The following is a 135,863-nucleotide window of genomic DNA, read 5'->3' as shown; positions in this document are numbered from 1 at the left end:
AGAACGTATTCCAATAAGACACCGTGGCAAATAAGTTTGAGTGTTATTTCAATAAATGAAGCTTATGTTATGGCTGAATTTCTGATCTTCATCGCCGTTACGTTTTCAAACTGTCATTTTCTGATTGGAATTTAATTTCGATGACAACCAGCTGGTAAACAAACTCCGGTGACACGCGCTTCGTATAAAGACCATGAATAATAACGATGTCGATCAAGATCATGAGATAAGATGAATATATCTTGTATCTAACGTGTTTACTGGATATATATAAATTATCGCCAATTATTATATAGACACGAGGGTTTTACTGAAAAATAACCGCTGGTAAAATTCATACTGGCGTATTTTCCATAACCTCACTATTGAAAATATTCAGTAATTTCTTACCTTTTCGCTGTTGTTTGTCCAAACAGCTCTAAAATAAAATTCATTTATTAATATATAGATGTTGATGAAATAATGTGATTTTTCTTGTTCCTGAAATTTGATTTCTAATCGGGCGCAGTCAGTGCAGATACTATTTTTCTCTTTCCCATGTAAGGACATAGATGTCGTCATAGTTACGGACATGCATATGTTTTTCTTTCACCATCATAAGATTGAATTGATTTTTTTAGCACAGAAAATAGCGTTTTCCTGAGAAAAAAACTTACTGAATTTTTCGTTTTGTGGAATTGTTAACTGTTGTCATATCAATTGACACGTTTCAATCACAGTCCCGTCTTTAATTAAGGTGACAGCTTTTTTCGGTGCTTTTAAAATAAATAAATAAATAAATAAATAAATAAATAAATAAACTGGGATTTCTAAGATTTTGATGTTTCATCAATATCCGTGTACTAAACAGAATATTACATGACCGCGCGGGGATACGAATTTTATCTTTTCGTAGCTTCGTAGCTATGGCATCTCTCACTCGTTCGCTGAGCTAACTCGTGATAAAATTCGTATCCCCCGCGCGGTCATGTAACATCCTCTATATCTCTGCGCCGCCGTTTAATATCCTTTATATATCATATCGCGACGCTAGCTCCCAAACACAAACATTAATTTATTTTGGGGAAACGTTTGTTTGTCAAATTTCATGGCTTATGGTTTTACGGTTTATCAAATTTTATGGTTAACAACCGCTTTGGACAAACAAATTTCTGAAATTTAAGTTATCACCTTACAACCATTTAGTACATTGATATGTTTGCAGAAAAGATTGTTTTCATGAAGCATCGAACGGAAGGTAACAAACGCGCCGTTTCCAAGGCAACAGTGCAACCTTGTAATAATTACAAAATACATAACCGAACAGTTTAAGCCAAAATTAATTTCAAGATTATAAAACAGACTAGACCTGAAGGTTTGTCTCACCGTATTTCAAATCTCAGCCATGTTCTCCCTTCTGCATCTTATTCAATAAACGAGGTTTAATTAAAGACATTAAGCCTTCAAGTGGTTATTGATTTCGTTCCCAGACCTCCCGCTTTTTCGGTCAGCAGTGACCGAACCCACGATAAAATGTAGAAGAAATGAAGCAATGCTTCTCATATCATTGCAGTCAGCTCATAAATTAGATCCGTACAATGATTTATGTGCACGTGTCGACAGTAAACCAATTTAAATTTGTAAATTCCAGGAAGACTGCATGTTTCATTGTGTTTGGTGACTATAGATATTTCATGAAATTTGACGGAAATTGCAGCTTTGCCGTCGTTTCTGATAAAGCCAACATAGTTTGTCGGTTGCTTTTCTTTTTAAATAAATAACTACGTATTTGACACCGCAATATAAACTGCATTTGCTCTCTTTAATCACGTTCTCTAAGAAAATTAGAGCAATGGAGCAAACAAATTTCTTCGAAAAAATTTAACAAGTAAAACAAATTATTAAACGCGATAAAAGAAAACAAGGACCGCAAAAAAAAAAACAACAACAACAAAAAAAACAACAAAAAAAAAAACAACAAAAAAAAAAACAACAAAAAAAAAACAACAAAAAAACCAAAAAACAACGAAAACAACAGGTATACTTTAAGTCTCCAGAAATGTCCATAGCAGACCGGCAGTCGCTCAATGTTAGTGCGATCAGAGAGAAGCCTTTAAGTTGAAATGCCTTAGGCATTAAAATGGTAGGAAAAAAAAACAAAAAAACAATCACGTTTTTAAACCAAGAGAACAACAACAGTCATTGTACAAAGTGGATTTGCGTTAGCTGCGAGATAGCGCCTCGAGACAGCTGTTTTGAACGCATATCTGCGTAAATTAAAAGAAGTGTCAGTATACATAATCACGATCTGCTCAAATACAAAAAAAGAATTGATTATGTCTCTGGTAAAGTGTAAAAACTTAACAACAGCCAGTATGTTAATCTCCCGTGATATTATCCGAACCTGATTGAGTTTCACCTTCTCTAATGCACTCATAATTTACATCCATGTCTTCAGTGGATCTGCTGGCGATTCATTTGTTTTCCAGTGGAAGCTTCACGCCGAAAAAGTTTTAAAAATTCTTGGCCGCTCAAGAATCGCCTCAATTGATATTACAGTGAATCTCACTTTATTTTGAGATTGGTATCCAGTCGTTTCACTCAGGTAACAATAAACCATTTCATGTTTTCCGAAAGGTATCTTCTCAAGGTCAATTTCCCTCTCGCCGTGGTCTTCATCATATTTGGTTTATACACCGTCGTTGGAAACACGTTAGTTTTCACCGTGTATTTTCTTGGTCCGTTCAAAACTCTGCGTCGTACATTGTCCTTCTGTTACGTGGTGAATCTCACGTTCGCTGATATTCTTGTTGGAATTGTCGTGGAACCTCTAAATGCGTCAGTTTACTGGACCAAAAGCGAACCTGCGCTGTTTGCGTTCTACCTATTTGCGGTGTTGTCGTGTGCTCCATTTTGAACATATCCGCTATGATGTTGGATCGTTACATTGCTGTCAGACAGGCGTTTCGCTACCGTGTATTGGTGACGGTGGAGCGCATCCGTGCATCCGTCGTCTTCTTGTGGCTGTACGCGTTCCATTTTTCGCTGTTAGCGTTCCTGGGCTGGCGCGACGCGTCGTTTCAGATCTACTTGTACGGTTTTGGAGTTTTTCTACCATCTGTCATCATGCTTGCGTCGTATCATGGCTTGATTCAAGTATTAAAGAAAAAGAGCGCGAAGTTAAAGCGATTCTCGTCCCGTATTTCTAAAGCATCTACACAAGCGAAAAAGATGGTACAAAGAGAGCGTCGAATTTCTACTACAGTCTTCATGATGCTAACGGTGTTTTTCGTTGCCTGGTTTCCATTCGTCGTAGTAGATTTTGTTCTTGTATTTTGCGCGCACTGCCGATCTCAAGGTCTCCTTTTAGCAAGAGACATCACGTTATCGCTTGCGTTTTTCTTCTCCGGTATTAACCCCGTGCTTTATACCTGGAGAGTTCGCCGATTCAAGCAAGGACTTTTGAAGTTACTGAAGCTTAGAGTGAGCGAAAATTTCAGAATATCGCCAAAACTTTCCAGGGTTAGACCGTCTGTTACAAAACTCTCACAAGCTGCGATGGTAGAATTAGAACCTTTACCGATTCACAACTTAGAAAACGATACTTGTTCGGTTATATTTGGGACTGGGTCAACGAAGCAGAAACATTCGTAAAGACGAAGAGTATTGCTATTGCTGACATGAAAACCGCACTACTTGCCAAGAATCTTGTTTTTATAAGACAGTTTCTTTGAATACACCACAAAATTCATTGATACACTACAGTTGAACCCATTTATTTCGAACTTTTAAGAGAAACTATAGTTCGAGATGTTGGGACTCGTGATAGCCGATAGTTAAAGAATGAAAAAGTATATTCAAGGGAAAACGAGCTGGATTCGAGAGATGTGGAGAAGAGTTTGGGATAATCGACTTCTAAGACCCCATCTACACTACGCCGGAGGAATTTTGAAAACGCAATAATCACCGATCATTTTGGATTTGTGTTTTGAGGAAATCTCGGTCAGGAAATCACATGATTATTGTGACGTCGGCGTTTTAGAAAAGCTCCGTTTTCAAAATGTTTTTGCCTTTCACACGAAAACGAAAAGTGGTAGCTCTCAGATTCCTCTGTTTTCGTGACGGATTAGTGTGGACAGTAGGCTTAACTGTAGAGATAAAGATCCGTTTTCAAATTTCTGCGGCGTAGCGTGGACGATGCCTAGATGGCCAGGTTCTACTGTACTAATTCCAAGAGCATTAATAGTGTGCATGGCCATTGAAAAGGCCTATTTCCTAGCTGTATATCAAAGAAATAACGATCCTTTCTCCTGTTGTCGAGTACAAGTGAGAGAAAGCTGGGCTGGAAGAACAGAAGAAAAAAATCTTTAGAATCTACCTAGTGGAAAAATAAATTGACAATCTGCTAGACTAATGGGTCGTCTTTAAAAAGTTCTCAAACTCATTAATAATTCATCAAGTTAAACAAAGGAAGTCATGACCGTGACGGTGTTCGGATATCTGATCTTAATTAGCATAGATTTCTACGTTTGTAATTGTCCATTTCCTCCTTAGTTTTAGTTTCGATTGAGAAGATATATCAAACACTTAAGACAGTGTTTGACCACATTTCCAAACACCTCGAAGCTCGTCAAAAATACTCCGCTACGCGTCGTATTTTCAACTCTCTTCTCGGTGTTTGGAAATGTGGTCAAACACGGTGTTTCGTGTTTGACATACTACTTGAACAATCATAGAAAATTGAATTGTTCAGAACTTACCTTCAGTTATCAAAATTTAGTAAATACAATTTGAATTAAATAAATAGTGTTTTTCACGTGTTCTGATTGGCTGAGTTGGAGGTGTTTAGCAAAGTGCTATTGAGCTCCACTACGGTGATTAACGATCAATGCGCAACGCGGGTAGACTAATTTTTGTTCAATGACTTTAAAATTATACCACGTTTTCTGTCAATCGTACTTCCCTGTGATTCCATGTTGTTTGAATAAATCGAGCCTTGAATTAAATAAAAACAATATTTATTAGTCGGACCTCTTGTGGAAGTTAAATAATGTTTTTAGCTATCGGCAGGTTTTTAAGCTTAGATAAGTCTCGTTTTCGCGCTTACCTGCATATTTTGCCACCACATTATTGCATCTCATATCGACCAAACGCGAGTGAAATAATTGCTTTATTAAAAACGCCCCCAAAATATAGAAAACTAAAATAAAGTAAAAAAAATAGTGAAACGCTACAAAACAATAATCGTTGGATGTTGTCCAACGACCACGTATGCTTTCCATATTTGCAGAGCATGGTATAATGGCTCATATACCATGATGGGTAGTAGGTCGGTCCAATTGTGCTCGTAAGATGCTGAAAAGGTTCTTACTGGAATGCTAAAAAGTTGCTAAAATATTGCCAAAAATCCATTCTGACAAAAAAAAAAACCAAACAAACAAACAAAAAAAACAAAAAAAAAATCCAAAAGTTGGCAGCTAAATTTCTTGAAATTTTTATATATATGTTAATTAAAAGTTTTATTGTTCGTTCTTCACAATAATTGCTAACATTGGTCAAGAAAAATAGTTTGGAACTTAGCTTAAAAGAATTACTCGCAAATATGTGCGAAATTTAAGGATACTCAGGGAACGATATCAGGGAATTTCAAAGGTTGATAAACATTTAAGAAATTCGCATAAATTGAAGTTTTCTGTGAAATCGTTGGCTTTTTCGTGCTTGATATGTGCTCTAAACCTATATTTTGCTCAGAAGTTGCTCTGAAAAGCAAAACTTGCTCGAGGTGGCTAGAAACGCAAAAGTTGCTGCAAACGCAACAGTTGCCCAAACGTTGCCGAGTAGAATCGGAACAGGCCTAATGGTTAGTCCAATGAAAACTCTTGAATTGTATTATCCAATGATCTAGTTTTTAATAATAATGCATACCCTGATCAAAAGGGTTTGATAATTGTACTATTTAACAAGCACCTAACCAGTTAAGCTTCATATATATACTTATTTCGAGTGTCCTGTTACATATTTTCTGTGAAAAACATCACATATACATATAAACATATTTATAAACATTTTATTGATTTGTGGTATAAATAAACTACTGTTGTTTTTGCTGTTTTGCTCAATAAATAGTCAGAAATTTTAATATGTTATATTTGCGATCAGGAGCTTTACTTGACTTACATTTAAAACGTATATCCAGACGAGTAAATTAAGAGTAATTACATATAAGGCTCAAAAGGCATTTAAATGAGCCAAATTTTCTCGGGAAATCTAAACGTTTCGGGCTTAGCCCTTCTTCAGTAGGTGGAAATTAAGAGCAGTTTGATGTTTTGTTTTTTTGCAAGAAAAACTGCCGCCGCCAGTGTGTTCTTCGAAACTGAATAAAGCTCTTGGTTTGTTTGAACAATTCTTTATTGCTCCGACATTTTATTAATCAACTCATATAGTATGCTTTTTAATATGCCGGAGAGCTTCTTTTTTATATATGGACGCCATTTAGTAAACATTTTTAATTTCATTTGTTTTCCTTTGTGTATCGTTGTTTTGAATTAAAAAGACGGATGGCGGTGTGAGGGCAATTTTAATTATTAATACCTTGGCTTTGGACCATTCAGAATTTCTAATAGATATTATGGGTCTTCTGTAATTTTTTTGTTCCAATAATTGTGTGTCTGAGACATGGGACAAATTTCACTTCTTTGCACCTAAAATGTACAGAGTTACAATCCATGCTTTTTCTTTTTTTTTTTAAGTATGTGATAATTTCAACAGTTGTTAAAAAATAAAAAAAACTATTCATTTTTTTAAACATTTTTATTATTATCACAATATCACTTACATCACTTTCATCACTTTCACTTTTACAAAACTTAAGGCTACAAAAATTACATTACAGGAATTAAGATTACAACTAACACTTAATACATAATATATCCAGGCTTGCTTTGACGCAAATCGTATATTAGATTATAACCATTTACAGTAAGGAGGGGAGAGGCTTCCATAGTGAGAGAAATTTTGCCTTTTGGCCTTTAGAATATAAAATCGATCTTTGCACAATTAACTTGTCTTGTTATACCTGGCACGAAATTGGGGTTTAAATTCGATCCTTTGTAGGAAGATGTGTCTCCTGCCAAGAAGGATGTAATAATTAAAGATATGCATTTCAGGATCTTCGGGATTATAGCCATACATTATAATCAAGTAATCAATTAGTAAACACTCACCACTGTGAATGTTTCAGGATTTAATAGCTTGTTTGGCTTTGATGGAAGAAAAAAATTAAGTGCTACAGAAAAAGAAGATGAAGAACGCGGTATATATAGTAACGAAAATTCCACCGTAAATTTGTGTAATGCGATAATTCTGAAGAAATTTTTTATGGTATTCTTTAATACAAAACACGAAACTTCGATCAATGCCTTCTTTTAGATTTTTAATTGTTGACGAGCTTTATTTAAAAAATTCATTAAAAACTTGTGAACGAAATACGCGCAAATATTCATTTGTTTGAAGGTTTGCTATCGATTTGTGATAAGATACGAGATTTGCAAAGAACAGAGAGGAATTGAGAACATCTAAGCGAAGCCTGATACACACACAGAAGAAAAAGTGGGAGAATTCAAAAGTACTACTGCTCGGGTCAGAGGCACAAACTCTTCAATCTTCAATTTTAAATTGCTTCTGTCGATTGCTTGGCTTTATTGGCTCCATAATGTTGGAAGAACAGTTACATATCTTGTACTCTTTCGCATTGCTCAGTTAAATAGCAACAAAGCTGAACAAGAAATAATGAAATTATTTAAGCTCTGACAAAATCCCGGCATTCAAGATAAAAAGAAACTCCAACTTCCTTTACTTCTACTCTGAGACTTAATTCAAACAAATCGCCCTTCAGCCTAGTTCCCAGGCCTTTTTTCATTACTCGGGTGCAGGCATGCACGTCAACAACTGGGAACAGATTGCATCTCATTTCAACATGATCTCGCGACCTTGTTCCCAGGTTCTTCTCCTTCACGTCCACTGGAGCAAGGGAGAGGACTCTGGCGACGAGGCTGCAAATTTTGCGCCAAATGGAGTGTGTGGGAAGGAAGGAAAATGCCTTTCAGGTCTTCCCACAGAGCCACCTGTTCCTACTCGGCAGAGGGGGCTGGGCACACGGAAAAGAGCCCGCTGTGCCTTTTGTTTGTTAGCTGTGGGTACAAACGCGCATGAGAAGAAGAAATGGTTACCTACTCTATTGACAAAAGAAGTATTGGTGATCGTTTTCGGCTTATTTGAACATATCGCCAAAATAGATCCATGCCTTCTTGATTCGCCCAGTTCCGTCTGAGAGAAAGTCCACAAGATAGAGGTTTACCGGCAGTCATTACGTAATACGTCATTATTTTGTTACGTAATCGGCAATTTTCATATGAAAACTCTGTGTAGCTTTAACGACGGCTTGGCTCAATCCCGTTTAACTTGCGCTACGATACTATGGGGAATGTAAAAGCGAAATGAATTTTAAGAGGCCTTTTAACTAGAGTGGTTTTGATCAAAACACAAGGATATAAAAACGCCGAGCCTTGAGGGGGTGGGGACTTTTGAATTATCAACATGTACTTGAATCCTTCGGTAAAAACATATTTATTAGAAAACGAGTATTTTTCTCCTTCCGCAATAAAGACGTATTTAAAGAGGTTTGTTTTGATTTTCTTTTTCTGATTACACCGCACAACTGACCAAACAGGTCCGCCTACATCTTTCTTCACTCGAGGAATCCATTCTGAGAACGATTTGCTCGCTTTGTTTTGCAGACCAAAAATATTGGACGTTTTGTAGTTGGAGAGGGTATATATAACCATCATTCCACGAGTATGAGTCCAACGCACCATAAAACCCATGTAGTAACTTGCTGCTACATGGTTGATTCTGTAACACCCTTAAGAAACGATATAATATAAACCCTCCAAACTGATCCTTGCGGCAAGGAGAAGAGATTAAGATAGAACCTGATGAGATAAAGAAACCATTTCTTGTCTCATTTCTGGGTAAATATCTTTTTCTTGAGGTTAAGATCAGTTTTCCGTTTTATTTTTTTGATTATCAAAAGATATTTACTGATCTAGGTCTGCAACTGATCCGGCTCTGCAGATTTGTTTCTCGCCGTGGTTTTTCCTTTTATTACATGTTTTTTGTCATTAATTACTCAGTCGGGAGTGATCAGCTTCTTATCTCTCCTTACAACGTCAGTGGATTTTCAAACAGAAACAGAAAATCAAAAAGGAAGTCATCTTGATGTACTACCAGATTCTCAGAATCAGCTTTGAAAGGAATGTATGGCAGTTAATAAGGAGAGTTGAAGTGTTCATTAACGGTCAGAAACTGATATTGTCGAAAAAGAACAGAGAAGCAAGCGAATTGTGCAAACAATTGAAGCTTTGCACTCTGTTGTTACACGCATGTTCGATACCGAACGTGTGATGTATCTTCTTGTGTGATCAAAGAGCTTTATGCAGCGTCATGTAATTTCTCTGTCCGAGTTTTTTCAAATCCAAATCCAAAATGACCGGTATTTGTTGCGTTTTTAAATTCCTCTGGCGTCGTGTGGACGGAAAACATTTGATGCGTTTTCAGAGTGAAAACGCCGTTTTCAAATTCCTACAGCGTGGTGTGGGCTGGTGATACTTTTCGAGAATGCTAGTGAAACGCTTAGTGTTAACTGACAACTCAGCCTTGGCGCCCACTGAGGGTCACTGAGGAAGCCATATTTGTTATGGATGACGTCATCCATCTGTTTACCCAGTAGTAATGTTGCTCGGACTCTGCACAAAGTCAAAGTACGAAAGTGGAGTTGAAATAACTCAGGACACCTTGTAAGAAATTTTACATGGCATATGGCGTAGTGATATTTAGCAGATGAACTTTCCAAACTCGCCGAAGAACAAGAAGAATTAATTATGTTGACTGAAAGAAACTTAGCTAGGGGAGTTCTTTCCTCTTCTGTCACCGTATTTTCCGCTGTTAAGCTGGTCACGTTTTCAAGTATTGTCTTGTCTTCTGTACATAATCTAAAGCGTGGGAAAACTGAATCTTATCAGCGGGAAATAAAAATCAGTGTTTGAATCGCCATAGAGCGATAATCATTTATTTCATGGTTAGCAACGACATGAGAGTTATCGACACCTTGAATATCAGCCGTTTGACAAGTCGCAACACTTCGATTCTGGCATCGTTTGCGAAAGCAAACGTAAAACTAATTAAAGTGTCAGACCTGAAATTGTGAAAAGTAGCTTACAAAACGCGAGTCTTTAAATTATGACCGGCACATTGTATTGGCTTTTTGTAATGGGATTTTATTACTTTTTTGTCATGCATGGAAATGCCCTCTTGAGTTCTGTATTGTATGTTTATGTTAAAAAAAAAAAAAAATTGTGAATTACTCTGTGAAACATCCCAGGTGTACTAAAATTAACCACCGCTTTAACAACAGCACGTCAATTTCTTTCTCGCAAGTTTAGTTTTATTACTAGAAATTTAGCGCAGGAAGTTCATTACAGAGGGAATTTCATCCTCAGGCTTGAAAATATATTCAGAGTGAAATAATTTGGCTGACAATCAGAGAGCTAGACATTTACTCCAAATTCTTAATTTCTCTTCTCAAACATGTTGATCTTCATTAGCATGATCAATTTTCTTCTCCTGAAAAGGGCTCGTATTAAATATAATTGGCTTCATATTCCATTTTTTTTTAGCTAGCCATTCTTTGGGACCTGTCTCGGTAAAATAAGAAATCGCGCCGAAAACATCGATGTTCAACTGAATTCTAAAAAGAAAAATATTCTCGTAAATATTATTGAGAAATAACTTACTTGTTTATCGGTGAATATTTGATTTTGATTTTCTTAGCCTTGCGTAGAGTCCATATCCTTCCAAAAATCAAAGAAAAATATCCGCTTTGGAACTGAACTTCTAATTGTTGACCGAGAGTTGACGATTATGTGTTACGGAATAAATATCCTTAATGTCTTTTACTGCATGAATCCCCAATAACTGAAGAGATTTTCACCTGAAACAAACCCAACCGTTCAGTTGTTTGTTCAGAGTTTTGTCATAAAGTTCAATTCTTGTAAAATCTGACACGAAAACAACAAACAAATACAATTTAGTGTTTTATTTTAATGCCGTTCAGAGACCTACATTGTCGAAAGAACTGGAAGCAGTTAATGTACATTGAATTCAGAATAAACTAATGGTTTCTTTTTGTATTTCACTGCGGCTTTCTTTGTCAGCAAGACCATACATACCGTTGTTTCCTACATAACTTTGTGAGTCGATAACAGCTGTGTTACTGTCTTTTGCTAAAGGAGCGACTTGGACAAGTCTTGACGGAGATTTTAAACCTCGTTGGAATAAAAGCATTAACCCATTCCTGAAATTCGGGACTCGCCAAGCATATAAACCAGGATTAATTCCCGACGAGAAAAACCCCACTGTCAACGTTATGTCTCGCGCCAAAAGAAGCTTTTCAGATCGACAATTCTGGCAAAATACGAGGACAAAATCGACGACTACAAACGGACCCCAAGCAACGAGGAAAACCATCAACATAATAAAAACTGTCATAGAAACTCTACGTTCGCGAGACACCATCTTTTTGACATGTGTTGCTTCTTTTCTATCGGTGGATATTTTCAAGTTGGAGATTTTGTCTTTTAACGTCCGCAGCAATCCGTAGTAGGATAAGAGCATCAGTGTAGCTGGGAGTAATACGCCCAAACCATAGAGGTACACTTGAAAACTGGCGCTTCGCCATCCCACGAGAGGCAGTACAGAGAAGTGAATAGAGAACAGCCAAATAATTAACAGCGCCACGCGAACGCGGATCGGCGAAACCAGGGAACGGTATTTAAACGGTCGTACCACGGCGAGAAAACGATCGATCATCAAAGCCGAGATGTTCACAATGGAGCAAACGCAAGATAGAACGGCAAAAATATAATAACTGAAGAGGACGTCTCGGTTCTTCGTCCAGTAACTAGCTGCGTTTATAGGCTCTACTGTGATTCCAACTAAAATATCCGCAATGGCCAAGTTGATGACAAAATACGAGTTAGATACTCGGCGCAATTTTTTTCCCGGATCCAAAATGTACACCACGCACACTAAGACATTGCCAACGACCGTGTAAATTCCAAAAATGACAAACACGATCGCCAAGGCGGCATTGGGCGTCAGGAGATATCCATCATAAAATATATAAAGTTTCATGTTGCCAGAGTTTGAATCCGATGTATGGTTGATGCTGGCTAACCTCCGCAGTTTTCCTGCGTCGCTACACAACCCCGGGTGAAAATACGTCTTATTTGATATTTTCCTGTATATAGGTCTATAAGCGTCTCACAGCATGGGGACTATATCGTACTTTTGTGCGCGGCACGATAGCATCTTAAAGGGAAGTCAAGTCTCTTAGCAAATGTGATCATCTTGGCGATGTGCAGGTCATTTATATAAGCTTCTCATTCTGTGAAAAACAATTAAGTCGTATTTTAGCGAGTCATTATTTGTGCGTATTTAGACAGGTGTTATCCACGAGCTGAGTTTCAAGTCACTTTCCGCCTCTCTACCGAGAGAGGTGAAAATATAAACATCCGAATCCATGAATCTAAATCCGAAATCGTCGAACTGATAGCAGTGACGCGTTCATCGTTTGGTTCGAAATGTTTGATCTACGCGATAACAGCGATTTTACATTACGATTAAACGATTTCAGTTTTTCTCCTGAAAAAAAAAAGGGCTACTTCTTTAGAATAAAACTCATCATGTTTACATCTGAATATATTAAAAATATCGCTAGCTCTTTCGTTTGTTATTTTGAATGACGCATCTACGGAAATGAGCTTGGAACACCGCACCGTTTCGAGGTAGTGCGCGGTCAAAATCTTTTATGAGGCTGCGACGGAGATGTTGAATTTGTATTTACTTTGCGTCTGGGGAGGAACAAGAGAGCCTCATATCGATTATTTAAATGACATTCTTTTGAAAGATGATTTCTGTGTTTGGATTATCACTGGGGAAACAAACAAACACACATAGCAACGAAAACTTAAACTACTTTCCCCGATCATGCGGCATAAATGCTTGTAATATGCTAATAACAACATGATCAGTTTTTTTAGAAGTCGCTCTCAATTTTACCAGCCCGATGAACTATAAGGCTTTTGTTAAATTGTGAAACTCTTAGAATTTTGGCGCGACTTTTACAAAGGTTAGTTGCTTTGTTCACAGGTCGAGTTTTGTGGAAACACTAGTAATTAAATAATGAGAGAAAATGGATTTAAAAGCGCGAAACGGTGTGAGGCGGATATTAGTGTTTTCATTGGGAGAAAAAAAGCAAAATGTAATTATAATAGACTAGTCACTGAAGAACACTGCACCTGTTTTCATAATAGAGTATATTTATTTTTCTGAGCAAATTGAGAAAACAGCGAGAAACAGGCGAATTCGTGCAGTTAGTAAGCATGGAAAAGGATTAAAATTCTTATTTGCACAGTCGAATTTAACGGGCGAAAATTCGTGATTACACTGCACTGACAGTATTAAAACTAATTTATAGCTCTGTCTTTATTATTTGCTGTAAAAACAGAGAAAATGACGCCCAAAGGTTTGCTAATGAGATCTTTCAAACACTGTTTTAAAATTAATCAACATGAAACAGTATAGTTTATCATTTTGTACATACAGAATTAAAAATTACAGAATTAAAAAAGGAGTTGTTGTTAAGCTATAATCAGTGTTCAAGTTTGTTTATGAAGGAATAAAAAAAGGCTGCATTTCTTTTTTTGAAAACTGTTCAGCTCAACGGGGATCTTGCGTCCTTCAGTGGCGGTTTAATATAACTTTATTCCCAAAACTTCGAAATATGGAAAAATGCTTGTATTCCCACCGGGCAATTAGAACTCACCAAGTGCCTTTTCATTTCAGTGATTTCGGAATGGTTCCGGCCCTTTATTATTTTTTTCTATTAATAATTTTTTAGCTGTATCTAATCTATTTTATTTCTTAGTCGTTCTATCACAGAAGAAAGACTTTTAGTCAACTACTTGCTTTTGACAAAACAAGATCTTTATGAAAACCTGCTTCTAGGATTATATTTCAGCAATTTAAAATCACTCTACCTCTGGGTAATGATTATACTGACGGGAAAAAATAGCAAACAATGAAACAAAAACGCTTTGATCACGCATTCACATAAGGCGAGAAAAGTCTTGTCAAAACAAACGAAAAAACTTTACTAGTTTTAGCATGATATAGATTTGACGTTTTAAAAGCTTAAAACCAAGACTGCTCTACTCTTTTAAAAGAAAATACATCTTATTGAAATTCACATACAGACCGCTGTTTGAATAAGTTGCTCTTGCACGTTTTTTACGGCATTAAAATTGCTGGAAAAAAAACACTTTCACTTTATTTGCACCAGCTAATCCATTGTGAAAAACACACTGCCTATTCGTTCTTTTTCATCTACATATACCTTTGTGCTCGGTTCATGTTCAGGAGGTCAGACACCTTGCCGGTCAATGGCCTGGCTTTGAAAAACTTGAAGCTAAAGCGCAAGAAATATTGGCCAAGCTCAGCATTTACACTGCGAGCATTTTGTAACAGTCAAGCTTAAATTAGATAATGTCCAAAGATCATTTTCAATTTCTTTAAGCTCTCTTGTACAGGTTTTAATAACTGCCAAAATTCTTCATAAACGGCAGGCGGCCTTTTATCTTAACTTTAGATAATTCCAAAGCAAAGATCGAAATACAAAACAGAAAGTGCAATTGTAAATAAGCGGAAATTGCAAGCGGCTAAAACTGAGCGGGAAGCTTTGGCAGGGTGTCTTTTATTACAACAATGATATTAAATTGATGTTAGATTAAAACAATAATAATTTGTGAGCTGCAATCTCAAAAAAAGAACATCTCTCAGCTCTCGTTTGATGATCGAAAATGTCAGCGCCCTCTTCTAATCGATTGGAACGTCACTAACGAAAAGAAACAGGTATAGTTATTTTTCGGGAAACACCCGAAAAGTTTCGGATTTCTATCAAACAAGCAGGACATTTTGCGAGAGCTCGCGAGCACACCGGCCTAGCGCCTTCGGCCAAACTACTCGGAACTGGTGCTTATTTTTAATTCGCGCGCTTTAGAATGGAGAGTATTCAAGTTGACTGACTCTCGCGGGAAATCACTCAAGCCACACAGGCTAGGCTTCTTGTGTTTCTTTCGCTATGAAGCTCAAAAACTTGTATAGAATTTTTCGTTGGTGATCACCAATTGTTTATCATTTTGTAGTTATTAGCCTTGTGATTTTAGGGTCCGCCATGTCTACACAGTGAGTCATATGACTTCAAGTTGTTTATCTTAGTTTATCAAGAGTACATAAGCTCCGAACAAAACCCGATCAATAGTCATGTTCGAGTTTGTCTACTGGCCTTAGTCTTTATCTCCAACAAAGTTCCTGTTTAGGTTTGTTGCATTTGTTCTCTAAACTTTAGTTTCTGTTGGTTGTTTCATGATCAAGAACTTTGTAGTTCGATTCTGAAAGTCAAGTGATAATTAGTGTTTGGGTTAGTATTCCGGCTTAAAAGATGCTCAATCCTCCGAGGTCAGTTCGTGCCGTGTGGCCCACACATGGCTACCGATAGGCTATTTAAGTGCATGAGTAATTGTTAGTCAAATAGTAGTTCTTGAGGAGTAGCACCTTTAGTAGTAGAAGCAGCTGTACAAGTAAGACGGAGACGTCCAAAGAATAAAAGCCCCAGAGACCAGAGTCTCAGGACCTCCTCGCTTTGTCGATAAAGAGAGAGATCCAATACTTTTGTTGTTTAGAGCGCGCGACAGTCAAACCGCGCATCAATTATCGCTGACTTCAAGCTACCCATATACCGAAAAGCCCGAAGAAATGACAAAAGCCGACATTTTCACTTTTGCACACTTTGATGAAACCAAGAGATTATCAAGGTAAGCTTACCTTGATAATCTCTTGATGAAACTCAAAGACCGTAAGATGGGATAACTCCTGTAAAACTGGTGTATTTCTACAGCCCGCTCTCTCGCACTGAGCTCGCTTTCACATGGTAAGCTTATATTTAAGTCCAAAAACAAGTCTTGATAATTTTCATATTAAACTTGCTAATGCCAAGTTCGCCAAGACTCCTAGACATATACAGAGGAAGAAAATAACGGTCATTCAAGCATTCTGAGCAGACGTTTTCATCGATGATTATGAACGCCACTTCATGCATTCTGGGCAGAATAGAAGTTTTCAATGCTGATTATAAACGCATGCGTTATACCCCTTGAGCAGAAGTTTTCAATGTTAATTATGAACGCATTCGTCATGCATTCTGAGTAGAAGTTTTCGTGGCTGATTTTAAACGCATACGTCGTGCATTCTGAGCAGAACAGAAGTTTTCAATGTTGATTATAAACGCATGCGGGCAATCAAAGAGTCTGCAGTCGAACGGGCACGAAGACTTCAAAAAACGAAGTCATGGTGCTCAGTACTCCAATAATCCTGATCTATAATTAGTGAGACAATCTCAGATAGTGCAGTGTACAATGTATAGCTCTGACACAATACTCACAACACAGGTCCTCACCCCTGCCGTTCACTTCCGGTTTTCAGTGACTATGGTAGTCAGTTCGAGCTTTTGCCCTTACAGGTCTTCCGTCTCGGACTAAGTAGATCGGGAAAGCCTGGAGAAAAGACTTCTGTGGCTAAAAGTGGGGGCCGCGGTTACCTCATGGTTAGTGAGCTCGTCTCCGGATCGAGCACTCCGGGTTCGAGCTCTGGCCGGGGACATTGCGTTGTGTCTTGCGCAAGACACTTTACTCTCACAGTGCCTCTCTCCACCCAGGTGTATAAATGGGTGCCGGGGGTGACCCTGCGGTAGGCTAGCATTCCATTCAGGGGGGAGTAGAAATATTCCTCGTCGCTTAATGCTACAGAAACCGGAATAAGCTCCGGCCTGATGGGCCATTTGGCTCGTATGCGGACACATTTACCTCAGAGTAAAAGAAATAGAAAATCGGGAGTGATTTTCAAGAACTAAAACAAGTGCTTGCCTCTCAAACGTTTTTATTTGATTCAACAAACTTTGACATAACTTCTGACAAACCAACACAAAAAAATTAATGAGTCCCCTACAACAAATTTGTTACAAATAAATCAGCAAATCTCTTCTGCACTGAGGTGATATTTGTGATTAGTCGTGCTATGAAAGACTTCGATAGCATTGGCTTGCTTCTAAGAGCATAGGTCAAAAATAGCGCTCATTGCCCCGACTACAGAAGTACTTATTCAATTGAATTTATCGCGAATCAGTAATTTGAGCTTTTGTTATGGTATCCAAATAGCTTAAAAATAAAAATAAATCAGCGAGCTTATCAAATTTTTGAAACGTAATAACTACAGTTAAAAGTTTGACATCTACGTGAAAATTTCAAACATACATAAGAACTTGACCACGATATTAATAAAAGTATTTTTTAGACGATCTCTACTAAGCGAATCAATGCTTAAGGAATAAAACAAAATAGAGCGGAAGACTCTTATGGATCTAATTCTTATCTCCCCTTCGCTTATTGAACCAATTTTTCATCACACTTTTGAGCTTGCTTTTCATGGCTTTTCCTCGCTTCATCCAGTGCTTCATCTTCTGGTTTCTTCGTTCTGACATAAGGCGGGAGAGTATATTAATCCGGGAGGACTCCTCCTCCGATACGGGAGCCTCTTCTTCATCCCCCTCCTCCTCTTCCTCATCATCGTCATCCTCCTCTTCGACTGCTCCTGCCACTGGCACTTCGTCCTCACCTTCCTCTTCTTCCGATTCTTCACCAGTCTGCGCCTCATCATTTACCACTTCTTGATTCCATTCCTCGTCGGGGTACTCCGTGGGCAGTACCTCTGTGGTAGGCGTTGATAGCATCTCAGTTGGCTCGAGCTGGTCCGTGGTAACGTCGGGTGTGCTCGGTAGTTCTTCGGGCTCGGTGGTAATCGAGATCGTCGGGGCAAATTCGTCAGTGAAAGGTCCATCAGTAATTAGCTCATCAGTGAAAGTCGCCTCTGACGCTTCTTCGCTTTCTTCCGCTGACAGTTCCTCTTCTGTGCCGGGTCCTAATTCTTCTGCTTTCTCTTTCAGTTCGCGCAGTTTCACTTGGAAGGCTTCTTTCATTTCTCTGTAGGGAGAGAGAGAGAGAGAGAGAAAGAAAAAAAGGGGGGATCAGTATGTATAGTGCTGTCTTTTCTTTCGTCAATCTATCAAAGCCACTCAACTTGGAAAATGGATAGTCTGCACACTGTGGAAATTGTGAAGCCACTGCAGTGAGCTTTTAAACCGTGTCATATATTATCATTTATATAACGAGCAAGAGAAATGGAAAGTACCTCTTCTGATTATATATTCAACAAAATATCTTTGGCCAATGAAGAATGCATAAATAAGTTGTAGCGTGCAGTGAGGAAATCGTTTCAAATCCACTTCGAATTAAAGGTCAGGCTCCCTCGTCCGACTGACCCACTTTCTTGAGAGGGACCAACCTCGTCCCAGAGAGACAGAGAGAGAGAGAGAGAGAGTGAGTCCATTCTACTTACATGATAAGGGACTTCACCCCCGCGCGAATATCCTTAATTTTCTTCCAAGGTTTTTCGGGAGCAGTAGCGTCCAGTCTTTCCTCGAGGCTGTCAATCTCCCGTTTGAACTGCTCAAGGTTTTCCGCTGTCATGCTCTTAAACGACTGCCATTTCTAAAAGTTTAAAAAGACCAAATAAATAACCTGGTCATTCAATAGCCTGCTAGAAGGCTCATGTACACGCACGAACACCAGGCTCCTCCCCGCCAGATCGCTTCCCTCGCGCGCGTGATTAAAAGGTGAGCCTGCTCCCAGGCAGGCTGGCAATTCAGGTGGTACGAGACATTCACGCTTGTCATTGTTAAAGGAGCTCTGCAATAGTATCCTGAGTTATAACTAGTTTACTAAAGTAGAAATGGTTAAGGACGGAGAAGATTAACACGGATTAAAAAAGTCAACCTTGAAAAATTTAGGCTAAAATTTTTAAGATACGTAAATCGTGACGTAGCTTCGTTAAAAAAACATAACGCTACACTGACCTCTTCAGCTTGTTGGCGCCAGGTACCTTTGTTTTCCTTCCACATTTTGACCAGTTCGTCTTTGTTCTCACCAGCTTTGTTTTTAAGTTCCTTATACATTTCTTTCATCTGCTTCTTTCGCTCCTTCCACTCTTCCTTCTGATTGTTGACCTTTTCTTCGATCTTTTCTTCGATCTCTTTCCACATTTTTTTCACCTTTTCGGTTGGTTGTAGCTTCTCTTCCACGGTTTCTTGAATTTCTTCGACATTTTTGCTCGCCTTCGCTATTATCTCCCTTCCAGCTTCTTTGATTTTCTCAAGAGCTTCGTTGCCGGTTTCGAAGGACGGGAACGAGAATCCACATGCTTTTGAGAAAAGGATGAAAAAATAGAGAAATAAAAAGAGAAGAATTAAAATGCGACTGTTAGTCTCACCATTTTCAATCCGGCACTTCCGATATAGATTATTAATCCTAAGAATTCAAGAATCTTGCCAATCAAATGATGTTCACGTATGTATTTTCTGGCCTACTTTTTTCCTTGTGCCAAGGCCCCCTCGGCTATAAGGGGGACAGACTGCCCTGGGAACAAGGACGAGGATAACCGCGGGGGATAAAGAAAACTTCAAGTGAAATTTTGGCTTCAATACGAGATGTTTCGTTTCCAAAATTACAAAAACTATAATCGACGTACGTTGTGTGTGGGCTCGTTTTCGAGCAATTTTGCACAGTTTTATTAAATTTTTAACTTGTGTCGAATGGGCCTACCAGAAGGACTAACTTGAGCAGGACAAATACAGTTTTGAACAAAAGAGAGCTCAAACAATAGCTCTGATATCACGAGTAAACAGTCATGTTTTTGGTGCTGTATCATGTAGTTCACTTATAGAAGGAAAAACCTTTCTGAAGAAATATTTTTGAAAGAAAGTTCTTGAATTTTGTTGAAATCCGCAGGAGGCGAGGGATTACTAATTTGGACTTTGGTCTCATCTTAACTGCTTCTTGATGAGTTGACAATCTCGTGATTCGCAGATTGTTGTTTGTGTCACCTTTTACAGCTTGAGTTGAGTAAAATAATTGGATTCTACAAATCGACTTGAAGCCTGTGAGAGCATCCGGATTTTTCCGGCTCTTGTTTCTCAAGTTTATGGGGCAGACAGACTGTTAGTCTCACCATTTTCGATTAGGCACAAGGCTCTTGTTTCTCTAGTTTATGGGGCAGGCAGACTGCTTGAGCAGTCTCTGTTTTGAAGCATTTGAAATCGAGAGGAAGAGTTGAAGTCGATACACGGCAGAGTGGAGGTGTGATAAACGTGCCGAGGGGCAAGAAAAAAGCAACGAAAAATATTTTGGCCTCGCGCTACGCATTGCGCTTCGCGTTTTGCTCACGAAAACAACAAGCTATCATAAGCTCAGCACACGCGCTAAATCTCAGCCAAAAGGCCAAGGAGACCTCAAGAGCAGCTACTTTCACGAATAGTCATTTCAAAACATCGTTCAAGGTCCGAAATTCTAAGAATAAATGAAGACAAAACACGATGTCATCGAGTCATCGAGGAAATCGATCCTGCAGGGTATGAGCCCCCCCACACAGATGCTCTTTGGACTCGTCAGATGTTGTCTGCGTAATAAAAATAAGATCATCGAAGAAATTCGATTCTCGCAAAAACATAATCCGAGATGCTCAGAAGTAAGACTTCCTGGGGTGAGATATTCGATAGATGTTTTATACAACAACCTCAAAGAAAAGGTACAGTCGATTTCTCCAACCCTCGATTTTTCAAATCTCCCCGCGATAACTCGAACAAAAGTCGCTTCTCTATTCAGTCGAACATTGTAATTCTGGAGCAGCCCGATTTTTCAAACCATGCATTTTTGATCAATTTTCGTTTCAGTGGAGGTTCCAAAAATCCGCTGTGTTAATTTTCTCGGCGCGTGAAACGAGAGCTGAAAATACCGGATGCTCTCGCAGGCTAGTTGTAAAGCATATGCACTCAAAACGTCTCAGATTCTTTGGAGTTTAATAAATTAACTGTGCAAAATTCTACGTCACAAACTTGATCCTAATAATATACTTGTATATGTTAGAAATTGTCCCTCGCTTCTAGAAGTTGGAGAAGAACGGACGTCATTTATTTGAACATTAAGAAAATAAACATGGCAGGAACTTCAACCGTGATCTATGAAACAAATTTCCTAAGAAAATTCGAGGAGGGAAGGGAAGTCTCCTAGCCAACCATAACAAGACGGGAAGTTGATAATTGCCGTGATAAGCATTCTTCTCCGAACATGTTTTTCCCTAAGATCATACTGACTTTGTTCAGACCCAGTAAAACAACACTAGACTTGGAATAAGCCCGGAGTTAATGTCATGAGATCTTCAGGAAATCCTTGAGAAAAGTAAACATGCACTTTGGGATTGAGTGAGCTTGAGCTCATGGTTTCGAGAGATTAGGAAAAATTCCTTCAAATGTATCCATTTACGAATTGCGTTGTGATTTCCCGTTTGGCTACGCAACGTTTGGTGATCATAAAGGATTCTGTAACATTGCGCCGGAAATAGCGGTAACCGAAAAAAAAAAAAGGAAAAACAGAATTTAACGAAATCTGCAATCAAAAGGCAGGTACAATGAGAAAATCCCACTGATCGCCGTAACAGCCATGACGCTCTTCGTGTTTGGTCTTTTTAGAAGACAAGAATTTCCGGACACCATTTTTTTTTTTTCTCAGGCTAAAATTCGGACAAAATCAGAGATCAAGTACTGTGTTTTATAGCTTGAGTGCAGATTGTCTTACTCCACTTTCTAGTTTTCTTTTATTTACATGGACAAGCGTGAAGGAAGGATGAAACTTTTCACTGTTCTAGTTCACGCAGCGCGGATTTCGCGTGGTTAGCCGCGCGTTCTTTCTCGCGACTTTATTACGACAAAACGTTTTTCGAGACGTGCGCTAAAGAAAACTCTCAAAACTCAAGCAGTTATACAAAGTATCGAAACAGCCAACCTGAATCTTCAATTTCGGTGGTAAAAAGAAAGGAACATTTGGTTTTAACGTCCAGAAAACGTTAACAAAGAGGTCAACGCCAGAAAGATACTGACAAATATTAAAATGTATCGATGTCAAGAGGTTGTTGCGTTGTTTCTAATTCTTCGAGTAGAGAGGAATCAAAACGTAAACACATACCTTGTTGAATAACTACGCAAACCAGGATCGCTACAGCAACCTTCATCTTGGTATTCCGCTCGATGTGTCCCCAAGTTTTTAGCGAGTGGTTGTGTAATGTGCAAGTGAGGCGTCTCGCAGGACAATCAGGCCTTTATAACCGGGTTTAAAATTTGAGAAGGCATTGACAGAAGTGGCCACGTTGGAATGCTGAAACGGATATTACGTCATCAACAATTGAAGTCAGGTTACAAGGTCATTTGAACGATCATTCGCGAGAAATAAATTGTTTTTTTTTTTTTTTCGGGCATAGGCCAGAACTATATATCCTAGCATCTCATCCTCAATTCCTCTCAAAGAACCTTTTAGAAATCTTTTTGCTCCGATTGTCTGTACAGTAGGTCGCTGTGGATGCCACTGATCGCTGACCTGGGTAAGGCGGGAAATCGGGCAAATATTGGTGGGAAGTATTTTTCTCAAATGGCAGCTCGTGTTCTCTGCACGCGAAATGACGTGCTTTGATCTCAACAATGGTAGCAGTCGAACTCATCAATCAACGGAACTTGACTACAGGCTCCCCAGGGGGAGGGGCACTCCCTTAATGGGCAATATGGGTATGTGCGGCCCTAAAGGGTTTGATTTTTTTTAATTACAGATTTTGGTCTTTTAAAAAATAGGGTAAGGGTTTTGGGAAGAGGGCCGCACACCCCTACCCAATTTTTCTACGAGTAGCCCCCCGGGCGTAAAGGTGTCAAGCTTTAGCCTGCGTCACGAGCGAAGAGTTCCGAGTTTCTCGCCTGCTGGCTGGTCGCGCGAAAATTGGGGCGAGAGCACAAAATTTTCAGAGAGGGGGTGGTAGGGAAGAGCTCTGTACGCTTTCTACCCAGTATGTGAGTACAATTTCGCTAATGATGACGTAATCCACTTTTGTGGGTTTCTTTACGAGGTGCGAAGCCGCGGCATCAAGAAGTGTATGTTTGATTTACACATTCATTCACGCACCCTCCCCGACGAAGGGGACGGAAAGATTGCGCGGTACCTCTACTGCTGGGAGATCTTGAACCTCGTTCCAGGGCCCGTGCTCTTTCTCTACATAGTCTCTAGTATCAGTGCATGATTCTCGCTTCTCGTCTTCAATTCCAGTGGCTCCAGGTTCATAACCAGAGTGCCCACTAATGTTTATACTCTTTTTGTACAACTGGCAGATTTGTACTCATGCCCACAATCAATCCGTGATCACAAAGGCTCATATTAAAAAAAACAAAAAAAAAAAAAACAACAACAACAAAAACAAAACCTGGCAATTTTTCCAATTCTCTAGGGCGGTCGTCTTTTCTTTATCAACTGGCAAAGTATTTCACTCGCCCGTCGACACAACCTATTGAATTTTGTTCAAACTTCGATCTCAGGCGAGGCAGATTAGAGTTAATCACTTCCTGCTTCAAGCTTTTCTCAGAAGAGATGTTTTTTTCTTGCATGTTCTTAGCCAGAGTCACCTATACTCCCAAGAAAACGTGAAAAGGTGCTGGAGGGGTACTTTGGTAGGCTGGGTGGTTATGACCTCCGGTTTTCAAAGTTTGGACCCCGTTTTAGAACGAACCAGCCTTCAAAATGATACCTTAACCTTTAAATAACACATTTGAAAGCCTATATACCTCTTAACGACCTAAAAGTTTGAAGCTTTCGAGCGCACAAAATATTATACTCCATTCTATAAAATGTCTAGAATATGGATACCCCGGTCGTAGTTGTTCAAAGGATGGATAGCACTATCAAACGCATAAATCCGTTCAATATCCAGTGGATGGCTGATGGAGTTTGTTTTGTTAACACATATCCAGTGGATAGCGACTTATCGGGTGGCGTTATCCACCTTTTGAACAATCTACCTTCGGGACTGTCAAATCCCCACCCCTTTGTGCGTACTATTCCCGGTTATTGAGGTAGTTTGGGGGTTCCCGTCTCCCTTGAGATAAAAAGAATACCAAAGAAAGAAAGCTCGCGAGGATGGCGCTGACACTTGTCCAGGCCCCAGTCTTATCTGCGTGCTAGCTTGTAAGCATCCTCGCAGACCCAGGGGACAGTCAGTGGGTGAAAGTCAAAACATCGGGGAACCGTACTTGGGCAAAGAAGGGAGAGAACAACATTATTCTTCACCGAAGGGAGAGAACAACATTTTTCTTCGCCGATTTTTTCACCGTTGTTTTTAGACTTTCTCTCACTGATGACTGCCCCTGGATCTCTGATCTGAGGATGGCTTGTTAAGCCCGGTTCTCACTTGCGACGCAAGCGTAAGCGAAGCATAATAAAAGAAACCTATGCGCTAACTAATGGGGACGACCGGGCATAAGTTACTGTAGGCTCGATTACCAGCCGCTGGTCAAGAAAGGAGCCCGCGCTCCTCCCCCGAAGCCAAGCTCTTCTCGTGGATTGGAGGAACGTGGACCAGACACGAGAGAGCGGCGAAAATCGTGACTAGGCACAAGCATAAGCTGAAGCCTCAAATCCTAGCCTGTGAACAGGCTCTCTGGTCGATCGAGGATGGGGCGAAAAGAAGGAGGGAAGAAAGAGACCAACCCCCACACCATTCCCCCTTCGGCAACTTTACTTCTTGGCCCAGACCCCTCCAGCCGAAGCCTGCTCACAGGCTAATCAAATCCTTACGTTCTTTTTCTGCTTATGTTTGCTAATTTGACTTTCAGACGGCAAATTCATTTTTAGGAATGCAAAAGGACACTAACGCCACAGTTTATACGCCTACTTTTTTTTCACATTTTAATTAGGTGACGTGTAGGCACGTAATGCGTACTAAGAAATGATATTGATTGAACTTGTGAAATTCCTTGGCGACCACCACTAATGTCTGTGGATCATAAATCAAATGTTAAGAATATATTTTTTTTACAAAGTGAAAGTTTTACAGGAAAATGTAGAATTCCAAGCGCAACTTAGTATGTGACACGCCGCACTTAAATAATAATATTAATAACAAAGATTTGTGTGGTGCAAATTCAACATAAGCTTTTAAATGTGCCTCACAAAATGATAGAAAAGAAAATAAGAAAACAACAAATAAATACATATATAGATAAAATAAATTACAAATCTAATATTCGTTAATTAACTAATCAATTAAAGGCCAGTTCAAAGATATGTTTTCAGTAAGTGAGTCAATCTGTTAAAGCCGTTGAGGAAGCGTGTTCCACAGTTTTGGTGCTGCAACAATAAAAGCCCAAAAGTAGCAAGTCTTGACAGCAGAAGACCTTAAAAGGATAGGAGTTCATCATTTGATTGCAGACTATAACTGGTGCTAGGTTTAAGAGAAATTAGGTCACATATATACTTTGGAGCTAATCCACCAATGGTCTTAAAAAAAAAAAAAAAAGTAATCACTTGAGAATCATGTATTGATCAAATAGAGACATCAACATTCCTAGTCATTTGATAAGTTGATACACCCTGGGGGGGGGGGGGGGTCCAAATTCAACATCATTCGGTTGATGTTAGGGGACAATACTGTTGGGATGTGTGGAAGGGGATTTGAACAAGTTGCCACCAGATCTGGTGAAGCGTTGCAACACTTTTCTTTGTACAGAGTGTGGATCAAAAGCAATGCCTTCAAAATGTTGCTACAGTGTTTGAAGGTTAACATGAAGTCTCACTTGTGAAGAGTTAGTCCCTTTCATGGTTTAATAATAAATAAAAAAAAATCATTGTTCTTAGCACAGTCATGGCTACAAGCAGTTGTTTGCCATTTGAGGGTAACGTTTTTCCTTTTCCACTACTTATTTTTGTGGGGGGTAGGGGCATTTGATTGCGTAGCATGACCCTAAGGCGGGGCCTTTGAACATCACTTTTAGCCCAGGGGATGGGAATATTTCACCAGCTGAAAATCAAAATATCTAATGCCCTTTTTGAGTTTATGGAAATATAAATTTGAATAAACATGTCTGTATGTAGGGGTTACCCAGGGAGGGAATGTTGAAGTTTGGAATTGACTGACACATCACCATGTTTAATTTTATAGAGGAAGGGAATACAGTCTGACAGAGAAGGCTCTTGAAAAAGAAGGGGTACAAGGGAAATGATCAAGAAAGCACGGTCCTTCATTAAGGCTGGGGGGTTTCCTTGTATAATGCCCGGATCATGCCTATAAAAGGCATCTGCAGTTGAGTGTTGATTGATACTTGATTGCCACTCCATTGACATCTTGGTCGACACTCGATGGACTAATTTTCGATCGATTCATATGAGTCGGTCGACACACAGTCAACTATCGACCGACTGTCGATTGAGTGTCAATGGAGTATTGATCAGGATCTCGATCAAATACTGATTGAGATGCTGATTGAGGGTATCGATCGAGAGTATCGACCGCGGATGCCTTTAGCACTTATGATCCTAATGTCTATACTAGTAGGCCAGGGGGTACCTTTTCAGGCTTCAGGTATATAAAAGGGCAAGGATTTTACAAGTTTTGGTGTATGAAAGAATAGGGAAATCTGTCATTTAGTCATTTTACAGGGCATTTAATTAAAATATTTTGAACAGAAGCACCTTATGGCTGTATCATTTCATTTATTAGGCACTACATGAAAATGACTGGGAGATTTCCTTTTTTGGCAACTTATTTATAATATGGGCCAGTTATGAAAGTATGTGAAAGAGGTACCTTAAAGCTGTACGAAAGGAATACCTTCTGTCAAAATGGTATACAAAAGGGTAAGGGGTTGGAACTTGGGGTGAAGGCTCCCCATGTGAAACTTTGTCCCCCTCCCTGGGAATTAAAGAAGATGAAGAATAAGAGAGAATCACATCATTAAGTTTTGTGGTAGTATCCAAGAGTAGGCCATGAGAGGCCAATGTTTAATCTTCAATAAGTTCAATCATCAGTTACAAATACTTTCACACAATTCTATTACACTATTAAGAAACTCAGTGGTGATGACAATGCTAAACCTTGTTATCAAATTACAATTATTTGCATGTTTTCTCGGAAGTCAATACCTCCGTCTAATGGCGAACCAAAAATAAATATCTATCTTACTTTCTCAGCAAACACACCTATATCTCTCTTGGTCAAACAAAATAATAATTTAAATGTATATCCAATAATTGCCCCACATACATGTACTAGCCAAAATTCAAAAGGTTTTAAAAGAATTGTTTGCTCATTTAATAAACAAGATCAAAACTAAAGTTAGAGGAGTCTTAAACAAACTCTTAGCAAAACTTAGGGTAAATTATTTAGCAGTGCAAAAAAGAAATTTTCTGAATTTCTTTGAATAATCTGTTTCTTTAAGGTCTCCAAACTAGAAACAATGTGCTATAACCCTTTCACCTCCAGGAGTGCTGAATCCCAGGGGAAAAAACCAAAATAAAATATTAATAAAAATAATAATAATAACGAAAAAAACCAAAACCAAAAACAGAAAATCAAACAACTTCATTTTAATAGTAAAATATTAAAAAAAAACCATAAACAAAGTGTTAAACATGTGGAGATAAAAGTACTGCCCGACAAGTTTCATTTAAAAAGGTCACTCAGTTTTTCGCATGCAAAGAAATTTGGAAAAAATAACACAAAAATAAACAGTACCATGTGAAAGTACTGATCAATAGCTTACAATTTAATGGTCACACACTTAAGTTTGTCAACTGACTTAACAGCACCTAGAGTGTCATTATACTGCTCAAAAGATGCCACTGAACAGTCACAAGAGATTTAATTTGTCCACAACCACAAGTATTTGAGCCATCTTAATAAACCTGAGACCTGCCTCTGGGGGTGAAAGGGCTTTGTTAATTAACAGTAACCTTGATTTTAACATGCTGTAAGTTACCGTGCAGAAAGTTCAAAAACAATATAAAGGACTAATAATCTTTTGTAATGTTAATACAGTAGAATCCTAAAAGCTTGAATCCGCAGGGGGAGTGAAACAGTTTGAGCTATTGAGAATTTGAGTCATCCAGTGTGTGATAACTATCGTAGTACTATTAGCACTCCATGTACCAAACTAAATACCCCTCATCTGAACACTACAGTACACTAAATATGGCATCACAATCTTTCCTAATATTTTGGTTCATCAAAACATTGCAATCCTCGGAGCTCATCGAGTTGACAAGTATGAATTATTAGAATATTACCCACCCCCCTCCCCGGTGGGACTCTCATATGACAAGGACAAGGGTGCTTGTCATACCTTTTAGGGTTTAAAAAACAGATTTGATATCTCTTAGGGTGTTCAGCCTAAGAAGATCCCCAGTGGGAGCTTTCGTGGTACCTTTTCTAGGGTATTAAGCTGAAAAAAGTCAATGCCATTTGATGTGTTATTTGAGAATAGGTACCTCTTAGGGGTGATAAAAGTTTCAAGCCACGCCCACAAAACAGGACCTTGGTACCTATTAGCGGTTCTTTTCAGCATTTCAAATGAGCACCCCTCTCCTTTTCATAGGAGAGTCCCCACTCCCAGGATATTATCTTCAATCCTGGGTTCTAGTTATCAAGATTCTATTGTATTTACTTCAAACGCTAGTTCCAAAGGAATTCACTTTAATTAGAACCTTTATTCCTCTATTAAAGCAACCACAATAACAAAATGTTAGGCAATGTTGTCATGGAGATCCCAGCATGCCTTGCGCTAGTCCTCTTTGCATCTGTTACTTAGCTTGTCACACAAAGCTTCTGTCATTTTAATTAGCAGAGGAAACGTTGCAGGGTAATCTAAACAACATTTGCAAAGAAGACCAGCCATTGCTTTGTGTGGTTTTGTGGTTTTGTAGTTTAGGTAAAATTAAGACAGGGTGAATGCAAAGGCCACTCAAAAACCTGAAAGTGCAAGTGCCATGAGTTTTAAATTGCTTAAAAAAACTTCAAGTTTTCCACAAGGAATCCAGAATGGTGCCATTGACCTAAATTGGCTACAAGGAACGTGATAGGATTTTTTTTTTAACACTTGTTCATCAGAAAAAATGGCTGCAGTACAAAATGGAATCTAAAAATGGAAAGGGAGTGCTGGAATTAGTGAAATAGCTAACTTTGAGATCATAGATGCTTATGTGTTAGATGTCATGCTAAGATGAAAGTTGCTGGATGATACATGTTGCTTCTGTAATCCAGTATGCAAGTCTTACATTTTTTGTTTAATCTGCCAAAATGTCTTGCCACCAAACATCAACGGTCTCATAATAAGCTATTTTACTATCTTTATCAAACTCTTTCCATTTCTGGTATCCATTTAATTCCAGGACCATTTCTTTGAGGAAGTGAGGGGGGGGGGGGGGGGGTGGGGGAAGGTCTGTCAAGGTCACATGACAGATCAAGGCAGATCAAATTCTCAAACTTATGACTTGATAATAGCAACAAAAGCTGCTTGGTAGATAAAGGATGTACCTCATGACACTGCACATGCAGCTTACAATATTTTGCAGTTTTGTCTGCAGAAGCAGCTGGATTTTTCCTAGTTGTTGTTTTTTACTTGTTGTTTCATGATGATATGAAAAAAAACCAACTGCTTTCACAGGCTACGGTTAGTTCACACAAAAAACAAATTTTGTCCCATACATATCCATCAGGGAATTCAGATTATGAAAAACTACAGAACTGTACTTATTATTAGCAGAGGAGAAAAAAAAATCTAGTACCTTTTTTTTCCTACATGTACTGGCAACCCATAGGAAAATTCAGAAATACTTTGATTTCACTCGTAGATTGAACCAATTTTCTCTTATACCAAAGCTGCACTTGGAAACTTGTACACTATTAATTTTAAGTTATTCTTCATTCCCAAAAAATGAGACCTTTCCATACCAAGTTTTACAGTGTGACTACTCCAAACAAGGTCAACAGACAAAATGAGAAAATTGCTGAATGAAGACCTTGGATGTTCAATTAATATTAATAATTTTGACAAGTTATCACTCCAACCAAGCTGGGCAGAACAATAAAGGAGATGATTTTGGAACCATTTTTATTGTTTTAATACTCAAACATTACTGGTCAATTTTCCGAGAATTTGCTAGGGTGGCCTTGGTTGGAGCAGTCACACTGTAACCTCCCTAATTTCTAATGAAATAGCTTTCTACAGAAATGTACCTTCATGAGCCTCCGATGCAGATGAGCCTAAAGAAAGTCTGCATAGAAGGCAAGTACGTGTCTCTCATAGTGACGAATATGGACTTCTATTAATATTAACATGCATGGTAACCATGCTACTAGCTAACGCTTACACAGAAAAGGACGCTAGTATGTTCTCTTCCTTGTTACTTAATTGATGTATGTTCCTGCTCCACATGGAATTTATTGTCTCCAGACATAGCAAAAGTATTTTGTACATTCAAAATAATAATTTACTATTAACAATGATTAATTTACTATTTATTAGCTCTTGAAATACCTACAAAGTAATACCATCCAGCGACAATTTATCAATGTCGTTATAAATCAATGAGTAATAATTACATGTAATATTAATTATTGAATCATCAATTGCACAATCATAGTCCATTGCAAGAAAACAGATGAATGGGGACAAGTATGTCAAATCAACTAGATAAAAATGTTTTAAAAGCATTACATGTAACATGCATTTTACCCTAAGACCAGAAACCCAACCAAGTTTGAGTCAGAGTCTTGAGCTGAAATACGAAAAAGCAAGCTGGCAAAAAGAATAATTTAATCACCCACAAAGCATTTTAATTGATGTATGGTTTGGAAACATGTTGATACAATCCATAGAGACTCCCTTAAAATTTGTCAGCATTTCAAGAGCTGTCACCCTAACCTTTGCTAACAATTTGGTGATCTTCATCTGAACAGCTGACTTTTAATAATAAATTAATTAACAGTGTGTTTATAACCTGTACTTGAGTGTCTTTTTGCAATGGGCTATCACTTGCAATTCATGAATTGGTAATGATTACTCATTGCTGTATTCACATAAGCATTGATCTGTAACAGCTGGGACAATGTACAAAATAAAATATTAAATGGTCTACATTTTCTATTTAAATACTCTAACAAATGTTACTATAATAACAAAATAACGCGAAATATTACAATTGTTCTAAATTATAGTACTCTATATTTAACTCTTGATAACTATCTTCTATCAGTTACCCTTAACAGCAAATACTGAAATAAATTAATTATCTAATGAATGTTCAATTCTGCGCACCATAAAATAACTGACATGTACCATACACAATGTATGTCCACAATTGAGACTTGAAGCTATGCTTCAACATAACAAGATTAAGCACTCTAGAACAGGTCTGCATCTTGTACAAGTACAATGGCTCAGAAACTAATAACAGTGTTTTAAGTAACAGGCTTTGCCTTACGCTCAAACGGGAAATAAGAAGATTGATTTACAGAGTAAACTGTAAATGGCAGGCTGTTAATGGAAGCTCACCTTTAAATCTCTTCCTTCAAAGTGTCTCCAACCAACCAACCCTCTCTTTCGGTGTGATATTTTGTTCAAAACTGCTGGACATCACACTAGCTACCGTGCACTAAAGGAATACTGTATATTTAAGGATAATTATTCATGACACATACAAAAAAAGCTTTACATGGTAATTTCATTACCATAACTCATTTAGAAAAACCTGGTACAAAAATGGGTGTGTGAGCATTTATAATTCTGCTCTGGGGTGACAAGGGATTTTTACTATGCTGGAAATTCATGGTTATAGTTGTTCATCACCCAGTTCAATAATGTATTCTTCAGACTTCTCAAACTCATTAATAATTCAGAGCGTTTAAACAGATATCTGATCTTAATGAGCAGAGATTTTTAAGATTTTTTCCTCTGTTTTGATTGAGAAGATATATATCAAACACTCAAGACATTGTTCATCAAAAGCTCGTCAAAAATAATCCGCTGTGCGTCATATTTTCAACTCTCTTTGTGGTGTCTGGAAATGTGGTGAAAGACTGTCTTTTTTGTTTGATATATTACTTCAACTTCAATGCTTACAGTTCTCACTAAGACTATCAACAATCTGCACCTCTGTCAACAGCGTTTGAAAGTTCGAATAACCTAATATTGCAATGGTAGTCCATTGTTTGGCCTTAGGTGTCACTGTTTATACCATACATTCCCTGTCCCTTCAAACAGTATCATAAATGCTCGCGTGCCCATTCTTATTCCTGGCTATGAGACTTCTAAAATGAGTCATACAGCTGCAATAATTTATCATTTAATAATAACAACTTACAATAATTATGGTTACTGTATTCAAGGCTGAATTCTACAAGTACTGTTAGTAAAAGTGCTAACAGTTGCCTAACAGTTAACTAACTCATTACCAAAGGCTGAGAGAGATACCTGCAGCAAACAAGCATGGCAAAACGTACGTGCACATGTAGAATAGAGCCCTGCAATTATTACATTATTTGCCTGGAACCACTAAAATACAGTACGTCCATTGAAAGAAGCCTATTGCAGTCTACCCAACTGTGAAGTCATGTGGTATAGTGGAAACCGGGATTTCTCGCATGTGACATACCTGTAAACTTGCGCCTGCAGCACCATATGGAAGTGGAGGTTTGAAATTACCACCAAATGTTGGATGATCCATTTTCAAGGGAGGGCTGAAGCTGGGTTGTTTTTGAGGATATACCATGGATTGCGTAGAAACTTTTGTGGTGAAAGCAGGTAAAACCACCCCTCCCCGTGGCAAAGACTTCGGTTTCCTTGACATGGCTTTCCTTTCTGGTTTGGGATCGTGTGTCTTCTTGTGTGAGCGGAGCTGACTGGCCTGGGTGAATGTCTTGTCGCAGTGGCTGCACTTGTAGGGCTTCTCACCAGTGTGGAGGCGGACATGCTGGTTTAATTGGCTGGCTTGCTTGAATGAGCGACTGCACTGCGAACAGTGGTATGGCTTCTCTCCTGTGTGAAGCCTCATGTGTTGTTTGAGCTGGCAAGCTTGCTTGAAGGATTTGCGGCACACCTCACAAGGGAATGGTCGTTCATCTGTGTGCGTTCGCAGGTGTTGATTAAGATGGCAGGGTTGTTTGAATCCTTTGTTGCATTGAGGGCATTTGTAAGGGCGATGTTCAGCATGATTGAGCAGATGTTTCTCCAACTCTTCCTCAGTTTGGTACACCCTTTCGCACATTCTGCAATCAAAGGCTCCAGCTCTGCTACCTAAAACAGAAAGTACATGATTTTCAGAGGGCAGAGTTACCGGTAGGTGCCAGCCTGATGGTCCACTAGGCTCCAACACAGACTTCAGTTTTATCACAGGCAGCCCAAGCTCTCTCTATGAACCACACAAGCAACACAACACGGCATCGAATTATAAGAGTTTATATGGGATTTTCTACAAGATATCCATGGAGGTAGTTAAAAGTGAAAATTCTCAATAAAAATGGCTGACCTTATTCCAGACGTGTGTTGTTTGCTCCTGGTGTGGTTATTTTACCGATTGAACTTGATTTAAGCGACTTTTCTGAATTCCAATTTTCCCTCTATAAAGAGAGGACAAAGCGAAACACCTCAGTCGGTACAGCCGGCCGAACGAAGTCAAAAATCCCAGGCTAAAATGTACCCATGGCCATAAATCTACCGCAGAATTCAAGGGCAAAGGTTGATCTTTCATTTCAATCCTCTAGCCACACAATTGCAGCCCTGCGAGCGACGCCAGGCGGCTCTTCGTGTCTCCAGTGAAATGATAAAACTATGGAAGAGCTCCGTGCCGTTTGATTCGCGACCCAACAACCGTTGAAATCGGCTTGGTAACCTCGTCATGTTGGCAAACCAAGACTCGCGGGGGTACTAGACCGCAATTTGTCAACTAAACTTCTTGTAATCCCCTCAGGTCGAATTTACAACGCAAAATAAAAATCGTACAGAACGCTTTTGCAAAATGGCTTCAAAACCAAAGAAACTTAAGATCAACGGCGAAAGCTCCGTAGAAACTGAGGAGATACAGTCATTTTTGAAGTGGAAGTGGTAGTAAGTTTTCTCGTTTATGCACCTTTGATTTGTTTGTATAAAATATTCCCGAGCTGATAAACTAAATTTGCTTCTCTTAGGGTATTGTGGAATTACGAATATTGTGAGGAAACTGTAATGGAAGCCAGCAAAATTTTGTTTAGAGCATACAAAGAGAAAGAAATTGCCGTAAGCAAATTGAACTCTCTTTTGCTCGGGAGAATTCTGAACGAATTATGGGGAGATGAAGTTAAATTGGTGAAGCGAGGACCAAGTAATTCAAAGGTGCGTAAACGTGAAAACTTACCACGACTTCCACTTCAAAAATGATCTCAGTTTACGGAGCTTTCGCCGTTGATCTTACGTTTGACAAATTTGACAAATTGCAGTCTAGTACCCCCGCAAGTCTTGGTTTGCTAACATGACGAGGTTACCAAGCCGATTTCAACGGTCGTTATGTCGCGGATCAAACGACACGGAGCTCTTCCATAGTTTTATCGTTTCACTGGGGACACGAAGAGCCGCCTGGCGTCGCTCGCAGGGCTGCAATTGTGTGGCTAGAGGATTGAAATGAAAGATCAACCTTTGCCCTTGAACTCTGCGGTGGATTTGTGGCTGTGGCCACATTTTAGCCTGGGATTTTTGACTTCATTCAGCAGGCTGTTCCAACTGAGGTGTTTCGCCTTGTCCTCTCTTTATAAAGGGAAAATCGGAATTCAAAAAAGTCGCTTAAATCAAGTTCAATCGGTAAAATAACCACACCAGGAGCAAACAACACATGTATGGAACAAGGTAAGCCATTTTTATTGAGAATTTTCACTTTTAACTACCTCCAAGGATATCTTGTAGAAAATCCCATATAAACCCTTATAATTCGATGCCATATTGTGTTGCTTGTGTGGTTCATAGAGAGAGCTTGGACTGCCTGTGGTTTTATTTACTCTGGGTCATGCAGAGGTACATGTATGACTAGGAAGAATAAATCAGGCTCATTAACTGGCTTAGCCAGCTTAGCTGTTGCCTTTGCACCTTCCACAATACCCTGGTTTAATTTTTTAGTGAAATGTTAGCCGGTGATGAGCTCTCTTTCAGCTGGGGAATTTGGCTAGAAACCGCCTGTGAGCTACATCCCTTGAGATAATTATCAAACAGAACTTCAAAGATTTTCTGATTACTAGGCAATGGAAAGAACTTTGCCAAATTCAACTGATCAACAAACCTTCACTTCTTGCCCTCTTTGGTATCATACTCTCACTGAGTTCTTTCTTGCTATACTGGGATGAACGAGTCATCACATCGCAGCCTCTGCTGTCTGGTGATGAAAAGCTAGGTGTTGTCCCATGGATTAAGGTTGAACGATGATCACAAGTGCAAGAGGGTCCAAAATTACACTCCAAGTAGTCCATCCTGGCAGAAAATAAAGATGATGTAAACTCTACTGTCTGTGATATTATAATAGCTGCACAGCAATACCAAAGAAAACAAATAAAGCTGAACTTCTCATTCCATAGGAAGTGGGACGTATGGTGACCTAATAATTGGTTGGTGAACAGGACTCTGGATCAAGTGGCCCAGGTTCGAGCTGTAGATGGGGTCAATGATGTGTTATGTTTTAAGGCAAGGCAAGAGACTATTCTCCCTCCACTCTGGTGTGTAAGGTGGTACTGGTGAATAATGCTGGGAGTAAACCTGCAATGGACTAACATTCTATCCACAGGGGAGTAGAAAATAAACCCTTGTCCTTTACTGGGACATAAACTCTGGTTGTCTGAACTACTTGGCTAAAAACATGTACTCCACTGGGAAGAATTAACTTGTAGTTGTGGAGAGACACTGTTAGCACAAGAAAACCTGGGCATTGTAGAGAATTTGAAGTGGCTCCAAGGAATGAGAGAAATGGTCAACAAGCTGCCTTTTTGTTTCAGCCGCTTGAGTTAAGAGGTGATTAAAAGAAGTGGCCACAAAAATGTTGAAATTCTTCAAATTGTTGGTAGAAAATAAATTATGATGAATACACACAAGCCATAAAAATAAATAACATTATAAGAAAACAATACAATTATTTATACAGCTCAAATATTAGACCTTTTGATTTCACTGATAATTGGTGGAAAGTATGCCCTGTATGACTGACATTGCTAACACTGCAAAATTGTGTTTGGTTTAGATAAGAATTATCTGAGAAAGTTAGAATTATCCTCAAAGTGCCCACACACATACATTCTTGGTAACAGCCTGCCTATAGCTGCTCTGTAAAAAAAACTAGTAGATCATGAAAGTAGCTTGAATATTAGATCTATCTATGGATCTCAAATTTGGCAGGCAGACACCTAAATAAAGTTTCTTTCTTACTTAAGTGCTACTTACTTATGACTTGAATAAAAAATATTATATTTTGTTAAGCACAAGTTCTCCATGTGTTCTTTGTTCTTCACACTTTCCTTTTTCCTTTAGGCAACCAATCCATTACCACCAGCTAGTTGCATAATTGTTAAATAATCAATAACAGGTATTTCATATTCATGCGTGGCTACGGCAGCTGAACTGGAATGCAGGAGTGCAGTATTTGTCTACTATCCAGCTTGGGGTTAATGGTGTAAATTTGGTTGGAAAGTTTTGTTTGTTTGTGTGTTTGTTTGGTTTTTCTTTTTGCTGGCGATAAACAGCATTTGGATAATCAGTTTCCAAAGTTTAGCGGTAGTTTTCTTGTAAAATATTCGTCATTGAGAGGATGCCATGCATGAAATAATCATGTGGTAATTATTTATCCCTGCAAACTATGACAAAAAGGGCATCTGAAAACTTAAGTGCAATGGCAGCATTAAAATTCAAGCAACGAAATCCTTCTCGCTGAAACATGGGTTTGTCCCAACTGCTAACAAGCTTAATCTTCTTAACAAGCAATCTGCATGAATTACCATGTATAAGCACAGTTAATGCCCTGGCATGATAATTAATCTTTAAAGCAATTCAGATGGAGGATCGCTCCAACTGCCCTGCCGAATTTTCAAATTTATATTAGTAGTGTACCTCTAATTTATATAGTCCGATGATCGTTTTGTGAAATGCGAGTAACTCTCTTGTTCTATCTTCAAAATTTGTACCTCAAAGCAATATGATTGAATGAATGAATAAATGAAAAAAAAAAAAATAAAAAAATAAATAAATAAATAAAAAAGTGAATGGATGAATAATTGAATAAATAAATCAATGAATGAATGATTGACTGAATAAATATATAAAAATACAATAAAAAAAAAAAAAAATAAGTAAAACACAAGTCCACAGTATCTCTTCAGATACGTAAACAACTTGGTAGCTTCAATCAACAGGTCAGAAAATTTCGTGCCTTAAACAATAATTTGGTGTTTTTCTGTCGTCTGTTGTTTCATCATTAACTCAGCTGCAGGCAAAAAGGTTTTTACATATTCAGTTACATAATTAACACAATAAATTTTTGGTTATAAAACATACATGTATTTCCTGTAAGGTGGTTAGGAGTTGGAGATGAGGCTTTGTAAACACAGTCATGTTTTGTTTCGCTTCATTTGATAAAAGATATAGCATAGAATATCATGATCTGAGAACTCGAAAGTCCTTGATACTCATAGACGTGTATTCGCTGACTGAACAACCAGATTTTTGCCAAATGTTTCTGATGGAATATAACAAATTTTGGGGGGGTACAAGTCCAAACAAGTTAAAAAATAAATTCGCTTCAATCAAAAAGTCGTTGTGTTAACTGTTATGATAATATGCCACATGCTTAGACCTCAGGTCTTTCAACTGATGGCCACGCATGCATAATTTGCGATGCATGTACCTGATATCTAATTCACATATTGTTTCAGACAAATTGTCTGACTTGACATGAATTAAGTTCATGGTGACCCTTTTTTCCCCGATATAAAAAACGTGGGTAGGTGGAAAACAACCACGAGGAACGTGATCGTTTCGTTTTAAAGTATCCTAGAAATTGTTTACAAAACAAAATGAAAAAAACGCAACAAGCTCAAATACTGTCATGGATCCAGACAAAGCGTGTGTAAAACCTGTCTGGAATCACAAAACGCGCACGAATCACAATTTCAGACATTGGAGATGGGTAAAAGAACACCAGTGTTTGGAGACAAAAATATTAACGATACACTTCTACTACAACATCTTGACGATACTCAAATCCAGGCCTTGGAAACCAGGAAAACTAACAAAAAACACGTAAAAAAATAGCTCGAATTTCAGTCAGACAAGCTTCCTGACACTGTCGCATTCTAAATCGGAAGATGTAGATAATTATGTAACGCAATGGGGCGGCTTATTACGATCTAGCCAACATAACAATCCATAAACAAAGCTAGCGAACCTGAACTAACCTTCCACATTACTTGCGGAGAAAATATCCAAGTCTGGCTGCGAGGAATACAGTTTTTGCGAGACAAAAGCGTTAGACGACCTGAAAACAACGAATGCCAAGATCCCTTTGTAACCGAGCCAAGTGGTGACAGTCTCAGCGGCTTTCACCATTAGCGAGTCAAGGTCCAAGATGGCGGCCGAAGTCGAAGATGATTTCTTGGAAGAGAGCTTGTCTAAACCTATATTCTACTCACCTGAAGTTGAAGAGGCGATATCTCAGGTATTAAAAATTCAGCGAGTGTGTGTATTTTAGTCAAGTACAAGCCTGAAGTAATTTAATAATGATTTAACTGAGCCTTTTAACTACCGTCAGATTTGCCCCGCAAGCAGTTGGTTTCTCCTACGGCGAACGAGATAGAATCTCTCTCGTTCGGCCTAGAAGAAACGAACTGCTCGTAGGGTAAGTCAGGTCAGATGTTAGCTTTGTAAAACTTTGGCTTACTGAATACAAAATGCCGAAAGGTATTCTGTTAACCAACAAATAAGCTTTATTTATTTTTACAGTTCAAGTTAGTACTGAGCATCAGCTGGTCAGTTATAATTATTTTTTCAAAAAGAATTGCATTAAATTACATACATAGAGACATGTAGACATATAAAAGCTTTATATGTATAAACTTGAACCTTTGTAATGGAGTTTTTCAAGAAACATTCAATTTATTTTTTTACAAACATAAAATTGTTAATATGCATTAAAAAGAATGAAAGTATTTACATTTAAATAGAATTGATTTTTAACTTACAGTTGATCTTAATAGCAAGAACTTTATAATAAAAAGTGCACATGTAGCTTGTAAAGAGTTTTTGTTGTGGAAGAAAAGAGGCATTGGTCATTTATATTGTAATGCCACAATTCTGCAATAAAACAACATGGTGTTAAAACTTTTAATCACAGACATACGAAATCTACAGTTTAACAACTTAACTGAGCACATGGCTATATCACTATATGTCACGTGACTTACAATTCACTAAGCGGGTACCTGTGGGCAATCGCCCTACGCTACACTACTCCCCCCCTTTAATAAGCATTGTCCCAGTTGTTTTGTTATGTGTAAATCACTTCAGAGTGAACTTAAAACAACTATAATTCGACACAACAGACTGAGTCTCTAAGGACTGTTCCTGAATAAACATGACAATGTCCACAGTTCCTGGAAACAAGCAACATTTAAATGTGTAAACTTGTGTAATTGCCTTACCTGTATGTTAGTTTCAATCAGTCTTTAAACATTTCATGTTTAAATCACTGAGCGATCAGGTTAACCAGCCACCCAAGTTGCATACTGCCTTGGTGGCTTTAGCTGCCTTGACAGTCTCCCACGAACACTAGAATCTGTTTCAGGTATGACTTGTACAGTCAATTCCACTGTTTCACTGTTGACATCCTCTGGGTTATGGTCATCTGCACTTGAAGTTGACAATTCTGTGCGAGGTTCAGGTTCCCTCACATTATCAGATTGGTTGCTGTTATCTGCCCCAATGCAATCAGCATTCTGAGTTCATCCTCTTCTCCCACCATCCACTCTGCCTTGACAAGCTCAACTCCCTCTCTCCCATAATGGGAGCTGACTCTCCATCTTCAACAAAACACTGGACAATCTACGTCTGATGCCTCTCTCTCTTCCTCTCTTGGTTTCGATAACTGCATCTGCCTTTTAGGAATCCATCTCTCCAGTGCCAGGCTTTAACTGGTCTGAATGAATGACCTTCAGCTTGGCCTTCCTGCTCTTCTGGATTCAGTACACTACATCAGACAGCACTAATATCAGATAAGGTCCCTCCCACGGGCAGTCAAGTTTGACATTTCTCCCTTTCTTTCTCCGAACATTGTGCAGCCAAACACGATCACCAATAGTACATGGTCTACCAGCAAGCTGTTTGTCAAAGTTCCACTTCTGGCATATGGCTGCACTGTTCAACTGGCATCTAGCCAAATCATGTGCACTGGCCAATCTCCTTTAAACAGCTTGGGTGTAGTCTGTCTTGAGTGGTGGTGCATCAGGAGTTGCCTTGGTTATGGTATCCAAAGGAACTTCCTCTACCCAGCATTAAGAGATTAGGTGTAACCCCTGTTGACTCATGAACAACGTCCCGATAGCCATCATGTTAGCTGGAAGGTGAAGATCCTTCGGTCTACCTTAATCTTTCAACACAATATTTCAATGAGAGTCCTGTTGAAACACTCCACCTGTCCATCGGATTTGGGGTACAGTGGGGTAGTGCAAGTTTTCTCAATGTCTAACAACTTGCAAATTTCAGCAAGCGCCTTTGATTCAAAGTTAGTTCCTTGGTCACTATGAAGTTCACGGGGAATGCCAAAGGGACAAATGAACTCGCTCACTAACCTCTCAGCAATAGTAGCCACCTCTTGGTTTGGAATTGGGTAGCTCTCAGTCCATTTAGTATAATAATCACTAACCACCGGTATAAACTTGTTCTCCTGTGGAGTTTCTGGCAGTGGACCAAGAATGTCAATTGCAATCTATCCCATGGGAGCTCCTACCACACACTGTTTTAAAGGAGCATGATGTTTCTTCCCCCATGTTTTCTTTGATCCACAGACATCCACAGACTAATCTATGAACTGCTGATGTAAATCCTGGCCAATGATAACAAGATTGAAGAGCACTTACGGTCTTTTGTACACCATGATGACTTGCAGTCATGTGACTATGATGAGCTTCAAAGGCAGTCTGTTGGAGAGAGCCAGGAAGAACAACCTGGTTGGTTATCTGGTTTCTTATGTCATTTTTCCATTTGCATTAACCCTTTCGCTGCGGGCCATTTTTTCACCCTTGTGCAGGCCTAAAAATGGGTTTTTTGCAAACTTTTTTTTTAAAATTAAATTATCATGTTTTTAAACAGTCCTTATCAACAGAAATCATTTTCTGGATAAGAACTAACTATTATTTACATTATTTGTACATTTTGTCAATAAAAAATTTCAGTTAATAATGATATTGAGTGTGATAGATTTCAAAACATGGGTAGTAGCACAGTCCTGGATTGCTGGGACAGGATGCACAGTGGTATCTTGACTCTTTTCTTGTTTTCCTCTTTGTACAAACCCTGCACTTCTTCTGAGGTTTCTCCTTTTTCTCTGTGGGAGGGATAGGAGCAATAAAATGCCTTTCTGTCAGACATGCAATGGCTTCTTCTCTTGGAATCTCTGGGGTATTTTCCACTAAGAGTAAAGAGGCAATTACACTTCTTTGAAAATCTAGCAGTGGCTTTCTCCCACCACTTTTCTTGTGCGGTATGAAGCTATTCAGCATTGAAAGCTGCACTAGGTGAAGAGCAAGCTTTTTATACCACTTCATGCTCTTCCTGGCAACCTGAAATGGCTGCAGCAGTTGATCAGTGCAATCGACGCCCCCCATGTATTTGTTGTAATCGACGATACACTTAGGCTTTTGCAAGGGGTTTGCAGGATTTCTTCTGTTTCTGATATTCTGCATCCTTTCATCATGAATGGTTGTCAGAATGTTCACCTCTTTGGTGTCTTTGCATTTTAGAGCCAGGAGGGCATCAGATCGATATGCAACTGTCTCCCCATGTTGGCGAAGCTTCGCTTTGCTCACTGCCTCAGGAAAACCTTTCCGATTTTTGCGTATTGTGCCACAAGCTAAGGTGCTATTATCCTTCAGATACTGAAGCAGTGGAATGCTTGTGTACCAGTTATCCATGTACAGATGATGTCCCTTATTCAGCAAAGGCATCATGAGGTCTTCCACAATTCTTTCTGAAATTGACAAGTTCTGATTTCCCTCAACCAGTGTATTTTTACCAGTATAAATCCGAAAGCGGTGGGTGTAACCTCCATCTTCACAAAGCATGAATAACTTGATTCCAAATTGAGATCTTTTCAGAGGAATATATTGGTTGAAATGCAATCGTCCTTTCCAAAGTAAAAGAGACTTGTCAATACAGACTTGCTTACTTGGTGTGTACACTTCTTGAAATTTCTCGAACAGGTGGTCAACCAATGGTCGAATTTTGTATAGCTGGTTAGGGTTTGGCTCATCTCTGCCAGGCATGTTGTCATTGTCATTGAAGTGTAAGAACTTCAGAAGCAATAAATACCTATCCCTTTTCATGACTTGCTTGAAAATAGGTGTACTGTACAAGGGATCATTTGACCAGTACATTTGGATGTTTGGCTTCTGGATGATTCCCATTAGAAATGTAATGCCCAGAAACTCCTTCATTTCTTTAGGGTTTGTAGGATACCATTCATGTACCCTTGATCTTCTTTTGAGATTGTTATCACAAATAAACTGCTCGGCAAACAAGTTTGTTTCAGTTACAAGGTAGTTTACAAGGTCATCATTGATGAATAAAGTAAAATAATCAATGGGTTCAAAACCTTGTGTGTCTACTTGGACTCCGGATTGACCAGTGAAAGGAATGTCTGGAGGTGGTGCTAAGTTAGGTCTTACCCAATGCAGGTTTGGAACCGTCGCGTTTCTTTTCCTCTGCCACTTCGGAGGAGGACCATTCCTGGCATTATCTGCCCCAGTTTCATCAGAATCTTCGCCACCTGTTTTGGCTTCTGAAGACTCTGACCCATCACTTTCAGAATCTTCATTCTCCAATACGTAGTCATCGTCACTTTCGCCATCTTCCGAGCCAGAAAAATCTTCCTCGTCGCTTGAATCAGCCCAGACCCTTTCCAAAACCTCATTGACTGTAAATCTACTCACAACTGGCGAATAACTGAAAGATGCACTCGAAAAACACTTGAAAATACACTTGTGGAAAAACCAAGATGGCCGCCAGAATCGACTTGATACTAAAAATAACACGTGGTACAAATCATAAGTTTTAACGTCATATATTTCTCACCAAATGTATTCTTCATTACCAGGCTCTTATAAGTTTTGTTACATGCGGTGTAATTGTTTTTATGATGTACGTAAGTTTTCATACAAAGGCTATACTTGAGGACGTACTGAGTACGTCCTTATAGCATATGTGTAATCTGAAACAGGATGTACTGAGTACGTCCTTGTAGCAGCGAAAGGGTTAAAGCACACTCTTCCTGAAGAGCAGCCAGCCCCATTCAAGCCAGTTTAAATTGGCTAATGCTTTCATGCATGAGGAAGGTGCCAAAGGAGGAGATAGTGAGGATTGGAGAGAAACACAACTTATGAATTCTGGCAATCCAAGCACAGTCCAGTCCAGCAGTCCAGTCCAAGCCATCCCTGAACAAAGTGATTCTGCTGAAGAGACTGTTGCAAACGGATCATCAGGGCATGCCAACCAACAGTTGGAAGAGTTTCCTACAGTTCAGACAGAAGAAGGTTCTACCTCCAGCTCTCCTACTCCCAGAGTACAGTCATCTAGGCCTAGATGAGAGCGACGTCGACCTGCTTATTTGACTGATTACGTCACGTGACATGTTTACATTAATTTTGATCAGATGCCAGAAGCATTTAGAATATGCAACTGAGTTGAACTGCAGTATTAATTAGATAAACTTTGATATTTTTGTTATGAGCATACTAACCTACTAACCCACTAGTTTTAAACATTAATTAATCACATCAAGTCTCAAGGCTTTAGTTCTGATTGATTCAAAGACTCTGGAACATTGAATTGGATTTTGCCATCCTGTGTCATTATTTTATTGTATGTGGACTGTGTAGACAACCGCAAAAAGGGGGAGATGTTATATCCCGTGCGACTTACATGAAGTAGTTGTTAGATGATATATATAGTGTGACTCACATGAAGTGTGTTAGAATTAAGGTGGCTGAACACAGTTTTCGTGTGCGTTTTTGCTGATGCAATTGAGCGCGCGCACAGGGATTGCAAAAACAAACATGCCGTCAATAGAGCGATCATTTTATTTACTCAACACCCGCACTATCTGTGCTATTTTTCTCTATTATTGAATGCAGTGTGGTATTGATGGCTTTAGTCTTTTATTACAGAGATATGTTAGAAAAGGTAACCACGCAAAGAACCCAGCAATTCTCGGCTTTTTCTCTGTTACCGAAAGAACCCAGTTAAATGCAGCGCATGCGCAGTTGCTCGAAAAATTGAGACCAATTGCTTTTGCAGAAACTTGCCGATTTCTGACGATCCAGTCGTTAGAATTTCAAGAAATTTGGCAAAAAAATAGTTCAGAAACCACATGAATGATCTATCGCAAAAAATCTGAATTTTGACATAGGGAATTTTTGATAATACAGAACATGCAGTGAAAACGATTTGCGGCGAATTACGAAAATCGCCTATGTCAAAATTTTATTAGAACAGTGTTGACAGAAGGGATTTAATGTCAATTCGTAGTGTGCAACTGATGAAAAAAATCTAACGACTGGATTTTTTTATAAATAAACAAAAACCATTTTTTAAGCCTTGTTTTTAACCAGCCCCGTTGCCATGGCAACAGCACACATCTCAACCAAAATGCGAGAATAAACTTTTCTGTTATTAACCTTGACTCTTGCATTAAATGGGCGCCAAAACATAAATAGCTTAAAAGTAATGGTGAATTTGGCATAGGCTCCTGAAAACTGTGTTCGACCACCTTAAAGCATGTGCTTTTAGAGTGTACACATCGAGCTCGAGTGAATTTGGAGTGTTACACATACAATGGTCATCACAGGGCTAAAGGGAAAGTGCATCAGCATTCTGGTGTCGTTGTCCTGGTCAAGACTAGATATCAAAGTCAAAAGTACGTAAAGGGACATTGTCACCATTTTTAGCATGATTTTGGAAATCTCAAAAACATATATCGATCATTGGAAGCTGAACAATAATGGTTTTATTTTGTAGAGCAGTGTTTGACAAATGATTAAAACCCACTAGGAAGTGAAGATGGCTAACAATGACGAGGATGGAAACGGATTGTGATATGGATTTTTGAAAAAGTGTCAGGATGTCAGTTTTTCAAAGGTTCAAGTTTGGCTCGAAAATGATTGAAATGTTGCAAGAATGTTGCTGCAGTGTGAACTTTCTTCAAGAAATTGCTTTTAATCATTTAGTTAGAGCTAATTAAGTTCTTGTTACATAAATTTAGGGACTATTTTGTGAATGTATAACAGTTTTAAGCAAATATATTGTGAGAGTGTCCCTTTAAGAATTCAATCCAACATGCCAGTTGTCCTTCTGGATCCTTAGCTTTAATGACAGAACGCATGGGGCATGATCAGTTTGAATGCAGAATCAGGTAATGCCAATGTTGCTTCACCAACTCAACAATTGTCAAGAGCTCAGATGAGTCACATAATAGTTCCTTTCAGACTTCAACGATAGTCAACTTGCAAATGCAATAGGTCTTTCCATCCCATCTTGAAGCTGTGATAGCACTACACCAATTCCATGGTCTGATGTGTCGGTGTCTAGCACAAACTTCCCCTCTCTGGTCAGGTAGGACAGGACCCTAGCGGATGTAAGGGAACCCTTCGAGCTGTCAAAGGCCTGCTGACATTCTCCTTTCCAAGCAAATGCTGTCTTTGTTTCTGTTAGCTTGTACAGTAGTCAAACCGGCAGTAATAAGAGGCAAGTCCAAGGAAGCTTTTGATACCTGATACCTTCTTCTGTGACCACATGTCCCAGTTGTGAACCCATTTCTGGAAGAGAAAACACTTTTTCGGCTTAAGCTTCAGCCCCACCCAGGCCAGTCGCTCAAACACCTGTTTCTGCTGCTCTAAGGGCCTGTTTACAAGGAGGGAGGGTTACCCTAGCACTCACACATTTCCTCTTTTTTTCTTCGTTGTGTTTACAAGGCAGCTAGGGTTACTACCTGTGCAATTTTGCTTGTAAACGCGGGCTATCTTTTGCCCTCCAGCTAGGGTTAACCTCTTGCTAGGATAACCCTCCCTCCTTGTAAACAGGCCCTAACTCTTCCTCAAATGTGCACCCCATGACAATCACATCATCGAGGTGAATCAAGCAGATTTTCCAATGAAAGCCCTTCAAGACAAGTTCCATCAATCTGGTAAATGTGCTTGGTGCCTGACAAAGGCCAAATGGAATCACATTCCATTCATACAAGCTGCTTGGGGTTACAAATGCTGCCATTTCTTGGGTGTTCGCGTCCATTGCCACTTGCCAGTAACCGGAAACAAGATCCAAGGTGTAAAACCATCTTGACCCACCTAAAGCAGCCACTGAGTTGTCAGCGCACGGCAAGCGAAAGGCAGCCTTTACCATAGCTGCATTTAACTGGCCATAGTCAATGCACAGCCTCTGGCTGCCATCTTTTTTGGTCACCAGCACAACTGGGGAGGACCAAGGGCTTGATGATTCTTTCAACTTCCCTTGCTGCAATAGGTCAGTTACTTGTTGCATGATTTCATCATGTTTCCATTGAGAGGTGTGCCGGGGCTGTTGTTGGATAGGGAGCACAATGCCTGTTTCAATTCTGTGCTGGATCATATGTGTGGTGCCTATGTCCCCATCAGAAAGGGAGAACACATGTTGGTAATTGTACAGTAACTCTTGCAGTCTCTCAGTTTTACTGTCAGTCAGATGCTCTGTGCTCCTTTGTAAAAGTTCCTGTAGGGATTCTGGTAGAGTCCTTTCAATGGTTTTGTGTAACACATGCTGATTGATTACTCTGGCTTGGCCCACAACAGTCTCTTGATTCTCTTCATAAAGCTCCAGTGAAGTGACATCAATAACTGGCTTATCTTGGGCAACCACAGTCTTTTAGCCTGGGCAGCCAAGTTGTAAACTTCGTCAGAATCATTGAAAACATGTTAGGGAACCACCCCTGTCCTCTTTTACATCCACCAGAGTCCTTGCAACATAGAGGCCTTTTTGTTGCAAATGTGAAGTAAGGCAAGGCTCTAACAATTGGATGCCCAATTGAGATGCCTTTGGATTTAAGTTAGTAGAACGTTTGTGAACAGTGACTGGGACAATCACCTCAGTGTTAGGTTCAATAACTGTTGACCGTCACACCATGTATCACAAACTGAGGGGCTGGTTCTTGAAATCAGAACTTACAATCAAACACTTTTCCATTAATCCACACTTGGTTTTTTACAATGTGAATCAGCTTGTGACAGGAAGTCCATACCAAGAATGCCCTCATCCTCAACCTCCACAGTTACATGCATTTCAAACTCTTTAGTACCCAGCCACACTACAACATGTCTCAAACCATGTGTTTTTGCTTGCTGACCATCAGCAAGAGCAATCGCAAACTAAACTTGACACTGGCAGGTAAAGAATTATAAATCTTGAATGACACAATCGACCGAGCAGCACCAGTGTCTATCAACCACATAACACGAGTTCCACCAATAAAGCCTGGCAAATGAAGGTCTCGTAATTTGTTACTAACTTGTGACCTTTCCATGGGCACATCACGACAACCCATATCCTGCTTTGACAATGGCTGTGGAATAGCATTGTTCACATCATGTTCAGAAGTGGGGCCAGCATCACTCTCACTCAGGCATCCCCCTGGCCCTTGGGTGGCACCCTGCTGCCGTTTCCCTAGTCCAGTTTGTTGTGGTCAGGTGACTTGCATGCGGGGCAGTTACAACGGTAATGGCCAAATTCTTTGCAATCCCAGCATGGACCATTTCGACTGAAATATAGTGGAGCAGGTGGGCGTTGCTGGTTTTCAGAGGTGTTCAGAGACATTGACTGGGAGAGCCGTCGTATCTGCTGAACTAATTGTTGAAGAGCATCTTGCTGAGTCTCCTGATGTTGTTGCGCTTGAAGGTCAGAACGTAACATTTCCATCTGAGCTTTAAATAAATCAGGCTCTGTTTCAACTTCATCAACAGAGCAAACCTTCGGAGAGCTTCCTCGCCAATCCCCAGACAAGAGACAAAATGCTTCAAGTTCACAAGCCAACGACAGTGTTTCATCCATGGTGCATGGTTTATCTCTGCATAATCCGAGCCTGTCATCTTGATCTTTGATGTCATCAAAGAAATTCTGGATGACAAATCTTTCCTGAGTGCCAGGAGACAAATCTTGATAAGCTAGACTGGACACAGACCAGATATTTGCAGCAAGAGCTTGAACACTCTCATTTTCCTGTTGGTGATGACTATGCAGATGCGGCTGGTGCAGCTCGTGTTGTTTTTTAACTCCTAACTGAAGCTCCAGTCTGTCAACAATCTTCTTGTAATTTTGAGAGTTGGTATCACAGGCCTTTTAGCACCTTTTGGGCTTCTCCATGAAGGCTTGTGGCCAGGTATACAGCGGCTTCTTCTTTGCTGTAACCATTAACATTAGAGCAACACTCAAAGTGTTTCAAATAATCTCGTAGCGACTGAGTACCGTCATAATCCAGAGGATTTTTGACAGGTTTCATAAACTCCTGGTGGTGTGTAAAAAAATTAGCTGAATAATTAATTTGTTCTCTGGCGCAAATGGGTTTGCAGAGTGAGATTGGCAACTTGAATCAGACTCTGGTGTAAATGGATTCCCTGGCTTAAAAGGGGTAACTGGCGTCGAACAACTCATCTCTTTGAATTCTGACTCCACAATTGAGTTTTCCGCCATTGCAAACTGATGAAACCACGCAAGCAAACACACAAGCTGCCAAATTTCCACGCAGAACCACACAAAACGATGATATTCAGTTGCAAAAGCCATCAAAATATCTCCATTGACCACAGGTAGATGTAAAGTTTGTTTTGTTCACTGCTGCCACCAATTTAAAACCACAATTCTGCAATAAAACACTTTGTTAAAACTTTTAATCATGGATCTACGAGATCTACAGTTTAACAACTCAACTGAGCCCATGGTCATATCTCCATACATCACGTGACTTACAAGTCACTAACGATAGAATATTTATGTTGCGCTTTTCTTCTCTAGCATGGAAAACTCTGGTCCAAGCAATGCCAAGCTGTGGCTGAAATGTGCAGTTCCAGAAAATATCCATACCCTCCCTAGGAAGGTTAACGGAAATTCCAATGGGGAGAGGGGTTTCAAAAACAAAATTTTTACAGGAAAGTAGGAAGCAACACCAGAATATTCAGAGGGGTGGGAATCTCAAACTAAAGAGAGGCTTCCATGGGAGGGGTATGAATATACAAGTAGTCCCTCTTTTGCTTAGTCTGTTGAGTGCAACTGTAAATAAACCACAAGGAAAAAATGGCTGTGTGAAATCCTGGGGGCAAGACATGTACCAAAGAAGGGCCGACCGCCTAGGCCAGAGAGTTTGAATTATGTGTTGCTCTCACACAGCAAAAATATGATTGGCTTATGTTAGGAGCATTGACAACACTTTGTCAACATTCAGGATATGTGTGATGTCTTGCAGGAATGTTTATCTCGCTTTCTGAAAATAGAAAGCTTTGGAACTGGAGCAAATCAAAGCATCGGAATTGCATCTCACAGGCAGTGATGTTCTTGTGATTCTGCCAGCAGGCTATGGAAAGAGTTAAATTTATCAAGTGTTTTGTTTGGCAAAGCTTTTCGCCTGGACCCCGAATGAGAGCATGTTAGTACTTTTGCCCCTCAACACCAGGTCAACAGCATCGTTGAAGAACAATTCCGTAAATATGAATTGACTGAACTTGGCCTTTCTGCCCTCCATTTGAAAGATTGAACCAGACTTTCAATTGAAACCGAACGTTCACTTCAAAGATTTTGCTGCTATCAGCAAACATGGCACCGCAGTTTGATGACTGAAATTTGAAATTTTGCAACAACATTTAAATTTAAACTTACAAACACAGCAAAAAAATCATTACAAGATGCCTCCTTTGCCGTCTTCTTTTCAAAACTTCTTGAGCAGTTTTGCTTAACGAACAAAGATACACATCTCACGGCATGGTTTTGCCCTGCTACTTGAAGAGGAAAGCGATTTCATTGAAGACATCTCCTGGGGTTGTTAACAGCAGGTGATAATGACAGGATTAAAGATTTTAAATTCAATGTAGTGTCTGCCTCAACTGTGTGGCATTATGATGATTATTTTATTTATATTTGAACGTTTTATGATGTGTAAATATTGTAAATATAGATCAGGTTCTTATAAGGTCAGTAGTTTTTAATTTTTGCTTATTATTACATAGTTATCAGGTCTTTTATTTTAGACACGACCCCACAAGCTTTTAGCTTTTAAAACTTATTGTGTTAAAATAAAGGCTTTCTATTCTATTCTATGTAAAGATGACGAATCCTATTGGATATGTGTAATGAGATTGCAAATTTATTGGAAAAATCGCTCGGCCATGAAAGGTCAAACTCTCTGGCTTAGGTGGTAGTCCCTCCTTTCACCTGCTTCTCATCCCCAGGAGTTCATATGGCCATTTATTCTCTCACGGTTTTCTTTCGTATCATGCATGATGGACTAAGTGAAAGAGGGGCTGGGGTGCCTGCCCTTCAATTAGTCCTCTCAAATGGATGAAGAAATAATAATACAAAATAGTGTTTGTATACCTTATGCCTTCTGTTAATTGCTGTGACTATAATTTCTAATTAAGATGAATTATAACTACTTTACTTGTCGATAAGCAATATTCAAATGGAGGGTACAGCTGTAGGTGCCAAATGAAAGCAAAGCAGGCAATGAGCAAGCGAGTGCGGGCAAAGTGCAAATAAAGGGGGTAACCATGCCTACCTCCGACGGGTAACCTCCCCATGGCACCTGTTGCACTGAATTCTCAGTGGAGAATAAGCATACTTACCTAGGCACAGGGCCCACCATGAACCAAGAGGTGGTTGGGAGGGGGCAAATCAAAGGCAAAAGTGACGAAGCTAGGCAGAGCAAGACCATGAGGGCAAAACTACACAGCAATGGTTCAAGTACACATGCCCAAGTCGATCACCTGCTGGCCAACAGCAGATCTCCCAGTTAACTCTGATTATTGATATACTTCATTATTGATAATCTGATTAAAATTGAAGTCAGAAAATGAGTGGTATGTTGCTACAAGAACACATGCATAGTAGCATGTTTAGCGCGAAGGTATAAGCCAAAGATAACTGTTAGCTGAATTGCAGGAGTGAAAGTTATGGTAAGGGTAGGTTGGTGTAGAGTTCTGAAATTATAGAATTTCATGGTTGTTACTTAGTAATTCTTGAAATTAGCAATTGTTAATGCAGATTAAGTAATGAGCCTCCCATAGTGTAATGAATCTAAATGAAATTTTATATTTTACAATGAAACATTGCAAATTGATACTTGTACATGTAGTTGATATTACAAGCTGTGTGAATTAAGTTTATTTTTGATGCTCCTTGAAGTCAAGGGCAATTGATTTAAACTAGTAAGTTGCAAGAAGTTGAGGAAATTCTTTCAAGAAGTTTTACCCTCAGTTCCATCTCTGTATATTGAACAAAACCTGATCCCATCAATTTATACTGGAACACTTTTAGTTTACACTTTTGGTTCTGGTTTGCCTTTAGTTTCTAGGCCTTAATATTTTGCCATGGTCAATGGTTTTAGGGTCACATGGTAGGAATGATAAAGCGTCTCTATGTTTCTGTAATGTCACAAAATGTTTGACCGTGATGGCCTGGGAGAAAGCTGTAGTATTAATAGTAACTAGCCAAGGTTGCAGTCATCTACATACACCTTTAGTTACTCATTTTATAATTAGCTACATTTACCTGGAAGTGTTGCTCCTTCAATAGTAGTGAGCCAATGTAGGAAAAGCTGTTTAATCCAAAATTAACAAGCTGTGAAGGCTAACCCCCGACGTGGCGGATTCTTCGAGTATTGAAACCAAAACTATGGACAATTAACAAGGGTTGTTAAAAAAGTTTGAAACTGATCTCTGTTTTTGTGTTTTATTAATCTTTTTTTATTAGGTTTTCAAGAGTGATGATCCCTTGGACGGCAAAGATTTTAACCCAGTGGACTATATTAATTCACTCTTTCCCACTGAACAGGTTTGTTTAAATTCAGCAATTTAAGTTTATTATAAGGAATACTGAATGTAGAAATCACATCGACTTGCAAAAAAAATTCCCAGTTCCAGATGGAATTTGAACCCATGACCCTGCATGATGTAGCTGGACGCTCTAACCACTGAGCTACTGGAGACTCTATGGTGAGCGAGGGTGAAATATGGGTCGTTGACTGGGACCAGATCGCATGGTCACACAGCGAAATTTAAGTTTAGCGTACATAAATTCACTAAAATTTAACAACAAATGTGGATTAGTCTCTTATCCTTTGCACATTAATAGTTCCTACTTTATCAAACATTTCATTCCTCATATAAAGCAGTTAGCACTGAATCTTTTGAATGGTGTAAACGAGGAACAGTGAGTTACAATGTAGCAATTTTCTTATCAACTTTGCATGCTACACATGAACTGATGTGTCATTTATTATTTTTAATTATTTATTTTACTTTTTATTAATTAAATTTCAGTCCCTAGCCAATATAGATGATGTTGTTAACAAGATGAGGCTAAGAATCAGGTAAGAATTACAAATCATATACAACTTTTTTCCTCTAAGAGAAACAACATTCATTATAAAATTGGCAGATCTGTAGTGGAATACTTACATTTTGTATTTAGACCTCTAGACAGCCTTGAAAATAAGCACAGTCTTTATAAGATTATTTTATACTAAATCTGTGGTTGAGCTGCCTTGGATGTGCTATAGAAGAGAATTAATTTAGTTGCAGAGGTTAAAAATGGGCAGTGAGAGATGCTGCTCAATACCTCATAAAGTCTGACTACCAGCAACTAGGAGTATTTCTACTCCCCTTCTGGATGGGATGCTGGTCCATCACAGGATTACCTCCAGCTTTAAATTAGCCGGTACCCATTTATACACCTGGGTGGGGAGAGGTGCACTGTGAAAATAAAGTGTTTTGCCGTAAAACACAACACAATGTCCCCAGCCAGGGCTCGAACCTGGACTGCTTGATCCGGAGACAAGTGCACTAACCATGAGGCCACCGCACCTCCTAAGACCTTAAGGCCCCATGGTGGTATGTTAAACCCAGAATCGAGTGGTTTGGGTTTGGGTCTGGCTAGGGTTATTGCCAGATACACGCATGTCTCGGGCTTGGCCAGATGCTTTTACTGTCACATTACCCCACTCCACCTAGATGTAAATTCTATGGACACTGGCAAATTGTTAACAAGATAGTCTGACAAAATACAGTTCTAATGGGGTAAACTAGCATTCGACTACTATGCATCAGAGACAGTAAGATCATAAGTATGTGTTGTGTCAAGTGGCAGACTCTTACTATAATTTTCTTTGCAAGGCTAAGAAAGTCTAGGGCTTGCGGGAAAGTAGCATTTGTCTTGCTGTCTTGCAAAGTCTTGGATTTAACATTTGCTATCTTAGAATATGTTAACCGATGGTAAAAATATTTATAGTGAGTGACCAGCAATTTTTTGGATGCATGTATTTTGTTTTTGTTTCAAATTATGGCATTGATTTTACTTTGAACAGGGGTCTTGATGAAGAAATAAGGACCGTTGTTAGAGGGCAGACTAACATTGGTCATGAAGGAAGACAAGTGAGCAAGTTTTATGTGTAACTGTTGCAGGCCTTTAAAATAATCAAATAAAGCAATCACTTTGAAGAATAGAACTTTCCAGATAACTACAGATCATTCATCTTGTAGCCGCTTAAGAAGTTGTAATAAATCTGTACTTGTTACACTTTTAGTACCTGTGTCACTGAGCTGACTTTTAAAGTTGCTGGATGAAATTTACAAGGTCATTTTCCATTAGACTCAACTATTCGAACTGCAACTTGTTTAGGTATTTGGAATGGTCAAGAGGTTTCCCAATGAAACACTTTTCCAACTGATCCCTAATAAAACACAACCTTAGCTGATGGGACCATTTAACATCACATTGAAACTCTCCAAGTTTGTAGATGTACCGGTAACGCCAGTATTGAGTAGCACTGGCATTTTACTACTTACTGTTTATTGCGCTACAGAGTGTGGCTCTAGGTAACTCTCAAGTCTGTACATGTATGCACAGACTTGGGAGTTATCTAGAGCCACAAGAGTTGTAATTTTCTTGTTTTAATTGTTAGACTTGATCCAATTAATGCTTTGCTTTTTAATATTTTAGTGTGTATCTTATCTTAGTTTTTTATATTATCATTGCATATTTGAGTATCTTTACAATCTATATTTTTATTTTTTAACATGTCATCTTTTTCTTCTGTAAATATTTATATGAGGGCCACTGATTTTTCAGTGATTACTGTTGTGTTGAGGAGAACTTTGTCTTGCACATATAACGAACAGTTTTTCTAACTCAAGTCTGTGAATACAACTCAACAGTGTCACACTTTATATCAAGGCTGTTTGATGCCAATATTTCCAACTTAAATCTGGAATTCTGTTTCTGTTGCTAGGCTCTTGATGAAGCCAAACAAGCAATTCAACAGCTGTTTGCCAAAATTATTGACATTAAAGAAAAGGCAGACAAATCAGAACAAATGGTAAGCCAACCCGTCTCAATATTTTTTATCCTCAACCCAGTAAATGTAGTACTACTAGTTCTATAGAACTGAACCCTGAACCAAATCCTCCTGTACCCACTTTCCCACATTCTCATTTTTCTAGTCACCCACATCTCCATGTCCCATGTCTGCAGTCATGCTAGTGGATTCTTTACCAAAATTTTTACCGTGGATAGATAAAGATTATCTTATCTCAGCTGACCTTCACTTGCATAAGGCAAGTAAAATTTTGCAGGAAATACAAGTGACAGATAAAAGTACTGTGAGGGTTGAAATTTTTGTCCAGAGCTAGTGAGAATGGCCTTTGGGTTATTGAGTGGTTTTCTCTGCACACTGTCCAGTTGCCAAGCCCTGTGCCTCCATAATGCTATGTACATTTAACAGAAGGGTCATATTTTTATGTCTCTGTCATCTTCTACCAAACATTTTGAACATTTCGCCTCATATCCCCCTTTCCCATGTCCCCTAATATGCCTATGTCTCCATGTTTTCATCCTATTTGTGTCATCTCTGGTACATCTGTAAGTCTGCAATTATTAAACAATTACTTTTTACAGGTAAAGGAAATAACAAGAGATATCAAGCAACTAGACCATGCTAAACGACATTTAACAAGTTCCATCACAACTCTAAACCACCTCCATATGCTGGTGGGTGGAGTGGACACTCTCATGTAAGTAGGGTGTGTATGATGAACAAAAACCTCCCTGCTGAGAGGTGTGGTCAGTTCATATAGTTTTAATGATTATTTAGATGCAATGCAGTGTATGGGTTCCCAGTTGAACCCACAACCCATAACTCCTCTCTTGGGAGACAGAAGTAAGTGTTAAAGTGCCATTTTTACACAAAGTAAAGAAGGCACGAATGGCGATGTTCCACCTCATCATGCTTGTTTGCTGTATACTTGTAGTGGAAGAAAAAGTTATTTGGAACCAAGTGTAATAATTAAACAGAGCTACTTTAGGATGGGTGATGACCTTAAATGTTTCGCTTACTGGAATCTGGATTGAGTGGTGTGTGTTCCTGGTTTGGGTTACACTCCTGGGCAATACACTTTACTCTCACAATGGCTTTCTCCATCCAGGTGTATGAAATGCATACCTGGCCAATTTTAATGCATAGGTTAACCTTGCAATGGACAAGCATCCCATCCAGGGTGATTAGAAATATTACTGGCCTCTTCAGCTACAGCTGAAACTGTAGATTTGCACCAGCCTGACTGACAATTAAGCTCAAATGCAGATTTTACCTAGTACCTACCTACTACCTACCTGCTTTCTTACAAAATAGTTTTGAAAGCTTGCAAGATGTTGTTTTGCTCCAATCCATATTAAATGTAAAATGCCCACGGAACTGTCTGGGTCGAGCTTGGAATCATTTATTATTTCCAGCATTGAGCTTCATTTTTTATTTAATTTTAAAAATGTCCATGAGTGCTGCTACTCACCCTGGATGACCACTACACATGACATGTCTTCTAACCAGTCGGGTACTGCTGAAGTGTACATGGCCCCCTTCACACCTGCACAGAGAGAGGCATGATATGTAAGAGCTAAATCAAAATTGTGTGCTCAAAAACACAGTCCTACAAGGAGCAATTCCAGTGAACTAACTTTTAGGCTAGTGTACCTGTCCTTCTTGCTTGTTCTACAAAGGGGACAGTATAGTTAATGAAGGAGGGGAGGCTAGTGGGAAGGGCTATCCTGAGGAGAGAAGACTGTCAAGAAAGCTGACAAGAAAACTGACATTTGTAAATTTGTAACCTAAGGAATTTAACGAGAAAGCGGCACTATGGAGAGGTGGCTAATCTCTTGCAAGGAGTTGTCAATGTTCTGGAGCACTTCAAAAAGTACTTTGGAATTGCTCAAATTCGACAGTTAGCTGACAAGTAAGTGATCCTCATTCGTAGCCATAATTGTAATATCCCTTAGCCTGAAAGTTTGAAGGGAGCTTCTGGGTAAAGCAAGATGTTAGCTAAGAAAATGTTTGATGATGACTAAGCTATCTCTTATTAGATGGTTTATGGTACTCACTCATTTATAAATAAACCCAAGAGAATTGTAGTGAGAATGATTAAAAGCATAAATTAAGTACGTAACAGAAGGTCAAATTACTATATTATTAATTAAAGTTTCTTGCCAGTAAGAAAGTTGTTGGCTGTTTAGCCAAAGAATACTGTCATCTGCAATCCACCGTAGGAAAAAAGATGGCGGCTGTACATTTTACCACAATGCCTTGCGAACCTAACACAGCCTATAAGGCACTGAGAAAGCCAAATGTTTATAATGTTTGTCCCTGTGCAAAGGACATTGAGTAGCCTGGGTTTGAAGATTTTATAACGTTTCGTTACGCTTTTATAAACATTTTTAAAGTTGTCATGCGCTAAGAACTGTGGGTAAATGTACCAGTCACCATCTTTTTGCCTATGGAGGATTAGCGCTATTTTGATGCTGTACTTACAAGTACATCATAGAACATGCACTTGGGACCGCACAGCAGTACTGTAAGTTTTAAAATAATATGTCTGTGACAACAACTACTCAAGATGACTCTGTCTTACTGACATGTACTAATGATTTTTTACTGTTAAGGGTTAAACAAATCCAGAATGAACTTGGCACTCAAATTTTGGCAGATTTTGAAGAAGCCCTATCTGTCAAAGGAGTGAAGGTACATGAATAGTCGTCATCTGCCTCCTAAACCAGTAGTACATTTTATTTCTACAATGACTATTGACTATATCTATTTATATATAAAATAACTATTTTCTCTCAGCCTCCTGCAGGACCAAACTCACAGTTAGCTGAAGCATGTCAAGTGGTGAATGTCCTGGATCCAAAAGTCAAGTGAGTGTTCCAGCTACATGTAACAAATCAATCGAAGGTCCTACATTTTTTCAACTCTGTTATAGCTTAAATCAGGGGTTTCATGAAATTATATGTTTTCAGCAGGAAGGCAATTGGTTTCCACAGGGAGGTGAAACTTTTTTAACTGAACTTCTTTATAAGTTAGAAGAACTTTCCTGCAGATGGTCAAACCAGGCAAACCAATTTGATCTTACAGCCAGTTAATTTGTTCGCTGCTTGACCCTGAATGAAACCCCTGAAGTTCTTTGAACACAGCTTCTTGTTCTTAACCAAGTCTGGCTTTCTCTATAGAGTGCTGATATTGACTTATGTATTATTTACTGGGACAACATGATGAGAATTGACCAGGAAAACTACATGTACTTAAAGTTGTATGCTCTTTTGAAAAGAGGCTTCATTTTCGGACGAAATTTTGGCTTCACTGGTACTCTAGAAACTGCCCTTCTGTAAACTAATACATGTACTCAGTTTTTTTACCTGACTTTGTTGGTGACATGTGGTGTGTGTTTTAACTTTGAAAAATTAGAATAAAGTGTTTTAAAATTCAATTCATTTGTTACATGTCCAGATGACATTGAACTTCTTCATATTTCCTTTGCAGAAATGAACTGCTGACGTGGTTTGTCAAGCTTCAGTTAGCAGAATATCAGCAACTGTTTAATGAATCATTTGAAGTAAGTAACAGCTACATAACTTACTATGTTTTCTTGAGTAGCTACCGCTGGCATGGTATTGAAGCTTTGTCTAATAGACCAAGCCTTTATTCAGGGTCTAGCAATTTATCCTATCCAGTGTTTTGACATCTTTTTGGCTTGTAGAGGCATGATATTTGAAAGATCAAATCGTTGAGTTTCCCAGAATGGCATGTTTAAACTTTTTTGCAAAGTTTGATTTTTTGGCATTTGATCATCATTTCTGTCCATCACCCCTTTGAAGAATTGGGCTACTGTTGTTTTTATGGCATTTAGGTGATCATGTACATATATGTTTGATGGCACATTTATTTGTGAAGATAAGATATGCTTTGGCAGGAAAATAATTATAATTAGCAAAGGCCTAGAAGTTTAATGTAGTTTTTGTTGTTCCTACAACACATAGAACAAGGCGTGCAAGTAGAGACTATTTCTTCAAAGGTATCCTATTAACAAAATGAGTAATACTTAAATTGTGCTTTGCGTCTCATACAGATGTACTTTACATTGTGCTTTCATTGTTGCACGTCCAGGTTGCATGGCTTGATAAAATTGACCGCCGTTACTCCTGGTTAAAAAGAGCTCTGGTCAAATTTGATGAAGACTTTCAAGGAACGTTTCCTTCTGAATGGCATGTGGAGGAGAGAATTAGTGAAGAATTCTGCAGAATAACCAAGTATGACTTTGAAATGTTAATTTTCTCTCATACATTATAAGATTAAGACCTCCACTGTAAAGTCCAGTTAGCCACACATACTTATGTGCACCTATTTTTATGAGAAAACTTTAAAAAAATTGAGCAAATCAATAACTAAAATTGCTTGGTCATTGTGATCATCAGCTTTCTTAGTCACTATGTCAGTTGCGTGTGGTAGTTTGGCAGTTTATTAAGGTTCTTAGACTGAAACAAATGGTGGTTTTACCACATTTGCTAACAGCTACAGCTGTAGCTATTACAATGTATCTGACGATAGACCTGCATTAAACCATGTGTTTTTACACCGTGTATTTGTAATACTTCTGATTTGACCTGTAGGAAAGATTTGTCAAAAATCATGACAGCCAGAGTACAAGAAATTGATGTCAAACTACTGCTATTTGCCATCCAAAGAACAACAACCTTTGAAAGTTTATTGGCACAGAGGTTTGTTCATCATGGTTATGAGGTAAGAAAATTATTATTATAATTTGTTCTCCAGTTATATGTAATAATAATTGCTATAATTCATTTTTAATGTTTATGCAGAGAATGGTAATACTACACATGAACAGTGGTAAGTCATTACTAGGAATTATAAGTGCCATCTCATAAGTTGATGCTTTTTGAAGTTTCTGTGTCATTTATTGAACGTTGCACTAAAGGAATGGATTACCACAGCAAAAATAATGTGGAATTAGGCAGGACTTGGTAATTTACACTTTGGGGAGCTAGAATGTAAGCTCCTTCTATGTTGCTTTTATTTTGTTGTAATTATTCAAATATCTTTTATCAATAAATTAAAACCATTTTCAGTAATTGCTTAGGATTATAGTACTCACACTTCTGTCCCTTAAGAAACGTTCTTGTTGGAGCTGCTAGTGTATTTAAGACAAGAAGCCTGCAATTGACCAATTTAGTTATATTAAAATTCAGCCTAAAACAATAGACCTCGGTACGAGGTTCGGGGGAATAACTGCAGAGTTTGTGGGGTTTATTCCCCAGAGCCTCGTGCTGAGGTCTACTGTGTTAAACTGAATATATCGAAATTGATCTATTGCAGTTGCTTCCCGTCACCCTCTTTTCTTGCACCAAACTCCTCTAATGGCAGTAAGCAATGAGAGATGACAGCATTCATTGGCTGCTTTACTTCCCATTTAGTATCCATTAAGATGAAGTGCTTCCATAAAACGTTTAAGCTTGCATTCATTTGGCTTTGCAACCCCTTCTTTTCTTTTCAAATCAAAACACATAGTTGTAAAGCTTCGATGCCCAGATGCAATAGCAGATTAACGAGAGATTCACTGGCCTTTGGTGGGTCAGCCTACTTATTACTAAGGAGTATTTTAAAGACTTTCTTTTCAACAGTTCAACTGCCTCCATATCCCGATATAGAGAAAGTGATTACGTGTATTTTTAGAAACGTGTAATAATTTAAGCCTAGACTGATACTTTGATCTTAGCTGCGTATTTAGTATTTTACATGTATAATTATGTTTCAATGATCTTATTTTATTTCAGTAGTGTGCACAACCCCACAAGCTTTGTAGCTTTAATTCTTATCATGTTATGTTGTTACGTTATGTTATGTTATGTTATGTTATGTTATGTTATGGTTGTATTTGTTATGTTATGTTACGTTATGTTGTGTCATTTTATGTTATGTTATGTTATGTTATGCTATGCTATGCTACATGTATGCTATGCTATGCTATGCTATGCTATGCTATGCTATGCTATGCTATGCTATGCTATGCTATGCTATGCTATGCTATGTTATGTTCTGTTATGTTCTGTTATGTTCTGTTATGCTCTGTTACGTTACGTTACATTATGTTACGTTATGTTAAAGCCAGTAGACATCCAGTGAGCTTACTTGGAGTGGGTGTAGCTATTAATAGCTATTGGTTATTAATGTTATTGATTATAGAATTTTGAGCATTTCTGTAGTTTTTTCATGGGTGAACCTTGCTTGAAAGCAGTAGTACTATAAAACACTGTTAATAACTAAGGTTTTCGATAAACAATTAAGAAAAAAAGCAGCGATATTAAAGAATGACATTTCGACGGCTCCATGCTATCATTCTCAAATTCAAATAAAATACGTTACGTGAGTTCATTATATAGTGAATGTACGAGTGAAGGTCTCAGTACTTATGATTAAGAGAAAAAAATTATCGATGAATAAAAATACCAAGCATGGTGCGCTTGGACTGTCAAATTAAAAGTTTTGCTTTAATGGAGTCAGATTGAGTGTTAAGTGTTGGGTTTTTGTTTTTGATGAAGAGCATTTCATAAATTAAACAATCCAGTTTCCGACGGCATTTCTTGAGGATTGTAAATTAGTCATGGAGATCGTTGTTCCTCAGATTGTGTACGTCCCGCAGGTGTTTACCAATGACAGAACACTTATGTTCATTAATGCGCTGAAATAGGTGTCGGCATGTATAGCCCACATAATCTGCATCGCACAAATCACATTTGTATTCAAAAACAACGCATTGTTCGTTAACAAGAGGTGGTTTGGGTTCCGTCACTTTGATCTCATCAGAAATTAAAGCAAAACTTTTTATTTGACAGTCCAAGCGCACCACGCCTGGTATTTTTATTCATCGATTATTTTTATATCTTAATCATATGTACTGAGACCTTCACTCGTACATTCACTAGATAATGAACTCACATAATGTATTTTATTTGAATTTGAGAATGATGGCATGGAGCCGTCGAGACGTCATTCTTTAATATCGCTGCTTTTTATTCTTAATCGGAACATTTTAGTTTTGACAAATCTGCCCTGTTTCTTTTATAGGACACTGAAGAACCAAAGGAGGCCACTGGCAAGGTCTGGCTTGTTCAGATTCATTTGTGTTACTGATATGAACGTAACTGAATTCTAATGAAAAAGGAATTATAATTATTTATCTGCCTGCTTTGTTGAAAAGACACGAAAAGACTCTTGTCATAAAACGGGAGCAATGCAGTTCAATCAATTCAATGTATGTTAGTCACTTACTAAGGAGTTTCAGGGTTCATTTACGATTTAATCCTAGTTGGATATGCAGATCTACATGTACTTTGAATTAAAAAAAATAAATAAACCAATAAACTCAGATGATACATAATTGCAAGGTTGCTCAATTACATTTACATTTGGATTCTTGTAAAGTCACCCAGTGGCATGAGTGCAAGATTAAACAAACAAAATTTAAATACGACTAAAAATGTTAAACAAGACATTGTCAATTGTAAAATGTAATGGTTTTACAGCCTTTACAAAGAGATGCAATGGAATGTAATTTCTAGTCTGCTCATATAAATAATTTCACGATATCACTGCTGGCATACAGTACATTTGTAGTTATTAATCAAATAACGTTTTAAAATTTCTTTCCCTTTTGTAGCCAAAACAGTCAAAGTTCTTGGGGATCATTTCAAGATGTTTTGAGCCACATCTTCATATTTATATAGAATCGCAAGACAAGTAAGTCCAATTAGCATTCTGAAACATGCATCACCCACATGTAAACCAGTACAAAAGCTCGCGCGCAAAACAAGTAAATGCAAAGACAAACCGAGGAACTAGTGCTAGTGTGGTTTGAAAAGGCTAGAATTTATTCCTAGTGAGGACGCCTTAGTTTGACTTAGTTTGCCTCGATGTTTACAAACTGAAGGATGATTATTAAACTATGTTTCTTAATGTTCCTTTGAATCTTTGGAAAAATGAGAAAACCTCGCGATTTTGTAGAGGACCTTAATTCAGCCACTGCACAATAATGACTGTTATTATATGGCTAGCTCCGTGATCAAGCAAGATGAACTAAATCCTAGGCTGTGATTGGCTACCCATGCGAGAAAGATGATGCTATCTTGCCTGCTCGGGACTACCCGCTGTGTCCCGAAAGAACCTTTTCTCGGAATCCATGTAGTAAATCCTTTAGTGACCAAGTTTGTTCGGTCAAGATGGCCTCGTTATTTTTTTTTGCGAGCTTATGAACCTGGACTCCACACGCAAAAAAGTCTATAGAGCTTGGCCAATATCCAGCCATCTTGACCTCACGCATAGTCAATAACTTATATATATTATTTGATAACTTAGCCAATCAGATTGAAGCATTTGCATTTAGTGCTTAATTCTAGAGAAGTGGCATGCCTTTTGTGACTACCATTAATCACACTTTGAACATCATATGTTTCAACAGAAACCTGTCAGAACTGATGGACAGGTTTGTCCAAGATTTCAAGTCCCTGGGGATTCCCATGGTGGAAGGAGATGGCAGCAATGTAGTGTTTCCCAGTGCTGGTGAACTGTTTGTATTCTACAAGAAATGCATGGTCCAGTGTTCGCAGCTCAGCACAGGGCCTCCTCTGCTTTCACTCACAGCAGCATTCCAGAAGTTTCTTAGGGAGTATGCCACTAGAGTCCTGAACAATCATCTCCCTGTAAAGTGAGTATTACTGGTAGATTTATTGTAGACACTTATCACAAATCTGATTGTTTCTGTTATTGTTTGCTATTTGACAATTAGACAATGAGCCTGAGTTTTGTATGAGCGAATTTCTACCGAGGTGTAGGTGAGTTGGTTATCGCTCAGAGAGACGTCAGATTCACGGATTTCAAATAGAACACAGCTGAGTTACTAACTAAGCACCATGATAGTTGACTCGGGCTACGTCCTCGTCAACTAACATGCATAGAAATCGAGAGCGAATAATCTAATTGTTTTAGTATAAATCTATTAGTCGTTCAAAACTTTATCTAAAACCTCTTCACAGATACTTCGAAAATGCCAAGGAGCGGTCGTTCTTTTGTTAACAAGGGCACACTGTTACGCTACTCACTGTTTATCACAGAATAGATAGTGAGTAGCGTAGCCAATCAGAGAAGGGCATTTGTGATAGAACGCTAGTAGATTTATAGTAAAACTTGCTAGCAACACGGTACATGTTTTCTATTTCTTAAATAAAACGGTCATTGAAAGGGGAAAGGGACTATGATTCTCTGTCGTTCGCTTTCTCTCCACTGCCTTAGAATCAGTCTACTTGTTCCCCCATTGGAGAATAGGGAAGGGAACTTTGGCTTATGAGCACCTAAAATTGACCGTGACAGTGATGGTTTCTTCTGATAAAGTTTCATTACTCACCACGAGTTTCTGTGAATGACAGCTGCAATCAATTTAGCTGTGCCAGAAAAATATTTCTTCCATTTAAATCACACGCTTGGTCACGTACTTGAATTCCTAATTTGGGAGAGCGTTGTTAACGCAAGCACAGAAAAATAGCCCAATTTTGGCGATTATCGTATGTTTACCTACAAGAAGGTCCTGAAGTTTGGTCTGATGCTTGGACAGATAATATGTGCGTGCGTTTTACTCACCAGCTACGTTGTTTCTAAAGACGTTTGAAAAGTACCTTACAAGGGTTAAAATATCCACAAGTCTTATCTGTCTTAACATGGTGTAGAATGTGAAATATTATATGTAACAATCTTTTGCTTGGACAGAACCACGGGTGGTCTTGCCAGCATCTTGAAGGATTCTAGTGAAGTGAAATTCAGCAAAGAAGAACAAAGCCTGACGTGCTGTATCCTATGTACAGCTGATTACTGTCTGGAAACCACTCAACAGGTGCGAAATCAGGACTAACATATTACGCTGGATCATAGGTACGCAGTGCGTGCAAAAGGCTATTCAACCTTTACGTAGCTCCATGCACACATTGCATGCCTGTTATACTTAACAATTATTCCATGAGCGCGCGTTGGATATAACATGGTTGGCTATAATCATCTCATATCCAACAAGCGCGAGTGGAATAATTGTTTTATTAATAACGCCCCCAAAATATAGAAAACTAAACTAAATTAAGAATAAAAACTCCCCCAAAAATCGCACGTACGCTTACCATATTTGTAGAGCGTGCCATAATACCTCATAATCCATGACGTCTAAGCTAATGAAAACTCTCGAATTGCATTATCCAATGATCCAGTTTTTAATAATATGTGATATATGAAACTCGAAAGACCGTGTTTGACCACATGTCCAAACACCGAGAAGAGAGTTGAAAATACGACGCGCAGCGGAGTATTTTTGACGAACTTGACGAGGTGTTTGGAAATGTTGTCAAACTCCGTCTTGATTGTTTGATATATTCTCTCGATCGAAACTAAAACCAGGGAGAAAACGGAGAAATAAAATCGTAAAAATCTAAGCTAATTAAGATGAGATATTCAAAACACCGTCACGGTCTTGATTTCCTTTGTTTGATGAATAATTAATGAGTCTGAGAATGTAATTTGAAAAGTCTTGTGGAGGAAGGTCCTATGTACAGTGTTAGGGCAGTTTTCAAATAGTACTCAAGTAACATCAGTATCGATGTTAAAAAATAAAATAAAATTAGATTTGAAAATTGAAAACCAGTTGTAAAATGCTAACAGGCCCTCTTTGCGTTTCAAACATCTAGTGAAGTTGCCATTTTCTCAGTATCACTCTACAAAATCTGACAATTATTGTTTTTTTTTTTTGTTCTTAACCTACAGTGTACGTATGTTTTTGAACAGAATCGTTGTGAATGTGATCACACTCACTCTGCGATGACTTACTTTTTGACTAATTTACCTTTCCTTTCTCAGCTGGAGGAGAAATTGAAAGAGAAAGTTGATCCCGAGTTGGCAGAGAAAATTGATCTCAATGGTGAACAAGATGTATTCCACAGGTAAGTGACATACACTTGAAATCTTAACATTTTGGAGACCTGATCTCGGAATCAACATAACTGTCGTGAACTAACACCCAGATAAAAAAAACCCACACTTTAGACTGATCTTTGAAAAACAACAACGTGAATCGAGAATATTCCAGTTATTGGATTTGAGAAGAATCCTAGCTGTATTTTAGAGTTTAATAAGGACCTGGTGCTCTTCTTTGTGATTGACGAATCTTGAATTGCTTTATCTAATTATCTTAATTAAGCCAGTCCTATTAGATGATTTGGTTATGTAGAAGTTTTGTGATATGAATTATCCTGTGAGGGACTTGGGTACTGTTACAGTAACTTATCGTCGGTCAGTTGTTGTTGAACTGTTGGATGAAAGCGTCGCTTTGAGGAAATTTAAGGTCATTCCTCACATTTGCATTACGCATCCTTGCTGCGCATAATTTATGGGGTCATTAGCGCGCGCTCGTGCACGCGCACATTGAAAACATGACGGATTTTCCTTGATATTGAGCTCTGTCAGTTGAAAAATGGTTCTAGCTCACCAACGAGCACGGGCACCCCAATTTTTTTTCCACTCATTGTAATCAACTAATCATAAGCTTTGCGTGAGAAAAGACTGATCTAATTTCTATTGCTGAAAATTGAATAAATAAGAACAAATAGCAGATACACGGTGGTCTTTTCTATTTGGCAGTCGGTAACCACGTCAAGAAATTTTGGTTCAAATTTTTAACCAAGGATTTAGCTTTCTGTCTGAATCAAACTTAAAACGTTTATTTGTGTCCGACACAATGTATTGACTGTAGTTTAATGCGTGTTCTTATGAGTCCGGGCTCACAAAGATGTTACAATTACTGGGAATGCGTTCTTATAATAATCATTAAATAATGCCAAAATGGGGCATTTTCAATGCCTCACTGCTCCTTAATGAGCACGGGCACCCCCCTTTTTTATTTCAAAATTGAAGTTATCATATGACAAATATTCAGTAGACAACGTTTGAACAAAAATCTATTGTCACTTTTATTTCAGAGGAATTACCTTAAAGCTTTCCATTCAAACAACTCATTAACCTAAAATTCACGTAAATTATTGAAAAAGGAATAAAATTTTGTTGCTGTTATTTCGAAAATTTCGAAACGGATACGAATTGTTGAATTTCCGAAAAGCGAACTATTCAAACGAAAGTTGTGGAATTTCGTGGGGAAATCAATTTGGGTATACCTCGCGAGGTTGTTTGATTAAATTCCATAATTTCCGGAAAATCAGGCTGTTCCATTCGTCACTGAAAATTCCAGAAATTTTTACCAGAATTTTCCTTAGAAGATTCGTTTCACTTTTCCAAAAGTCGCATGCAAACGTTGGTATCCTCATGACGGTAGAATGTCGAGCAGCATCTCCCCAAAAAGGGCGGAATTTCGACGATGTAAAAAAAAAAAAAAACCACTGTTGGATCGAAGATTTGCGGAAATTTTGTTCAAATTTCGTGGCGTCATCCTCGGAAAATTCGATCTTTACCTCCATTTCCCGTCGAAATTCGTCGAAACTCGCTCTCATTAGTTTGACACAACACTGGGCCTTTGGAACCAGTAAAGTTGAACCCTGGACGATTTCTCATTACGTCAGATATTAAACCAAGGTCTCTCACTCTGTTATATTTAATTTTGTAATATTTGTAGTAAAACTCAGCTCAGCTCTCTCCTCCTCATATCCTTTCCTAGGCTGTCAAAGAAACGATTTCAGTTCAAAACAACGCGCAGTGGAAGTAACTTTTTAATTGTTTTTCCACAACAGTACATTCATCAGAAATAATTTCACTAGCAGCAAAGCATTTAGGTTACCAGCTAGACACAATGCACCCTTTTGACAAAAATAAATTACTGAATAGAACCAGCAGTCATTATATAAGAAGACCAGTCTCGTTCCCAGAGTCTTCGTTCCCCTTGACCAGAGAAAGGGGCCATGACTTCATACTCCCTGAAGTAAAAACGGAACGATTCAAACGGGCTTTTGTAAATAGATGTCTTTTTAAATTTATTTCTTAAAATTTTTCTTGTAATACATATGATAGGTTTTTTCTAGTTTAGCTTAGTTTGTTATTGATTGTAAAGCCACACGTATGTTGTGACTGATTTCTTAATAAAGACTTCTACTACTACTATGATCTTTCATATATTCATTTGTCGTCAGTATATAATTGTGATCTATTGACATTGAATAAAAGTGCGTTTTCACGGCCATGTAGTCGAATAAAAGATGTTATTTTCTGTAAGTAATATTACTAAAAATGTATTGCTAATTTTAGAACTGTTCTTTGCTTGGAATACTTTCTTATGGATTAATTTGGTGCCAGATCGATCAAACCACCGTAACCTTAGAGGAAAACGAGCGAGCGTTGCACAATCACTTAGCATCTCAAATTTATACTTTCTGTTTCTCTCCTACATTGTATGATCTCTCATGCTTTAAAGTATCACAATGACTTCTTAGTTTTGATTAGAGCGATCTCTCTCACTGCTTCATCGGAGAACTTGACATAAGCAACATAACTAATAAAAGTTTTAAAACTGAAGTGTTCGCAAAATGTTTGCTGTTAGATCAAGTAACGATATTGTAGCTAAAGGCTACGTCGCCATAAATATAAACTAATAAACTGGCGCTCAAGTTGAATGCACTTAGTATCCGTAGTTATGGTTGGGATTCAAGTGAAATATGAAGACAAAACAAAACTACCTAAGTGCAAATATTCCGGCGAGAACCGTTGAGAAAATTACAAAACTTTCAATCTGCGGCGCATCCTCTCTTTATGATCCTAATCTATTTGGCAATCCAAAGTCTAATCTAAATGTCGCGAAAGCGAACTATCCACAACAACGATACAAGATCCTGAAAAAAGCTGCGAAAGCCGCGCGACACTAGAATTTATTAATGTATGTAATATGTGTCGGTATTCAAATGATTTGGAGTGCAATTTGGAATAAGTAAGTACAAAACATTGCAGAGACTGAAAATAATTTGACTTTTTCAGTGTCCGGGAAACACCCTAAAGTCAGCTAGTGAAACCATTTATTTAAGGTATATATGTTAAAGTGACCGCGTCGAACGCACTCTCATAATATTTTATTACTGCTAGTATTATTTATTTACGTTTTTTCCATACACGTTCGTAGTTTGATCGAGCTTTCTTAGCTCTTAGGCGTAACGTGTTTAAATAAAGTGTTGATTTGATTGAGTCATTGTAGTTTTTGAAAAATTTTCGAGTGATTGCTTATTTATTTATTCCAAATTGCCCGAGAAAAACAGGAGCGTTTTGGTAGTGGTAAATTGTGAATTTTATTTGAGGGAACATTTGCTTGGAAAAAAACATGATTTCGCATGCGTAACTAGTGCCAGTCCCAAACCGCGCGTTAGAATTTTAAATGCCAAAATTTGGAAGAAAAGAGAATGAGTTCTGATTTATCTTATGAATCAGAAATAACTTAGCCTTCTTTATAATCGTTCGAATGGAACTCTCGTTTACACGTAAAAGAGGAAAGCTACTGTAGAAAGTCTGCTAATACGGGGGTTTATCTCGTCATATCTTTTATGATGATGCGAGTTTGGTAAAACCCATGCGTCGCATTAAGAACACGGACGTTCTTAATCTTTTGACACTGATTTAAGTTTTCGGATTTAGATGGCCTTTAAGTGTAAGGGTTTTTTCTATTCTGGTCACATGACTGTTCAAATATGGCCATGATTTGAAACTTTTACAGGACTCTTCAATGGAACTAATCTGTGCAAAAAGCTTATCCTTTGGAGGTCTGGTTTTCAAAATTTGACGGTTAGAAACCTTCCTTAGCAAAAAATTCATGACCAATTGGTAGTCAAGAAGGACCCTCCCCACCCCCATAAACGTTAAGAACAGGGCAGCTGTCTGATTGTGTCTTTCACTGCTTGTCTCACTGCTTTGATCTTCCAACAATACAGGATCGGGTTTAGAGATGAGTTTATATAGACCAGAATCTCTGTAGCTATCCAAGCCACGCCATTTTCTATCCCGTTCGCATGTAGCACAGCCACGATGCCAAACGGGACATAGCAGGCAACTAATGCCAGCTGCACCCATAATATGTTAGAAACTGACTTTCTGTATCTTGATATGTTCAGTGGAATCCCTCGTCCCTTCGCTTGTCCTTGGGAGACGTTGTTTTGTATTTTGGCTTGATTATGTCGTAGTTTGAGGTGGATCTTCGTGTAACAGAAAATCGAGGTTGCCAGGTTAAGTATAATGGAAACAGAGACTTCAATGAAGCCGATATTTGTTCTCCAAATCTGGATCAATCCATGAGAAGTAGCAATTATCCATAAGCAAATGATAACTACACGAACTCGCCTTAATGTCACGACATGTCTGTATCTCAGTCCCAAAAACAGGGCGAGAAGTCGGTCCACGCTAATTGCGACCGACGTCGAGATAGATACTGTGCACAACATCCAACCACAAGCACGACGATAGTTCTGAACATGATAGATAACAGTCGAGTTCATCTTTTTTATACGAGACATGTAGTCGATTGTGGAGAGTGGTTGTACAACAAGACCAACGCAAAGATCAGTGACCGCCAGACATCGAAAGAAAAGTTTCGTCGGAGGATAAATAGAAGAGACTTTGTGAAGAGCAATAAGGATCAGCGCGTTACCTAGAGATGCGGTTATGGAAAGAAAAATGTTCAAAGCTGAAAAAAATTCTATACCAACTATACCAACTGATGATGTGCTGTGTGCTTGGTTCAGTTTGCTTGTGAAGTTTCCATCCCCAGTGATGTTCGCCATTGTCTTTGGTGGTGAGATAGTTAAACTTGTTCTGACAGGGTACCTTTTGTTGAGAATAAACCCGCATCTGCTTTATAAGTTGGGTGGGGATTTGACATGTTGCTACTGAAGCTGTTTTATTGGTCTGTATAAGAATTTTTAATTGCACTGGATATTAATCTGGTGACCTGAAATGTCTCTATTTTTGAATTGATGTTGTTAAAGAAAACATGACGTCGCGTTTCTGCTAAAAAAAACTGACAGACTTATCAAGTGCTTTCGAATATAACGAGTGTTTTGTTGGTCCGTATACGGAGTTTTAATCGCGCTGGATTTTAAACATCTGGTCACGGTTAAATCTTTCCATTTATAAAAGCATGAAATTTCGTTTGTGCTAAAAACTGACAGACCTGCCAACTGCTTGCGAATATAGCCAAGTTTTCTAAGGGAATATGAATTTTTAATTGCGCTAGATGTTAATTTGATGACCTGAAATGTCTCTATTTTTCAATTTACATTTTTATTAAACGCCCCTGGCGTTTATCTCCATTTGGCTTTCTTTTAAAATCGGCGTCGATCTGACTTTGGCAGTTTAATCGAAGCTGGCGTTTATTGGAGTTTGTATTTATTTTGTTTGAGAGCTTTATATGCCTTGAATATTTGAATTCTGTGATGATGATATTTATAAATCTAGCTGGCTGACCCGGCGTTTAATCGAGAACTTATGAAAAGATATTGAACACACTTTTGTATTCCTCTCTGCCCAGCTCCAACAGGATAAAATGAATGAAAAAAAGCAGTCGTAAAGATTAAAAGAATAGCATCAGTTACATATCATTTTACCAATTGTTTTTTGGAGTCTATTGATTGAAATATTAGTAAACAACTGAAAACGGAGTCTTTGTGTCGGCAATTAAAATAATTTTTTTTGCTATTCGGTCACAAAAACATCTTGCTTGATGATTTGAAAATCCTTTTAACAGTGTTTGCCTAACATGCGTGCATTGAGTAAACTGAAAAAAAGATATCTGTTTCTTCTCTGGTTCGTAAACACAGAATATCAAAATGTAATTACACGTAGGGAATTGCGGAGGCTGTCCGCTCAAGCGTTTACGAGTCAGTGGTGTTCGGGAACACAGCATGTTAAAATGTATATTATATGTTGGGAAATCCTGCAGCTGTCGGTCGAGTTTTTGTCGTGTCCTAACGGTGGCAATTACTGATCAAAGAATATTGCAATAATCTAGCAAATATTTACATATTCTTGCAAGACTCATCAAATGATTATACGGAACTCAACAGCCTGCTCAGTGAAGGTTCGTAATTTCAAATGAAGACACCCGCATTAGAAGTGATAAAAAACTTGGTAACATGAAAGTTATCGTACAATATATTTTACAAAAGTGAGTAGACTGGAAATAATTTCACTGAGTTGTAATACCCATATTCGACTAAAATATCTTTTTTCACTTCTTACAGAGAGGAAGCTTTGTCACCATGGTTGCTATTTTTTAAGACAGCTTAGTTTAAAAACCAAGAATCTTCGCTCAACCCTGAATTCGTTATCGTACATTGGTTTCACAGTGACTTGGTAAAAAGCCTGTTGTGCAGTTTTCGACTGTACATGTACAATAATGACAATATTTACACGATCCAATCTTATGAACACAAGCCTGTGTATAGAAGAATCATTAACTGAATCATCTTGAAAGTAACACTATCTTAGTTCTAAATTTGAAAGGCGAGAAATCGCATGTAACCTAAGGGACTCTGAGAATAAACTCAATGTTCCATTACCGCGCACAAACTATTACAAAAATAGCTTCAGCTATAGTGGCGCCACTCTCTGGAACAGCCTTCCTTGTAACTTAGTACGCCGGACAAAAACTGTTCTGTATCGACGTTTTGCCACGAAAAATTTTGAGATTGTCTGAAACTTTACTAAATTCCACACATGGAAACTTATTTTTATATGGATCACGTAAGAAAGGCTTGCGTTACACCTTGTCCAAATTTGGTAACTGAGTCACAAAAGTATTCACAATCACGTGATTTCTGGGAAAAATGAGTCACATTTGGAGTGTTTTTTTGCGAAGAAACTCTTTATGTGCCGGTAGATTTTTTTGTCACGATTTTGACAAGAAAGCATGAGAAAGACTTACAACTTATTTGGCCACTGAAATACAATATGATCTTAGAACTCTGAACATATAAATATGATTAGGCATATTTTATACTATAGATACTTAACTATATTGTTTTGGTGACAATGTAATTTATTTTTGCGTTCGAAGAAATCAAGCCTAATTTTGGCCTGTGGCTTTCCAGAGTTGGGTGCCCTGTGCACGGCTATGTGCAGGAAAACTCCACATTCCTGTAGGGACACCAAAATGGCCACCCCACTTGAGTTTTGCAGGGGCATTGTCATGGTCAGTAAACTGGTACTGTTTAATACTAAAATATGTGAGTACATGTCATAAGACATGTGGCGAACATGTGAGAATGTAAGCAGGCCATGCGAGCTCGTCTTTGCGCTGGTTTTTTCTCAGAGTTCTTTCCATTCAGTCGCCGTGGGCTTCACTATTTTGTGCTCTCAGCGTTGGACATTGGTGTACATACACGCTTCGACGATAGCATTTATCAAAATCTGAGCGAATTGCCCTTGTTTATTTTATATGTTAACGAACACGACTTTGAATCGCCTTGGCTTTGGAATGTTAATTGTGGGAATAGCTATATTTTGAGTGCATTTGTTGATTAGTTCCAGTCGCGACAGATACATGTAGCTCAGTCTTTATCCGGTCGAATATTGTTTGGAATCGGTGGAAAAAGATCCATAAGAGTGTACATGAACCAAGAAACGGGAAATTATGTAAATACTGTCTACTTTATCCATCAGGGGAAATACTCGAATCAGTCGCACGGAGTTTGTTTACGCTGACGATAAACGAGCGCAGGACTGCAAATGTACCGCTTATATTTGTGCTTCCAGCTGAGAATAATGTAATAAAATATACGTTTTCAAATTAACTTTAACGCTTAAACATTACGAGTTAATGTGAGAATATTTAGCACGAAATTTGAGTCTACGGAAAATGGCGCTGTCACGCAACGAATCAACAAATCATAGTTAGTACAGGGACCTCTTAAACTGACATGGACTTTGACACTATATGATATATCTGTCTGTAAGACCTCGGTTGTCGATGAAAAACGTTAATTTTAGCAATAGACAGAGGTTGAAAGTCAGCTAGTGAAACCATTTATTTAAGGTATGTATATTAAAGTGACCGCGTCGAACGCACTCTCATAATCTTTGATTACTGCTAGTATTATTTATTTACGTTTTTTCCGTACACGTTCGTAGTTTGATCGAGCTTTCTTAGCTCTTAGGCGTAACGTGTTTAAATAAAGTGTTGATTTGATTGAGTCATTGTAGTCTTTGAAAAATTTTCGAGTGATTGCTTATTTATTTATTCCAAATTGCCCGAGAAAAACAGGAGCGTTTTTGTAGTGCTAAATTGTGTATTTTATTTGAGGAAACATTTGCTTTGAAAAAAAAAAACATGATTTCGCATGCGTAACTAGTGCCAGTCCCAAACCGCGCGTTAGAATTTTAAATGCCAAAATTTGGAAGAAAAGAGAATGAGTTCTGATTTATCTTATGAATCAGAAATAACTTAACCTTCTTTATAATCGTTCGAATGGAACTCTCGTTTACACGTAAAAGAGGAAAGCTACTGTAGAAAGTCTGCTAATACGGGGGTTTATCTCGTCATATCTTTTATGATGATGCGAGTTTGGTAAAACCCATGCGTCGCATTAAGAACACGGACGTTCTTAATCTTTTGACACTGATTTAAGTTTTCGGATTTAGATGGCCTTTAAGTGTAAGGGTTTTTTTCTATTCTGGTCACATGACTGTTCAAATATGGCCATGATTTGAAACTTTTACAGGACTCTTCAATGGAACTAATCTGTGCATAAAGCTTATTCTTAGGAGGTCTGGTTTTCAAACTTTGACGGTTAGAAACCTTCCTTAGCAAAAAATTCATGACCAATTGCTAGTCAAGACGGACCCCCATAAACGTTAAGAACAGGGCAGCTGTCTGATTGTGTCTTTCACTGCTTGTCTCACTGCTTTGATCTTCCAACAATACAGGATCGGGTTTAGAGATGAGTTTATATAGACTAGGATCTCTGTAGCTATCCAAGCCACGCCATTTTCTATCCCGTTCGCATGTAGCACAGCCACAATGCCAAACGGGACATAGCAGGCAACTAATGCCAGCTGCACCCATAATATGTTAGAAACTGACTTTCTGTATCTTGATATGTTCAGTGGAATCCCTCGTCCCTTCGCTTGTCCTTGGGAGACGTTGTTTTGTATTTTGGCTTGATTATGTCGTAGTTTGAGGTGGATCTTCGTGTAACAGAAAATCGAGGTTGCCAGGTTGAGTATAATGGAAACAAAGACTTCAGTGAAGCCGATATTTGTTCTCCAAATCTGGATCAATCCATGAGAAGTACCAATTATCCATAAGCAAATGATAACTACACGAACTCGCCTTAATGTCACGACATGTCTGTATCTGAGTCCCAACAACAGGGCGAGAAGACGGTCCATGCTAATTGCGACCGACGTCGAGATAGATACTGTGCACAACATCCAACCACAAGTACGACGATAGTTCTGAACATGTAAGATGACAGTCGAGTTCATCTTTTTTATACGAGACATGTAGTCGATTGTGGAGAGTGGTTGTACAACAAGACCAACGCAAAGATCAGTGACCGCCAGACATCGAAACAAAAGTTTCGTCGGGGGATAAATAGAAGAGACTTTATGAAGAGCAATAAAGATCAACGCGTTACCTAGAGATTCGGTTATGGAAAGAAAAATGTTCAAAGCTGAAGAAAATTCTATACCAACTATACCAACTGATGATGTGCTGAGTGCTTGGCTCAGTTTGCTTGTGAAGTTTCCATCCCCAGTGATGTTCACCATTGTCTTTGGTGGTGAGATAGTTAAACTTGTGTTCTGACAGGGTACTTTTTGTTGAGAATAAAACCGCATATGCTTTATAAGTTGGGCGGTGATTTGACATGTTGCCACTGGAGCTGTTTTATTGGTCTGTATATGAATTTTTAATTGCGCCGGATTGTAATTGTCATGATTAGTAATGGTAATAGGACTGAGTGGAGGCCAATTCGATCTGTTATCGTAAGAGTGATAACAAAATTACAATTTCCGAGAAAAGGAGAATAGCCAAGATGTGAAAGAAAGGAAACTTTGCATTAAAATACCTACAAAGGAGATGTAAACATTGTAAGGCCACCGCGCTGCAATTAGGTGCCGGCACTTAGGTGCCAAAAACAGAAAAGCAAGCGCGCGCCTGCACGTAACTACAACTTTGAATGTGATTGGCTTATTGAACTGTCCGATAACAAACTGTCCAATAACAAACTGTCCGATGACAACTTGGCAAGTGAATAAGTGGAAAATAGGAGTTTTTTAAACCAATCACAATCGAGGAAATTGTAATTGTTATGATTAGTAGTGGTAATAGGACTGAGTGGAGGCCAATTCGATCTGTTATCGTAAGAGTGATAACAAAATCGGATGACCGCACAGCGGGAGTCCGATTTGTTTATCACGAGTATGATTACAGACCGAATTGGACGACACGAAGTCTTATTACCAATTAATCATAAAAATTACAACTTCCGAGAAAAGAATAGCCAAGTAATGAAAGAAAGGGAAAATTTGCATTAAAATACCTACAAAGGAGGCCACTGCGCCTCCTACAGGCAATTAGGCGCTAAAAACACAAAAGCGCGCGCGCGCACGCACGCACGTAACTACAACTTTGAATGTGATTGGCTCATTGAAATGTCCGATAACAAACTGTCCAATAACAAACTGTCCGATAACAACTCAGCAAGTGAATTAGTGGAAAATAGGAGCTTAAACCAATCATAATCGAGGAAATTGTAATTTTTATGATTAATATTGTTAAAGAAAGCAAGAAGTCGCGTTTCTGCTCAAAAAAAAACTGACAGACCTATTAAGTGATTTTGAGTATAACCACTGTTTTGTTGGGCTGCATACGGATTGTTAATCACGCTGGATTTTAAAAATCTGGTGGCGGTTAAATCTTTCCATTTATTAAAAGCATGAAGTCACGTTTGTGCTAAAACCTGACAGACCTGTCAGCCGCTTGCGAAAATAACCAGGCGTTCTAATGGAAAAAAATAATGAATACATTATTTTACTAATTTTCTATCCATCTTTCAAGGGATGAGCCAAATCAAAAAAAAAAAAAAAAAAAAAGTGTAGTCTTAAAGACCAGACTAATTTCTTCGTTCAGATATCTTTTTACCATGTCTTTTCAAGTCTAGTGATTAATATAACAGCTGAAAACAGTGTTGTTATCTTGGCTAGTAAAATAACCCTTTTTTCTAATGGGTCACATAAAACATCGTGCTTGATTATATGAAAATCTTCGTAACAGTGACTGACTTACATGCGTGTGATGAGTAAGCTGAAAAAAAGATATTTGTGAAACTTGTTCTTACAGAGAACGGTTTGTTGAGAATAAATCTTCAATAGCTTCATAAGTGAGACGATGATTTTATATGTTACTACGAAAGCACGTAGTTGCGCTTTAGAAACTGTTTTGTTGGTCTGTTTATGAATTTTTAATTGTTTTAGATGTTAATTTTGTGACCTGGAATATCTCTGTTTTTAAATTTATATTTTTGAGGATAGCATGAAGTTGCGTTTCTGCTAAAAAAACTGAACGCCCCTGGCTTTAATCTCTAATTTGGCTTTTTTTTAATCGGCGCTGATTTGACTTTGGCAGTTTATTCGAAGCTGGCGTTTATTAGAGAGCTAAATATCTTATAATTATAAAGTTTAAAGCGGTTTCAATTGAGTGTCGAAGATAATCAGGCGATAACTTTTTTGGTATTGGTTTTATTACGGTTTGAGATTTGCTGAGTTGTTGAATTGGTAAGTATTTGGTTTGATTTTGGTTTAACGACACTCAATTGAAAACAGCTGTATTATATATAACTCGAATATATGAATTCCGTGATGACATTTTAAATCTAGCTTGCTGACCCGGCACTTAATCGAGAAAATACGGTACTAACTGAAAAATATTGAATACACCATTGTGTTCTTCTCTGCCCAGCTCCTCAGAGATAAAATGAATGAAAAAAGGCAGTCGTAAAGATTAAAAGAATAGCATCAGTCACATATCATTTGTATTACCATTTTTTTTTTTTTTTTTTTGAGTGTACTGATTGAAATATTATTGAAACAACTGAAAACAGAGTCCTTGTGTTGGAAATTAAAATAATATTTTTTTTCTAATCGGTCACAAAAACATCTTGCTTGATGATTTGAAAATCCTCGTAACAGTAATTACCTAACATGCGTGTATTGAGTAAACTGAAAAAAAGATATCTGTTTCTTCTCTGGTTCGTAAACACAGAATATCAAAATGTAATTACACGTAGGGAATTGCGGAGGCTGTCCGCTCAAGCTTTTACCAGTGGATAGGATGGGGAATGGCTGAAAGCAATATCGTGGAATAAACTATGTTGTTTTTAATTTGCTTGTGTTCGGGAACACAGCATGTTAAGATGTATATTATATCTTCGGAAATCCTGAAGCTGTCGGGCGAGTTTTTCTCGTGTCCTAACGGTGGCAATTACTGATCAGAGAATATTGCAATATTTTAACAAATATTTGTATATTCTTTTAAGACTCGTCAAATGATTATAGGAAACTCACCAGCCTGCTTAGGGAAGATTCGTAATTTCAAATAAAGACACCTGCATTAGAAGTGATAAAAAAAAAACTTGGTAAAATGAAAGTTATCTTACAATATATTTTACAAAAGTGAGTAGACTGGAAATAATTTCACTGAGTTCTAATACCCATATTCGACTAGAATACCTTTTTTTCATTTCTTACAGAGTAGAAGCTTAGTCACCATGGTTGCTAATTTTTAAGACAAGTTAGTTTAATTGTTAGGGCTTTGGGGACGAGCACGGCCGATGCTGATTTCGGTTTCGTAAACGGTCGATGTCATCATTGGTAACCAAGCCTTTCAGAATGGACGATGCCATATCTGCTTTAGTTTAGGCCTGGACAAGGTAGAAACTGGTCATAATTTGTTGATGGAGTAAACGCACTCACCAAATGCTTAATTGTTCATATTCACGCTGGTTTGCTCGCGGTTAGTTTTTATTTGATGGTTGGGGCAACTCTATCATTAGTATTTAAGAAAGTCATGTTTTATAATTAAATTTTGCGGAGATTTGGCGGATCAACCTGGTAGTGTAGTGGTAAAAGAGGGATGTTAGGAAACAAAAGTTCCGGATTCGATGCTGGGTGGTTACATACAAATTTTCTTTTTTCTTTAATTTTGATAGTAGAGAAAAATTCGTTGATAGTTAAAGAAGTGTCGCGAAAATGGCATCGACCGGACAACTGCCCGATGCTGTCCTTGTGTTGTGTTGCATATGCTGCGCTATGTTGCAGTTTTTGAACACTCGATCCTCGAGCTTGAACCTTAAATAATGATAAATTTTCCTGTTCTCAGCCAGTATTGATCACAGTGAAATAATTTTCACACAGGCAGTCACGTAGTAAATCACAATGCAGTCGAACAAGCAGGTTCTTAAAGAGAACCAAGAATCTTCGTTCAGTTCTGAATTCTTTATCGTACAATGGTTTTACAGTGACTTGGTAAAAAGCCTGTTCTGTAGTTTTTTGACTGTACATCTACAACAATGACAATATTTCCACGATCCAATCTTGTGAACGCAAGCCTGTGTATGGAAGAATCATTAACTGGATCATCTTTAAAAAACGCCTTTGAAGAAAGGTTGTCGGCTCCTACGTAACTTCCATGTGTAGATTCAGTTATTGAAAATTAAATTTTTTCTTATTACCAGTGATTTTGCATCGTAAGTAAATTATACCTGGACCAAGTTCCAGTTTTGCCGTTCGTGTTTAGTGAGCTGCTTAACGGATGGTTTTGAAGATTTGCATTTGTATTTCATGTCAAATTTCTCCAGTGGTGACTATCATTGTTTCTTTGTGATTTATTTTTACCTTTTGAAACTATTAGATCGAGGTTCCTTCGGAAGCGAAGACAATTTTGCTCTTTGCAAGACATGGCAGCCCCCTCCCTCCCCCCCCCCCCCCAAAAAAAAACAAAACAAAACAAAAACTGAAGAAACAACAACAACTTTTATTTGTACTTGCCCTCGCAAATTTATTTTCATTTGATAGAAAATTTAAAACTTAAATGACCACTTGCGTCCTGGAATAACAATTGAGGCTAGCAGAGCCAGGGAAGCAATTTAAGTTATTTTTTTACGTAGATAGACTGGAATAATTGTCGTTTGACTAAATTACATACATTGTAGCTCTGTGCTAAAAACACGAAACAGGCAGTGTCGTAGATACTCTGATCTAAAGATGATACAAGCATGTCTAGCATGGAAGGAAACTGCGGACAAGAAAGATTAACAGTGCTTGTACAATAGCGTGGAATAACTTTGTTTTTTTTCACGCTTTTACTACAAAGTATTTGAATTTTACATTAGCAATTCAGTTACGTCGATCGTTGTAGCTAAATTTTTTGAAAACAGTTAAGGTTTTTGATGGTGTCCTTCACTGACTGTTTGATTTCTTTGATCTTCCAACAATACAAGATCGGGTTTAGAGACGAGTTAAAGTAAACTAAAGTTATCGTGGCTAACCATGGCCCTTCAACCTTTATTCTGTCAGGATCTAACACAGCCACAACAACAAACGGAACAAAGCAGGCAACAAATGCCAACTTCACCCACAATATGCTAGAAACTATCTTTTTGTATCTTGCTGTGTTCAGTGGAATCCTTCCAACGTCCGCTTGTCGTTGACGGAAATGGTTTTGTACATGGGCTTGTTGATGTCGTAGTTTTAGGTGGATACTCGTGTAACAGATAATCGAAATTGCCAGAGAAAGTGTTACGATAACAGCGACTTCGTGTAGCGAGATATCAACTCTCCACAAACGGATTAATCCAGCTGAAGCACCAATTAACCAAATACAAATTATCACTGCACGAACGCGCCTTAAAGTTACAACATGTCTGTATCTCTGTCCCAACAACAGGGCGACAAGTCTGTTCACACTAATTGCTGTTAACTTCAAGACAGATATTGCATACAGACAGACGCTTGAAACTCTACAAGCTTCGTAAATATAGTGTACAACAGTTTCGTTCATCTTTGTTACAAGAGAAATAATGTTGATTGTGTAGAGTGGTTGCACAAAAAGACCAACACAAATATCATTGACCGCCAGACATCGAAAGCAAAGTTTCGTCGGAGGATAAATAGAAGACACTTTCTGCAGAGCAATAAGGATCAAAGCATTGCCCAGAGATGCGGTGATGGAAAGAAAAATGTTCAAAGCTGAAAAAAAGTCAACTATGCCAGTTGGTGTTGTGTCGAATACTCGGTTCAGTTTGCCTGTGAAGTTTCCATCTCCAGTAAAGCTGGCCATTTTTATTGGGTTGCCAGAAAATTGAACTTAGTCTGAAGACCGCTTTTAGAGAGTTTTTTTTTTTTGAAAGTGTTTTCACTCATCAAATGGCCTTATGTGCGACAAAAGCACAAAGTTGCAGTCATCATCCCGCTATTAAAATGCAACCTAATGACGCGAAAACTATTTTATATACTTTTATCGGGACCTTAGATTAAAGTTTTACGCTCGCGGTGTTTATTGTTTTCCACTGTTAATTTCGTTATTTGTCCATTTTCGTGAACTCATGAAGACTCATTTGTGTTTAAATTAAAAGAGATGTACCTTTTTTGCATACTGTTGGACACCTATTACCATGGAATTTTTTGCATAGTGTTTACAGCATGAACTAAATAGACCGAAAGAAAAATTGAACAGGAGCGGGTGCTTTAAACCCTAAACCTAAAACCCTATCGTGAGGATGACGTCAAAATTTCAAATTCAATTTAACAAATTGACGTCAGTTTTTCATGCGTCTGTGGTTTCATTGATCATGAATTTCGTCGTAACATTGTCAAAGTAGTTGTGGATCCACTCGGCGATCGCCGAGTGGATCCACAGCTACTTTGACAATGTTGTGACGAAATTCATTGTCAAATTGTCCGCTCTCGCTCGTCGACGCATCGCATGAATTATAATTCCATGAGTCTGTCCGCTTATTGACAATGAAAATTGGCCGATGAGCGCGCGAGAATTTCTGCAGTTATCTTAAATTCATTGACGGAAACCTGTCCAATGTCCAATGGGACAAAGCACGACGCTGTGTACATTACACAGGTCAGCATCTTGTTGTTGTATGATTTGGAGAAATAGAGCGGGAAGACGGATGATAATGTAAACTGAATTTTAGGGAAATAAACTGGTTTTACATCAGGCCTTGTTTGTTCGAAAGGTGGATAACGCTATCCAGCGGATAAATTACTGCCTAGAAGATAGCATGGTTTGTTTTGTCAACACTTATCCAGCAGATAGCGATTTATCTGGTGGATACTAGCGTTATCCAGCCTTCGAAAAACTGGAGCCAGGATTTTAAATTTCGAGTCTTTAACTTTTCTTTGGTGGGTGTTTATTTTCCGATATCTTTTTTTCGCGAGTAGTATGTCCTGCGAAACTAAGAAGCAATATGTTGTGTGGTGATAATTTATTCACACATGTGCATCGGAAAATTTCATTATAACTGAAGGCAACGTTTATCTCACCTAAGAAGCTAACCAGCCTTCGTTCGCTATCTGGAGAGAGAATTTTAGCAAAAAACACTTGCAGTGGAAGCAAAAATGGTAAAGTGGAAGTTTTATTTCTTTTTCAAAACAATACATTCATTAGACCAAAATTCCGCTGAGGTGCGAATTTTAAGTAATCGGGATGTGAAGAAAGATTTTACAATGATTTTACCGGAGACGGAAAACTTCGGGAAGAAAAATAATGTGGAGTCCAGAATATTCTCAAATTGTATTAATACTCTTCTTGATAAATGCAGCGTTTATTTCGCTGAACGTCTTTTATTTTCAGTGAAGTTTTCGCAAAAATTGAAAGCGTGAAAATTTATACTAAGAGCGAAAGTGCTCAATTTTATCACTCATTTTCACACGAATTCCAAACGTCGCGAAAAGTTGTTGTATGCGGGTAATGACATTTATTCGCTATATGGTGAAACAATTTTAGTTCAAAATCACCCGCAGCGGTATAGGGACTTAGTAAAATGGAAGTTTTATTTGTTCTTTCATAACCGTACATCCATCGGAACTAAGTTCACAAAGGGCAAATGTCAACTGCGATTTGAAAGAAATTGCATTATTTTAAGTAAAATAAATGTCAAAATACAACTAGGAGCCATTTGTAGTGATATATCTTGCTTTTTTTTTTTTGAAACTGTGTTTTAACGGACTTTGTCACTGGAAATTTGAATGATAGACTTTTCATTGTATCTGAGCTAAAAACTGGTAAGATTCCATGGTGACGTTCCATCTCTCCTAGCTATTTATCTACTTTAAGGTAACCGGCAAAGCAAGCAAAGGGCTGAGGCTCGAAATTTCACCGTCACTAGCTCGCTAAGGCGGTAAAATTACCTTTATTAACTTCAAGTTGATAAATATCAATTGGAACCCACTAATTCGAACTAGGTTATTTCGAATTCCCTGTTATTTAGCGGAAGTTCGCAACAGCCCATAGTAAATTTCTATGGAAAATATAACTTCTCCTTTTCTGTATTTCGTAGTTACCTTCTGTTTGGTGAATGCTCTTTTATCGAGCGTTATTTAGTCCGCTCATGATATATTTCATTTCAATGACTTGTTAATTCAGTGGAATTACAGAGATATCTGACTTCTTCGTTGTGGAACTTGATCTAAGTAAAGTTGTAATCAAAGCCTAACGGTTACCAAAATGTTTTCATATGGCCCAAGTTGCAATAAAAGTGTGGATCGTACCCATGCAATGAACAACTCAGTGTCTAACGAAAGAATGGATTAAAATTGTCCCATTCAAAATCCAACCTAAATTTGAATTTGATTATTACATTTTTAGCCTTACAATTTCCACAAAACTACATTTTGTTTGTTTCCTGTTAGGAGATGTGACATAAAAAGTGCGCCGTTATTTTCTCTGTGTAATTTTGTGTCTTATTGTATTTAAATCCCTATTTTTATTCCATCACTATTTCCTTTTAGGTTTTTCTTCGGTATTTTGTTTGCCAGTTCTTTGAGAGCATGGTGAGAGTGCTCGCTTCCCACCAATGTAGCCCAGGTTCGATTCTGGCCCGGTGTTATATGTTGGTTGAGTTTGTTGTTGGTTCTTGCCTTGTTCCGAAGGTTTTTCTCCGGATTCTCCAGTTTTCCTCCCTCCTCAAAAACCAACATCTCCAAATTCCAATTCGACCAGGATAGACCAGCTAAGGCTGATGTGGCGTCCTCTCCAAAAATTGTTATTCTTGTAGTTTTGCACGTGGTAGAAGAGACTTGGCCCATTTCTATACTTCTTTTTTAGGTTATTTGTCCGCTTCTATTAGTTTTTGCGACCATATGTCGATCTACACTGCTGTTTGATAGTATCTTTCATATGTTGTCTCACTTCTCGGATCTTCCAACAGTACAGGATTGAATTCAGCGATGAATTAAGGTGGACTAGACTTGAAGCCGTTGACCAGGCTATGTCGTATTCGATTCCATTTACATATACATTGTGTACCACTTCTGTTCTTTCATTAACACCAAGCACAGCTACAATGGTTAGCGGAATATAACAGGCAGCTAATGCCAACTGTACCCACAAAGTGCTAGAAGCTGACTTTTTATATCTTGCCATGCTCAGTGGAGTCCTTCGTCCGTTCGTTTGCCCTCGGAGGAAATGGTTTTGTACTTGGGTTTGTTGATGTCGTAGTTTGAGGTGGATCCACGTGTAACTGAAAATCGAAGTCAGTACAGAAAGAATTACGACGGCAAAGATTTCCCGCCTAACAGTATCTTCTCTCCACACCCAGACCACAGCGCCTGAAGCACCAATTAACCAAAAACAAAGTATAACTACCCGAACTCGCCTTAATGTTACGACATGTCTGTATCTCAGTCCCAACAACAGGGCGAAAAATCTGTCCACACTAATAGCGGCCAGCGTAAAGGTGGATACTCCACATAAAATCATACTTGAAGATGACCAAGCTTCGTAAACATAGTTCACGGTTCTCAAGTACATCTTTGTCAAAGGAGACAAGTAGTAGGTCACATCAAGTGGTTGCACAATGAGACCAACGCAGAGATCAGTGACCGCCAGACATCGAAAGAAAAGTTTCGTCTGAAGATGAATAGAAGAGACTTTGTGAAGAGCAATAAGGACCAGAGCATTGCTTAGAGATGCGGTCATGGATAGAAAAATGTTTAAAGCTGTCAAAACTGGAAGCGCACTTGCTGGTGATGTGCTGAGTACTTGGTTCAGTTTGCTTGTGAAGTTTCCATCTCCAGTCATGTTCGCCACTGGGTGTTGTGGTCAAAAAAATAAGGTTACTGCGAAAAGTATTTTAGCTGATCAGCTTGCAGCTTTATTATCGAGATGGCGATTTTAAATGTCGTTGATTATCCAGTTGCGCGGTATAACTGTTTTTTACAAGACTGCTTGTTACTAATTAAAGCTCACCGAGAGTGTTTACTACATTAGACTTTGAAATCTCGCCTCCTGGTCGAGTTCTCGAACTTATCATTGAAGGAAAGTTTGTGTTGAAAATTAATTAAGACATGCCACTGGCTTGAAAATATTATCTCGCTTTCCACTTAGATGAAACAAAGAAATGAGTGTTAATCGTATTTCTGGCGGTTTATGCATGAACTAATTGAAAACAAAAACCATCCAGAGTTTGATAGAAGACATTTGGCACATGTCGTTTTAGTACAAAGGTTTTGGAAAGGAAAAGGCGCCTTTTCATTACTGATTCACTTAAATGTTGTAAATTGCTTGTGTTCTTAGCAATTAGAATAAGGATATGCTTTCTAGTGCCCATGTTAGATAACACATCGAGCTTGATTACTAAAGAATATCCTTGACAATGCGTTTAGATGTAGATATTCTCACTATACCCACCACAATGTTTTAGCTTGGCGAGATTTTATCTCATTCTACCAGGGCAATTATTTGGTGCAGTAAAAAGTTTGCATATTCCTCGAGGTCTTAACATTAAGAATATTTATTTAACCAACCTTCATTAGCCTAAATTGAGGCAGGATGTCTTCTGGAGAAGCGACGGTTATTTCAAATGAAAACACCTGCATGAGAAGTGAAAACTTGGCACGTGAAATGAAAGTTAAAGGGATAGTTTCATGTGCTTGTTTTTCAATTTGGATGTGGAACACAGATTACATGGAAATTGCACCTCCGTTCCAGCCTCTATTGCCATCTATAAATAGACCGCTGGCAGCCGGATTTTTCCGTAAAGGTCACTTAGACGAGTGTTCAGTCCTCACGAACGCCAAATCGCGGTATGTTCGTGGCCGAGTAGGGAAGAAGGCGAGACAAGGGCGCTGTGGCCGAGTAGGGAAGAAGGTTCGTCCCATTCCCCTTTAGGCAAAAGCGTTTCGCCTCATAACCCCTGCTGAATGTTGAGAGAAAAACAGACTGCCAGCAGTCTATCCGGCTATAAACTGTTTTTCAAACTGGAGTTTTGAAACAAAATCAAAATAATAATCAAGGAACAAGAACTTTTCCCTCTTGTTGATAAGCTGAGTAAAAAGTATTTTCGTAGTTTGATATCGTTCTTTAGCTTTGTATGTAGCTTAAGATAATATGCGGCATACCGTCTTTTTGTATTTTTCGTCGGTGAAATTTCTCCTCTTTTTGATTGCCCTTGGGGGGCATTGTTTTAAGGGTTTGCTTGCTGATGTCGCAGGTTGAGGTGCATCACTGTATAGTGATTTATCTGGAAGATAACGTTATCCACTCTTTGTGCAGCTGAGTCTAGTACTTAAATGTACCCATTTCATTCATTTTCTGTTAGAATAGGCTATTTCCGAGATTATTTACAAAATAAATATACCAGCAGCATTTTCGTCTGCAGTCTCTTGCTACATTTATACTCATTTCCGAGATGCTCGTTGCGTCGCTTTCTAACTCAGAACGGGGCACGATATAAGACCTTTCATGTGGCATGAGTTTACAGTAAATAAAACGTTGTTGTTGTTGTTGTGATTTCCACTATAATCAGCTTTAAAAAAGCTTGAAATGATAGGCTACAAGAAATTAGCATGTGTGAAACTCATTTTCGTGTAATATGTTTTCCATCACTCATACATAGCTTATTAATTTAATCCTTATAATTCTTTTTTGTTTCAGTGTAATATCAAACTGCATCCAGCTACTTGTGCAAGACCTGGAGAATGCTTGTGATGCTCCTTTAACAGCGTTGATCAAGGTGCAGTATTTCACTATAAATTCTCCTTACCTTTTATGGCAAATCTAACTTGGCACGTTATGAGAGTGCACGACTTGATCATCCCATGGAGGACGTCTTGACTGGAGATGGAATTCACCCAAGGGGAGATAAAGCAAATGTATGAAATCCAGAAATGAGAATTTCGATCTTCAGCTCAGACACAACAGATCGAAACAATGTTTATCCCGGCATAACTCGGAACAAGATATCTGAGGGAAAAGTACGGTCATTGAAAAAGCGTGAGGTCGACATTGCCGATTATTGGCCAAGTTCTTTTTTGCTTGGCCAATATCCTGCCTTCTTGACCGCATGAGCTTGGCCACCGTATTATATGACACTTAAAACATAGCTGCTGTACTCTCGGGGGTTAGGAGAATTCTCGAAAGTTATGCAAACCTGAGACGCAGTTGATGGTTTACATAACTGTCTCGAATTCTTCCAACTCCCCCCCCCCCCCCCCCCTTGTTCAGACGAGGCTATGAAAACACGGAGAAGGTCCTCTGTTGCTTAAATAGGTGAAGAGCATGGTTACGTTCTTTAGCAGAGTAAAAAGACACAGAAACAGATTTATTATTGCCAAATATCTCCCCTTCTCAGATGTACATATTTTCGCCTTTTTGTCCTATATTCTAAACCAAATAGAAGATGGTGCTTTTATGTTTTCTTCTCCTCCGTGTAATTTCAAGACGAGGATCTCAACCAACGTTATGTTCAGTAACATATGTGTATTGTGCATTCTGTTTATGAAGTAGATTCCATGTTGCCGTGCGTCTGTTCAGTAATAGATCACAGATGACATCAAAATGTGGTACGAACAAAAAAGTGGCACACGAGGCGATTCTCTTTTTTCCAATTCCCCATAATTCACTCTGTTTGCACCCCAAATTTTGCTTAAACTATTGTTGTGAAATGCTCTTGAGAATATGCAGACCTCCCCAAAGCATTTGAAAATAATAGTTTATGGAAAATTTGGGGGGTAAACAGAGTGAATTATGGGTAATTGGAAAATAGAGAATAGCCGAGAGCGTCTTTGATGTTCTTACCACATTTTGACGTCTCCTGTAATCTATTACTGAACAGACGCACGGAACATGGGATCTAGTTGTTTTATGTAGTAAAGAAACCAAACAAATGTTAATGACGTCATCTATACGTCTGTCCTCCAATAGATCATAAGTATAAGAACCAATGAAAATGCGAGAATAATTTGGCTCATTATATAATTGCCTATAGGTGAACTGGCAGAGCGTGGAAGCTGTGGGAGATGAGAGCTCTTACGTGACAGCGATCACAAATCACCTGAAGGAAGCTGTACCTCTTATTCGAGATTATCTATCGTCAGCTAGAAAATACTTCACCCAGTTCTGCGTCAAGTTTGTAAAGTAAGTTCCAAGAATTATCAGAATTATCAGGGGGGAAGGGACGAAGATGTTTTTCGTCTCTTTCAGAGGTGTAAATAGCAGATTTTGGTACCACTTATGGTGTTAAGGACGGAACACTTCTGTTTTAACCCAGTAAGGTATCTGTTATAAAGCTGAACGGGGAGAAATGATGAAATGCTGACATATTGTGTCGGTGAGGACGATCGATCAGGCATAAAACCTCCTTTATTGTCTTCGTAGTCGCTGTTGCTCGTATATGTATTTAGTGCGGCATCCTTTCAGGGTCAAATTAATCTTGCGCCACGCCCAGATTTCTTTCCTTAAAGGGGGAGTTAATTCCACATTTACGAGTAGCATATCCCTGCCCTTTTAACAAGGTTGTCCCCCCGGGCATAACATTTCACTGTTAAACGCCAGGGGCCTCAAAATTGGCAACTTCTCAGTTATGGAATTCTTCAAATCATGGCCCAAAGTATATCGTTTTATTTTAATGGAAAACAGATTGTAACCACAGTGACAATTAGTGCTAACTTTGGATGTTCAGTTTCAAATTATCATACCAGTTTCCATGACTGGCCGCATTTCAGGCCGAGTTTTATTACAAATTTTGAATTGTTTACTCCAGTGGGGGACGCATCATGTATCCAAAGAGGTTTTTTTCAAAAAGAAATGTTTGATTGATTTATTTGGCCATCAAAAAGTAGGTGTGGTAATGATCCCATTAGTGTCAATTAGCAGTATTTTTTCTTATTTTCCTCAGCTCTTTTATCCCGCGGTTTATCAGCAACTTATACAAGTGTAAGCCAATCAGCACAGTTGGAGCGGAACAGGTAGCTTTGATAAAATCGTACACGTTTCAGATTTATTCCCATCTATCAGATCTAGCCGGCGTCACAGACACCCTGTGACACGTCCGGCTTCACCGCAGGCTAACCAGATCTCGTGTGGAGTGAGTGTGGCTTCACAAGTGAATCTGCTTATCTCATCCTTTATTTGAGCATATTTGCCAACTTAGAAATTTTTAGAACATTCGTGGGGATGGAGGTGGGGAGGTGGACGGGGGTGTGAGCCCAACAATTTGAATTGCTAAGGTTTTACGTAAAGAGCTGTGTAGACGAAAAGAGAAGTTGTCAGGCTCTACATCTTCTTTGTGGGGTGGGGTGGGGTGGGGAATGGGGGTGGATCTGTACAGGTAACCATGCTTTACCCTTTCAATATTCAGAACCAAGAAATGCCAGAACTGATATTTTTGTAGCTCGATCAGAAACGCCTATGCTAATGAGGCAAATATTGTAAAACAGAGATTCCCCTTTGTGGAGGATTAGCTTACTTACCCTCCATCTTCTTGTGCCGTTGTCAAGCTCCCTCCTCCCACTGAACAACCTAGCTCTTTGTTACTTCGTCGTTAACGATTGTTTGTTTTCTTTCCTCCACAGTTGTTACTGGATACTCATTCTCTTAAGACAATTCTGTTGGATCTTCCGTCCATTGGCTCTAAAGTGCAGAGAAAGCCTCCAGCGAGGTAATCGTCATTATGGAGCAGTCTTTGCGCGACTTTTAAAAGCAATGTGTTTGGCTTGATTTGCCGCGTTGTGTGCGTGGTCCGTGCAATTTGTGCAACTTGCTGTAACCAACCCGAACAAGAATGCTGCTATTTTCGCTTTTTAGGATCAGTAGAGCCAAATACTTGTCCCTTTTTTCTCGCGCTCGATGGCGCTCACTTTGAGAGACCTCCTATAGACGCTGTAAAAACACTCGCCTGCGGTTCGCCTTCCCACTGCATTCCAACTTCAGCAGAAATGCAAAGAAATGGTTTTTTTTTTCATAATAATCTCATCAAATTGTTTCTTTAAGTGTATCGCTTCCCTTGTGCTATGTGAAGTTATTCTATTGCTCGACATCTCAGTTCTCTTTGCTAATTTACCACACGTTTGTTCATATGGTAGTAGTGAGAATCTGATATTTGATAAGGTTTCCTGTCTACGTACAGTGTCATTTTTTTTTTCTCATTGTCTGTCTTTTATAGTGTCAGTTAAAACTGCAAAAAATATTTATTTTCTCAGCTGTCTTTAATGTCTTAAAAAATATGTTTTTGTTTTGTTTTTTTTTTATGCAACTGACACGCCATTAGATTTAGAGCATTTTTCTAATTAGGACAGCCTTTGTCAAGCCTTAAATGTTCACCGGGATTTTTTCTTTGTTGCAGTTATACTAAAGTCGTGGCGAAAGGAATGAAAAAAGCAGAAATGATATTGAAGGTAAATACTCTAGAGTTTTCTTGTGCCATGTCTCTCGTTGGGTACGAGGCTGACGATTAAAACACACCTATAGATAAGGCAAAACTGCCGCGCAAAACTAATGAAGAGTGTTGAATCTTTTTTAAGACCTGGATCAGTACAAATCCTGAGATAATAAAACCGCCCAAAGGAAATGCAAAAGTTTCCGTATTATTCAGCTGTCCGTATAAAGCGAACTCTAAGGATAAACGTCACGGACAACGGGCTGACGGTTTCAACGGTTAGTCTGAATTATGAAAGGACTTTTTGCCATGGAATTAAACATGCGAAAATGGAGTTGCCATTGGGAAAGCGTCATTTTGAATAGCAATGTACCCTTAAGGTGTATGTGGCCTTCGCTACTCGGTAGTGGAGAGTTCCAAACCTCAATACGGTGGATATGCTGCAGTAAGAGTCATTACTATAAGGCTAGTTCCGTGCGCGGGCAAGGTGAACCACATCCTGCGCTGTGATAGGCTACCCGAGCGGACAAGATGGCGTCCGCTAGGGATTACGCGCTTTGTTCCGCAAGAAAACTTCCCGGAAACCGTATAATCCCTTATTGACCAAGCTTGTTCGGTCGAGATGGCTGGATTTTGGCCTTGTTCTTTGGCGTGTTTATCCCGAAGGACCGGGACAGAAAAAAAGAACTTGGCTAATATCCAGCCATCTTGACCTCACGCTTGGTCAATAACCCTTGTGTCACGCCCGTCAAGAGCTCGTTGATTGACTTCGCTTATTTCTTTGTTGTTGTAAGGTGGTCATGTCTCCACACGACCCCGCGGTTGGGTTTGTTGACAATTACATCAAGTTGCTTGCAGATACTGATACTTCCAACTTTCAAAAACTTCTGGACATGAAGGTTAGCTCACAGATTAAATTATGTTTGTATCAGTTCACCCTCTAAGTCGGTAGTTGGATCAATACGAAAACACTTGGTTGCATGCAAGAACCACTCACGTCTGAGGGGAACAGGATGTTTTAGATCAGGCAAAAAGATACGAGATGGGGCATGCATGAGGGAGGACCTCCCCGTGGTTTTTGGGGGACAAGGGAACATGGTTGTCTATTTCTAGGGAACAAGGGGTATTTTGGTGATATATTTGAAAGAACAAGGTATTTCTCTATCAATGACATGAACTTTGGCGAGAAATTATGGGGAACAATGGCTAAAGGACGAAAATGTGACATTTTTAAGGGATTCCCGGAAACATTTATACCGCCTGGGGGCCCCTCATAAGGTCAATAACAGTTTCAAGCTAAACGAGGAGAGTTAAAACTATTGTCAACCGTCGTCCCCTGAATGGTTACCCTGCTTGTAATTACGGTATTTCTCCGCTTGACAATTCTTTTCGCCACTATCCCTCCCCAGGGCTTAAAACGCAGCGAGCAACACAGCATGCTGGATCTATTCCGCTCCCGTCTCCCCTCCCCTCCGGCAGGCAGTGTACCTGGAGAGTCCGCGACCGCTCAGTCCCATGCCACGACCGAGCAGGAATCGAGCAGAATAAAGAAGCTGGAGAGACTGATCAAGAAACCGTTCTAGCTTATCGCTTGATGTGGGGGTAGAGGTGGAGGGGATTTACGTTAACATTAAGAACTCTGATGTGGAAAGCAGTGCGAGCTTGATGTTACGAACTCGTTCGGTTCCGACAAAGTGGTCCGATTTTGTGGTATTTTAATTCCGGATTCATGAAAAATGCAGAGAGTATTTAACCCTGATTCATTCACATGAATCGGGGACCAAAACTTTCCGAATTCGTGACGGATCCGGTAGTTGAAGAGCAGGAGCAAGTACTAGATAAGGGAGAATTCCTTCCTCCCAAGGGCTAAATGACTCCCCGGTTTTCGGCTTCACCGAAATTGCCAAGCAACGGACGTAACCAGATGTCTTTCGGAGGTGCAAAGACTCGGAAAACTCTTCAATTGGTATAAGCCCCCTGGATAAGGTCTTGAATTCTTGAGTTCTTGGGACAAACATATCTGTAAATATGCTTAAATTTAAAAAGAATTAATGGCGGAAAATTCTATTCGAATGTTTCACGAAAAGTTTCCTAAAATGTAGATTAGTAGATTCATTTTATTTAAAATGACGAACATATATTATCACGAATTAAATGTCAAACTCCCCCAGCAGCTCTAACGGTTATGGTTTGCAATAAAATCTCTCTTCCACACAGAGGCTACCAAGGTGACTATAGAAGCAAGGGGGAGGAGGGGAGAGGAGGGTGCGAGGAGAGTTTCTCTTCCCGTCGTGCACCGTTCGCCTTGTTTTTTTCACTCCAATCTTTCCACGCGTGCTCACGTACAAACACAACCGAAAAACCTTTGCGTGGTACACAGGAATAAAATTTGAAATGTATGCTTACACTCCAATTGCATTTGAACGTTTACGTTCGCCATTGCTGTATTAAATTGTACTAAAAACCGAAAATGTTTTGTTTCCAGTGACGAGAATATAATAGTAAGTGCTTGTGTAGCCTAATTCTTTGTCATCTTTTCATGGAAATAAATATATTTCCATGAAAAGATGACCCTTGATTGCGTTTATTTCTCTCGTAATTGTTTACTTGCCTGCAAAAGCCAAAAGAAAAGTTTCCTAACTATCCATTTTTTTTTGGAGGGGTGGGGGGTGGGTGGAGGGGTGAGGTGAGGGGAGGGGGTGGAGGGGTGAGGTGAGGGGAGGGGGTGGAGGGGTGAGGTGAGGGGAGGGGGTGGAGAGTGAGGTTATTGTAGGGTTTAGGAGGGTGCAGAAGAGATAGGAGGAAAGTGATAATCATATATTCATGGTTTGAAATCTAGAAAAGTATGTTTTTACTTTGTATATGCCAAGGGAGACTCGGATGTTTTTCTCAGTTTGCTTGAATGGTGTCTGGGAAAGCCAGAAACTGCGTTTGTGGCTAAGGAAAAGAGTTGTTACAGTCGAACTAAGCGAAGCGTACCCCTCAAGATTACATTAATGAATTGATTATTACAATATTTGTGCCCGCCAGTCGTTTCAAGAATGCAATAACAAAATGATTTTTTCTTTTTAAATACTGAACCCGCTACCCGTATTCTTCAAACGACTAGCGGGTTGCATAATCAAATATTCAATTCATTAATGTAGTCTTTAAAGGTACGCTTCACTTGGTTTGACTGTAAAAGACCATTGTCCCGCTGCAACGAAGGGTGTAATTTTTGACGTCGCTTTGACAGCCTTGCAATTCAGCTTTGCCTTGAATACTGGGTAGAGGAGAGATGGGTGCTACGACAATACAGAGAAATCCATATTCCGGAAAAAAAAAAAAACGGACAAAGGTGCTTTGCACGTCGATTTATTTCTATCAGCTGGACATATAACTAATTGTTAATACCAGCTACGTGGAAGGGCTGATATTAGGCTTCACGAGAACGCATTCACACTGTTGCTGGCGTCACTAAACTTCATTTAACGCTAGTCCAGCTGAGCCCAGTCGAAGGTTGATTCAAGGTTCAGCTGTGAAACAGAAAACAAAACGTGAATCAATTCTCTTCAAATACAAAAGCAACCAACTGCCGGCGTGACCTACGCCTTCCCAAAAAAGAGAAAAAGGAAAGGAAAGGGACAAGAAAATTTAATTCAAATCTTGTACATTGCTGTATGTACATTTTTGTACCTAATCTACGGGAAATGTATCTTTTTGGTAAAAAAAAAAAAAAAAAAAAGCTTTCGTTGCAAAACTAAGGCCCATTTAGCCTCATGGCAGCTAAAATACTGATTTAACGGTAAACGGCTTTTTTGGCGGAATTTTTGAATTATGGGGTTAAGTTGTTCATGTTTTAGGTTTCTTTGAGCATGAACAAGACAACTTAAACTTTTCGTGGCGTCACTTTTCCCTTATATTCAAAAACCTTACCGATCCAAATGTCTCCCGGTGGGAAAATTAAGACGCTGTGCTGTTTAGGAAAACATCCACTATTATAAAATCCCATTTGGGGTAAAGAGGAGTGTGTAAGAAAAGGACTCTGTCAAACCATACAGTTATTTTCTTTTTCAGGAAACTTTTTCGATGCTGACTAAGACCTGATCAATATCGGCAAACGTCTCCCATCTCAGATTGCTCAGTAGAAACCATCTTAAAAGACATAAATCGGGAAACTACATGTATATTCTGTTTAAGACAGATTCAGACTTATGTTATCACAGAATTATATGCACTGATGTGCTACCTTGACTGGTTAATGGCTATTGAGCAGACCATTACACCAGTTTTGATAGAATCACACTCGCGCAGCGATTCTAAATCACTCGCCAGTGTATAAAAGGATCTAACACCGTGCGTTCTTTTAAATCTAAACTTAAACCCTATCTTTACGTAAACATTTTATTCCTAAATTCTTTTCACTTTCTTATATTGTCGTATTTATATTACTAGGTTTTTTCATTCCGGAGAGTGCCATAGAACTCGAGAGTAAAGTGCTATTAAATTGCTATTATTATTATTCTTACTATATTTATTGTTCAAAAATAACATGTACGTTTTCAGTCAAAATCATTAATACTCACCACAGTAGCGAAGGTAACACGCAGGCGTTTTTTGCAGCTCATACACGTAAAACGCTCCACAGTTCTTGACTTTAATGTTGTTTTTCCACTGACAACAGTTGTTTGACCAATGATAACAGACTGTGCGAGTCACTACACCGTCTGCGACAGAAGGATGATATCCATTCATCCATCCTGGAGCATGCGTACGACAACGATTCATGCTTGGACAATGAGTGGGCATCTTTGGGTAACCATAGCCATAACTACTCACAAAGCGATACCAGCCAGGAGTGATATCATACTTATCGCACCTGACTGAACTTTGACTAGTGTAAGAGGTTAGGCGGTCGGCTGCATAGAGGGTCTTGTAGTTGCTGCATGGATCCTGGTAAGCTGCAACTGTTGGAACAAGTCAGTGACGTGTTAAAACACCTTCGCTGAATAAATTTTGACACTATTGTCTACTGACAAATGTCAAGAAAAAGTTCTGTTTGATACGATTTTGTGGAAATGAAGGCACAAGAATTTTTTCGAGTAGGATAACCCGCAATTATGTCTAGTTTCCAACTGGAAGCGTGGAAGTTGTAATGCGGCGAAGCCGTACAGGAAGGTTGCCAGACGTACAGATGTTTCAGTCAATTTTACTGTTTCAATTCACCTTATGCCTTTCTTTAACGCAAACATAATTTGTCTACATTGCTTGAGTGTGTACATCTTTATCAATTAAAAATAAATACTAACCACAATATCAGCGTAAGTCATTCAGTTTAAATGACTGTTTCATGCATGTTATACCTTTCCTTACCTACCTCAATTTTACCTTACATGCGTGTGCCTTTGCGAAACGCTAATACTAACCACAGTATCGAAGTGAGCATGTAGGCGTTTTTTGCAGCTCATACACGTAAAAGGCTCCACAGTTCTTGACTTTAATGTAGTTTCTCCACCGACAGCAGCTGTATGACCAATGATAGCAAACTTCACGAGTCACTTCACCGTCTGCCACAGAAGGATGATTTCCATTTATCCATCCTGGAGCATGCGTACCACAACGATTCTTGCTTGGACAATTAGTGGGCATCTTTGGGTTACCAGAAACACCAGTGAAGCGATACCAGCCAGGGTTGATATCTCTCTGATCGCATCTGAGTGGGAATTGACCAGTGTAAGTGACAAGGCGGTTTGCTGCATAGAGGTAGTGGTAGTTGCTGCATGGGTCAGGAGCTTCAACTGTTGGAAAAGCATATGTTAAGGAAGCGTTAGAACACCTTCACTGTCTACAATCCCACACTGCAGCCTACTAACAAATTCCAAACAGCTCCATTAGACGTTGTTTTGTACAAATAAATATGTCAAACAATTTTAATATGGAGCGCGACGTGGAGTTCTTAAGGCTTCAAAATCGAGCGGGAATGTTTCCTTCGGTTTAAACGTTCTAGTTAATTTGACTGTTTCCTGCACTAGCTCTACGTCTTCCATTACCACCAGGGCCGTAGCTAGTAACAGGCAAACCGAGGCACTTGCCTCAGTCATTTTTTTCGTTTTTGTTGTTTATAGTCATCAAAAACACTCTAAATTCCCAGGAAGAGAATTAAACCATAGACATTGCCTCAGTCACAACTCATTTCTTGGACACTGCCTCAGTCATAATTTGTTTCTGGCTACGGCCCTGACCACAGGCATTTGTCTATATCGCCTGAATGAGTACTTTTGCACCCGAAAAATGTCAACACTTACCACAGTATCGAAGGTAACACGCAGGCGTTTTTTGCAGCTCATACACGTAAAACGCTCCACAGTTTTTGACTTTAATGTAGTTACTCCACCGACAGCAGGTGTTTGACCAATGATAACAGACTGTACGAGTCACTACACCGTCAGCCACAGAAGGATGATTTCCAGTTATCCATCCTGGGGCATGCGTACCACAACGATTCTTGTTTGGACAATTAGTGGGCATCTTTAGGTTACCAGAAACACCAGTGAAGCGATACCATCCAGGGTTGATATCTCTCTGATCGCATCTGAGTGGGCTTTGACCAGTGTAGGTGATGAGGCGGTCGACTGCACTGAGAGTGTTGTAGTTGTAGCATGGATTATAGTAAGCTGTTGTAACTGACGAAAGGACATGAGTCTGTAAGTGACAAGTTATTGGGACTCTATAGAAGGCTTGTATTGTTTAAAACCCTGTCATTTTGATAAAATTAAGTATGCAATGCCTTAAAGATATTGATTTTCTCTTTTAAAGTCAAAGGGATATCTTATTTGTAAGACAAAAAAAAACAACCCTTAAAACACAGATTTGTTCAATTTTATACTGTTCTTATCTGCTCAACTTCAGTGCACATACGTAAAGCGTTGGCATTTTTAGGCTGCGCCTGCGCTCTGAAACGCCAATCCAAAAATCGATTCTAGTCACTACTCATAATCTTTCATTGGTGCTTCCCAAAGGAATATTTTATTTACCTTGTGCTAAACCAAGCAGCAACAATAAAATACCGTTCATTTTCATGCTTGATCCTAGGAGAAGAAAGTACATGGTATTATCGACTGATTAGAAAAGTTAACTACGCCTTCGAACCTGATGGTTCACGCAGGGGAGAGAATTTGGATGGAGCTTAATTCATCGGCCACTTTAAGCTGAGAAAGATGCGTTTTTGCTGATAGCTGAGAAAAACTCAACCTGAGAAATCGGTTAAAAAAACCCTGAGAAATCGGCAAATCTTTAAGTGATAACTGAAATTACAGCAGGCCCATTCAGACCCTTAGGGGAACTTCACAGAGCGACTAAGAGTATGGAAAATGTAACGATGAGGAAATTCATGTACGTACAGTGGTGATGGATCTTGTATTTTGACATGGCAACATGACACCAGATAATATCTTTAAAAATTTGATTCGGGGTCTCGCTGTCTCGTTTTTTGGGCAAGACTGAGAAAGTCTCGAAGTACCGATTTGTTTGTTTGTTGTTTTTTATGTAAATGGTGCCTGAGCGTCTTAGAACCTGAACCTCTCAAGCTTGCATTTAAACCACTTTGAAGACTCGGTCTCGCAATTGAAGAAATCAACGAATGTCTTGGGCACGGAAAGAAAACGTTAGTCTCGCCTTCTCGCAAAGTCTCGCAGTTACCATTCACCACCCCTAAGACAAACTGGGACTGACTGAACAGGGGTGGGGTGGGGACCTGTGTGGATACTACGTGTCAGTGTTGTACGTTGCACTCTTCGTTAGTTGAGATTGTCTCACTAGTTTTTATCTCGCTCGGTAGGGTCAAAAGGAGTTCAGTCTCGATATTTTGAGTCACGCACAAAATTACTTTTAAATTAAAGGAAACCTGAAAATGATAGTTTACTAAGATAAGAAACCACCAAAAAGATAATAATAAACCATAAAGGAACAAGGATGGTTAAGGATGGAGAAGATTGACAAGGATTACAAACGCCGAACTTGAAAAGTTTAGGCTAAACTTTTCAACATGTTGAAACCATGACATAGCTCCTTTAATTTAGTGTAATTTAGATCGATGGTATTAACCCGACAAAGTAAATAATTCTTTTAACAAAAGTTCTTGTGTTAATTTTGAACTTTTGTTCCGATAAGCCATCCTTAAAGGACTTTATACACCACTGTGAGTGTCTTTCACGTTATTATGTCAGCGAACTTTCAGTGTATTAAACACTGTTAACAATAAATGCTTCTACGTATCGTATAAAATCAATCTCACTTGCAGTGCTTTTTAATTTTGATTACATCTCGATTGATATGCTTTTGAGTGAATAAACTGTTGTTGGAACCAAAACCTAGTTATCGCTGTCGCTGCCTGCCGTGATGCTATTGGGTACCAGGATCTAGCCACAAAATGGGCCCTTCGTTGCAAGCGAGTGCCCGGTTTGTTTGAGTCTAATTTTGCCTGCGTGTGTCGTCGTAATTATTCCGTTATCCAAGCATTTAGAGTTCACCCGTTCCTGTTCGTTTACGGTAAAAGGACCAACCATCACAGTTTTTCAAATCAAAAGTTACATTTAGTTTATTATAAATCTGATTGATCCTTCCGAAATATCTAACACGCGAAACTTGCCTTGTTCTTAGAATGCGTCCTTCTATTAGCAACCGCAGGTTTTTGGAAGAAATTTGAAAACAAATGAATTTCAAGTTTCCATTTTCCTTTTGTGAATTTGCCCGAAAACAGAATTTCGATCTTCATTGTCGAGTTTCGTTCATCGATCTTGGCTTTCGAAATCGTAAATCACCGAGAACGAAACTCAGTCAGAAGTCAACAGTTTCTTCATTATTTGGCAAAACACGTAAGATTGAATCGGTTTTGTATCGGTGAAAGTTTCCAGCATAACACTTTCGCCAACATTTTTATGAAAATATGTTTAGTTTGCCCACCTTATACAGAGAAAAACAAAGACCAAGAGGAAGGAAAGTCAGAAGTCAGCACATATATCGCTGTCAGTGTTTAGCGAAAGTTAGTTTCCAACATTTTATTTTAGTTCATATGGACCACCGCCGTTGAGAAAAAAGCAAATTAAAAGATAATTTAAGTATTGCAATAGTTAAATCTACTTTTGCACTTACCTGAGGTAAGGATGCTCCGAGCTAAGCTATCATGGGAAACCAACTCCCGAAGTCTTGTGCCGGTGAGAGCTAAGAAAGTATTGAACCGCTATGCTTTCTTTATAGGGACTTGATCCACGATTCGGTCTTTCAACTTGACAGTTTAACCGCAGCTGAAGACTGAAATGTCTACAAAGCCGTGAGAAGATACAGTCTATTTACCGTTTAACTCAGTGGCTTCAATATCACCTCTTTATTTGGAATAAATAAAAATGCGTGATCAATTCATGATCAAATCTCCGATTCGATCTTTGACCGTTTAACGCAGCTGAAAACTGTAATGTTTACAAAGCCGCGAGAAGATGCAGTGTATTTACTGATAGCTCAGTGTTAAACTGGCTTCGACATCACCCTTTAATTTGGAATGAACGAAAATTAATGATCAGTTACTAATTTTTGTGCCGTTAGGATGCTGAAATCATTGTCTAATTGCGTAGTGGCGAAAGCTGGCTTTAAAATTGCTGCTTTTTGGAAGCAGACATTATTTACTCAGTTTGCTGCTTTTTAGAAGCAAACACTATTAACCTAGTTTAGCATGATGAAGTTTTGCTAAGGCAAGTTAATTATCCATATCCTCGAACAGTGAGCATGTGTAAATAATATATTAATTAGACTAAGTATATTGACATTAACCAAACTTGTTCCCGCACGAAAGCCACGGTGCATTAAAGACAGCGGTGGCTAACGGTTGCCAACTTACACAAATTTAAAATTTTCCCCGCCAGAAAAATAAGCTTAAGAACTCACTGTGACGTTTTGATTTAGATATAAAAATATTACTTTGGAAAAGTTGTGTCAAACCGAGTTTACGATGTATACTAAGGAGAAAACCTGTCCGGCATACAGATATGCTAAAAGCTGTTTACAGTATTTTTTGGTATCCATTTAGGCAACGTGGAAACATTAGGCAATGTTGAAACATAGGTAAATAATATATTAATTAGAATACGTGTATTGATATTGACTAAACTTGTTTGTGCACGAAAGCCAAGGGTCATCGGTGACTGTAGTGACTTACACAAACTCTGTAAAATTTTCTCGCCAGGAAAATTAGTATGAGAACTCAATATGTGTTTTAAATATAATAATGTTACTGTGGAATGACGGCTTTCCTGTTTTTCGCTTGGGCAATAATAAAAACCAAATAACAGTCTAACTTAAGCGCTTTTAACGTGATTTGTCATGGGAGATCTGTGTAAAACAGATCGCTCATAATATCGATTTGGTTTCAGGTTCAGACAAGACAAACAAAGCTCCAAAATTATCCTCAGAAAATCTTTTGAACTGCATTGAGGATATTTGAATCGAATTTCCTATGCATGGCTTGTGACTAAGATAAACCGCACACCTATCAAGGTTTTCTGAAAGCTGCTTCACTAGTATAGCTTACACCATTTTCCTTGCATGATTTAACATTTGTTCTCTAACGCCAATTAGCCCCAAACCAACATTGAGCTTTAAAATATTCTTGACAATGTTTACAACGCCCACATCATCCGTCTGTGGGAGTAATTGTCCAACTTGGAACTACACAGTTTATCGATCCTGCCTTTTTCGTGTTTAGCAAATGTTGCAAAAAGCTGGGAATATAGCGTCTGAACGGGTTTTCTAGTGGGCTATGAGGCGAAAAAATATCGAATAGCTATTTTCTTTTCCATCTTCAGACTTGCATAGTGATTTGGCACAGCCAAATATTGCGTTTATCGTGAATAACCATTACAATTGTTAATTCTGCAGTTGCCAATCTAGTCAGCCGAAAGTCCGTCTTTTGTCTTACATCTTAGAGTTCGAAAGGAGAAAAAAAGAGGAGCTTGAATGAAAAGAAAGAAAAAGAGGGGGCTTCTCTTAAGTCTCGGTACTAAATACAGTAGATGGATTTGCCCACGAGTGGAGCTACAATAGCCGAGCTGCAAAAGCCGAGCTATGAAAGCTGAGCTCCGAAAGCCCAGCTCGGGAAGAGAAAGACTTTGTTTGTCCGCGACGTTCAAAACCCGAGTGCGCAGAGCGTTAGAAAGAGGAGGCGGGAGCACCTACGAAAGACTTTGTATTCTCCTGAATACGAAAAGGAACTAAACATGAATCCGTCTGGGTAAACATGCCGTATATTGTCCAAAAGCTAAAATACAGTGAAAGCCCTCGTAAGCGGACACCCTCGGGACGCGAAAAAGCTGTCCGTAACTGGAGCTGACCGCTTACTAGAATACTTATCGTAAGCGGCCAGTAGAGTTGTAAAGGAAAGTTGGCCGTCTACGAGAGCTTGCTCAGCTTACAATAAAAAATTGGGAATGCAAAAATACCATCAAATTATTTTTTGTTTTGTTTCATTGCCTTGTGCAGTGATACAGTGATAGCAGTGATACAGTTTACAAATGTTTATAAGTATCTTTCAATGTCGTCAGGCTCAATTCCTTTCATGCGTTTGTTTACGGAAGCTTAAAAACAAAAGAAAAGTCTTGATAGTAGGCCCTCAAAGAGTCCGCGGCCGCTTACGAGAATGTCCGTTTACGGGAATGAATAAATACAGAGTTTGTAATGGGATTTCAAACGGGATTTTGTGAAGGCGGTCGTAAGGAGAGCTGTCCGCTTACGACGAGTGTCTGCGATTAAGAGAGCTTCCTCTGTACTTATGAATCCGATGAAGACTGTATTTTTCAAATAATTTTAAGGTCGTAATAGAGAGAAATAATATCTAAATTGACATCCAGAGAAAATGGCTGGTGAACGAAAACGTTATTTGAAGTTTGTTGTAAGGTGAGAAATGGACGTGACTTGCCGTTGGGAAACTGTGCAGCTGCTGTTATGATAGCAATTGTCGATAATGAAGTGTTTCGCATTTCGATTAAAAGTCAATTAATCAAAAACGGCAGCAACAGAGAGATGTTATCAACATGCATTAAATGGATTCAGATAAGATTTATGGTGACTGTAAACATGTCATTGTCAACAGAACTTGCAGCGGACTGGATTTGATCTAATGGCGTCTCACCGTCCGCACGAAGGCTTAACGTTTACACAGCTTTATACATGCATTTCAAGAACTTCCTCTTTGAGAATCCTTTTGTTGGTAAATATAATTTTTCGCGAAAGAAGAGTTATGTTTACTTATTTTAGAGGTCTAATGCGCCAGTACATGTAAAAATGAAAGACCTATTGAAGGTTTGTTATGTTCTTTTTTTGCCTTGCTATTCCAGGAAAGCGTATTTGTGGTGATATCAAATCTTTGTACTGGAGCAGAATTACAAATATTAAAGCAACAATAAAACAGTAAATCACATTGACTGCACGCTTTGTATCATATTTCCAGAAGTGGTTGCAGTGCAACGGGGTGTGCGTCAATTTTGACCAATTTCAGTTGAAATTTCAACATTCCAACATGCAAATATTGAAAAGACTCAGCAATAACCCGCCGAGACCTATCAATTTCTACGGAACATTCTACACCTATTAAAATAAAAGCAAATGGCTCATTTATTTTTAGCCTTTTCACGACGAAAGACGAAATAAATTGATCAAATATTTTTGCTTAAGTTTTCAACCATCACTAATTCCTTTTGTACGAAGTTCCGTTTGAAATTAGCTCTTTATTCAAGAGTTCCTCTCCTCAGTCTTTCAAGGAAGAGAAAAAGCCGCTGTGACTTTGTTTGTGTAAATAAAAATTGAAAACGGGAAAACGTCTACGTCTATAACTGGCCAATTATTCACTGAATAGTCTGATTTTAAAAGGAGCTTAAGCAAACCAGGACGGCGACGGCAACGACAACGTAATCAAACAAAGATTTAGTAATCGATCAGTTTATTGGCTGTGCACGTGCGTTACAAATCCTTGTATTTTTCTTAGCCGTCCTCTTCAAAACAACAACGTGAAATGACCAAGTCCTGAGTATTTTGCAGAACGTGAGCCGCGACGGCTAATTTTTCGTATTTTCTCTTGGAATTGATCAATGGCGTTAAATAGTTAGTTTGAGCAGGTTTATGAGACCGACCGACGGGCTGAAAAGATCTATATAATTGCGAAATTCAAAGGTAAAATATCAATCCTTTTTTACTAGGCGTCGTCCTTGGCGCCGCCGTCGCAATTGCTTAAGGTCCCTCAAGATCGAGAAGAGGGAGTGATAGCGAGCGACCTCGGACAGTCTGAGCTAGAGAACTGCACGAGGGTATCCAATTTAACCAAACCAGAACATGGTTTCTCAATTTAGAAATAACCGATAAATCCTTCTTTCCAACCAGTGCCAGACGAAAAAATTGGACGTTTCAGCTCGCTGTATAATTATCAACCACTGACGATTCGATTCTGAGCTCTTCATAATCTACTATACCTCCCAAAAACATAATTCAAAATGTAATTTTAAAAACCGGGCGTAACATCTGAAAATAGTGGAATAATAAGGTGTTTTTGACTTAACACTTGAAATTGCCTCAAGCGAATAATAAAACAAATAATCTTCGACAACACACCCATGTGGCTACACTAAAATCGTTCACTCACTCACTCACTCACTCACTCACGCACTCACGCACTCACGCACTCACGCACTCACGCACTCACGCACTCACGCACTCACGCACTCACGCACTCACGCACTCACGCACTCACGCACTCACGCACTCACGCACTCACTCACTCACTCACTCACTTACTCACTCACTCACTGATTCATTCACTCATTGATTCATTGATTCGTTGATTGATTCATTGATTCATTGATTCATTGATTCATTGATTTATTGATTCATTGATTCATTGATTCATTCATTGATTCATTGATTCATTGATTCATTCATTCATTCATTCATGACGAGAGAACTGGATGAAAATCCTTGACAAGTTGCACGAAAGTTAAGATGATATTCAAAAATATATGCGAAAGCACCCCTCAGAACTACATGGCATTCCCGGAATCGTCTATACTTTTACGGAAGATGTGGTCATTAAGTTAACAGGTGAGGTGTTAAATTTGCCCATCTCGATTGAAGGACATCTCACATATGTTACATAATGCAAAGTACAAAACAAAAAGCGTTATTGTCAAGATCATAAGCGACAAGATGAACACCGAACTCTATAGGAAGCGAACTGTACTAAAAAACGCGAGGATTTCATCTTTATTTCCGACTGTTTATTAGCTCCGCCCATACATATCAACGAGAATCTAACGCTTTCTCGAAGAGATCTGATGAAGGAGGCCAGTCAGGCCTTGGTGTCTGTAGGCGTTTGATCACTTGATGGGAAGAATTACGTTAAAATTTTAAATTTCTGCTCCATCGTCATGATGCTGAAAGTATTAACAAATGCTAATCTTATCACGCGAAGCAACAAATAAGCATCAATAAATTTAAAACTGCACGGAATCGGAAAAACAACGAAACAAATACATAATTAAGTTGACGCCGAAAAGTGAAGGAAAAAGAGAACAAAGACACCTTCATGGGTGCAACAGCGAAATACAATCACACATTAGTATTAACTACTTGTATGCTGTTTAGGAGTGTCCTAGTCCCGGGTTCCTAGTTTAGGCGGTTTATCCTTCCTAAAGTTGTGATTTTAAAATGAAAGATTTAAAAAAACAGATAAAACTCTGCGCCTGAGCACAGCCAGGCAGTTTACACAGTCATTGGTTGCTGAAGTCTTCTTGAGAATGAATCATCTTCGGTGCGCCATCAGGCGAAGTTCTATCCCTAACTGTTAGAGGCTTAAGAAACTAGGTTAAACGAAGGATCGAATTACCTTAACTTATCTGAAATTGAAGATCAAAATTACCAAATTTACCTCCCGCAGGAAAGATGTTCGGAACCTAAAGACGAAATGATATTGAAGATGGAGTTGGGAGGTGACATTTTCTTTTCTCACGGGTCTATCTATTGTATTTTGATAAATCATTTGAGGTAGATGCGACCAGTTAAGATCTTGGTGGTAGAATTGTATCGCTTAGTTTGATCTTCATCCCAGCTAAAATTTCAATTTTGTTATTACTCCCCAAATGATTCATCTTTTGTAGCTGTAGATTTGCCGCATATATGTCACTCAGATAGACTAAAAGAACTCACTATAAACCTGAAAAAACTGAGACCAGGCCTAACTACTCATAAATAACCGGCTCTTAGATTTGCTAACGTAATTCTATAGTTTTAAGGGAGTAAAAGAGCCCCAACTTTTAAATCTTTTGTAAAATGTTCCAAAGTGTTTTCTTTTTATCTTATTATTGGTTCTTAAGTCTTTAAACATTATATCCGACACTAAGTCGATACAAACTTTAATAAACTAGTAGTAATCGTAGATTAAAGAGTGCGTTCGAGGTTTGGTAGGTTTGCTTTTTTTAAAAAAGGCAAAAAATCTAGGAAAAGCATTTTCTGCCTGAGCTGTTGGCTAGGCGTAAAATTGGCCTCCCTCCAGCAGGAGCGAAAACAAATGAATTGATCGCAAAGCACGTGCATACGAGAGGGTTTGTTCTCGTTTATACATGTATTACGTAATATTAGTTACGACCGGTCAGTAAAAACCACGGAATGCAGTTGGTAGGCCGCATTTAGTCCGCAGTCCGCGTTTTATACCTGAGTCCGTGTTTTATACCCAGTCCGCAGTCCGATGTCCGCAGTCCGCAGTCCGCAGTCCGCAGTCCGCAGTCCGCAGTCCGCAGTCCATGTTTTATACTGACCGTGTAAATCGACACAAACGATGCCTGTTCCATCGGTATGCGAGACGACGTGCTTTTACTGCCAAAACTAAGACAATTATTCTGTTAAAGAACACGACTTTGAATCGCCTTGGCTTTGCGGCAACAGCTACAGGGCATTTTCACTTCCGAAACAATGAAACGGAGGACATGTTGGTGCACCAAAGCAATCCTGTGGGAGTTGAACTCTTTTCCTATGTAAACACTTTCTTTGGGTTTATGTTACATAATTTGCGCGCAGAAACCTAGGCCAGCGAAGTGAAACTACACATTTCCTCCTTTGATTTATTCAGCAGAAAGCAGCGTTGGTTTTGGTCGAAGAGAAGAGGATACACAACACGCAGCTAAGCTACAGCTTTCTGTTCGTTCGAAAAGTCGTACACATTTCGTGAAGACATGTCTCCAAGGTTTTTAAATGCCATTAACACTGACTTCGAACTTTAAATAAACAACTTATCCGCTACAGTCCACAATAAGCTGCCTCGACACTCAATATTGCACAACACTCGAAAGAAAGCACATGGACGAACATGGAGATGACGTCATTTTCCCCTGAGGAATTGTTGTCCAATTGGTGTCCATAGAAAGACACATACACAAAAACTAGAATTCTTCCGCATTACTCTATTAGAACTGCGTTTTCTCGAACGCAATAATCAGAATGAACGACCGAGTGAATAACGGGAAACTGGGCACCAGTAGTTTAAATAACGTTTTTCCCTCAAATTCTACCCCGATTAACCTACCCTCACATTTCAAGAATTAGAACAAACATTTATGCAAAATCAAATAAAATTAAATTTAAATTCATGAATGGCGCACCTCTCGGGTAAGCCTCAGTAGGAGAGCATGAAAACCACACGCGCGTGTGGGAATAGAATCATTAATTTCAATATGGCGCTCCAGTTTTACTGAAGGAAAGAATTTCCCCACCATGTGAGGGTTGTTATTGTCTGTTGCTAGAACCTTCAAAGCCTGACGAAGGCGCAGTTACACCTGGCATTCCATTTTTCGAGTAACATGACGCGTAATTTCGTTGTGACAAATTAAGTAGTGCAGGAAATCGTGGCTGGTGTAATAAACCCTGAAATATGTATGTCACACAAAGTTCAGTAAACCACTTCCGGGCCTCTCCATTCCGATATACGGCTGCAAACTACTTTTTCAATGCGATGTTTCGGGGGTAAAATATGTTGCAAGAGCGGGCAATGAACAGACAAATTGTAGACAAGCTACGAGCAGTTTCCCTTCGACCGAAACTTACGGTTCGAATTTCCGCCAAGTTTTTAGTGGCAAATGGAACAGATTTTTGTCGTAATTCCCCCCCCCCCCCCCACTCCCAAATAATATTTCTAGGAAAGAAAGCAACTATTATCTCGAGATATATCCCAAAATATTTGAATTTTTCTTACAAGAAATTTCCGTTCCATTTGATTTTGTTTCCGGAATGTTCCAAAAATCTCGGTTCAGTGGTTCTTATTTATGAAATTCAGCAATTCTTGGATTTTCCAGAGACTTTTCCAAGCAATTGTCATAACGTTCACCCACGTATTTTACCATTCTGTATCATTTGCCCCCGTCATAGACCGGAATTTTGGTCGAATAAGAAGCACACATCGTTCCTTGTTAAAGTGCCTTAATGAAACTACTTCACGTTATGCGCATCTTGAAAAGTTTAGCCTAAGGTCTTCAAGTTCGTCGTTTCAGTCATCGGTCAAACAGTCAGAAAGCCTGTCAGTCAGTCAGTCAATCAGTCAGTCCACCAGTCCATCAATCCATCAGTCCATCAGTCCATCAGTCCATCGGTCTGTCAGTCAGTCAGTCAGTCAGTCAGTCAGCCAATCAAACAATCAAGCAATCAATCAATCAGTCAAGCAAGCAAACTTTATTTTAAGAGTGACACTTGACAGTTATCAAACAAATGAATGTGTGGCTCTCTAAGCCTCACTAAGCCATGTGACTGAGCTGCGTCGACAGACCATTCAAGGTGCAGCTGCGGAACAGAAAATGACACAGGAATCAATTCTCTTCAAATGCAATAGCAACAATCGACTACCGCACCTTTCCCAAATCCTATTCAATCTTCCTCAATTTTGGCCACACTTGTAGCTTCTCGGTTTACTATCCCAGTTTTGATTTGGCTTCGTTTTAAGTAACAAATTACATTGCTCTAGAACATGATAATCAAATAGGGTGAATCCAAGTGAGAAAGGAGCGAATTAGTGCCGTTTATCATGACAAAGGAAAGCCAAGGCCAACCGCTCACCCTCGACAAAATCCAGAATAGCTGTTTTGCGTTCAAACCGAAACTCAGATTGTTATTTAATTGAGCAGCACTTTCCTTGTATAAAGGCCACAACATTAAAGAGGTTAAACGGTTATAACAACGTTGGAATTGTTCTGTAACCCTAAATCTTAGACTTTCAGGGACGGAGAGGGGAGCTTCAGAGGCCCTAATCTGGCAATTACAAAACCGCTTGTGCTGTCGCCATTAAAGTATTACAGAATGATGCAGAGATGAATTCAATTAATTACAGATATTTTGGTGTCACTGTAATGTGAATTGACATTACTATGACGTCATTTGTTTTCTTTCTGTGGCTAAAAAAAACTGTTCATCAATTTCTTCAAATTTCAATATACAATAAAATTCTGGTGGCCGCTAATCCTTCTATTTGCATTAGTAACACCATAGTTAATAGAAGGAAATGGTTAGGAAGACCGGAAAACATCAAAGAAGCAAACAAAAAGGCTACGATTTATGTTGGAAAGTCCTTGACCCTGCACGTAATTTGTGTTTTGCTCATTGACTATGCATGAATTATATAATCGTAATGCTTCTATTGGTTAGTTGTATGAGAACATTTTACCACCTTTTGTATTTTGCCAGGTTTTGTGCAGGGTCAACCCCCAAAAGGGCCAACAAAAACATACAACAAAGAACTTCGCCAGGTTTCCTAACCATTTCCCCCTATTAACCATGGTGACACTAATGACGTCATCATAATCGATTCTTTTAAATAACTGAAGATGATACACCACGCAATAAAGTTTCCTATGATCGGATTCGCTGTTGATCGTTGTACCAGATACATTTCTTCGAGGGAAGTTTAATAAAGGAAAATGTCTGCATTTCTCTGGTTTATTGCTTCAATTAACCATGGTATACTAACATAATATAGCAGTAGTCTCTATATTACCTAACACGTGCATGTCTTTATGAAGCCTTAATACTCACCACAGTATCGAAGCGAGCACACAGGCGTTTTTTGCAGCTCATACACGTAAAAGGCGCCGCAGTTCTTGACTTTAATGTTGTTTCTCCACCGACAGCAATTGTTTGTCCAATGATAGCAGACTTCACGAGTCACTTCACCGTCTGCCACAGAAGGATGTTGTCCTTTGATCCATCCTGGGGCATGCGTACCACAACGACGCACAGGTGGGCATGTAGTGGGCATCTTTGGGTTACCAGCAACACCAGTGAAGCGATACCAGCCAGGGGTGATATCATTCTTATCACATCGGACTGGGCTTTGACCCGTGAAAGTGATAAGACGGTCGGCTGCATTGAGGTTCTTGTAGTTGCTGCATGGGTCATTAGATGCAACTGTTGGAATAATAAATACCAATGAGGTCACCTTCACTGACTAAATTTTCACACTGGGGTCTATTAACAAAGGTTAAGAAAAGGTTGTTCAACATAAGGTTTTGTAGAAATAAAGGAAAAGGCGATCTTGAGGTGGTGATTAGAGAGGAATGTCTAGTTCCAAAGCTGAATCGTGGAGTTCGTAACGTGAAAAAGCCGTGTTTAAATGTTATCCGGCACAAGTGAAATTTTTCAGGTTATATGATTTTTTCAAGCATGCTATTCTTTTTTTAAAGTATCCCTATATTACCTAACATGTGTATGTCTTTATAAAACGTTAATACTCACCACAGTATCGAAGCGAGCATGCAGGCGTTTTTTGCAGCTCATACACGTAAAAGGCGCCGCAATTCTTGACTTTAATGTTGTTTTTCCACCGACAACAATTGTTTGTCCAATGATAACAGACTGTACGAGTAACTACACCGTGTGCGACAGACGGATGATGTCCATTTATCCATCCTGGGGCATGAGTGCCACAACGACGCACAGGTGGGCATGTAGTGGGCATCTTTGGGTTACCAGCAACACCAGTAAAACGATACCAGCCAGGGGTGATATCTCTCTGATCACATCGGACTGGGCTTTGTCCTGTGAAAGATTCGAGGCGGTCGGCTGCATTGAGGCTCTTGTAGTTGCTGCATGGGTCATTAGATGCAACTGTATAGGAAGAAATGTTTACGTAGGTTTGAAACACCTTCACTGACTAAATTTTACACTGCATTCCGTTTGCAATTGTCAAGAAAAAAATTCGTTTAGTTGCGCTCGTGTGGAAATCAAGACACAAGCGATATGTTTCTGTGGTAGGAAGGCAATTTTGTCTAATTCTAAATTGGTGCGTGTAGGTGTTGAGTTTTTAAGGCGCCAAAGCCACGCATTAATGTGGCTACTGGCGCAGATAGCTCAGTCGGTATCAAAAATGTCATATGCATATGCCTGGTATGCCTTGGGCTTTTCTTCTGCCACAATCATTTTTTATATATATATAATGCCAGATCATGAGTGTTTACATTTTTATGTAAAAAAAGTCACCACTCACCACAGTATCGAAGCGAGCACACAGGCGTTTTTTGCAGCTCATACACGTAAAAGGCGCCGCAATTCTTGACTTTAATGTTGTTTTTCCACCGACAGCAATTGTTTGTCCAATGATAACAGACTGTACGAGTCACTACACCGTGTCCGACAGACGGATGATGTCCATTTATCCATCCTGGGGCATGAGTGCCACAACGACGCACAGGTGGGCATGTAGTGGGCATCTTTGGGTTACCAGCAACACCAGTAAAACGATACCAGCCAGGGGTGATATCTCTCTGATCACATCGGACTGGGCTTTGTCCTGTGAAAGATTCGAGGCGGTCGGCTGCATTGAGGCTCTTGTAGTTGCTGCATGGGTCATTAGATGCAACTGTATAGGAAGAAATGTTTACGTAGGTTTGAAACACCTTCACTGACTAAATTTTACACTGCATTCCGTTTGCAATTGTCAAGAAAAAAATTCGTTTAGTTGCGCTCGTGTGGAAATCAAGACACAAGCGATATGTTTCTGTGGTAGGAAGGCAATTTTGTCTAATTCTAAATTGGTGCGTGTAGGTGTTGAGTTTTTAAGGCGCCAAAGCCACGCATTAATGTGGCTACTGGCGCAGATAGCTCAGTCGGTATCAAAAATGTCATATGCATATGCCTGGTATGCCTTGGGCTTTTCTTCTGCCACAATCATTTTTTATATATATATAATGCCAGATCATGAGTGTTTACATTTTTATGTAAAAAAAGTCACCACTCACCACAGTATCGAAGCGAGCACACAGGCGTTTTTTGCAGCTCATACACGTAAAAGGCGCCGCAATTCTTGACTTTAATGTTGTTTTTCCACCGACAGCAATTGTTTGTCCAATGATAACAGACTGTACGAGTCACTACACCGTGTCCGACAGACGGATGATGTCCATTTATCCATCCTGGGGCATGAGTGCCACAACGACGCACAGGTGGGCATGTAGTGGGCATCTTTGGGTTACCAGCAACACCAGTAAAACGATACCAGCCAGGGGTGATATCTCTCTGATCACATCGGACTGGGCTTTGTCCTGTGAAAGATTCGAGGCGGTCGGCTGCATTGAGGCTCTTGTAGTTGCTGCATGGGTCATTAGATGCAACTGTATAGGAAGAAATGTTTACGTAGGTTTGAAACACCTTCACTGACTAAATTTTACACTGCATTCCGTTTGCAATTGTCAAGAAAAAAATTCGTTTAGTTGCGCTCGTGTGGAAATCAAGACACAAGCGATATGTTTCTGTGGTAGGAAGGCAATTTTGTCTAATTCTAAATTGGTGCGTGTAGGTGTTGAGTTTTTAAGGCGCCAAAGCCACGCATTAATGTGGCTACTGGCGCAGATAGCTCAGTCGGTATCAAAAATGTCATATGCATATGCCTGGTATGCCTTGGGCTTTTCTTCTGCCACAATCATTTTTTATATATATATAATGCCAGATCATGAGTGTTTACATTTTTATGTAAAAAAAGTCACCACTCACCACAGTATCGAAGCGAGCACACAGGCGTTTTTTGCAGCTCATACACGTAAAAGGCGCCGCAATTCTTGACTTTAATGTTGTTTTTCCACCGACAGCAATTGTTTGTCCAATGATAACAGACTGTACGAGTCACTACACCGTGTCCGACAGACGGATGATGTCCATTTATCCATCCTGGGGCATGAGTGCCACAACGACGCACAGGTGGGCATGTAGTGGGCATCTTTGGGTTACCAGCAACACCAGTAAAACGATACCAGCCAGGGGTGATATCTCTCTGATCACATCGGACTGGGCTTTGTCCTGTGAAAGATTCGAGGCGGTCGGCTGCATTGAGGCTCTTGTAGTTGCTGCATGGGTCATTAGATGCAACTGTATAGGAAGAAATGTTTACGTAGGTTTGAAACACCTTCACTGAATAAATTTTTACACTGCATTCCGTTTGCAATTGTCAAGAAAAAAATTCCTTCAGTTGCGCTCGTGTGGAAATCAAGACACAAGCGATATGTTTCTGTGGTAGGAAGGCAATTTTGTCTAATTCTAAATTGGTGCGTGTAGGTGTTGAGTTTTTAAGGCGCCAAAGCCATGCATTAATGTGGCTACTGGCGCAGATAGCTCAGTCGCTATGAAAAATGTCATATTATTATATGGCTAGCTCCGTGAGCGGGCAAGATGAATCAAATCCTGCGCTGTGATTGGCTACCCGAGCGGGCAAGATGGAGCTATCTGGCCCGCTCGGGACTACCCGCCGTGTCCCGCAAGAAAAATTTCCCCGAAAGCCATGTAATAAATCCTTCATTGACCAAGCTTGTTCGGTCAAGATGGCTGGATATTGGCCTCGTTCCTTTTTTTGCGAGTTTATGGACCGAGACGGAGTCGAGGTCCATAAACACGCAAAAAAAAGACCTTGGCCAATATCCAGCCATCTTGACCTCACACTTGGTCAATAACCCATACTGCCTGGTATGCCTTGGGCCTTTCTCTACCACAATCATTTTTTTTAATTTTAGTGTACGCTAAAGACGCGACGAAGAGACCAACTCTTCACTGTTCTGGACGAGTTTAATGGACGACGTTTCAGCCGTCCGGCCATCCTCAGGTTAAAAATTAAAAGCTAAAAACCTAAAGTCGAACCTCTGGTTGCGACCACCTCTCCTCAGCGACCAGTTTTCCAAAAACCCAAAAGTTTCCTAGTCAAATCACTACATTTGGAACCTCTTGTAAGCGACCACCTCTCGTAAGCGACCGCGACCACTTTTAGAGCTAATAGTTTGAAATTTTCTTTTTTTTTAACTTCTCGTAAGCGACCACTTGACAGATAATAGAGCGTAAATTGGATAATGAGGTGTCGTAACGCTATCGTATTCATGGTAGTACAAGAGATGGAAATTTCCTCAACGCGAAGTACCGGATTTTTTCTCGAAATTGAATTTTCACATGAATAAAACATTTAAACATGGGATAAGTCTCTGCAGTTACCATATACTAATGAGGCAAAATTTGACCCGATGTAGTCTAAGCTCTCATAAGCGACCACCAGTCCCGTAAGCGACCACCTAGGCTTGATATTTTTGGTGGCCGCTTACGGGAGGTTCGACTGTATTTACAATGGTTGCGAGTTACAAGAACACCGACTTATATACAAAGCAGAAGTTTTGAGAGTAAGGTAACGTAATACAATAAAGGTCTAAATTACAAGGTGAAAAGGATTAAACAATCAAAGGCAAATAAAGAACTATGGGTGACATGTCAAGGTGAATACAATTGTGGCAAAAACTAGAGAAAAATCAAACCTAATTAGTGAGTGTTTTTTCTGAGGTAACAAGCTCCCCATTGAGGGCCTACGAATGAATGTGATCAGGTAAAAATCATAACAGGATCCCAGGAAAGGGCCATTAAACTACAGTAATAATTTCCCTTCCAAAAGCCCTTGGATGAAAAACTTAAGACAAACATAACGGAATCCCTGAAAAGAGCTCCTGAACCCAGAAATAAACAGATATAAACTCATTAAAAATGATAATAGAATTAAATCAAAATGCGTCATATTGGAAAAATGGCAAATCACAACTATTCAATTGTAGTAATTTTAAATGCGGTGTTTTGATCTAAATTCCATGAGGATTAAGGGTAAATAACTGCGCGGTCCAATAGGCCTCCCTAGTGAGTAATAATTGATCAAGATGTAATGAATTTTCAAAAGACCTAATTTGTTCAATGATGATGAAATTGATTTGAGAAATGTCATGTTCAGAGTTATTCACAAGTTCTTTTGTTTTCGTGCATGTTCGACTTGTGGTCAAGAAATCTTACTTTAAATTCAGTCGAGGTGGAGCCTACATATTGCAGGTTGCATTTGGCACTTGTGGCTAAACAAATAACATTTTGTGATGAACAAGATAGTTTTCGTTGAATGGGATATTGACGACCAGTTGCTGAACTTTGAAATTTCGAAGCTTGAATTAAATAACTTTTACAGAGATCGCACTTCTCGTTGCATTTTGAACAATCCCCGCTTTCTTCTCTTTGACTTCTACTAAAGATTACCCGAAATTCGCATGCGCCAACATCTCTTTAAGATTTTTGGTTCTACGATAAGCGGGAAATATCGACTTGGATGGAAAAATTTCTATGACTTCTGGTGGAGATTGCAAAAGACGAAAGTGCTTTTTGATAACCTTTTGGATATCTGGCAAAATTGAATTGTAGTCGAGCATCAATCGAAAAACAATCATTCTTCTATATACATATAATGCCAGATCATGAGTCTGTACATTTTCATCTACTAAACAAGTCAACACTCACCACAGTATCGAAGCGAGCATGCAGGTGTTTTTTGCAACTCATACACGTAAAAGGCGCCGCAATTCTTGACTTTAATGTTATTTTTCCACCGACAACAATTGTTTGTCCAATGATAGCAGACTTCACGAGTCACTTGACCGTCTGCCACAGAAGGATGTAGTCCTTTGATCCATCCTGGGGCATGCGTACCACAACGACGCACAGGTGGGCATGTAGTGGGCATCTTTGGGTTACCAGAAACACCAGTGAAGCGATACCATCCAGGGGTGATATCTCTTTGATCACATCGGACTGGGCTTTGTCCAGTGAAAGATTCGAGGCGGTCGGCTGCATTGAGGCTCTTGTAGCTGCTACATGGGTCATTAGATGCAACTGTTGAAATAGCAGATGTTAACGAAGCCTAAAAACACTTTTACTGTACAGAATTCCATGCTGTGGCCTAATATTAACAAATGTCAGGGAAGAAAATCATGTTAGATAAAGATAAGTGTAAATGAAAGAATAGATAGACATCTACAGTGTTTTTATTTCATGTCAGGTTGAGTTTGTAAGACCCCAAAGCCTACCAGGAAGTTGCCAGCAATACGGTTGCACTGTTTCAATCGCTATGACTATTACATGCATACCATGTCTTTCGTCACTACAGAGATTTCTCTCTTTTCAATGTCTATTGCCTAATTGTCTCACGTTATCTAAGAACGTCAACACTCACCACGGTATCAAAGCGAGCATGAAATAAAGTGGTATATAGAAATCTAGAGTGTATTTTTTAATATCAGGTTGATTTTGTAAGACCTGAAAGCCTACTAAAAAAATTGCCATCGACACAGGTGTACTGCTTCAATCGCTATGACTATTACATGCACTCCATGCCTTTCGCCACTACAGTCATTTTTCTCTTTTCAATGTCTATTACCTAATTTTCTCACGTTATCTAAGAACGTCAACACTCACCACAATATCGAAGCGAGCACACAGGCGTTTTTTGCAACTCATACACGTAAAAAGCACCGCAGTTCTTGACTTTAATGTTGTTTCTCCACCGACAACAATTGTTTGTCCAATGATAGCAAACTTCCCGAGTCACTTGACCGTCTGCCACAGAAGGATGTTGTCCTTTGATCCATCCTGGGGCATGAGTACCACAACGACGCACAGGTGGGCATGTAGTGGGCATCTTTGGGTTACCAGCAACACCAGTAAAGCGATACCATCCAGGGGTGATATCTCTCTGATCACATCGGACTGGGCTTTGACCCGTGAAAGTGATAAGACGGTCGACTGCATTGAGGTTCTTGTAGTTGCTACACGGGTCATTAGATGCAACTGTTGAAATAATAGATGTTAACGAAGTCTAAAAACACTTTTACTGTGCAGAACTCTATGCTGCAGCCTATTATTTAGCAAATGTCGAGGAAAAACTCATATTAGATAAAACTAAGTTGAAATGAAAGAAGAGATAGAAATCTAGAGTGTCTTTTTAATGTCCGGCTGCGTTTGTAAGACCTGAAAGCGTACCAAAAAGCTGACATCGATACGGTTGTACTGTTTCAATCGCTATGAAAATTACATGCATACCATGTCTCTCGTCACTACAGTGATTTCTCTCTTTTTAATGTCTATTGCCTAATTGTCTCACGTTATCTAAGAACGTCAACACTCACCACAGTATCAAAGCTAGCATGAAATAAAGTAGTATATAGAAATCTAGAGTGTATTTTATAATGTCAGGTTGAATTTGTAAGACCTGAAAGCCCACCACGAAATTGCCATCGACACAGGTGTACTGCTTCAATCGCTATGACTATTACATACACTCCATGCCTTTCGTCACTACAGTCATTTTTCTCGTTTCAATTTCTATTACCCAATTGTCTCACGTTATCTAAAAACGTCAACACTCACCACAGTATCGAAGCGAGCACACAGGCGTTTTTTGCAACTCGTAAACGTAAAAGACGCCGCAGTTCTTGACTTTAATGTTGTTTTTCCACCGACAGCAATTGTTTGACCAATGATAACAAACTTCCCGAGTCACTTGACCGTCTGCCACAGAAGGATGTTTTCCTTTGATCCATCCTGGGGCATGAGTACCACAACGACGCACAGGTGGGCATGTAGTGGGCATCTGTGGATTACCAGCAACACCAGTAAAACGATACCATCCAGGGGTGATATCTCTCTGATCACATCGAACTGGGCTTTGTCCAGTGTAAGATTCGAGGCGGTCGGCTGCATTGAGGCTCTTGTAGTTGCTGCATGGGTCATTAGATGCAACTGTTGAAATAGTAGATGTTAACGAAACCTAAAAACACTTTCACTGTGCAGAATTCCATACTGCAGCCTATTAGTTAAGAAATGTCAAGGAAAAAATCATCTTAGATAAAAAAAAAATTGTTGAAATGAAAGAATAGATAGAAAGCTAGAGTGTTTTCTTTTCGTCAGTCTGAGTTTGTAAGACCTCAAAGCCTACCAGGAAGCTGCCATCAATACGGTTGTACTATTTCAATTGGTAAGACTATTACATGCACTCCATATCTTTCGTAACTACAGTGATTTGTCTCTTTTCAATGTCTATTGCCTAATTATCTCACGTTATCTAAGAACGTCAACACTCACCACAGTATCGAAGCGAGCATGCAGGCGTTTTTTGCAGCTCATACACGTAAAAGGCACCACAGTTCTTGACTTTGATGTTGTTTTTCCACCGACAGCAATTGTTTGACCAATGATAACAAACTTCCCGAGTCACTTGACCGTCTGCCACAGAAGGATGTAGTCCTTTGATCCATCCTGGGGCATGCGTACCACAACGACGCACAGGTGGGCATGTAGTGGGCATCTTTGGGTTACCAGCAACACCAGTGAAGCGATACCATCCAGGGGTGATATCTCTCTGATCACATCGGACTGGGCTTTGTCCAGTGAAAGATTCGAGGCGGTCGGCTGCATTGAGGCTCTTGTAGCTGCTGCATGGGTTAAGAGCTGTCGTAGCTGATGAAAGTAAAGGATTATGTAAGTGAGTTGTTTTCAATCGTGACTATATAGAAGAGTTTAGCTTTTTACGATCCTGTTACTACGCCGTTTGGTAAAATGCGTTAGGTCCATTGTTGTCACAAGTTAATTTAATGCCTTTAAGACATTGGTTTTCTCTCTTTCGGTGGTTGAGTATTCTTTAAGGTTGATTTTTTTAATTATTTCCACTTTGAATTCTTAAAAGTTACCTTATTTGTAAGAGGAACAAAATACCCTGCGGTTTCATCTATTCCACTTCTCTGTAATATTTCCAATCCATTTCCCCCACTCCCGCACACACACAAAATGTGGTGCCTGCACTAAGCCATGACAAAATTGAAGGTTTCTTGCGAAATACTACACTGAGAATCGATTCCAGTCAGTGTTTGTATCTTGGTGCTTCTCTAAAGAATGTTAAACTTACCTCGGGCTAATCCAAGCAGGAACAACAAAACAACATTTTTCATTTCCATGTTGACTCTAGGACAAAAAAGGTACACGGTATTAGCGATTAATTAAAAAAGTCAATTCCGCAATCGAGCCTCGGGGTGACCTTAGTGACCCTATTTAAAGTATAATGTTATTTTAGTGTAATTGTTGTAATAAATGCTTGTAGAGTTATGTAGTTGTTGCGTGTTTTCTCGTCTGCATGCGAGCCAAGTGGCCCATCAGGCCGGAGCTTATCCCGGTTTCTGTAACATGAAGCGACTAGGAGTATTTCTACTCCCCCCTGGATGGGATGCTAGTCCATCGCTGGTTACCCCCAGCATTAAGTTCGCCGGTACCCATTTATACACCTGGGTGGAGAGAGGCACTGTGAGTGTCTTGCCCAAGAACACAACACAATGTCCCCGGCCAGGGCTCGAACCCGAGAGACGAGCGCACTAACCATGAGGCCACCGCGCCGCCCGCGGGTTTGTTTATGCTTAATTTTTTTGTTGTTGTTGTTGAATTTTGTTGAATACGTGCGGCAACGCATATTTCTTTAGATTTTCAGACAACCTTATTCACGCGTAAATTACGTTAGTACACAAAATCATTTCTCAAGAAGTCAACGATAATCCTTTCGAAAATAGTTGATAAATTAAAAAATAATCCGAAACTAATAAACTGAATATGCTATTCGTTATAAAACGTCTTTATATATCAGAAATACATATCAAAACAATGACAAAGTTGGCAACAGATAAAACCAACGAGCTGGAAAAAAAATCAATGAAATATATTGCAATGACATTGCGTTGCCACACTGTTATAAAATCTGTGGAATGCAAACTAATAGTTGAAATCGGAAGAATCCGTTAGTTACTAAATGAGCCGCCAAATGTGAACGCAGGAGAATTTTTCAAACTGGTGGTTTGTCAGGAAACTAAAATTCTTTGTACTTGACGGCCGGGAGCACACTGTGTAAACGAACATGGCATCATAATTAGTGACACTTAAATAGACTCTTGAGACACACTCAACATGTAACTATAAAAAACTATCCCAGAAGTATGAATAAATCATCTATTTAAATTCATCAGATTTATGTTTTTGGGAAACTTTCTTCGACTTATAATAAACTGTGGCTTTCGTTGTCAAAATAATTATTTTTCTTACGAAATGCCAAGTTTACTTTCCTTGCCTGCATGACGAAGGTTTGATGTGGAAGAAGTAATTTTAAGGATTATTCACTTTTTTACCTCTCTCCTCTTCCTGATCTTGTCTGATCTTGTCTCTACAAGCTGAGGCTGACTACTCGACAGCCCTTTTCATAGATACCCCTTAGCAACGGACCGATATATTTTTGACCAGATGTGATCGAGGAGTGAGTTGGTTTTTATGGACTTTAGCATATGTAAATATTTCACGTGGGAGGTATGTTAAGTAAGCCCTTTAAAAGTGGAGCCGTGAACTCGTTTATGAAAGTAATCCCTAAGCTAGAAATTTCGCCATGACACGTTTAATTAAGCCCTCAGTTCGAGAAATATCCGGATATTGTTTGGGATATTTAAAAGTTTCCGACATATTTAGAAAATATGAACATATTTAGAAAATATGAACATATTTAGAAAATTAAGATATTTAGATATATTCATGGCTTTTTTTTTTTATTGAATCAATACTAAGTTCTATGCCAGAAACAATCCAGTTCAGCGATTATTAACTCGAAAAATATATTCCATATCACTAAAAGCGCTAAAGCAGTAATTTTACGTCATATTTGTGGAAAGGCCTTGTTTAAAAACGTATACCTTGATGTCTGCCTCATTGCTACCCTTTGTTGCGAGGTCTACAGGCGACGTTGTAATTCTTTACGTTTAGTTGTTCGTAACACTGCACCTAAACTTAATATATTGATCGCGAGCAAGATATCAGAACAAGGTTAGTAACCCTGAGTATATCTTGGCGAAACAACTGATAGCCTTTGAGCGATGGGCTCCAGAAACAACTATATAGACATTTTAATTTTCACTGTATTCGCTATGAAATGACACCTATCTCGGGTGTGGCAGTTTTCGTTGCTCCAGTATAGAAACTGCAGTGAAACAAAGCTAAGGAAAACATATAAATAGACCTAATGAGTCTGAAATGGGCAATAATCGCAGTGCTGCCATATAGCTATGGAATGGTAGCTAGTAAGTGGACAAATCTATCTACGATATAGTGACGAAATTTGCCTTTGCTTTCAAGTATTCATAGTCGGGGCCACTTTCTTCAGTTTTTGCTTCAAAGTAAACATTTATTTTTGTTAATAAACTTTGACACTGTGTGATCGATACTAGAGCTGCTGAAATGAAAATCTACCAATCAAATTGATGCAGCATCGAAGACAACTTTTGAAAAATAAACCTTCCGACATCATCGTTCGTGAAGCGTGTCATGAGAACCTGGTGTTTCTTAGAATACAATATAGTGGTCTTGAAAGAGCACTTCAAAATAAAAATAACAATGAAGCAAGGCTGATTAATACGTAGACAACTTAGATTCTTCGTATACCAGCAGCATTTTCGTGTGCGGTGCCTTGCGTATTTGTATTTACTTCAAAATAAGCAGAAATGGCCAGTTTCCGATATTGTTCCGTTTCCCTACGGAGATATCAACTTACAAACTTCAACGCTATACACAGCGACATTTGTGCTGGACACGCTTTCAAGATCTTTTTAACTTGGAGCATTTGCTTTTCGGGGAAACAACGAGAATTGTATCGAGAATTGTAACGTATAAGCGTACGCAAAAGGCACAACAAATTTAAACGATAGTGCGAGAGAGACACTACAAGAAAATTGTGCATGAGTAGGAACAAAAGGACATTAAACAAAATCATCAACGTTGCATGTTTGTATGGCTTATGGGTGTTGGCGCACAGCGAAATCACATGATTATCGTGGCGTCATCGTGTTCGGAAAGGTCTGTTTTCGTGACGGATTAGTGCGTTTTCGAATTTCTCCGGCGTAATGTGTGCAGTGTACTCTCACAGATCACTGATACCCCTTTATACTCCTCTGTGGAGAGAAGCACTTTGAGAGTATATTGTCTTACCCGAAGGGCATTGCACAATGACCCCGGCCGCTCAAACTCGGACCGCTCAATACGCACTAACCATGAGCCCACCGCGCAGGAATAAAACGACAAAGATGGAAGGATTGTCTGAACTCAATACTTTTACCTCTTAGTGTTTCAAGTTAGTTTCCAAACATTTTATCAAGTCCTTGTAAACCATCGCCGCTGAGAACAAAAACAAATTTAAAGATAATTTAAGTATTAAAACGGGTCACTCTTCTTTTACACTTACCTGAGATAATGACATTGAAAGGCTAGACTATCGTGGGACACCAACTCCCGGGAGTCTTGTGCCGGTCAGTGATAGCTGAGAAACTATCGAACCGCTGTTACGCCTTTTTTCTTTTATCGATACGTGATCCAGATTTCTACCTTTCAGTTTGGCAGTTAAACACAGCTGAATGCTGAAATGTTTACTGAGCCGTGAGAAGATGCAGTTTATTTACTGATAGCTTTTCTAATGGCTTCGGTATAAATCTTTAGAGTGAATGAAAAACTCAAGCTGAAGTCATTGCCTAATTGCGTAGTGGCGAAAGCTACCTTGAAAACTGTTGCTTTTTGACGCAAACACTATTTACCCAGTTTAGCATGATGAAGTTTTGCTAAGACACGTGAACTATGAATATCCTCGAACGGTGAACGTGGGTAAATAGCATATTTGTTAGCATGAGTATATTGACATTGATCAAACTTGTTTCCACATGAAAACGGCGAGGCATCAAAGACAGTGGCGGAATTAGGGTTAGGGTTAGGGCTAGAGTTAGCGTTAGGGTTTAAAATGGTTATGAACTTATACACAAATTCTAAATTTTCACGCCAGCGAAGTTAGCGTCAGAACTCACAGCGACGTTTTAAATATAACAATATTGTTATCGAATAATTGTGTTAGGCCGAGTCAACGATGTTAACTGATTAAGAAATGATAAGCGTGCAGCGTGCAACTATCGAGTTATGAATGTACGTGGGAGGTTGCTAAGCGGGAAAGAAGCGTAAGAGTCGCATGAGGCGATAGCCGAGTGCGACTCTAGCTTCTTGAGTGCTTAGATAAAGTGACACATCAAAACTTTTCTTGGATCGCGGCGAGTTAATAGTTTCTAGGGCAAACAAACAATTTCAAACTGCTCGGTTGACCTAAATATCAAGCTGGCAACAAACGAAAATTGCAGTCGGTAAAAGCGTTTCTCAAAAATTGGTTAAGTTTAAATTTGGATCAGTTTTCCGAAGAATTGAAAACAAACTTCACCCGGTTGAAGCTTCTGGTGGTTGAGCTCTTTGTCCTTCACGGACTCTTCGGCAAAAGAAAAGAACAATATGGAACCAGACATTTCTTAAAAGCGATATTGGGGAAGAAAGCGAACAAACACCCCTGGCTTTGAGCTGTTTGAGATGTTCTTATTCAATTGCAGGTTTGTGGGTTACGTTTTCCTTCCCACCTCGTTTTAAATTTGATGAGTTGCGCGTCTAAGGCTGAAATTGAACACACGAATGGCTTTTAAAAATAATCTGTCACTTTCGTTACTTGGTAAAATAAGGTTAAATGAACAGAAGACTGAAGCCTAAAGGAAAATGTCAAAAACTGAATGTAAGCTTATATCTGTGCACGATGCAATGTTTTCCTCGAGCGGCTGTTTCTTCAAGTCCTTCAGGTGTTCAACTCGCGATCGAGTGACAAGCATTCGAGCAAAACTAAAACCCGGGAACTGAAATAATTCATCAGAGGCTACCAATATTTGATAAAACTTCCTTTATTAAAGCTCAGAAGAACTATTACCTTTAACGTTTTTGAACCAGAAGGATTTCGTATGTAAGACTTCACAAACAGAGATTTGTTACCTTTCTTGCTTCGTTCGCCGAAAGCATGGTCATTCCCCAGTATTGCATTGCGCATCCTAATTTATGGCGTCATTAGCGCGCGTCCGTGCACGCGCACATTGAAAACATGGCGGATTTGCCTTGATATTGAGTTCAGTCAGTTGAAAAATGGCTATAGCTCACTAACGAGCTCGGGCACCCCAAATTTTTTTCCAATCATTTTAATCAACTAATCATTAGCTTTACGTGAGAAAAGACTGATCTGATTTCCATGTTTGAAAATTGAATAAATAAGAAAAATAGCAGCTGCACTGTAGTCTTTTCTATTTTGCAGTTTGATAGCCGTGGCAAGCAATCTGGTTCCAATATTTTAACAAAGATTCAGCTGTCTGTCAAAATCACTTAAAAATGTTTATTTGTGTCCGACACAAGTATTGACTGTAGTTTGAGGCGTGTTTTCATGAGTCTGGGCTCACAAAGAGTTTACGATAACTTGGAATGCGTTCTTGTAATAAGCATTAAATAACGCTAAAATGGGACATTTTCAATGCCTCACTGCTCCTTAACGAGCATGGGCAGCCCCTTTTTTATTTTATAATTTAAGTTCTCATATGATAAATATTCATTGGACAAAGTTTGAACAAATATCTATGCGCAGTTTTATTTCAGGGGAATTACCTTAAATGGCTTTCGATGCCAGAAAAGTTTTACAATGAAAGATTGTGCTGAATTTTATTGTTGTCATAGAAAATTCTCTCTAAAAATTCCCGCTATGCACTATTAACCTCGAAAGGTTGATACAGACCAGTTTGTTGTTTTTTTGGTCCATCTCCGAGCTGTCCCAAGTCCCTTTGTTCAACCAGCCGATTCAATAGGCCCTTTGCAGCTGGGGTCACGTGACCAAATTTTTCCTAAAAAATTTTTGTACTATGGGCTATAACTAAAAAAATGCCAGAAATGGAAAAAGCATGTCGAAAATATCAAAATGGCCAAGTTTGAGGCCCCCATAATCAGAGAATGAGATTTTATGATGGTCTGAATTTTTGAAAGAATAAGAAGATTTGTATGGAAAATGTTGCTGGAGAGCAAGGTCTTGCTCTCCAGCAACATTTTTCCATACAAATCTTCTTATTCTTTCAAAAATTCAGACCATCATAAAATCTCATTCTCTGATTATGGGGGCCTCAAACTTGGCCATTTTGATATTTTCGACATGCTTTTTCCATTTCTGGCATTCGTTAAGTTATAGCCCATAATTTTATGGAAAATAGGTCACGTGATGGCTTAGCTGCAAAGGGCCTATTCCTGTTCGCTTACTAGTAAATTCGGAAATTTCTTAGTTGAAGGCCCGGCAAAAAACTAAAGCTCTAGATTTGGTAACTCACACTAATAATATTCTTCTTCTCCGAAAGAATCATTAGATTTTTCCATATTTTAGGAGAAGAAAAATAGGAATTATGTTTTACAAAGCGTCAACATCGATTAAAAAAAATTGCCGAGAAAAAGTACAAATAAACAAACTGACGTCAGCGTGCAACCCACGGGCAAAGATGGATCGAGCGTATTGGCCAATCAGAGCGCGCGCTTCGCTAAGGATATGTTATAACAGAAAATCTACCAGCACACGTGAAATTTTTTTGATCATTTTTTTTATTGTGAACATTATTTCACTCAATACAATACATACATACTAAAAAACGTGAAATCACGGATTGATCCGAACTATTTTGCACAATATATTGTGTAATATTGAACGTGATACTCCAACAACGTTGATTGCCCTAAGTAGTTACAGCGTTTTTTTCCCACTTAGGTAATGATAAAAAGCCAACACCAGTCTAAAAGTCACGGAAGATTTGTATAAACGGATCGACGTTTAATTTACGTTTCAGGGTTATTAATGGCTAATTAAACAAACAAAATGTCAAAGTTATCTTCAGAAAATCCTTTGAACTGCGTGAAAGATATTTGATTTTTATTCTGGCTTAGTCAAAAACAGAAAAGCTGTGATTACTAACAGCAATAACAGCTTTTCTGTTTTCCATTTAGGCAATTATAATGAAAAGCAAATATCACACTAAAAGCACTTTTAAAAATGAATTCTCATGGAAGGTTTGTTTAAACAGATCGTTAACGATTTGGTTTCAGTTTCAGCGTTCACAACAAGACAAACAAAATTTCAAAATTATCTGAAAATTTCAAAATTATCCTTTTTCAGAAAATTATTTAAACTGCGTTGAGAATAGAAGATTTGAATTTCCCACTACTTATGGCTTTACCTAATCACAGCATTTTTGTTTCCACTTACTAAGGGAAAAATAAAAAGCAAATACCACACTAAAAGCACTTGAAAATGATTTGTCAAAGAAAATCTGTATAAACAGACTCTCAAAATAACGCTTTGGTTTCAGTTTCATGAGTTAATGGCTGAAAAAAATCATGGAGGCAGCTCGGCGAAGTGGTTAGAGCGCCGGACTTGAAATCTGGAGGTCGCGGGTTCAAGTCCCGCTCTGACCATTAATGCCGTGTTCTGTTGGGATCAACGGTTTCTGGTTGGTTGGTTGGTTTAATTGGATCTTTTCGTGTTCTATTGGGGGAAAAAACCGTTATAATTTTCAGTTGGTTTGGTTGATCAACTTTTTCGACCAGCCCCGAACCAGGTTGAAACGGTTGATAAAGCATTTGCGTGATATGTCGCGTGATTGTAGCTCACGTAAGGACTATTCCCAGGAGTTACCGCGTTTCAACCGAAAACGGTTGGAAAAGTGTTCAGTTGAGAAGCGTCAACTGTATCAACCCAAACCGGTCGCGTTTGAAACGGCTGATCCCAATAAGTCTCGGTAGACCCTAGTTCAGCTCCCCGGTTATGCGTGTGAAGAGCCAACTGATCTGCCTCTCGCCAGTTCGCCGGTTGGGATTTTCAAGCCTGTTATGCTTGTTTATTTGAAATATTTATTTCTTTCAGTTTAAGTGACATGCCTGAAAACTAGCTAGCTGCAGCTACGGACATTTAAACATTCAACATTTAACATTTTTTTTAACATTTTCTTAAAACAGTGGCCACTGCAAATTTCCAGTATTATCTCCTTCAGAACATCGTACTAATGAGCTTCGAATTCGTTGTGAAGATTTGAATTTCCCGTGTATTATGGCGCAAGTGGGAAACAAGAAAGCTGTGATTATTTAAGGCAATCACAGCTTAATAAAAAGCGAATACAAGTCTAAACGAAAAACAATTCTAAAACGATCTGTATAAACAGATCGTTCAAAATACCAATTTGGTTTCAGTTTCAGGGTTAATGGCTCAACAAACAAAGCCCCAAAATTATCTTCTTCAGAAGGTTTTTCGAATTGCGTTGAGGACTGATTCTTTTGAGTTTCTTATTAATGGCTCGTTGTGTGTCAAGGATTATAGCCAAATTTAGACAGAAGAAAACGGTCACCAAATTGAGTGAAATGCAAGTAGGACCAGTTTAAATAGTGAAGAAATATTTCAATAACGCAACAAATACAAAAGAAGGTGTGGATGGACAGAAATTGAAGAAGATTGAAACGGATTGCGATATGCTTGGGTTTTTGAAAAACTATTAGGCTGAGCAGTTTTCAAAGTTAATCGCGTTTGTTTGTCACCTTTAATTATAATGCCCGGGAGATTTATCTGTTTGTAGTGAAACTATGGTTTTGTCAGTTAGATCCATAAAATAAATTCTTTGCTAAAATTAAGTTTCATAGTATTTAGCAAAACTTACCTGTCGTTATATTTCTAATCAAGCTACGATGACCTAAGCAGTGGCGGATCTAGGGGAGGGGCCCGGGGGACCCGGCCTCCCCCCTTATTTTTGGTAAAAAAAGAAGAAATCAGGGAAGGAAGGAAAGCCAGCAGGGCAAGCAAACAAAACTGCCCCCGTCCCTTAGCTCAATGTCTGGATCCGCCACTGCTAAGAACAAGAGTTTTGGTAAACTGTGTTTCACTTTACAAACTGGTGGGAGACGTTTGTGACACTAGTTTAAAATTTGATTTTATCAGTATGAGGAGGTTCACACAGTTCAGATGGAGTATATGTGGTAGTTCAGTTATGGTGGTATTACTTGGGCTTCCGTAGGAAAGCCCGAGTCATAAAATGCAAGCGTTTTGGTCGCCAAAAGAGGGGTCATGGTCCCAGGCGTCCCATGCGTAGACCGTGGAAACTGGGTGCGAGAAACGCGATAATGCTCGCTGTTCGTGACAGAATGCGGTGTTCTGCAAAGGAAGTTTCGGCAAGAATCGCTCCTTAAACGTTCATCTCACATACAAAGATGTCGATCGTTTTTGGAAAGGGTCGGTCCACGAATTATATCGCTTGGAAGCCAGCCAGGTAACAAAGGTCAAGCTCGATACGTTCTCGTGAGATAACAACTGAGCCAATCGCGGTATGAGTTCAAACTACGAAAACACTGACAAAAAATAGGCAGTCGATGACTGCATGTGGCTACTGCTGTAATTATCTAGCACATTGCAGTAAAACAAATCATATTGCAATAAAACGAGCTAAATACGAATTCAAAGCGTTTTTGGACTGGTAGCTCATTAAAAACATGCGACTTGTTTCTTGCACCGCGAGAAATATGTCGATCTCCAAATTTGTAAAGATAAGACTTTCGGTAACTTGAATTAAATATCTTACCTCCAAGTAAGTTGGCTTTCTAGTAGGGTGCAGGAAAAAAAAAAACGTGTGATTTCGGAGGCAAATTGTGTGGGGAAATTAAAACTTCTGTTGTGCGGGGAATTGTGCAGAATTATTGACGAACCAATGTCCTTGCGAAGTCCTAAGGAAAATCTGCATTGACGATAGTTTAGCCAAATTTATTTCACCAGCAGTTCAAATATATTTAGCAGTCTTATCAATCGCCAATTCTTTTAGAAAACTGTGTCTGACTGCTAAAGAAAACCATGTTGCGTGACATGAACTAGACGAGTATGAAACCAAATTAAATAGCAAAAGAGAATGCCGCATTTCCTCTCATAAATGAGTTCCCTTTTAAAAATACTCCTGCCTTGATTCAATAAAAGTATGTAGGTTAAATATTTCTTCATAAACTGTGTTAAGGGTCGCAAATGCTCGGAAGTTATCCGCAAAAAACACAACTTGAAAGTTCAAGCAAATTAAGTGCAATGCAATTTGCGCCTTGTCCTAGGACTGTTGTTTTCGCGAAGGAGTTTATCTATGCGCTCTCCAAAGGAGATAAGCCTCTTGAAAACGGTTTAAGATCGCGACACGGTAAATATGTTCAGCTGCACAATTTACTCGGATCGCCACGACCAGTAAACGAACTTCGTACAATTTCTGCTAGCATGTACAATGTAATCGCCATAAGTTGTAAAAAGACCTGGAAAATTCTTTGCATACAAGTTCTCCATAAATGCGTAGACAGCTATGCTTCATTCTTGCACCAAAATGGTTTAAACTCACAACTTGCGATTGGATTAGGAGGATACTCAACGAAACAACTTGAATAGTAAATATCGAAGCGGAGCTCTTGTGCTAAAATATCGTGATTCTTTTGTTTGCATTGTGTCGAATACGCGTTTTCGCAAAGTACGATTTGATACTGCGGTACGAAGCCCGAGTAAACGCTCTAAGAGCGCCTAGTTGTTGTGATAACTGCAGTTTAAGGTCTCAAATTTCTAAAATCTCCAATTTCACTTGAAGAGTAAAAAGAGCGATTGCAAGTGGAGGTTTGTATGGTGTGTATGGAGAGAGGATTTAGAAATTTGTTCTATATTGACCTGCAATGGATGTTATAAGTTTTTAAATGTTTACCGTTAGCCCAAGCCTGCATTATACACAAAGCAGTGTTCCCTTATACGTCATGTAATTTCAGTGACACATCCTCCACGTTTCTGCACCCTATTTATTGTACACAAAATAGACTGCAAGCAGTCTCTCTTTAAATTTCCTCTAATATCCACGGGCATGAATGTAAAACCTGAGACAACGAGTACGAGAAGGAGTAGGGAGCGTGTTGTGAAAAGTGCGAACCTCTTTTTACGGCGTCTTCCGAGCCGCTCAAAGCTTCGCCGTTCGCCCCTCGAATACCTTGCTCGTTCGACCTTTCTCGCTCTTCACCAGAAGTTATAGAGCAAAGGAGATACTGCTCGCAGAGTCTATACACAAAAAGTGTCCAATAAAACAATATTGCCTAGTAAATTATCAAAAGAACATGGGGGAGAAAACAACTTTTTTTTATGTATATATAAACCACAATCACTTCGAAAAAAGCTGAAAGAACATGAACATTTTGACATTTCGTTTTTGGACCACCTTGAAAAGCCAGAAGCCCAGGCATGAATCCCGTGATTACTGACAAGATTACAAAGAACCAAAGTAAAGACCTAAACGAATGACTCAGCACTGGTGCGAAAGATCTCGTCGATTAATTAATTAAGCACGCTGGTGGTGACGGGGCAAATGTTTACTATGGTTCGTTGTTGGCAGACAAGAATGCTCAGCTAATGGTAATAAAGAAAAAGTTGTTTTTAATAAAGTTAACAGTCAGATAAATTCATAAATCGTCATTGAGCAGAATGGTAGACAACTAGTTTAAGTCAATCAGTCAATCTACGAACCTGTCATACTAAACATGATGCATGATAAACATGTTTCTGGTTACGTTTAATTACCGTTCAACGTCTTTTTCTGCCGATTGTCAGCATTTTCTTGTGGAGACATCCATCAAAATTGGCCGCAAAATGAAAAAATTATCAGCAGCACCAGTATCATAGCACAATCAAAACTACGCGCAAATGGCTACTCCCAAACGCGATGAAATTTGCACGTGCACGTGCTGGGGTCGTTACGTTGCAACAAGCACTAACTATATGCTTTCTTCGCGGAGAAAACAAGTTAAGATCTGTAGTCGATTTATACCTTCACACAGCGGACCAGACGGCTATAAATTCGCTGTTGTTGCTCTAGAAGAAATTGTGGGCTGGACAATTTTGGACTTTCCGTTCAAAACGACGGGAAAATCCGCTTGAAAAGGAGTATGGATGTTTAACACAACATTCAGGTATGAATTAACACTAATATCGCACTGCGGCAACAAAGTATAAGAAATTATTGCTGTAGCTAATTTGTGTTTCTTAAGTCGATCTAGTTTACAATTTATTTCCCTAGTTAGATCTTCTATTGCCGTGTTTTCACGAGAGAGGTTTATTACGGTAACTGCTTACCGACGTTTCGTAACTAAACTGCAGTTATTAGAGAAGCTGTTTACACGGAACTAATTAACTAAAGTAGGCCGCATACTACGGACGGTTTTAGGTTTTCTCGGAAAGCAAGTGCTGCAATGTTGCACAGAAACATTGGAAAATTATAAAATTTCTGACTTTACCCCAATGCCGAAAGCAGGTCGTTGTCAATTTGCAGGCGGTGATGTCGAGCCAAACTCATGTAAAGCTTTGTAGATGAATAGTGGAAAGAAAATTTTGATATGTCGCTGATCCTCTTCCCGCAAAAAACCTGAAACGGCATCTGCTGCGGAGCTCGGGGCGGGTTACGTAGATGTTTACCGGTACTTCTTCTTGTTTTTTTGTTTTGTTTCGTTTTTTTTTATTTTATTTTAATTGATTGCAATAACATTACATTAGATACGAAAAAAAAAAAAAAACTGCCTACTCTACTTACAATGTTAACGTAGCTTTTAACAATACCAACAAAACTTACAATACTAACATTATTTACAATTTGTTAATATCTGTTAGTTGTTGGTTGGTTACTTCTTCTTGTTCGGGGCCGCTTTAAATTGTAACATTTGCTTTTCTTCTCCATAGACCTCAATTATGATTTTTTTGTCTCTCTCTTTGTGGTAGGTTTTCTTCTAGTTGCGCCTGCCTGTACACTGCTACTAATTAAGCTACCTGATTCTAACAGAAAGGAAACGCTTACGGCACTTGACGAAGAACGGGAATCAGCAGTCCAGGATTTCTTTGTCTAAACATGAGTTAATTCAGCTTTTTTGCCCGTTGACTTGAAACCTACTTATACTAGGAGAAATCTTTGTCTATTTTTCTCTTCTTTACGCGCTGAACTCGCGAACACTTGCCGCTAAGATGTTGCGACAACGTCTGCTTTCCTCGGTTACCGTCAGTTACTGAGCTAAACCATGCCTGATGAGGCGTTCAACTGTCGACAAACCTAGGTTGGCTTACTTTTGATTTTGCCGCCATTTACCGAGGTTTGCTACTGTGTTTACACGATTAAAAATTTCACCTCAGTAAAGTTAAAACAAAACCAAAGTAAACATCTCTCGTGAAAACACGGGCTATTATAAGCGGTCTTCAACATAATCTGATTTGCATTTTAGTTTCGCACATGGAATCTTGAGCTTACTCAAAATCCATGTTTTCTTTGATAAATTTCGTCGTCTTCGTCCTTGGTCAACTTAAGGGAGCCATATTTTTGCAATATATGTCCTTGTTCTAAGGAAATTGTGCGTACTGGATTTGAAGATTTCACAACTTTTCTGTATGTTTTTATGGGCTATCGTGCGCTAAGAACTATGGGTAAATGCATCAGTCGCCATCTTTTTACTTGCTGAGGATTGTAACAACTCTGTGCAACAAAGCGAATAGATGTTAATAGGAAGGTTGGTAGCGTGCCAATGCCCTCTGGCCCTTCTCTCTAGCATGCTAACCTGAACGTTCATTATGCTGACTATGCTCTGGTAACAAAAACCCAAGTCGCTACAGATAAGTTCTGACGAAAAGTTCTTCTAAATTTTTCCTCGCGTTTACATCAGAAAGAACCGGTCATTTTGTATTTCGTTTGACTGCTAAAGAATTCGTCAAAATGTTTAACGCGTTACATATGTAATAAATATTTTAAAATGCCGGAACTGGCAAGCTATTTGTTTTGAGGCCAGACAACCATAGAAAGACAGCCGGGATGTTCAAAGCCTGATTAAGCTAACCCAGAATTACTGAGAATTTTCTTTTTATCTTATTATTGGTTGCTTAAGTCTTTAAACATCAGATCCGACACTAAGTCGATACAAACTTCAATAAACTAATAGTAATCGTAGATTAAAGAGTGCATTCGAGGTTTGGTGGGTTTGGTGTGTTATGAAGACAAAAATTCTAGGAACAGCATTTTCTGCCTGAGCTGTTAGGTAGGCGTGAAATTGGCCTCCTTCCAGTAGAAGCGAAAACAAATGAATTGATCGCAAAGCACGTGCATACGAGAGGGTTTAATTTGTTCTCGTTTATACAGGTATCACGTAATATTAGTTACGACCGGGCAGTAAAAAAAACACGGACTGCAGTTGCTAGGTTGCATTTAGTCCGCAGTCCACGTTTTATACTTAGTCCATGTTTTATCCCCAGTCCGTAGTCCGCAGTCCGTAGTCCGCAGTCCGTAGTCCGCGGTCTATATTTTATACTGACCGTGTAAAAATCGACACAGACGATGCTTGTTCCGTCGGTATGCGAAACGATATGCTTTTATTAGCAAAACTAGGGCAATTATTCCGTTTACGAACAAGACTTAGAATCGTCTTGGCTTTGGGGCAACAGGTACAGGGCATTTTCACTTCCGAAACAATGAAACGGAGGACATGGTGTACCGAAGCAATCCTGTGGGAGTTGAACTCTTTTCCTATGTAAACACTTTCTTGGGGTTTATGTTACATAATTTAATTTGCGCGCACATGTCTGCAAGGTTTTTAAATGTCATTAACACTGACTTCGAACTTTAAATAAACAAATTATCCGCTGCAGTCCACAAGAAGCTGCCTCCACACTCGAAAATCCGCAATATTGCACAACACTCGAAAGAAAGCACATGGACGAACACGCAGATAACGTCATTCGCCCCTGAAGAATTGGTGTCCAATAGCCCTTTTCACTGTTAATTTTTCTCATTTGTATTACAATGTAATCCAACGTGGATGCGAGGCAATTTCGGGCTAAAACTACAAAATAGCCCGAAATTGCCTCACATACATGCTAGATTTTATTGTTATGCAAATGAGCAAAGGTAACCGTGAAAAGGACTTTTGGAGTCCATAGGAAGACACATACACAAAAACTCGAATTCTTCCGCATTACCCGATTAAAATTGCGTTCTCTCGAACGCAATAACCAGAATGAACGACCGAGTAAATAATGGAAACTGGGCACCAGCAGTTCAAATGACGTTTTTCCCTCAAAATCTACGCCGATTACCCTACCTCAGCATTTCAAGAATTAGAATAAACATTCATGTAAAATCAAATGAAAATAAACTCTAAATTCATTAATGGAGGAACTCGCAGGTAAGCCTCAGTAGGAGAGTATGAAAAAGACGCGCGCGTGTGGGAATGTAATCGTTAATTTCAATATGGTGCTGCAGTTTTACTGAAGGAAAGAATTTCCTCGCCATGCGAGGGTTGTTACTGTCTGTCGCTAGCACCTCCAAAGCCTGGCGAAGGCGCAGTTACACTTGGCATTCCATTTTTCGAGTAACATGACGCCTAATTTCGTTGTGACAAATGGTGCAGGAAATCGTGCCTGGTGTAATAAACCCTGAAATATGCATGTCTCACAAAATTCAGTAAACCACTTCCGGGCCCCTCCATTCTGATATACGGTTGCAAACTACTTTTTCAATGCGATATTTTGGGGGTAAAATATCTTGCAAGCGAGCGGGCAATGGACAGAAGAAATTTGGGACAAGCTATGAGCACTTTCCTTTCAACCAAAACTTACGGTTCGAATCTCCAGCAAGTTTCCAGCGGCGAATGGAACAGATTTGTTTGGAATTTCCCAAAGAGAAGAAAAGTAAGCAACCATTACCGCGAGATAAATCCCAAAATATTTGAATTTTTCTTACCAGGAATTTTAGTTTCATTTGATTTTGCTCCCGGAATGTGCCAAAAATCTCGATTCAATGGTTTTTATTTAGGAAATTCAACATTTCTTGGATTTTCCAGAGACTTTCCCAAGAAATTTCCATAACATTCACCCACGTATTTCACCATTCTGTATCATTTGCTCCCGCCATAGTCCGGAATTTTGGTCGAATGGGAAGCATCTATTGTTCATTGTAATAGTACCTTAAATGAACTACGTGACGTTTTGCGCATCTTGAAAAGTTGAGCCTAAATTTTTCAAGTTCGTCGTTTCAGTTAATCAGTCGATCAGTCAATAAGTCAATCAATCAATCAATCAATCAATCAATCAATCAATCAGTCAATCAGTCAAATTTTATTTAAAGAGTGACACTTGAAAGTTATCAAACAAATGAACGTATGGCCCTCTAAGCCTCACTGAGCCGTGTGACTGAGCCGCGTCGACAGACGATTCAAGGTGCAGCTGCGGAACAGAAAACAGCACATGAATCAATTCTCCTCAAATGCAATAGCAACAACTGACTACCACGCCTTTCCCAAATCTTATTCAATATTCCTCAATTTTGGCCACACTTCTAGCTTCTCGGTTTACTACCCCACTTTTTACCTGGCTTCATTTTAAGTAACATATTACGTTGCTCTAGAACATAATAATCAAATATGGTGAATCCAGGTGAAAAGGGAGCAAATTAGTGCCGTTTATCATGGCAAAGGAAAGCCATGACAACCGCTCACTCTCGACAAAATCCAGAATAGCTAGCTGTTTTGGATTACAATAATACAATATAATACAATACTTTATTTAGGCACGTCACGTCTAAGAGCTTTACAAGCTCGTTCAAAATACGTACGTTACGTGTATCTCTTAGAACTG

The 135,863-nt window shown here is 39.0% G+C and overlaps 11 protein-coding genes and 1 pseudogene across 11 annotated transcripts in view; 3 read left to right on the top strand and 9 right to left on the bottom strand.

The window, feature by feature from the left end:
• The first annotated feature begins 2,602 nt into the window (after nt 1-2,602).
• Nucleotides 2,603-12,720, top strand: LOC149097070 (adenosine receptor A3-like; annotated as a pseudogene).
• Nucleotides 10,455-13,270, bottom strand: LOC110048374 (histamine H2 receptor-like). Its single transcript, XM_020754162.2, has one exon. The coding sequence runs from the start codon at nt 12,226-12,228 to the stop codon at nt 11,197-11,199; it is 1,032 nt and encodes a 343-aa protein (XP_020609821.2). The 5' UTR covers nt 12,229-13,270; the 3' UTR covers nt 10,455-11,196.
• A 3,801-nt stretch (nt 13,271-17,071) lies between these two features.
• LOC110048417 (uncharacterized) lies at nt 17,072-22,439 on the bottom strand. The gene is made up of 4 exons (XM_020754207.2): nt 22,281-22,439; nt 19,121-19,464; nt 18,604-18,755; nt 17,072-18,188 (listed from the first exon to the last, which is right to left on the bottom strand). Exons 1-4 carry the CDS (start codon nt 22,324-22,326, stop codon nt 17,570-17,572), a joined length of 1,161 nt encoding a protein of 386 aa, XP_020609866.2. The 5' UTR covers nt 22,327-22,439; the 3' UTR covers nt 17,072-17,569.
• Nucleotides 22,440-27,083: 4,644 nt separating this feature from the next.
• On the bottom strand, nt 27,084-38,686 carry LOC110048359 (uncharacterized). Its single transcript, XM_020754141.2, has 3 exons — nt 38,578-38,686; nt 35,424-35,611; nt 27,084-33,415 (listed from the first exon to the last, which is right to left on the bottom strand). The coding sequence occupies exons 2-3, from the start codon at nt 35,608-35,610 to the stop codon at nt 32,715-32,717; spliced, it is 888 nt and encodes a 295-aa protein (XP_020609800.2). The 5' UTR covers nt 35,611; nt 38,578-38,686; the 3' UTR covers nt 27,084-32,714.
• Nucleotides 38,687-38,716: 30 nt separating this feature from the next.
• Nucleotides 38,717-93,126, top strand: LOC110048356 (vacuolar protein sorting-associated protein 53 homolog). The gene is made up of 24 exons (XM_020754138.2): nt 38,717-38,837; nt 52,370-52,450; nt 52,939-52,988; nt 53,982-54,048; nt 54,906-54,992; nt 55,571-55,686; nt 56,782-56,901; nt 57,605-57,683; nt 57,789-57,859; nt 58,482-58,554; nt 59,106-59,248; nt 59,609-59,738; nt 62,082-62,114; nt 62,674-62,753; nt 63,472-63,717; nt 64,773-64,896; nt 65,904-65,986; nt 87,190-87,268; nt 88,523-88,671; nt 89,432-89,501; nt 90,108-90,193; nt 90,878-90,929; nt 91,705-91,809; nt 92,320-93,126. Exons 1-24 carry the CDS (start codon nt 38,748-38,750, stop codon nt 92,491-92,493), a joined length of 2,388 nt encoding a protein of 795 aa, XP_020609797.2. The 5' UTR covers nt 38,717-38,747; the 3' UTR covers nt 92,494-93,126.
• Nucleotides 69,044-70,914, bottom strand: LOC149097069 (melanocortin receptor 5-like). The gene has a single exon (XM_089278999.1). The coding sequence runs from the start codon at nt 70,802-70,804 to the stop codon at nt 69,887-69,889; it is 918 nt and encodes a 305-aa protein (XP_089135125.1). The 5' UTR covers nt 70,805-70,914; the 3' UTR covers nt 69,044-69,886.
• Nucleotides 74,363-75,860, bottom strand: LOC149097068 (melanocortin receptor 5-like). The gene has a single exon (XM_089278998.1). It carries the CDS (start codon nt 75,858-75,860, stop codon nt 74,874-74,876), a length of 987 nt encoding a protein of 328 aa, XP_089135124.1. The 3' UTR covers nt 74,363-74,873.
• LOC149097067 (melanocyte-stimulating hormone receptor-like) lies at nt 80,440-81,360 on the bottom strand. The gene has a single exon (XM_089280441.1). The coding sequence runs from the start codon at nt 81,358-81,360 to the stop codon at nt 80,440-80,442; it is 921 nt and encodes a 306-aa protein (XP_089136567.1).
• On the bottom strand, nt 84,331-85,755 carry LOC110048358 (adenosine receptor A3-like). The gene has a single exon (XM_089280025.1). The coding sequence runs from the start codon at nt 85,333-85,335 to the stop codon at nt 84,379-84,381; it is 957 nt and encodes a 318-aa protein (XP_089136151.1). The 5' UTR covers nt 85,336-85,755; the 3' UTR covers nt 84,331-84,378.
• A 1,122-nt stretch (nt 93,127-94,248) lies between the features above and the next one.
• On the bottom strand, nt 94,249-100,174 carry LOC110048345 (uncharacterized). The gene is made up of 6 exons (XM_020754129.2): nt 100,040-100,174; nt 97,924-97,977; nt 97,195-97,572; nt 96,316-96,687; nt 95,476-95,856; nt 94,249-94,425 (listed from the first exon to the last, which is right to left on the bottom strand). Exons 2-6 carry the CDS (start codon nt 97,967-97,969, stop codon nt 94,415-94,417), a joined length of 1,188 nt encoding a protein of 395 aa, XP_020609788.1. The 5' UTR covers nt 97,970-97,977; nt 100,040-100,174; the 3' UTR covers nt 94,249-94,414.
• A 6,304-nt stretch (nt 100,175-106,478) lies between these two features.
• The window catches only part of LOC149097048 (uncharacterized), a 347,996-nt gene continuing 318,611 nt past the window's right edge, over nt 106,479-135,863 (top strand). The window contains exon 1 of the mRNA XM_089280095.1: nt 106,479-106,548. The gene's annotated coding sequence lies outside the window, so the exon portion shown is untranslated. The remainder of the gene's footprint in view (nt 106,549-135,863) is intronic.
• The window catches only part of LOC110048347 (uncharacterized), a 34,115-nt gene continuing 6,870 nt past the window's right edge, over nt 108,619-135,863 (bottom strand). Inside the window, exons 7-14 of the mRNA XM_089280092.1 lie at nt 116,702-117,073; nt 115,748-116,119; nt 112,943-113,314; nt 112,192-112,563; nt 111,441-111,812; nt 110,690-111,061; nt 109,991-110,362; nt 108,619-108,745 (exon numbers count right to left, since the gene is read on the bottom strand). Of these exons, the coding sequence (XP_089136218.1) occupies nt 108,735-108,745; nt 109,991-110,362; nt 110,690-111,061; nt 111,441-111,812; nt 112,192-112,563; nt 112,943-113,314; nt 115,748-116,119; nt 116,702-117,073 (2,615 nt within the window). The 3' untranslated portion in view covers nt 108,619-108,734. The remainder of the gene's footprint in view (nt 108,746-109,990; nt 110,363-110,689; nt 111,062-111,440; nt 111,813-112,191; nt 112,564-112,942; nt 113,315-115,747; nt 116,120-116,701; nt 117,074-135,863) is intronic.

This window comes from Orbicella faveolata, unplaced genomic scaffold (genome assembly GCF_042242905.1).
Source record: "Orbicella faveolata isolate gen_17 unplaced genomic scaffold, um_ofav_v1 contig_47, whole genome shotgun sequence".
Taxonomy (NCBI): domain Eukaryota; kingdom Metazoa; phylum Cnidaria; class Anthozoa; order Scleractinia; family Merulinidae; genus Orbicella; species Orbicella faveolata.
Note: the sequence above shows the minus strand (reverse complement) of the source record. Positions and strands in the feature narration are given on the sequence as shown.

Bases quoted from the DNA above. Each gene is read 5' to 3' on its own strand.
- LOC149097069 (XM_089278999.1), bottom strand. From the start codon at position 70,804: ATGGCGAACATCACTGGGGATGGAAACTTCACAAGCAAACTGAACCAA.
- LOC110048356 (XM_020754138.2), top strand. From the start codon at position 38,748: ATGGCGGCCGAAGTCGAAGATGATTTCTTGGAAGAGAGCTTGTCTAAA. The intron at 63,718-64,772 runs GTGAGTATTACT...TTGCTTGGACAG, and splicing joins AACAATCATCTCCCTGTAAA to AACCACGGGTGGTCTTGCCA. The intron at 89,502-90,107 runs GTAGCTTTGATA...TTTCCTCCACAG, and splicing joins GCACAGTTGGAGCGGAACAG to TTGTTACTGGATACTCATTC.
- LOC110048359 (XM_020754141.2), bottom strand. From the start codon at position 35,610: ATGGACTACTTGGAGTGTAATTTTGGACCCTCTTGCACTTGTGATCAT. The intron at 33,416-35,423 runs GTTTGTTGATCA...TTTCTGTTTTAG, and splicing joins AAAGAGGGCAAGAAGTGAAG to GTAGCAGAGCTGGAGCCTTT.
- LOC149097067 (XM_089280441.1), bottom strand. From the start codon at position 81,360: ATGGCCAGCTTTACTGGAGATGGAAACTTCACAGGCAAACTGAACCGA.
- LOC149097068 (XM_089278998.1), bottom strand. From the start codon at position 75,860: ATGCGGTTTTATTCTCAACAAAAAGTACCCTGTCAGAACACAAGTTTA.
- LOC110048358 (XM_089280025.1), bottom strand. From the start codon at position 85,335: ATGACTGGAGATGGAAACTTCACAAGCAAACTGAACCAAGTACTCAGC.
- LOC110048417 (XM_020754207.2), bottom strand. From the start codon at position 22,326: ATGAAGGTTGCTGTAGCGATCCTGGTTTGCGTAGTTATTCAACAAG. The intron at 19,465-22,280 runs GTATGTGTTTAC...TTTTCTCAAAAG, and splicing joins TTGCGTAGTTATTCAACAAG to CATGTGGATTCTCGTTCCCG. The intron at 18,189-18,603 runs GTAAGTAGAATG...CTCTCCCTACAG, and splicing joins GGGGTGAAGTCCCTTATCAT to AGAAATGAAAGAAGCCTTCC.
- LOC110048374 (XM_020754162.2), bottom strand. From the start codon at position 12,228: ATGAAACTTTATATATTTTATGATGGATATCTCCTGACGCCCAATGCC.
- LOC110048345 (XM_020754129.2), bottom strand. From the start codon at position 97,969: ATGAAAATGAACGGTATTTTATTGTTGCTGCTTGGTTTAGCACAAG. The intron at 97,573-97,923 runs GTAAATAAAATA...TCCTTTCGTCAG, and splicing joins GCTGCTTGGTTTAGCACAAG to TTACAACAGCTTACTATAAT. The intron at 95,857-96,315 runs GTTAGTATTAGC...TTGTTCCAACAG, and splicing joins ATGCTCACTTCGATACTGTG to TTGCAGCTTACCAGGATCCA.